This window comes from Balearica regulorum, chromosome 3, assembly GCF_011004875.1.
Source record: "Balearica regulorum gibbericeps isolate bBalReg1 chromosome 3, bBalReg1.pri, whole genome shotgun sequence".
NCBI lineage: Eukaryota > Metazoa > Chordata > Aves > Gruiformes > Gruidae > Balearica > Balearica regulorum.
In genome coordinates, this window is record NC_046186.1 from 74,565,840 (window position 1) to 74,710,018 (window position 144,179).

Below are 144,179 nucleotides of genomic sequence, written 5' to 3' on the forward strand. Positions count from 1 at the left end.
TCGTGATGTCCCGGGGAGAAGGTTTCTGAAGGACCCAGGTGGGACGCACGCAAGGGCAGGGGATGCCGCTGGGACCGACGGCCGGGGCGGGCCGGGGCGAGGGCAGGGCCGGGGCGGGCAGCGGGTGCCGGGCGGGCCGGGGCCGGGGCGGCGGGGCGCCGCGGGGGGCGGAGGGCCGACGCCCGCCTCCGCGGGGCCGCCCCGTTGCAGTCTCCCGGCAGCCCGGGAGGAGGAGACGGCGGGGCGCGCAGGAAGCAGCGGGGCAGCCCCGCGGAGACGGACGCCGGGCGGGCGGCAGCTCCGCGCCCCGCCGCTCCCACCGCCCGCGCCCCGCGACCCCCGGCTCCATGGCGGGGCCCGCCGCCCCCCGCGCCCCGCCGCGGCCCTGGGCCGCCCTGCTGCTCCTCGCCGCCCTGCTGCCCGCCGCCGCACCAGGTAGGCAGCCGCCCCGGGCGCCCGCCCGGAGGTGCCTCCGCTCTGCCGCGCGTGGGTGAGCCTGTGCTGGTCCACGCGTGTCGCTGTCGGCCCCTGTGCCCGGCGTGCCCTGCTCGGGGTGCGTGGCGAGGAGGTGTGCCGCGGGGCTGGGGAGCTGTTTCGGGGCGCTGCGGTGACGGGCCAGCGGGTGCCTCGGTGCGCCGTGTCGCGGCGCGGAGACGCGGAGCGGCATCGCTCCCTGCCGCCGCCCGGCCCGGGGACAGGAGCCGTGGCGGCATCGCGGGGGGACATCCCGCCTTGCCGAGCCGGGCCCTGCTGAGCCGGGCCGCTTCCCGGGCCCCGTCGCCGCGGCGGAGGCACCTGCCGCTGCTCCGTGTTTGTGCCGGTCTCTCCGCCGGGGCGGGCGGGCCGGGCGCTGCAGCGCTGCCCTCCCCTAGGCTGGGGAGGGAGACCCGAGCGGGGACGGGAGTCTGCAAAGCCGGGTCAAGCCCCGGCACCGAGAGTCTGGGAGACCCCCGCGGCTCTCCGGGACACCAGGACCCTCCGCAGGTCAGACCGCTGCGGCTCGGCTGCGCTTGGGGCAGCTCCGGGGAGCGGGGCTGCAGCCCGCAGCGACGCTCCCGGCCAAACGTGAGCGGAGGGCAACGGAGGGCTGCTTCCCTCTTGCCTTTAGCCCGTGTGTGCCTTCTTCCCGCTGGCACCGGGTGCCTGTCCCTCCGTCCCGTTTGGGGTCGGCTGAAGAGCCCCGCTCAGCCGGTTAACGGCGTTGACACCCGGCAGTCCCCGCGCTGACCATCTCTTTTGAAAGTCGGGAGAGATCCCTCTTCATTCCCGCCGCCGGAGCCCCGTGGATCGCACCCCGGATCAGTCTGGGCGAGGCTGGGGCTGCTGTCAGGATTCCCCGGGGTCTCACCCTATCGTTTAAACTGCTCTGGATCGTGGGGCGGCAGATCTTCCCCGTCCGTTCCCGCGTGGAACCGGTGCACGGCAACTGCAGCCCCCGCGGCACTGTCCGCACCGCAGGCAATGCTGAGTCCCGGATCTGTCTCAGCTTGTGCCCGCAAGGTCTTTGCACCAGAGCACGGCTAGAGGCAGGGTATATAAGGGACATACGGTGGCATTTCAGCACCAGATTTTAATTGCTGGGGTTACCGTGGCCAGGGCGGTACGGGAAAGCCTACTCCGTGGCTCTGAACGCAGTGGCTGCCCCATCTCCAGCCCGATGCTGTAGCTGCAGAGGAGCCAGTCAGGGACGGTAGCATCTCATCCCCTCGGCAGCTCAGGGCTGGGCAGGACCTAATGTCACCCCGTGGCTCCTGGTGCGTTTTCGTGTGCAGCCAAACAAACTAGAAAGATCTGCTTAACCTGGAACAAGGGAAAGATCTTCAAGCCTGGTTTGAAGACCCTGTGTAGCCCTCTCTTCCTGGGCTGCCGAAGGTGCGTGGCTTGCAGGGGTGCACAATTGCAGGGTGTGTTTGCAGGAGGCTGAGCGCAGAGCAGCTTTGCTGGCAGGTGCCCATATATCCACTGCTGTCTCTTTCCATGACATGCTGTGCCCATCCAGGTTAAGCCTGGGATCACTCTCCTGGAAGTGGATTTGTAGTAGCACTGCTCCATGGCACTGGGTAATGGAGGGGGAACTGTATCTGCTGTCCCTGGGGCTGCCTGCTGGCAAGAGAGAGAAGGATGGAAGGGAGCAAGGGAGTCTGTGTGCTGATACCATGGGTGACATCCATGGGAAATGTCATAGCCTCTGAGGAAAAGTGTTAGCTGTTGAACACAGGCAGGCTTTTGCTTCTCTGGCTGTGTAATGTCTAAAGTGATTCTAGAGGAGTCCGAAACTTTATGGAAGCTACATCCAAAATTTTCAGTACAGTCTTTCTTCATTTGCAGTCCCACACCAATGTGCTGTAAAACCAAGCCAATTTCTGAACAAACCCAAATGTCTTGGCATAGAGCTGCGCAGAGCACTGCATGCTTCACAGCTACGGACCTCTGGAGCACACCAAAACCTGCTCGAGTGGGAACACTGCACTGTTAACCCCCAGAGGGGCTGTACAGGACTCGAGTGTGGGCTGCACGTGTGCTCCTTGTCCCTAGTGGTGTGCCAGCCATGCTGAGTGGGCACCATTTTCATTCTCCAGTCTAGAGAGTGGTTTATAAGCCACTAAACCCAGACTGTGCCCTGAAGAAGTGCAGTCTCAGGCAGGAGGCATAGTGGGTGCTGGAGTCCTTTCTCAGGGGTTAAAAGCTATCACTGAGTGCCTTTGCTGCACTTGTCCCTGCTTTCTCATCTTCTAGCTGTGTTTGAAATCGTTCGTCCCCATTCTCCTTTCCTCGCCTTTCCAGCATGCGCTCTGTCTGGGTGACCTGTCCCAAGCTCACTCTGCACTTCGGAGCCTTTGCCCGAGTGCTGGGTCTGGCAGACGGGGGGGGGGGCTGCCTTGGCTCAGCGGAAAGGCTCTGACAAATGAAGTGAAAGAGCCTTTGATTTTTTTGTCTGTGGAAAGAAAGAAAGAAAGAAAAGATTTTTCCCCGGTGAAGGTCTGGCATTGGGCTGGTGCTGTCACTGACTTTGCTCCTGTTTATCAAAATGGAAAGTCAGTGTAGGGCCTGTGCCCGGGATTGCCATGTGCAGTCTCTCGGGCCAAGGAAGCGTAAAAGAAAGGTGTTGTGCTGGAGCCAGTTTAAGGGGCAGATCCCATTTGTGTTTTGCCAAGAGGGATTTTTGTTGCTTGCAGCCAGATCCCCCGTGTGGAAGGATGTAGAGCACATACTGACAGTAGAAAGCTGTAGAAACCCTCCTTGGTTGCTTTTATACAAACAAAATTCAAGCACCACGTGTGGCCAGTGGGAGAAATCTGGGAGGAACATTAGGAAGAAGCTGAGCTCACAACAAAAGCCTTGCCGACAGCACAGTAACTCTCATTTTCCCTCCTTGTCTAGACCTTGTGACATAAACAGAGAAAGCAGAAGGATCTCCAAAGGAATTTTCCACTTCATTTAGCTCTAAGGAATGTATCTTCTCAGTTATTTAGGACAATGCTGTAATGGTCTTAACTGTATAGCTCTGTACCAGCCTCTGGGTGTGTCAGAGGTATGAAAGCCCTTGTGCTGTCCAGTTCTGTAATTCCAGCACATGGACCGAGGTTGGCTGGACATGTGGTTAAGAAAATGCTTTCAGAAGCTGAGCTGTATAGAAAGAAAATACAGGGGGGGCTGAGTAGATCATGAAGCAAAATAAAGCCATGGCATGCTTTCTCTGTGCCTGCAGAGGGAATGGGAGCTTGTCTGTATGATCCAGTGCATTGAGTGAGCATTCATATGCCTAAAAAACATAGCTCCCTCCTCAGACACATTCAGTGCTCAAGTGACATTGACATTTCTCATGCAGGACACTGAAATAGTAAATGTGGCTTCTGAGTCTCAAGATAAGTGAGGCTGGACTTCATGTTTGCTGCAAGTTGTTTGTAGCCATCTGCAGGTGCATCTCCAGATCAATGACGCAAAGCAGTATTTTCAATTTCTGGTGCTCTTCTAGGACCCTGTTGTGGTTTAACCCAGCCGGCAGCTGAACCAACTATAAAGCCATTTGCTCACTCCCCCCCACTCCAGTGGGATGCGATAGAGAATCGAAAAGAAAAAAAGGTAAAACTCATGGGTTGAGATAAAAACAGTTTAATAGGACAGAAAAGGAAGATTATATGACATCATATCGTATGGAATATCCCTGTGGCCAGTTTGGGTCAGCTGTCCTGGCTGTGCCCCCTCCCAGGTTCTTGGGCACCCCCCACCTTCTCGTTGGCAGGGCAGTATGAGAAGCTGAAAAGTCCTTGACTGCTTGGCAACAACTAAAACATCAGTGTGTTATCAACATTATTCTCTATCCTAAATCCAAACCACAGCACTATACTAGCTGCTAGGAAGAAAATTAACTCTGTCCCTGCCAAAACCAGGACAGATCCATAGTTTGTCCAGCTGGCAGCTGTGTCACTGTGTCATCCAGCTCTCTCCATCACCAGGGAAGTGCTCAGGTGTGTGGTTAAAGTGGCATCGGGATGTGATGGCATCAGGCATTGGAGCTTTTAAATTTACCCTGCTGCAGTTCAGGTATAACCAGGACTGGAACCTTTTCCTGACCAAAGACCTCCAGAGCGAGCCTGTGTTTGGTGGCCTGAGTGTGATCCGAAATATTCAACAACCTGCAGCCAAACCGGTACCTTTTTTTTTTTTTCAGTTTTGAAATGTCAGGATTTGCTTATCTTGTTTAACTTGAGTTACCAGTCTTCATAAAATTAGTATTCCTTAACTCCTCCCTCACCTGCCCAAGGGAACCGTTCATAACTGGGTGCATGCATGTATCATGGGAACACTTATCACTTGTTGTGCGTGTGATTTCTGCTGAGCGGGAGGAGGGAGTGTGGATGTTTCATTATGCCTCCTGCAGACCGATAATGGACCCAGCAGGTGAAGTGGTCACTTCTCCAGAGGGAATGGCGTAGACATTGATGTGCCTTCCTCTCAGGAAGCTCCGTGCTGCTCTTTTCATCCCGAAGCTTCAGGCGTACCGCGCAGCCCTGAGAGGGCAGTCCCAGCCCTGCAGACTCTGCAGACTCTGCCCTGCTCAGGCAGGTACCAGCGCTCCCTGTTGTGCTTTTCTCCCCCCAAATCGCCACTTTGTTCTGTTTTACAGCCCCCTAAAGCACCAATGGTTTCACCAGTGTGTTGCACTGCAGGATTGCTTTTGTTCCTTTGAGTGCAGCTGAAATTGTATTTGCTGGGAACTAGAGTGTTTTCATTATTCCCCAAGATGAGAAATTGCATCACCTCTGCGGCCCATGCCCCCACCCAGCATGTGAGAGAGCAATGAAGCGCCTCGGGGTGAGGCAGTGAAATCCAGAGGGGAGCAGCAGGTCTTGAAGCTGGGGAGATCCTTTTTATCTGTCTCATGAGGAGCCCAAGTATTTTCCTTCCACGTGGGCTGAGAACCTGTAGTTTTGCTATGTTTGCACTGACACCATAGCTTCTAAGGAGAGGTATGGCTTATGTCTTCAGGACAATAAAGGAGTGATGGGTCTCTTGAAGAAATGGGGGGTTGTCTGGAAGATCCTTTGCTATGCGTGACCCAGTATAAAGGCTTTGAACTCAGATTTACATTTTGTTGTATGTTTGCTATACTGCTGCTTATTCTGCTGCGCTGTTGGCTGCAAACCCGACAGTCTGTGTTGAATGTTCACAAACTGCAGTGCCAAAATAAGCACTGCCAAGATCAAGACAGTGGCTTAAAAAGCACAAGATTTAAAAAACAAGAACTGCTGAGATATTTTGCTTTGCTGTCTGTTCTCTGAGTCTCTGGGACACACGTTTCTAAGCTTTCCTCCACACCCTGGATGTCTAGGGATTGAGAGGGACAGTATGATGTAGTCTGCATCTCCATTGCCTGCCTCTTTCCAAAGGGGCACTTAGACCAGCAAGGGGATTTTGCACTGACCCTGTACCTGGCTGGATGGACTCCTGACACTCTCATCCCATCTCTCGCATTTATTCTTACTTACGTGCACCGGCAGCATTTGCCTGCAGCACCTCCTTAGTTGGATTCATTTCCTTTGGGGACGTACAAGCACCTGGAAAGTGTCAGGTTTCCCTGGTGCCTCTTTAAACTTTAGACCAGCTTGTAATGAAAAGGAGCTTTTTTTATGGTGGACCACACGGTTGAGTGCTTAACTACTCTGCTGGGTAGCAGAGTTAACAACTGCAACATCTGTGCAGGCTGCTGAGCTCCCTCCGCCTCCTTCGTCCTGGAGAGGATCCTGGTACCCACCTCTCTCCAGACCTCTCGTCCCGTGTCCTGCCCTCCTAAGGCACGCGGCTTCTGGGTTTCTGACACACGTAGCTCTGCAGACACCGATTCCTCCCCCACAGTTCCCCAGGACTGGATGTAATGTAAGGTCTTCTCTCCTTGTCTGTCCCTCAGAGTTTCTGCAAATGTATGTTCAAGCTTCAACATATTTTGTACCGTTCACAGCATTTTCAGGACAGTTAAAATCTGCGGAGGTTATATTGTACGTTTCTCGAGCAGCAGTCACCATACGTCACTCTCATTGAACTCGTAACGTCTGGCCTGCCGTTAGCTCTTTATAAATTACGTCTGCACCGTGGGACGTGGGAGCTCTTCCATGTGCCAGCGTACCCTGGCTGCGTCACACCCCCGTGCTGCTGTAAGAGCTGACCGCGCTTTGGTACCTCTGAAATCGGTCCGCATGTGTGGCTCCATTTCAGCGTAGGTGCTTGCATTTGGCAGAGTTGATCTATATTTAAAGCAAATAGCCGCAAGGAGTTGAGAAGCAAGGAAAGGTGGAAGAAAGACCCGAGTCACGTAGAAATTGTGTGCTCTAAACGGAGAGCTTTTCCTAACCAAAGAGAAATTGTTAGTTACATCAGATGAAATACTGAAATCCTGTTGTAAGGAAGTCAGCCCAAGTTTCTTCTCGCCCTGGAAGAAAACCTAAAAGGTACATCCAAGTTTAACTATGTATGTATTAGAAAGTGGTCTGGAGAAGTGTGCATTTTAAATCACCCCTCTTCAGTGAGTAACTTGATCATCAAATCAGCTCTTCATTAAACAGAGCAAATTACCCTTTGAGGACTGTGGAGTGTGTTCACATTTCATTGTTCCAGAGCAGTTATTTCACTATTACTCAGTCATCAAGTCCTCTTGGGCATCTTGTAATGGTCCCGGTTCCAGCAAATCTTTCCAACTGTTGTATTCTTCTGGCGTTAAATTGATTATTTTTCCACTGGAGGAGTCGGTCGTTCTTCATACATACATCTGCTGTAAAATAAGAGGCAACTCTTCAAGTGGTTATTTGTCATCATGTTTACTATACAGTTGGCTGCAATATTTTGGCTGAAACTATTTTTGGGGAAAAAGTACAGAACTGTTGGAGCTGGAGTTTTTCCTTGTCTCTTAAAAAAAAAAAAAAAAAAAGACAAAAATAAGAGAAACTGAATAGTTAACGTAATTTGGTTTTGTATTCTGTAATGAAATGCTTTATCCCTCCTTTCAGAGTGGCATCCTTGGAAGTGTGTGCAGAATCGGAAAGGGTTTAGTTGGTAACGGGAAACAACTACTGTGTTTACCTTAAAACTCTCATCACAGAAAGCAGCAGATGTGACTGGCAAATCCCGCTGCCGTGGCTGGCGGCTCCCAATGCCAGTGCCCAGCCCGAGCCCTGCCACCTGCCTGGCCAGCCCTCGCAGAGCCCCCGGATGCTCCCGCTGCCGAGGGAGGGGAGCGTGGGCGCAGCACCCCCTGCCCACCCCTGCCGCCCCTCTGGCAGCCTGAGAAGTAGCCAGGCCTGGTGCTTGCAGCCTCGTTTAGTTTTACCTGTGCTGCTGAGGTCCTTGGGCCAGCTCTGAGAGCGCTGCAGCACACAGGCTGTGGCCAGATAGATGGAGGGCTGGATGTAGATGCTGCTAGTCCTGCTGGGTAGTGTCTTGCTTCACGTGGCAGCCCCGCTGAAATACCTAACGACATCAGAATCTGGCCCTGCGTGAACAATTGAGCTGCGCTTTCGCATAGTCTGAATGTTTTTCCCTTTCATCACCTTTTGAAGCCACGCCGAGTTTGGTGACATAATTGTGTGGTCGTTAGCGTTGGATGCTTTGCAGATGGCCCCGCGGCTCACACACGGAGAGGCTGTAGCGGCGTCCATGGACTTGGCAGAAGGCTTGCTGCACTTTGCAGGAGTGGGTGCTCTGGGTTATGTGTTCACAGCCTTGCTGTCCATGTCAGCTGAGCTTCGCATCAGCTTTTCTCCTAGCTGTGCCATTGGTTTGACGTTTCTGGTCTCCCAAAGTAAATGTATTGTAAACAATTTAAGAGCTAATGGCGGTGATGGAAAGGCTCCGTCTGGCTCGGCTGGACTGAGACTTCAGCCTGATTTCAGATTGCATGTATTTTTAATATATTTATTTGGTAAGTGTCTGAGGTCTTATTACTGGGGAGGTGGGCTGGGGATCAGAAGACCTGGTGTCATTCATAGGTCTGAGAGAAACTTTCAAAAAGTGGTCTCACCTTTCCTGGGCTCCATTGGCCCTGTTTTAAAAATGAGTTGAACGTTTTTTCCATGCTGTGGTGTCAGAGAACTGCCCAACATAAACCACCGTTCTCTTCTACTTCAAACTTTCCAGACAAGAAGTACTGACTGAAATCTTTTGCGAGATGCTCAGTAGTATCTCTGCAGGGTTTTATCAAACCTCGGTAAGAGGCTGCTGGTTTTGTGCTATCATCGCACATGGCATCCCTGCAAAGCAGGGAGCTGACTGTCCCCTGAGGAGGAGAAAGGTGCAGGGGCTTGGGTTCCCCTCTGCAATTCAGGACACGGGTCCCTGCTGTAGACCCCCTCTTGTCTATTGTGTATTGTGCTGTGATTTGTGATATGCTTCCACACAGGCTTACCTGCCGTGTGTGGTGGCACTCCCTGAAACCGCTGGACATAGCTGAAGGAAGTGCCTGCATATTATTTTGCTGGATCGAGCCTACAAACTGTTGTGGCTTGGTGTCTGCCTCTGCAATCTGGGGATGTTAATCCATCTGTAGCACAGAGAGGTGCTTGAGAATAAATCCAGCTTAGTGATGAGGTCATGTTTCTCTGATGAAAGAGACTGTGAGCACAGGCTTGGGGAGCCTGAAAATGTAGAGCATCCCAGCTTTCATTTATTCCAGTTGGTAAACTTCAGAGTCTACCTGGGATTGTTTAGAAACTGATTTTTAATTCCTACTTTTTATTGACTTCTGTGTTCCTTAACTTGTTTGTTTTGTGAGTGAAATTATTTACTATCAATCTAGACACTTGCTACGTTGTACGATCTTGCAGCATCTTTGGTGATGCTGGAGCCCTACTCCTGAGTCTCAGGTCCCAAGGTGTTTGTATGCAGAGGAGAGCGGAAGAGCTGCACTCGGAGTGTGTGGTTGTAAAGATCTGAATATCTTTTTGCACTGTGATGGTCCACCATGAAGGTACTGAATGGCATCCACATCTTGAAGTGTGTGGTGCTTGCAGACACAAGAAATTGTTCTCTTCCTGAAAAATCAAATGCAACAGAAAATGAAGTAACACAGAAAAATAAGCTCTGCTGTGATGCCACAGCTACAGTATTGAACACCTGGAAAGTCTAAACTTTAAATAGCAATATCAGCAAGCCAAATTTTCTTGTTAGATGTGTATATTAATGTACTTTTTTGTTTGCAATGTGATGATTGCTGTGCCACAGTGCTGAGTTCCTGTTCTTCACTATTTATGGCCACCGTAAGTCAGGCTGGTCCTCTGAGAACGTGAGTGTAGGCTTGATTGGTGTTGGGACCGCTCAGTGGGCACCATGTGCGTCTTCATGAAAGCCCTTCCCAGTCAGGACCAGAGCTGCTGGGTTTCAGCTGCCGAGCTCAAGGCAATACCTGTTTATTGCCACGAGATGTCTCAGACCATACATGCTCCCCAAGCGCCCTCGCAGCAGTTCGGTCCCCAGCTCAGGACGTGCTGTGCCCATGGAAGTGCTGATTGCTGAGGGTCAGACACCTCTGCAAACACGCTCGCTGTCCTCTGCAAAAACAGCTGTTGGAATTACTCTCAGGGAGGGATGATGAGTGGCATGAGACATTGTGGGGTTCTGCTCGTGTTTGGTACCACGTGTTTGGTGCAGATCGGACTGGAAACCTGCAGCTGATGATGTGACATGGCAATGGGAATAAGTGTGAAATCTTGGAGGGGTGGAAATAGATTTCATACCACCACTTTAGTAAAGTTAAAAGAGAAACAGCCTTTGCATTGGCTTGAGTCTTTCCTTGCAGTGGCAACAGGCCGGGTGTCCTGCATTGCACTAGCACAGTGCTACACAGGAAGGCTGGCGTGGGCATGGCTGCGTCTGCACAGCGGTGCACTGGGAGCGTGTCTGGGAGAGGGTGGTTTCCACACTCCCCACTGGGAATGGAGGGAACCATTACCCAATGGTGGGGGTAAGCATCAGAGTAGCTGGTGAGTTAATATGGATGTTGCTTAAAGAAGAAGGTGTGCCTTAAGAGAGGGGGGATTCTTTTAGCATGTTCCCACCATTCTACCTGTTGCTTTCCTTGGGGAGAAGCAAGTTTTTTCTTAAGACTGGAGCCTTGCAGAACAAGCTGCTAACAATTGCAGTAAGGGTGGCAGAAACAGACCCTATGAATCCAGACATAAGAGTCTCCATAAAATTAGCCATAGGGTTTGCAAGGCTTTTGGCAATGAGAAAGGAGCCATTTGGCTTTTGTAGCAAGAGAGGCCTCTTGCAAATATATATTTTAAGCTGCTTGTGCTGTATAAATATATATTAAAAAATACTTTTATTATGGTTACAAGAAGTCCCTGTAAAAACTGAGAAGGCAAATAGTGAAACTTTGAAATGTCTGCAGGAGCTTTTCAGTAATTTGGGGCCCCTTTGTATGGAAGGAAATCACTGTGTTTCAGGAAGCTTTGCTGCTATAACAAAATGTTTGTGCTTCTGAATGGTAGCAGATGGGCAGCCCAGAAGATGGTAGCAAGTTGCTTAAGCTGCTTGTAAAGTGGTGCAAATTTCTGTGCCTTGCTAGTAGCAGCTAGCCTTGGTTTGAGGGATCCAAGCTTGTCTCTGCTGCCACTGTAGGGCTGCTTCCCCAATGTTGGCCATGCAGAACATCCAGATCCAGGCTGCCCATAACTATGTTGAGCAACATCTTGCGTGCTTTGCAGGTCTAGTCGAAGTACTGTGATGGTACAAGATGTTACTATTATAGAAATAAAGGTTATTTTCAAAAGGAGCTCGTTATAGGGACCGGCCAATGTTGGTGACGGGATGTTCAGAGCTCACAAACAAAGCAGACAATGCTGAATGGGTGTTTTGAAAACTTTGTTGCTTCTGAATGGCACTGGTGCCATCTCCGTATCAGAGGGTCACCTAGCAGAGAACTTATTGTATCAGTGCACCCTTTCACTCCACCTCTCCTTCCAAATCTCCCGCTTTGGGTGTTGAAACAAGGATACATGAATAACATAAAGTAGGAGTCCATGCACATTGGTAATGTGTGGCTCTGCCCGGCTGCTAGCTATCCCTGCTTCAGAGTTAAAGACTCTGAAGTCTGCCATGGTCCTTCCTGAGACTTCCTGTCCTGATTTTTGCAGGGGCTTTGTTGACACAAAGGGTTGATTTTCTTCCGCAGATGTCCCTCTTGCTGTATATCCCACTGGTCAGGGATGCTCTATGCTGTGTGGGGAAAAGCTGCAAGTGTTGCACCTCAGCATTGGAGGCTAAACCATCAGTTGCTTTGTAGATACTTGTATTTTCAGTTCTAGTTATCCCTGGGCTAAACCAAGGAAGATGGCATGGATTCTCTTTTACAAACTTGCAGAGCTGTGAGTGCATCTTTCGATATGTTCAGCTGCTTTTCAAGGGTATTAATTGGGTAAAATCTTTGCTGACTATCCCAGCTGGTAGTTGACAGACCATGGTGTGTAAACTGGTGTGGTGATTTCAAGTGGCTGCTGCCGTTTGCCTCAGTCACATCTGCTCAGCTATGAGAGGACTACTTACAGAATAATGTGTAATACAGCCCAGGGCTTTGCATGAAGCCATTGCTTTGAATATGACTGCAGAGGTTTGCTTTTTGAAAATGAAATTAAATGAGAGGATTGTTTATCAGTAATGAAGATTTGTGTCTATTTCTTATCTGAGCCCAGCCTAGTGCAAAGCTCCTAAGAACAGCAATATTAATATTCTGGCCATTTCCTTGGCATGCGTTTTGTCTACTATCTATGAGTTTTGAACTTTGCGAGATGTGGAGTGTGTGCCACCAGCTTCCCTTTCCAGGGTACAAAGCTACATATGTACTTGTTGAAAGATCTTTTACAATAAATAATGTGGAATAAAGTTATTTAGAAGAATCAAGGATGGTGTTATTTCAAGACATGAATTGTGAACAGTTTTATATTACAGGTTGATAAATAATGTCTTCATGGTTTTTATTTGCATTTTTGTGAAGAGGAAGAAGCAAAGACTGTGTTATTTTAGGACGTACTTTTTCCAGTCCCTGTGAAGAAGCTTAATCTCTGAGAGCTACTAATGAAAGAGCAGAGACTAATACTGAGCCAGTGTTTTGGTCTTAACAAACCTGTACCTTGGGAAACTCTCAAATTTTTCTGATTTATGAAAAGTTTGCAATGTGAAATAAAAATTGAGAGTTTTAACTTTTTTTTCCATTCAATGCATGATGAAACTTGAATTCCTACTCTCTGACTGTGCGAGTCTGAGGCATTTTTGGCAGTTTTGAGTGGAAAGTTGAACGTGCACTTCAACTAGAGATGGAATGGAAAGACTTAACATAAACATGTGAATCTTCGGTAGACTAAAAAATTTGTGCTACTTTACAGGGTAAGGGAGCAGGTTTAGATATATTGAGGTGGTTTTAGAGAGAGGTGTAAACCAACCCACCCCCTCCTCCCCACGCAAGTAATCCAGAGCCCTTAGGGAGGATGATTTGGTGAAGTCTCTGATATGCATAAAGGAATGAACCAAAAGCAGAGTCACACCAGCCAAATTGCCAACGCTTTGGATCCAAAGCTAATCATTGCTTCAGAAATGTCTCACTGACACGCCCTCCCCCCCGCCCCATTTTTTTGGGGGGGGTGAAAATCCCAGCTTAGGTACCTAAAGAACATTTGAAGCCATGTGGGTTTGGCTAGTTGTGGCTTGGTTACCGCTTGTGACTGTTCCCACAAATGACTGAAGTAATCCATTTAGTGGGTGTTTGAGTGTTGAAGTGCCCAAGATGAATGAGTGTTTCAGAGGCTCTGGAGTTGGGGTGTAAAGGTGGCTGAGAGTTGTTGGTTCCCCACAATCCAGCACCCCAAGTCAGTACAGAGAAGGTTAGCATTTGTCTCCTGCTTTGAGGATCCCAGCAGCCACGAGTTGTGCAAGGTTTGGAAGGAAATTAGGTCCTTGAATAGGAGTATTTCATTAAAGGAAACTAAGCATATGAATAATATGAACATATATGAAGCATATAAAGCTTTGTGCTTTATGGATATGGGTAACAACTGCCTGATGAGGTTGGAGCGAAAGCCAGTGCAGATAGAGAACTGTGCTGCCTGCTGTGAATTTCCATAAACCTAGTTCGTATTTCCCATCAGGATAATTACGCATAATGTTTTCTTCAGCCTTTGAAAGGTTCAGGGCCTCATTCTTCACTTGACTGCCTCTGTAATGTGCCATTGGTTTTAACAAGATTGCGCTAACATGAAAGCAGAGCAATGGAGTGAAGATTTAGGTTCGTAAGAAGTAATCCAGGTGCACATCATAAAGATGCTGCCACGGTTTAGTTAGCCTGCTAATGAGCAGTGCAATTTTAGTAGGTGTGTTTTCCTCACTGGAGATCTATGGCCATACTTGCAAGGAGCAGGACAGAGGTTGGCTCACAGGAGTGCGTGCTCCAACTCTGACTTGTGTCCCCTGCCAACCCACATCAAAGCTAGCCTTGGCCGCTGGGCCGCAGGGAGGGGGAGCAGTGGTGGAGGGGATGCATGACAGCCTAGGAACAATGCTCTCTCTTTTTCGCTACCTCGCCTGCGGACATCATTTGAGGCCCACCTGGAGGGGAATAGGCTGGCTCACCTTTAAGCCATCCTTATGGGGGTGAGGATAAATGTGGGTAGGCTGCAATGACTCCCAGACCCAGGTCCCACGTCTAGGCTGGGCAGAACGGCATCATGCAAGCTGGTGCCAGTGCTGGAGAGAAGGGCATCCATGGGCTTGTGATCCTGCACAGAGCTGGGTCACCCTTCCTGTGTGTGGGCATCAGCTGTGGGTGGAGAAATGACACTTTCATCTGCAACTTAAAGCAAGCTCTGCGTATGTTGCCTCATGTGGAAATCTCTAAAGAAAGCTTTTCCTCAGTGGCAGTTTAACAGAATACGAGAAAGCTGCTGAGATTAAGTCAGTCTGAGCAAATTCTTTGTTTTATTTCATGTTTTCAGGATGAAACCGTCAGAAATTTGAAATAAATGGAACAGTGCTAGCAGATGATGTAATTTCTTCCTACTGTCATGGTGGATTTCACCATGTGCATTTATACCAGGGGTGAGTTCTTTCCCGCAGAAACACATGGAGAGATTATGGCTCAGAAATAGCAGTGGGGGAGTCAGTCTATTTTACAAGAGGGATAAAATCCATCCTGGTGCAAGCTTTGCATTATCTTCATGCCTTCTTTTCCTGTTGTCGTGGACAAAATTGCCAGGTTGTTAGAGGAGAATCAGAGTGTTGCTGCTTATCATGGGTTGTGCAGCCAAAATCCTGCCTGGGCTCCAAGTGGCATTTCCAGTAGCCCCACGCCCCTGACAGCCTTTGAACTGTTTGAGGGACGAGCAGCAGACCAGGGCAGTGGAGAGCAAAGGGGAGCCCTGCTTTCCAGGAGCCTGCAGTGGAAGGCTGGTTGAAACCCATGGGTTTGCCCAGGGCACCAGTGACAGATGGATCCTGCCCATGCAGGCAGATATTCACACACGTGTGCCCTTGGGTCTGCCCTGAGGAGTCGCTCGGGGGGATCCTGCTGCCTCGGGAGTCTCTCAGGGAGTCATTTCTTCTCCTACCTTCTTCTCCTGCACTCAGAGAAATGCAAAGTGAGCTTAAAGCCAGTTTCTCTCCACTCAGGAAAGCATCACCTCTTGTGATACCAACAAGATGATTTAACATCAAGTAAACCATGCATCCAGGGCCAATGCGATTAAAGACCCCAGGCTTTGTAGGGGAGGCTGTGAGTAGTTCATAGGGATGGTCCACGCATGCAGGTGGAAGTAAGGGACACCCTTGAAGAGACGTGGCTTCCAAGTATTCATCACTGCTTGGCAGATTTCTCTTCTGTGGTGTCCACCTCTTCTCTTCAATGGGCAGTGTATTTTCAATGCCTGATTTCACAGCAAAATATGCATAAGAAAGCAGTATGAGTCAGGTGACCCTGATTTTAAAGAAGAGACTAACCAAAATTGTAGGTCTGTTAGCTTTGTGGCAATGTTATGTTTGCTGTTTGCTTTCCTGACAGGGTTCTGAGGTACAGTATGCTTCGTTTTAGACTGTAAGAAACACAGAAATTACCTCACTTTTGAGTAAATAAAGAATGAAAATATGAAGAACAAATTGGAGGTGAAAATAATGTGGAGACTACAGTAATGAACATAGTGTGGAAAGACATAAGCTTTGAAGGGGTGTGTTTTGTTCCAGAGAATGTCTTGCCGTGGCATGAGTTACTTGATGTGGGTTCACGTTCTCATTTTCTTAGGCAGGTTTCCTTCCCATCACTGAACTTCTGACTAGGGCTAGAGAACAGCCTATACAAGGGTTATCTAGAGGAAAACAAGCTCAGTTATCTTTATCCTGTGCTTTTGTCATGTTTGTGATTGCATTCAGATTAAATTCAGACTTCACTACTTAAAGTGCCCTTAGGCTCTGATTTATTTGAGAAACAGGTCTTAAGATTGTGTAAGTTGATATTTGTGCTATTTCTGCAATTGAACATCCACTGAAGCCAAGGAATGTGAGTTTCTTGCCCATAAGGAAAGGTCTGAGTGACACAGGAGCTGCCAGCTGAGACAGCCAGGAGTCCTGCGGGGTGGTGCAGTGTCAGCACTGCGAAACCTCAGGTGCATCTCAGGGGAGAAGCACTAATATTCCCTCCTTCCTGAGGACAAGGGACTGAAGGGATGAGCGTGGAGGACGTGGTTGGGATCAGTGGTTTTATCGGGCCCATTGACAGCTCATATTATTCCTCTTAGTCCTATGGAGGGTGTAAAATAAATAGGTTAGCTTTGCTATAAACTTCTTTTTCTGTTAAATCAGTGAGTCTCCCTTCTTGCAAACCAAATTTCCAGTGACAGGCACGATAAAGGAGAGGTCTCCATGAAGCCAGGGAGCTTTGGGTTAAACCTGGAGTACCACAGATGTCCAGTCCCTCCTTACCCCCTTCCATTTTTAAGCCTAGAAAAGGTTAGACGTGAAGTCAATAAACAAAGATTAAAAGGATACCTGCATATACATTTGAAACCCACTCAAATATTATAGATTTGACATTCATTTGTTATCAGCCTAATTCTGCTGATGGTGCCACCTAATCCAGCTGTGCTCTCATCCTGCGACTGTTTGCTGGCCTCTCGCGGAATAGCCGGGATCAGAGCTGTGGCTCTGTCCTGCACGGGAAGACAAATCCTTATGTTGTCAGTCCTTTTGGCAGTACCTCTGGCCGATATGGTTCAGCCATGTCAAAGAGAACGATACAGCAGAAATGAAATTGGTTTCGCCAGATGAAGAACTTCAAATACTTCAAATGTAAGCAAGCTAATAATATCAAGACCTTGAAAGATGCCTTGAAGAGGATCCCAAAGGAAAATTAGAAAGAGCAGTTCTAGCAAGAAGGATAGAGTAATACCAACGTGAGTTAGTATTAGCCAGGTGGAGGAGATGTATCTAGACAAAGGGGTACTTCAAGTGGCAGGTTTAAAAGCCACTTTCCAATGCTGCTTTTGAAGTAGCTGGTTTTAAAAGCACTTCTGAAATGGGTCTGCCAAATGTTCAGCTTTTTCCATGTTTTGTTTATTAGGTAGTGGAGAATAATTAAAGTTTTTATGCATTCTTCATTAAATGTTGCTTCATTTTCTCTTAGCAATTGAAGATTTTATTGTAGAAGGGTTACAGCTCTGCATACTGTACCTGATTTTACAGTCTGTGCTATATTCATCCCTCTCCATGTCACTGCCTTATGCTTGGAAGTCTTCAGGAGGCCCGGTGCTGGAATGGGTTTCATGTTTTATTCTCCCAGAAGTGGCTGCTGAGTCAAACAGTGGGCTGTAGTTCTCCAGGAACTGAGACAGGTGCCTGATGTAAACCATGTGTTTTGGAGCCCGGGCCGTGTGCTTTCTGTGGGAGCTCTCATCCGGGAGAGCTCGCAACCCTCCTGCTCAATTCTTCTGGACTGTGTGGGTGGTTTTTTTTGTCATCTCGATGGACCTGAAGGACCAATGACTTGATGCCTCTCCTTCCAGAGTGGGAGTAGGTTTCCAAATAACCTGGAGACAGAGGGTGCTACAAAGGCTTTAGCTGGCGCGCACCAAAGAGCTTTGAATGAAGTCTTGAATCAAAGAACTCAAATGCATGTGGTGAGGGATGTTTTAAAGTGCTCATGAGACAAACATCAGTCTCCAAGGGATGATAGTAAGTGAAAAGTACATGCTGTAGTGACACAATTACATACAATAAAGCAAAGGGGCTTTTCTTAGGGCATAGCTCTCCACAGCGTCTCCTAAGACGAGCGTGGAAAGGGAAAGATGGAAAATACACGCTTTCCTTCTTTTTACAGTTATAACAGTGGTGAATGTGGGAACTGTGTGGCTCAGAATGGATGGCTTTTGCTGTTGGTGCTCTGGGTCCAGTTGAAGGAACTGTTTCCATGAATTTTCTGTAGCTTGGTTTATGCATGCAGCAAAGCACAGCTTACTGAGTCTCAGTTCTCCCCTGCCAACTGTCATGTTTCCACCCCCTTACCACGCTGCTGTTTGTGAGATCTTATCAATGCCTTTTCTAGCTGTCATTCTGCAGGTAACCAGAGGTGGGCTTTAATCCATACCTGTATTTCTGTGCTTGGTACTTTGTTGTTTTTGTCTGTGAGTGTTGGATGACAAGCCCTTACCAAGGCATATGCTGCGGATGGCCACACTGATACAAACGAAGCTTTTCCTTCTCCTGCAGTGACGTTTCAAGCCAACCAGTCAGACCTACAAGGCAGCAGGTTTAGAGGGCAGCTCTGTCCTCATGGAGACTGACAAGAGGAGGATGTCCTGCCAAGGACTGTGCAAATCAGATACCTGTCGTCTCTGCCTTGTGTGTGGTTGCAGTGATGGTGCACTTCATTGTTGTGATGCTGGTGTTCTTTGTAGTGCCCGTACCTGCCTGATGAGTGACATGGTCACTGATTTCTTCTTGCGGTTTAAAGTTTTTGGCTGTATAAATACACTAGCAGAGTTAGATGAACAACATCATGATTAGGAGTAAGATTCCAAGGGCACAGTCTTCAGGCAGAACAGACAGACAATTAAAACCCAATGAGTCAATGCAAAGGGGTGACTTCTCTGTCACTGCGTATGAGTCAGTTCCAGGTCCTTGTAGGGCATAGTATGGAAAAGCATTCTGACACCTTCTGTGCTTGTCCCTTGGGATCCAGCTTGGTTCTGCTAGCTCAGAGAGGCGCTAGTTGTTAATCATGAGATAATCATGTTCAGCTTGAGATACAGACTGTCTTCGGTAAGCCTGGAAAGCTATAATCTTTAAGCAGAGAATTTCCAGAGGAAAAATCTCCCAAAAAATTACCAAGGAAAGAAATGAAGAGGCTTAGAGTCACCAATAGTAGATATGGTAAAGGGCATAACTAAATAATTTGTATTTAACTACCCCTGTACAACACAAAGGAGACGATAACTCTTTAAGTGGAAAACTATTTTTGGAACCCATGAGAAGACTTAGGATTTTATACAACACATAGGGTATCCATGGAACTTATTGTTGGTAGGTAATATGAAATCAAAACACGAGCAGTTGAAAAGGAAAGATATTTTCATAACTTCGTGAATACATTGCATTGCTGAGGAGATCTAAGGAATAGGGTGTGCTGTATAGAGTAGTAGAAGACTGCTGGTAACTCCTCAGAAGATACGTGGATTCAATGGGAAGTGCTCTTTGCCAAGATTTTGCCAGTGCTCCTCATGGGAACTCCAGCATCCATTTGCATTACGTTTTCAGAGACAGCCCATAGTGCCTCAGTCCCTGGGTGCTGTGATGTTTCTCCTTTCTTCTAGCTCCAAGGTCATGTTTTCTAGATCTCTTACTGTGTTTATAATTCTCCTCTTGTCTTTCTTCAGTGGGCCTGTATCTTTCTTAGAACACAGTGACTGGCTATGGGACACAGTTCTTAGAACAGTGAGTTTTCACTGCCCAGTAGAGTAGAATAATCTCCAACTGATCCAGCCAGAATTATATTTATTTTTTTGGATGATGTCGCATTGTTATTTTGGTTAATCTGTGAGCAACTACAACCACTAGATCCTTGTCTTGATTCCTACTGCTTCGCATGATATTCTTCATTTGATGGTTACTTCTTTGTGGTGTCTTTTTTTGATTTTTCCAATGTATGTTGTCCGTTCTAAATTTCATCTGTGAGTCATATATCTGTTTTTTATATCCATGTATATATAACTATAGGGAAATGTTAAGCCTGCAAGCACATGTGTATTACTAGAATGTCTTTATTATTACATGTATATCTTATTTTTCACAAATGTTAGTGTTAATAAGCCTTAAAAAATAGAAATTAAGGAAACTCCAAGTTAAAGTTGCAGTCTTGTCCCCACGGCAGTGCTGAAATCTGTCCCAGAGGAGCTGGGAATATCGAGTCCTCTGCCTGCATGAGAGGAAACAGCCCAGCACCGTTTCTGCAGCAGAGCTCATGGAAGCCTGTTCATGTGGTCAGTTAGTTAAGTAAAAAGTCAGTTGAGGGTAAATGCTAAATTGTTACTATGATTTATGGACCAGCTACCCGGTCTGGAACAGTATTTGGAATGATTTTTGCTCGTAAATACTATCATAATAAAACTATGTACATCTATAATTTTGGATGCATCAGGAAAGGCAGAGATGAAGCTGTTGTCCATACAGATCCTGTACCGCTTGCAGGTCTTCTGCCTTGGCCTCCAAGCTTACTGATGTCAAGCCATTAGGAAAACATCTTGTTTTAGGGCATACGTTTGACAATGAAGACATGAAGCTTTCAGAGGAGGACACAGACTAATTTTGGCTTTGAACATGATTGCTCTGCCATGCATGTGTTGAATGGAGGTAATGACCGGGATTGGGGCATGAGAAGGGGATCTGTGATGGAAAGTATTTTGAAATAAACTGGTCACAGCCCCTTTGCCCTCCTGCTCCTATAGCAGAAGTGCTTCTTAATCCTCCAGCTCAGCCCAGTGGTGAGGTTGGCCATGGTTAGGGCATCCCCACACCTTTGCCAGCTGGTTTCAGCTGCTCTGTCCCCGCAAGGAGCCCCCAAAGGTAATGTGACTCCAGTACCACCTTTCCTCCAACTCAGTGAAGGGGCAGGTGTTGGACAACACCCCAGACGGATGCTTGCAGACCAGGGCCATGGCTGCGGTGTGCTCTCACAGCCCCTTCGGGGGGTTTTTACCACCACAGTGGTTTGGTCACTGGAGAAGCCCAGACGGGAGGCATCTGCAGGCAGCGTGTGTGAGAGAGGAGGGTAGCCCAGGCTAGGCAGGTTCCCTTCAAAGGGTGCTGGTGCAGAAGGAAACCTGTGCGTGGACGTCAGCGGGAGAACGTGAAGCCTTCAATAACTCACTGTTGGTTGTTCTTAAGTCATAATACATGTATTAATCATGAGCTTGGAAAATGCCCTAGTCCTACTGCACTTAGCATTCAGAGGGCTCTTCAAAGGGAGCACTGGAAACTTCTGTTAAAGCTGTCAATTTAAAGAATGTCCTCCGGATGCCAGGTAACTCCTCTACAGATGTATAATGAATCGCTGTGCTTAAATCAGACATTACCGCTGGATACTGGTCCTTTGCCCAAAACTCCTGGCTGGAGCCCGGTGAATTATGGCACACTTTCCATTGTGCTTTGCAGGAACCAAAATGTTCCAGTCCCTGCTTTCTGTGCCAAGCAGAAGTGTGTGGAAATTTGCTGAGCGATTTTTTTTTTTTTTTCTGCAAGAAACAAAGGATTTATGTGTCACTTGCCTCCACTGCTTTAACTGATTGGCTTATTTCCAGGAGGAGATCTGATGCTGACCGTATAAATCAATGACGTTAAAAAAGTTGATTAGCCCGCATAGGCACAAGGTTGACAATGTGTTTCAAAATGCTAGGGGACCTACCAACCCGGTAAGAATTTGCTCTCCCATTTCAGTCCTTCTTTCTCTGATCATAGACTTATGCTTTTACATGTGTTAACTGCTGCAATGCTACGAAGAGCCCTACTAGACTAGTGCCATGCTCTGTGCCACAGCTGGTCAGAAGGAAGTCATTGAGCCCAGAGTCTTCTGGAGTTAGAGCAGTCAGCACATCTCAGTTCAGAGGGCCACATCAGCACTGTTTGAGCTGGCTCACCGACTGCAGGAAATATCTTTGCACTTTGCAGAGTGAACTCTTCTCAGGATGGCCCCAATCCAGCCCTCATTGAAACTGGTGGAATTGCTCCCATTTTTTCAACAGAGCTTGGATCAAACTGCCAACTTAAAAAAAAATAAATCTAGTAATACTTTGCCAAAGTGACACGGTGCATTAATTTTTGGGTGGAAAACAAGTATCTTCCTGTGGTATTTTGTCTGTCCTCTTTCTTCTTGACTTTTCTGCTGATGTGGCTTTGGGATAGCTGTATGGAGATAGGTAACAGTGAGAGTATGTGAAGGTGAGGAGCAAAGCAGCCGCCCCTGTGTGGATTGCTGGATGAGAAAGGTGGGATGTTCTTTTTCCCTTGTGCCTCTCAGTTATGGTAAAATACTGTTTTTCTTTTCCAGTTCATGAATAACTGGATTGAAAGCCTTGAGTTGCACAAAGGACTACAGAGCTTTAGATGCCTGGCTCTGCTAGTAAAGCTCTGCTTTCTCCTTTTTCAAATACACTCTGTTTCGTAATCCATTTCAAATCAGGTGAAAAAAAAAGTGGTGTGTCGGAATTGTCCTAACCCTTAAAGCCAACGCATAAAATGATTTACCTGCTGGAAGATGGTAGAGCACCATGTGGAAAACTATGCCCATTGCGGGCATGAAGAAGGGATGGGTGATCACGTTGCAAATTATTGTTGAAAACAATAAACTCTTTTTCCTGGCGAAGGGCTGGCCATGATGCAGCCCTTGGTGCATGAACACTGCCACCTGAGTGCAGGGCTTTCCCCTGGGCTTCCCTGGTGTCTTCTGTGTGGCCGGTGTCCCTCAGTCTTTCTGCTTCCCTGGGCAGATGCCTGTCTTGGTTTCACAAGTTGCCAAACAAGGGCAATTGTAGACGTGCCCTAGGATGTGTTTGCTACGTGTGCTATGAACTTCAGCATCACCACTCAAGCAGTTGCATTTAGGAGAGGCCAATGCAATAGGTTTTAGGAGTGTGGACATTTTACAAAGGGTCTTACCTCAGAAATGGAATTAATTTTAGAGTTGCCAGCTGAAGAATCAAAATGTAGTGCCTCTTTTTTTCTGTTACTTATTCACTATCATTTTTTGCTACAAGTACAGCTGATATCTTCATGGTGGTAGGGCTCGGACACTTATGAGAGTATATGGTATACAGGAGTGTTATATCCCAAAGAAATAGCCCAGAGATCTAGGAACCACAGCTGGCTCAGGTGCTTTTCTAGCCCTGGTGGTGGGTTTTGGGAGGGATGCTGCAAGGTGTTTGTAAGCTGAGTTGCTCAGCTCTGAAACTGGATTGCTCTTGCAGATTGGCATTGGTGCAAGGTTATTACCTCAGAGGACAGTTGGTTGTGCTTTGAGAGCAGTTAAGGACTTCTTAATACAAGGATCTACTCTTTGAGAAGGGAGAATGAACTGAGAAATTTGGTACATTTTATTTAATCTTCCATAGTGTTTTGTCTGGTAAAGCATGAGTAGTCTCAAATCCCAGGTACAGAGTCAGTCAGACTCATTTGATGCTTAGAACATAATTTTTTAAATAAAAATAAAACCAAAAAAACCCAGCAAAACAAAATAAGCAAAAGATCCCACCAGTTTGCTGGTGCAGTGTAGACTATGATGATTTTTGGTGAAGTTGCGGATGACAGGATTTCATTTGCCAGAAGGCATTTTTGGCTTTTTCTAAGGCAGTTGATTGCTTTCTGATGAGTTCATTATCTCTAAGCAGCTACAATTTTTCTCTTCAAGCTGTTGCTTTGCCTGTGGCTGGGTCACTGTGCTTAGCCTCCCAAACTTATGGCTGAATAAAAAGAGAGGTTGGTAGATGTTTATAGACTATATGAATGCTGTCTACTGACTGTGCCAAATATGTGTCCTCTCTGCAGCAGAAAGCATTTTATAGGTCCAGTTTTCCAGTCCTGAAGTAATGGCACACAGAAGGAAAATATAGAAAAGTTTTTGCTGACTAGGGAAGGCAAAAGCAAACATTTTGTACCTAGGCTTGTGGTGGTGAATTGAAGTGCCTGATTTTTGTGACGTCATATTTCAACTACTTTTTTGCACTTATATCTTAATAGGTTTAACTTGCTTGGGGTATTTTTCTCTACAGTTATAGGTGGATTACTAGGGGTTGTACTTCCCTTTTCTTCTGGAGCTATTTTCTGTTTTCCTTTGCTAGGTAATTTGATGAGGCCCTCTGAAGAATCTGTGTGATTTGGCAAATGCAAGCTGCCTCCTTGTGTGGTTGTTTAGAGGATGTTTCACCCTCAGGTTAGACCTCATGCTCTGGGCTTACATCATTTGTAAAATGTTCTCCCGCAGTCCTGACACACACAGAAACTTTGGCAATACTAGTGGACGTTTCAGCTGTGGAAAGTCAATACTGAAGGTTTAATCAGCCCTGCATTTTTGGAGCCAAGATAGTATACACAAATTCTTGCAGCTGTAGGTAATGTTGAATTTCTACACTGAAGAGAGGACAAGGGAGTGACTCTTTCTCATTTTCCAGAACATAGGAAAGGATTTGCTTTTATTTTAATTGCAGGTAGCTCTTTAGATGAAGTCTGACGATGTTTACCACTTGATTTAGTTTGGCCAGAATGGAGGTCCAGAAAACTGTTAAATCAGTTTTGGAACCAAAAGTGAAAAAACCCCCACAAACCTTGGTGATATTTACAGGGACAAATAGTGGGGAGATGGGGAAAAATCAACCTTCAGTTCAGTCGAGCACTTGGTAGCTGTTCCCAAAACTTAATAAAAAAAAAAGGAGTTGGAAGTGGATGCATCTGAAGACTTAACTTTTTCATTGCATTTCATTGGGACCTCATCCAGAGTTTGCTGAAATCCAGTTGAGTTCCTGGTGTGTCAGAGTAGGTGTTAAATGGGGAACAGACAGCTGCAGTCCTGTATGCTTTCATACAGGTCATATCAACTGTCTCTGATAGGAGAACCCACAGGCACTGTAGTAGCTGTCAGCTGTGCAGCTTTCATGCTGATCTAAAATCTTGTCTTGGGACCTGTAAGAGCCATCTTCTGCTGAGGATTCAGGCAACCTGCCCAAGATTAGACCATTGCAAAAGGTAGGGAGAGATGCCTGGCAGGGTCAGACTGCAGCCCAGGGAAGCGGTGGAAATGTTCCCCAGTGCTCAGGGGCCCTAAAAGTGATCGGTATCCTGAGCCATTTCTGGATGCCCATTTATCTGGGTTGGACTCAGCTGGCCTGGATGGAGCTGTGGTATGATGCTGGGATTGAGCAACATGCAACGTATCCATCCTGTGACGTGGGGATGTATGTCAGGTAGTGAGCAAGATATTGGGGTTTCTGTTTGTGCTTTGTCCTCCTGTTGGTAAATCTACCACTTCCTGCATCACTAGGAGTGCAGACTCCCAGATATAACCTGATGTGTCTTTTCCCCCTCTGGGAGGATGAGGTTTTATTTACAGATCTCCACACCACTGTTGCAGATTGGTGTACTTGTTGTATACCTAGTGGATATTTGTGCTTAAGTGAGGCAATTTTTATTGTCACATTAATCTGTTTGGAGGAGGCTGGAGGATTTGTGCAAGGTTCTGATGAAGGTGGATGAAGCCCAGCATCCAGTGGCTACAGTTCTATCTAGTTCTTCCCTCATGTCCACCCATACTACTTCACTCAGCCTTTTCTCAGGTTCATCACTACGTTTCTTCCCTGTCGACATCAGATTTCCATGTTTGTTCCTATTTCTGCATCACCTTTAATATTATAGTAGTTCTTTCAATAACTTTGATCTCCCCTGTTTCAATTCCTCCTCTCCACGCCCCTTTTCTTGGACCTATTCTTGTCTCCCTTGGTCTAGGATTGAAATCATGCCTTCATTTTTCAAGAGATTTTGCTTTCTTTAGCCCAGCATGGCAAAAAAAAAAAAAAAAAAAAAAAAAAAAAAAAACACTGTATATTCTATTGAGCAGGTTCAGATCTTGCCATCTCCAGGTTCACATCCAGCACCTAGATGTGCAGTGAATGGGATCCTAGTGATGCAGGAATGTGATGGGATGTGTCCTCACAGTGCTTGACCTGTGGTGACAGCATCATCTAATTCTTTTTTTGTTAGCTGTGAGCTGTTCAAGACTGTTGTTCATGGGGAGTTCAGTGTCCCCACAGGCAGGGGCTACTTTGGGAATTGAATGACTTAAATGTTGCATGGAATTTATTTCTTCCTCCTCGCACCCCTTCCTTGACGAGTGTAACTTGTTTAGGACAATGGGGGTCTGGGGATTTGTTGTTTGGTTTTTTTTTAAATATGAATGAGCCTGGCCAGCAGGACCAAACTCTGGTCCTTAGGACACAGTAAGCTTTTCTTGTTGCTCAACCTCCACAGTCCCAGGGTTATCCTCCCCGTGGAAATCCAGGTTATTTCCTGGAGCCAAGACAAGAGAAGGAGACCGGGGCAGGAGAGTGCTCAGGTGTAGGGGCTGTGACAGCAGGATGCAGTCACTTGCTGTCCCGTGGGGGACTTGAGGAGTGGGAAACATCCTGAGTGGGGAGTCCTGGCCCTACAGCATGGCTGAGCCTGGCAGGACAGCAGCCCTGCAGGTGCTCGTATGAGGTGGTGTGAGCCCTGCTTCACCTTCTTCCTCCATGTAGCTGAGGTCAGGGCCTTCAGCCATATCCCAGACCAGGCTGATGGCTCCCAGGCTGTGGGCTACGGTGGGATGGGCTGCTTATTGTTCTTAATGAGAAATCTCTTTCTTGTCAAGTCTGGCACAGACTTCACACAAAAATACTGCATTTGATGGATCAGCAGTTACCGGCAAAGCCATTTAAACCATTCCCTGATAGCTCCATCCTGGATGCTTTCAGATTTCTGCCAGCCAAGCTGTGACAAGGAAGATAAATAGAAACTAGAGCTAACTTGTGAAATGGGAACAATGGGCAGTAAAGTGTGGTGCTACCATGAGGAAAGTAATCGAAGCCTTAGAAAGCTCTGGGTTTAAAATCTCAGCTGATCCCCTGCATTCAGCATTAAGGTCGCTAAACTTCTCTTTGCCTAAAGCCACATTTGTTTTAGATTGAATACTTTCCATATGGCTCTCTGGCTGGGCTGGTTCCTTTTGTATCCTCTGTCCCTTACAACTCTCTATTTCAATTCGAGTTGGAAGCTGCGCCTTTGACTGGGGGAGCAGAGCTGATGGGCTGCAGCGTCCCTCCCGGCCACCACGGGCCCACGGGCTTTCAGTGCTCCATGGCACACAGGGCCACCAAGAGGACACCTGAGCGGCGTGCTTGCACCACAGCCCGGCAAGCCGCAGGCACCGGGGTGAGTGTGACTAGTCGAGGGGAGGTGTTACTCCCCTCTGGCCAGGACTGGGCTGCTCAGGAGAGATATTGAGATCTGGGGAGGTGGTGGCTACCTACAGCTCGTAGGCTACAAGGAGAGGCTGCAGGAGCAGGGCTGGCCCAGTCTTGACAAACAGGAGGACAGGGCGACATCCCAAGGCAGCCAACTGCTACTTGATTGGGAGCTGCAAGGAAGCCACTTCTTCGTGGTGCCCAGCTGCATGTAACACTATAATGCTGGGCAGCAGCCACAAGTTGTGTTTGGGAGGTTTGGGTTGGACATTAGGATAATGTATCAGAAATAGTGTGGCCAGCAGGACTAGGGAAGTGATCGTCCCCTGTACTCAGCACTGGTGAGGCCGCACCTCGAGTACTGTGTTCAGTTTTGGGCCCCTCACTACAAGAAAGACATTGAGGTGCTGGAGCGTGTCCAGAGAAGGGCAATGGAGCTGGTGAAGGGTCTAGAGCACAAGTCTTGTGAGGAGCGGCTGAGGGAACTGGGGTTGTTTAGCCTGGAGAAGAGGAGGCTGAGGGGAGACTTTATCGCTCTCTGCAACTCCCTGAAAGGAGGCTGTAGCCAGGTGGGTGTTGGTCTTTTCTCCCAAGTAACAAGTGATAGGACAAGAGGAAATGGCCTCAAGTTGCACCAGGGGAGGTTTAGATTGTATATTAGGAAAATTTTCCTCACTGAAAAGATTGTGAAGTGTTGGAACATGCTGCCCAGGGAAGTGGTTGAGTCACCATCCCTGGAGGTATTTAAACATGTGCAGATGTGGCACTTAGGGATATGGCTTAGTGGTTGACTTAGGAGTGTTAGGTTTACTGTTGGACTTGATGATCTTAAACATCTTTTCCAACCTAAATGATTCTATGATTCTATGATAAAAGCTTTCATCCTAGGCAGCTGGTGCAGCACTTGAGCAGGTCCACAGGGAGGCTGTGCCATCTCCATCCTGGGAAGATTTGAAGACTGAGCTAGGGGAAGCCAGGGCTGGCCTCACACAGTGTTGGAGAAGGTTTGTCTTTGAGCAGAAGGTTGAGAAGAGACCGCCAGGGGTCCCTTCCAACTTGAATTTTACACTCTTTCTCCATGGTGGTGCTGTGAATCAAGGCTATGCGCCTACATGATCAGTGATTAATGGGCTTTTGAAATCTGTGTTGAGCAACTGCTCAGGAGAGCAAGAAAAATAAACCGTGTGGGAGCAGGTGGTTTTTTAAATAGAGTGCGTGACTTAGAACATTCCTTGAAAAGTGGTCAGGGAGCCTCATGAAAGCAATCATATTTATTTTATAGCAAAAAGCATTTATTGTTTGTTAAACACTTAGGACCAGATCCACTGCTGTGATCCAGCTAGTATACACTACTCTGGCAACACAAAGTGTCTGTAAAACCAGCTTAATTGGCTGATTAATCTGGGTTTATAGCTGCTTCATTTTTCTGGGGTGGTGAGGAGCAGCCAGCACAAAGAAGCTGCTGAAGTCCATGTGTTCAAACTGATGATCTGTCTGTCTGTAGGAAAAATAAAAAGGCAAAGTTTACCACGCTGAGCTGCTGCCTAGTGATTCAGTAGAAAAGCAGAATTCTCTGGGAGTGTGCAGTTCTCTGCATATGTTATACACCTCATCAGCACTGAAATCTTACATTTCTCACAGGGATTTCAAGAGAAGCTCTGCAAACAGCTTTGAGACTCACTATGATCCTTTCCAAAGGGTAATTTAATAGAAGAACGTTTGTTGGGAATGTGTAAGAAAATACAACCTTGTCAGCAGATCAAGACCAGTGAGCAGTTTGGTTATAGAAGGTTTCACTGAGCAGAAATACCAGAAAAGGGGCTGCTTTTGGTGTGTATAGGGACATACAGACATCAGTACATACATTACAGTACATGTTTAAGTGCTGTGATGAACAAATACACTCTCCTGAACTGGTGCTGGAAAGAGGATCTCACTACTGCTCTGACAGAGGGTACTTTGGTGCATTGTGTCTCGTTATCTGTCCAGGTGTCTGGAAGCTGTTGCTGTCCCAGTCTCTTGTTCTTTTGACATTGCTGGGATTGCAATGACTGGCTTAGCCAGTGAGTGGGAGGGTTTGAATACAGCGTGTACCCTCTGTGCTGGTACGTTCACACAGCCTTGTGCTTGGTGGAATGGCATTGCTAGAAGAGACTGAGACCTGCTTTGAGTGCGAAATGTAAAAGATAAGAGGCAAAAATCGCTACAGCTGTGGGAGATCTCAGTCCTGTCTGGTGCTGCCAGTATTTTTCTTCCTGCTGTCTGCTCTGCTTGCAGCCCGCGCAGTAGCATGGTGCAGGTCATATGCAATGGAGAATGCCGCAAAAACTGGAGATGCTGTTCAGAGCAACTAAACTGGTTACTTGAGTAATCTTTGCATCAGTGTCACTTCTTAAAAGAACACTGCCAACTTGCCAGCGAATGTAAAAATACCTGTTACAGTGCTGGATGCTTAAGGGATCGTATAATGGGAGTTTGAGGAGTCAAGAATTGAAGCATGTGCAGAACAGACCTGTTGAATATGAGGCTCTCAGAGACCAGAACCGTTAGTGGTGGGTTTAGGAGAAGAGAACCTGCTTTTAATGTGAATTGCTTTCTAAAAGAAAGTTTAGAAATAGTGAAACAGTTCTGTGCTTCATTTTACATGGACCTTTAGCACTTGCCAAAAAAATAATATACTGGTGTGCCTGAACTAGAGAAAGGGGATTTGGAAAAAAAAAAAAAAAAAAAAATAAAGGAAAAGATTAAACAGGAAAGCTACAAGACATCCCCAGTTTCTGGCAGGAGTCCTTGAATTACGATATGTTTTCACTTTCAGTGTCTTGCACCAGTCTGTCTGAAGAGCCTGGGAAAAGACGCTATTGAGTATTGTACATCCTGCTTGGAAAAGTTGGTGTTACTGCAGTTGGGTTTTATAGCAAAATTAAAAAAGTATAAAATTATGTCCTTTATTCTGATGTTATTTAATAGATGTGCTTGCAACAGACATATGTAGGCTGCTGTACATGTCACATGCTTCATGATAACTGTGATGGGTTTTCTGTGTGTTTGCTTATTTTTTGAAGAGAAGGACATGCCAAACAGACCTCTGAGAGTGCGTGCCCAGTCTCCAGATGGCAAGTTATCTTTTCGGTGGAAGCCACCTTATGGAGCAGGCTTCAGGGGTCCACGCAGCAGATCCCAAGGTTACCTCCGTGGGTATGGAGAGAGCAGCCGAAGAATGAGCTATGCTCCACTGCTGCAAGAGCGACAAAACCAGGAATCAAGAAAACTAGGTGAGTGAGATTTCCTGATAGCATCTAGCTGAGCTAGCACACTTCTGTCATCCCCTGTGGCTCCTAGGTGATCACAGATTACATGTTCTTGTAGCCATCAACATTACTTCTTCCTAGAAATGAAAATGCTCCCTATAATTGCATTCCGTAACATGTTCTTAACAGAAAAATACAATGACCAGGGTAGAAACTGTAGCAGAAATAGATGTGTGTTAAAGAGACTCCATGTGTGAGTTATTCATATTAATAGCATAGGGAAGGGCTGGGGAGAAGAGCCATAGCTCAGATTCTCCTTGAATGCGGTGGGACAGCTATGAAATACATTGTTTCTTGTCCTCTTCTTACACTTTGTTTCCCTATGTTATTTCAGGCCAGTGGAGAAAAAATTAATGGTTTAATTAAATGTATCCACACTTCCCACTAAAGCTTTTTCATGGGCTCTGTGCTGGAGTGTTACACTTGTGTGCCCATGTTCTTTATCTCAAAATCTCTCCTGTAGGCTGGAAGCCCATCCCACAGATAGTCTGGTCTTGGCTTACAAAATGGGCGATGATTGCAAAATCACACGTGGCTTCCAGAATTCCTGGCTTTGCAATGTAAATGTCTATTTCCCCTTCTGCTTTGTGGGTTTTGTATTAAGCACACATCTTTATCTCCGTTTTGCCAAAGGGAGGGAATTCTTCAGTCACCTTTATCAGTTATTCCCCCTTTTCCTAACAGGAATTTCATACTTATTTCTCAACTCTTTTCTGATTTTCATTTTTTCATCTTCCTATGCACTGCTTGTGGAGGAGACAGCCTGGCATCTGTACTAGGGTTGAGACATGTACATGTGGGAGACACTCTCCTGTTTATTTGATGCCCAGCACGTACCACTGCTCCGCAGGTTGAGAGCCTGTCCAGGCAGTACAGAAGTCAATGGAAATCTTGTCAGGAACTTAGTGGGAGTTCAGTAACAAACTTAATCTTGATGAGAAATACTGTGTAACATGGTTTGGAGTACCTACTTCTTGTTTTCATTACTTTTATACTACGGGTTTTTTTAAAGAGGGAGAACAAATGTTCTTTAAATCATCAAATTATCAGGAGAAGTCAATCCTAAAATATAGGACTCTTGTAATGGTCTTTTCATGTTAGTAACTTGCTTTTCTGCTTCTAAAATATCAATTTTACTGTTCTTATTGTACGCATAGTGAACTCTCTGACATAAATGCTGTGGCTCTAAGTAAATTAACTTTCAAGTAAGCTTCTCCTTTTGTATCTCAGAAAAGAATAAAACAGAGTTCTGCCTGAGAAGACTAAAAAATTTTTTAAATGAAAATGTTTACAGGAAAACCTCTGTTTTTTTCCCTGCATGTACAGCCTCTGAGTCCGTTCATGTGGTTTCACTGCCATCAAGGAGCTCCCAAGGACGCAGCCAACCTGTCTATAGGTCATCTTTAACTAAAAGAAAAGTCACAGGTATGTTTCTTTCACATCTGCTGTCCATTCATGGAGACATGTGAACGCAATGAGATAGCTTTGTGATTTTTGGACTGCAAGTCTTTTAGTACTGGAGCTGCTAGGTTTTTCTCTGTGTGTTAAAGAGCTCAATGGATGTCTCCAATTGCTTCTGTAATTCAAGCAGGATTAATAAAATGATACAACTGTGCAACATGATTGATTGGGTTTCTGTTGTTGAAGTTTTTGTTGGTTTTGGTGGGTTTTTTTAATCTCCTCTCTAGCTATTGGCAAATGTTGTGCACTACAATAACTGTGTGAGAAGACTTGATAAAATCAAAGCCAGGACCTTCACAACAGTATGCCTTCTTGTCAGATCTCCACCCCCTTTTCTGAAGGGTTGGTTTCCAGAAGCCTAAACCTGGTCAGCAAAAGTTTTCACTTTCTTTTGAAAAGAAGGCATTACATACTGCTGCCAGATTTGAAAAGGATGAGCAAGATTCTGAGTCATCTCCATGTCAGTGCCACTTTCTCACCCCCTCGCATTGCAATGAGAATACTGTGGGGGCTGCAGAATGTTTCAGATATTTTGATGGTGGTGGAGAACACCTTCGTCAGAACTGAGAACCATAGTGTATTGAAATCCCACCTCACGCCTTTTCTGGGGAGGTGATGCCATCCATTTCTCATGCTCACTTTCTCCAGGTGCTCCCGTTGCAAAACTTTGTGAATAGGTCCCGTAAGCCACATCTGAGTAGTAGATGGGCCTTCTCAGCCCACTACTTTTGTGCAGTAGCTGTTTGGCTTGGAAAACCTGGAGTTGTCTGAGAACCCTCTGCATTAAAAACCTGATTGAAAGAAGTGAAATGTGCTTCCCTGCTGCCTACCTTCTGTGCGGGCAGTGCTGGGTTTCAGGGTAACGTGCCACTCACTGAAGAGAAGGGCAGTCTTTCCTCAGACTTCAGTCATACATGAGTAAGGTCCCTAGAGAATGAAATCATACTCCGGAGTTTACTGGCCCTTTTCCTTTTCTGAGATATCAATAGTTTTCCAGTGTTACTCTTCTGTAAAACTTGGGCTGGAAGGTTGCACCTTGTGCATTCTGTGCCTCTGGGAGACTTGGAAATAGTCGCTGTGACACTGATAGAAAGAGTAGTAAGTCTTTCATGCAACAGTAGGTAGACTAGACTGGAAAAAGTCTGATGGACAGAAAGAAAAAGGAGCTTCATCAAAATTAAAAACCTTAAAAAATAAAATTAGTTTCACTTAAAGTTTTGTAAATTATTTGCAAAAGATATTCTGATATGTCAAAACAGCCCACTTCAATGATTTTTTCTTTCAATTTTTTTTTTTATTTTTGCCTTATATACCAGAAAAAATGAAAAGCTGAATTCAAACAACCTGTTTGAAGCACTCAAAAATGTAAAATATGGAGGAATTCTCCCTTGTGAAAAATTCTTGACGGTCCCTGCTTTTATTGCCCTTCAAAATAGAAATCAAATTTTAAAATCTAAAAATTTTTCATAAGGCAAAATTTCTGCTCTCCAGGGAGCTCTAGCAGTGAGTTTGCCAGACTGTAGAATAGTAATCTGGTCTTGTAAGCAGACAACTAACAGAAGAAATTATGTTTCCATGGGGTACCATCAGTACTTGGTTTTCCACTACCACGGTATTTGTTTTTCATCTGTGCTGTGTACATACTATAAGGTCAGCTGAAGGCAGTTACTGGTTTTTAGGACAACTCTGATGTTGTTATTGATATGCTATTTTGTTTTGCCATTTCAGAGGAGGAAGAGGTGGAGGTGGCACAAGACATAACTGTTCGAGTTATGTCCTCTCAGTCTGTGCTCGTTGCTTGGACAGACCCACTGTATGAAAAACAGAAGGTTGCAGCGAATAGGTAGTTAGCCTTGTGTTTTCTTTTCTGAATGCATACTGAAGGTGAAGTGCTGCCAACGCATTACTGATTGATTTTGCATTTATTTAATTACAGTTGATTATGAGAATAATTTAGCTTAGGGCATAGGAATTTGTATATCCCTACCTATGACAATGGCTGGTAGGGGGTGCTTCAAAGAAGCTGTTAGAAACCTGATGTGGGTGGATGTGGGGTGATGTACCCTCCTTGTCTCCCTGCGCACTGGTCTCTAGCATTTAGAGGTCTGTGTAAGTGCTGGACTACAGGGGTTTAGAGCCCTTCTGAAATGTCATCAGCATCAACTGGGGATATTTAGCTATTCAAATGCTGGTATATCACCATGGTCAGCAAATCCCTATGGGAATTTTCCCATGGGGAAAGAAGGATCATACAGTGTGTGAAGGAAGCATCACTGCAATGGGAAAGATGCCCGTCAGTGCCCCCTGCATTTGCTGACTCTCCAGAAACCCTGTGCAGCTGAGGCTGAGCAGGTTGGGGGCTCTTGTGAGTGGGAGAGCTTGGCTCACAGCAGTATATTGCAGCAGCTGGAGACCAAAGTAAACAGAGAAACAGGCTGGAAACTGCCAAAGGTCTGAAAGCTCTGGATTGTGTTGCTCAGTCTGGGAACAGTGAAGGGCTGTGCAACCCAGCACTGAAACACCCCAAGGGGCACAGTAGAAGAAATGGAAATTTCAGATGTTCTCAGTTTCCTTGTGGAAGCAATTATCTGGGCAGACACGTGGGAACTGAGCCGCCAGTGCTGCTCTGGGACCAAGGGGCTCCCAGATGTCCAGCTGTGCTCATGGCCATGGGGCAGCGAGATGGTGGCGGGGAGCCCCAGGACACCTGGCTTGGTTTGGGAAGCCCTACAGCTTCCCCTGGGGCAGAGGGTGTTTTGAGTAAGAGGCTGGAAAGAGCGGTCCGTCCCTTGGGGTGAAAGCAATCAGACTCCATTAGAGGAAGGCACAAATGTTTGCTTAAAAGATGCTGGCTGGTGATGGTGGTGGTGGTACTTTGCTGTTTGCATTTTGGTAGGTTCCCCAATAAGCTCCAGCAGGCTAGCTGATGAGAAAGCAGCCCCGTCCCTCTCCGGTCCTGCTAACGCTAGGTTTCGACATGTGAATTCTTATTTTTGTGTGTTTCTGATCCCAGGCAATACAGTGTTCGCTATCGGGAAAAGGGGGAATCAGCAAGGTGGGATTACAAGCAGGTGTCCAACCGGCGGGCGCTGGTGGAGAATCTACTGCCGGACACCATGTATGAGTTTGCTGTCCAAATCTTGGAGGGAGAAAAGGAAGGCAAATGGAGCGTGTCTGTTTACCAACGGACGCCGGAGGCGGGTATGTATTCAAAAGGTCCTTGGGGTAACACAAGTCTTACAGTATGAGCTGAGAAATAGGGCTGACTTGAGGGAAAGCCAGAATAAGTGGTTGCCTGGGGCAGCAGAGGGTTGGGAACATGGGAAAAGCCTCGGTGCTGCTGCCTATGTCCCTGCACACCAGGGCTGCTCTTGTGGCACCAGGAGAACAGGGGGAGATGGTTTGGGTGTTTCTGGGGGATGGGTCAGCACCTTGGACCCCTGCAGCTGGATGTGCCCATTCCTTTGGGAGGAGCAGCTTGGCTGCTGTCCCATTCTGTGGGCAGCAAATTTAAATCCTCCCTCCACCATGGAGAAGCTGTGGGGCCCCTTTGGTACAGGGAAGTGGTCCATAACAACCAAAATACCATGTTGTTCCAGCTAAGCCACAGTAGCAGTCTTGTGCAGACAGCCTGTTCCTAAGAGTATGGAATAAAATTTCACAAGAGGAGTCTGATACAAAGGTGTAATACAGGCACATGTGGCCCTGAGCCATGTGCGCTCTTCACATTTACCTTTGAAATGGCCGTATAGGAATTTCTGCTGTGAGGAGGAGCAAAAGGTGTATGCTGTGTATGCCACCTTTTCTTACTTGCCTCTTCTGTGTATGGTTGTTTCACAGCTCCTGCCAGCGCACCTGAAAATTTGGATGTTTGGCCACTAAAGGGGAAACCAACCTCTGTAGCAGCATCCTGGGATGCTCTCCCAGAGAGTGAAGGGAAAGTCAAAGGTAAGTCATCACTGTCAGTTTTTAACCCCTCCAAGGAGCTGGTCTTCTCGAAGCCAGTCTGCTGCTCCGCAGCAAGCTGGAACTGTTGACAGTGCCAGGATTTTTTCAGTTGTTAATAGCTTATACCCCAGAAAGATTTTCTTGTTTCCAGCCCAGCATCTCCACACCGCTGCTGGGAAGCAATCGTCACCGTGTGCCTGGGATGTCCCAGAGCTTCCCGGGGTGTCACGCATGCACGCTTACCTCTTCTTCCATTATTAAGCAGGTTGAAATGAAGCTCAAGAAGTAAGTTTCCCAAAGGATTTGTAACAGTTAGGCGAAGAAGGAAAAGTTGGGTAGTTGCCAAGAAAGTGAGTGGGTTTATGTTGTGTTTTATTTCTAGTTTATCGTGGAAGGAAAGCCTCAGCTTAAAAAGCAAGTGCAAATAGTGATTTCAACAGATATCATGTATAAACCTTGTGTACTATAGCGTTATTGTACATGGTCATAAAGGTAATTTGTCAGTGGCTATTTACTTGCATAGGATTTAAAAGAAAAAAAGCTTTCTGGGATTTTTTTTTTTTTTCCTTTTTTCCTCTGAAAATGAACAGGCTGATTTTTTAGCCACTTCCGTTCTCTGGTGGTTGATGGGATTGTGTTCTTGAGTTACACCAGTTTCTGGAGGTGCCTTATCAGCACTGTAGCATCTCAGAATTTAAAAAACCTTTGGCCTGGAGGGAAGTGTACCGTGTCTGCATACAAGACCTACTTTAAGTGTTCTTCAGGGCAGTGGTGGAATTCCTTCCTCTTTGAAGTCAGTAGGAGTCTTGCCAATTGCTTCAATGGACCTGCAATTGTATCCAAGAATTATTATTTCTTAAGGTAGGGTCATGCAGGGACATTATCTTAAATTTCAAATCTGCTCCTAATTTTGAGCAGTCTGTAGCCTTTTGACCATTTTCGTCTGCTGATCTTTAGATGATTCATCCAAGACAATCATTTTAAAAATATCTGATATTCAAGGGCTGAACACTTATATGTGTCTAATATATCATTGTTTTTCTTGAGTATGAAGTATTACAGGAGAGGTCTTATTTTTAAACTAAATAAATGACAAAAATAATACTTATACTGGCTAAATGAAACCACTGGATTAGCACTTTGTTGTTGTTTTGACAGCACATACTAATCAGGATTTTTTGTCTTTTGGTGCTTTTGTTTTTCAACTCTGTCCTTTTATATATTTATACCATGTGTTAAAGTAATGGGTAATTACTGTAAGTAATGGCTCCAGTAGCCATTTGAGAGTTACCAGAAGTTACACCAGTGCTTCTGCAATTAACGCAACTCCTGTGTATCTTAAAACAAAACAAAACAAAAACAAAAACAAATCAAACAAACCAAAAAAACACATCCAAAGCTTACTATGCCTTCTAATACCTTGATATTTTTTTTCAACTGAGCATTAAATGCATTTGCATATAAAATATTGATGACTTTTTTTCCTTGATTTTGATGACCTATGCATGGCTTATTTCTTAACACAATGAATATGGGTTGTTTTCAGAAAAACATTAAGTTTCCTGTTTTAAAAGGTGTTATTATGTTCTAGAGTTTTCCCATCATGGCACTGTGACTCCTCAAGTCTTCTTTTGTTTCTTTGTGTAGAGAGAGAAAACTTGGCAGCCCTTTGAACTTATTTTCAAAATCCAGTTTTGGTCCGATACCCGTGCCTCTTACAGAGGATTGAAAAGAAAAGGAGGCTTGCACATGGCTGAGATCTTACCTACACTCCTTGGGAGTGTAATGGGAAGACTCCTCTTCATGCCTACAATTATTCCTACAGGGGTGAAATTTCTCTCGATACAGAAAGCTAATACAGAACACAGGTACCACAGTAATCCTAAACGGAAAGGTGAGAGAAGGGTGAGTTGCTTAAGTGGCAACAAGACCTTGCTTTGCTCTCTCTGCAGTGGCGTTTGGCCCTGGCTGTAGTTAAGCACATTGTGTCAGATTTTGATTTTGTTGGACAGGCGTGCTATTGCTACCATTTGGCAATATGCAGTGCTGTTATTTCCTGGTAGAAGTATCTTTTCTGAATAAGAACCTCAATCATCCAGGCATGAATTTTACCTACTGGCCTGTAGATTACAGCTAAAACCCCTCTAAGCAAAGACTCAGCTGGAAACACTTATATGTGACTGCAGTAATATTGTTTCCAAGATTAAAGTAAATCCTTTGGTGTTTTCATGGGTATGCTCCTCAGGCTCCAGCACTGCTGAGGAATGAGTATACGGGCTTTGGAGCTGGTAGAGTTTCACCACAGTGGACTGGCAGACCTGCTTTTGCATGACTAGGGTCTTAAAGTACAGTGCAATTATAGCTGTGTCAAGGCTCTATTGGAAATGTAGGGTAAGTAATTAATAGTAATGAATAATGTCACCTGATTTTAATACTGATGTCTTGAATGATAATTATGTGACTACAGCATTTTGTTTTTCTTTCACATAATTTCTGTGGGAAAGAAATTTTTTTAACATTCTTCTTTGCTGTGGACATAGCTACAGTCAGCAATGCGATTGTGTGTTGTCCACCATTGTGAGCAAGTTATGTTTTGGAGGAATATTCTCTGGATCGTGCATTGTTGATTGAAAATATCTTGGTAGCTAATCAGTAAGCTCAAAATTTCTCTTTTTCTTGGGAAGTATAAAATCTGCTTGTGGTCCATCAGCTGTAATGGCACAGGCATTCCGATTTTAGCAATCTGCACTACCTAAAAGATTTGCACAGTCTTTCAGACTAGATTTCCACAAGTAGTAGGACGGTGTGCATTTTCCTGGCAATGTTCATACATGTTTTCTGCCTCCAGTGTGTTTTCACTTTGTGGATATCCTCTGTTATTTCTGATTTAGGGCAGTTTTTCAGAGGACTCATTTTTTTCCCTTTATTAGTCAGTGTCCAGAAACAAAAAAAGGTCTCCTGGTACAGTAGTTGGTGCTGTAACTTTCTTATGTCCTCCACACCTTCTCTGGAATGCACAGCTGTCATCTGGCTCCTGTTGGTGACTCTTCACTCTGATGGGCATTGTTGCTTATGTATTTTTACAAAGGTATAGCTAACATATTCTGCCTTAATCATTAGGTCATTGATGTGATTTGATTTTGTCTGTTAAGATGAACAAATATTCAACTTACCTACATATATATGTATATATATCTCTCTCATGTCTTTATACTCCAGCTGTTGACTCGGCGTGCATTGCTAGTGTATTAATTTTAGTAATGCACGTTCTAATTCATCCTACCCATACAGTCTGTCCGCTGGAAACAGGACTGTTTTCAGTTTCCTCCTTCCAACCGTCTGCCAAATCATTTCAGAATACATTCTTTCATACGCCCCGGCTCTCAAGCCATTTGGAGCAAAGTCCATCACCTACTCTGGAGCTACAACATCAGCCATAATAGATGGTCTGCAGGCCGGGGAGCGCTATATTTTCAAAATTCGTGCAGCAAACAGGAGGGGACCAGGTCCTCAGTCTAAAGCCTTCAGTGTCGCTATCCCAGCAGGTGAGCACCAAGCCTTGCACTGATTGCGTAACCTGCCCATTCTTGCCTTGGTCCCAGTTATGTTCGTTCTTACCGACTTTTCTTAGCTTCCTCTGTGCTTCATCTAACCCATGGGATTTTACTTCCTTAATACTATTTCTGTTACTGCAGCATGTAAAAGGACATTTTATGGACATTTTAACATTTTAAATAAATGCGTACCATACTCTGTTTCCTGCATGAAAACACTGTGTGCTCGTGTTATCCAAAGGCCAAAGAATACAATCCTTTGTGTCTTTGGTTGCACTATTCCTGACAACTGCTGCTCTTGAAAGTCAGTTAGACTCAGGTACTCAGGTACTACTCCTCGTGTTACTTCTTGCCAAAAAGATGCTGTTGTGGGGACAGAAGATTTGCTGAGTTAACTAAGAATGTGGGCCACAGCCTCAGATGGGATAATGCAGCACCATGTCATCAACATGACTAAGCTCTGCTGAAGATTTGATTACACTGATATGATGTTGCAGTCCCTGCTTTTAGATGTTTGATTTTAATAGCTCTTAGTTTTACCCAAGTTACAATAGTTCCACATAGACTGGTTAATACAGAATTAGTCTCACATTCTCCTAAGTTGTCTTGTTCTTGCTACCTGGCTGGTTTCTTCTCTTAGTCAGTTTTTTGTGCTTCTTCTCTTATTATGAATAAACGATTTTTTTCTTTTCTTCTATAGTTTTGAATAAACACTTTTTTTCCCCTCCAGCTGCTCATGAGGATTCAGTTGCTCAGCAAAAACCAAATATTCAAGATTCAGAGGCTAAAAAACCTGGGAATGCTGGCTCATCTCCTTCTCAAACTTCCTCTGTTTCTTCAAAAGTCCAGCCATCACTTTCCTCTAAGCAGTCGTCTGTTCATTCACCTAATGTTAGTGATAAAAAGAGTCTTCTTTCTGAATATAAGAATAAAATATTGACTCGAGGAGGGGTCCTAAGTAAATCTCAGTTACCTTCTAGAAAGACAGGTGAGCCAGAACCTGATCTCCAATCCACCGAAGTGACAGACGATCGTGATTCCTCCCAAGAAGCTCCAATGATGCCACCAAAAGCCCAGGATCAGAGGAGGATTGTAAGACCTTTGTCCCCTAGTCGACCAGTCCACCCTGTCCTTGCCTCAGGAAGGACCTCTGTTCGAACTCAGACATCAGAGGTGTCACAGCAGACAAGCACAGAGAAACAGGAGCCACCAGCACTGTTACCATCGTCAGCACAACACTCTTCTGCCTCGTCTGTTCCTAAATACACAGATAACGAAACAAAGCAAATGAGACAAAGCAACACTAATGTGCCTTCTCAAACCTCTTCCCACCCTCTGCCTGCCAAAAGTAATGATCTTGCAGGTAATGTGGAAGGAAAGCCAGACCCCATGCTGGTGAAAGTGTCTTCTAAAACTTCAGAGCCTAGTCGCCTCGTTTTGCCATCAAATCGGCAGTCTGCTATCTCTCAGGAGGTTGTCCCAAGTCATCCCAGTAGGTCTGGGTCTCTAGGTCACTCACATCAATCCACTTCCAAATCAGCAGATTCCCATGCTCATGAGTTTGACAGTGAAGAAGCAGAGGACAGAGCAGGACAGCCCAGTTCTAGGTCACAGCAAGCAAGGCTTCCCTCAGGCTCTAGTTCTCACACGTGGAAGGATTCAAAATTAGCTGCAGTGGCAGTCTCCTCGAGGTCTGCTGTTTCTGGTCACTCTTCACCGCAGTCTCGCTCCTCCACCAGTGCCAAATCTGATGGAAAGGATATTGATAAGAATTATAGGGAGGACTCACAAGATGCAAACCCCTTATTTCCTTCTCTACCCTCTTCCAGGCAGCCTTCTTCAGCAATCTATTCCAAGAGAAGAAATCCTCACGTAGATTCTGATTCTCATGTGAGAGAGACACACAGTGAAAAGTCACCCCGCTCTGACTCAGAAGAACAACAAAGTCGAGCGGCTGCTCCAGAAAAGCATTCTCTTTTGCAGTCTTCTCTTTCCAAACATAAGCCTGAAGAGGAGAACAGTCGAGAGGTAAAAGAAACCCTCGCTCGATCAAAACCAAGTGTATCTTTGCCTAAAAAGACGTCCTCCTCTCATCTTCCATTGGAGAAGACCTCCCGCTCAGACCCTCTGCAGAGGGCACAAACCAATCCTTCCTTACTGCATTCAAGGGGCCGGCGTCTCCCATCTCATGTCTCATCCCAGAGTAATGAAGAATTACAGGAAGATGATGATGAGGATGTAACAGAAGGCAGTGACAGAGCAAGCAGCCGCTCTGTGTTTCCTAAAGACGTGTCCTCTTCTAGGAGACTGCATACATCTTTCTCTCAGGGAAGCTCAAGTCCATCTCTATCAAAGCAACAGCAGCCAGGTTCTCAGGTACCTTCCTACAAACCAAAACTTACTCAGCCAGACTCCAGTTCTGCCAGTGATACAGCAAAAGACAACCAGTATAATCCAAGGTTGTCATCTACTTCTTCAAGACAAGCTCGTCCTTCATTACCTAATCGCTCAATGGTTGCTACAAGAACAGTGTCCCAAACAGAGAAAAAATATGGTTTGTTGCCCTCAAAAATGTCCAAAGCTGAACCTCCTCAAAAAGTTTCTTCCTCCTCTTCATCTAAATCTCGTCAGTCAGTTTCTAATGAAGAGGATGATTATTACAGCGAATATGATCAGAAAGAAGTGGAAGATAAACCCTCATCTTTGACAGCAAAATGGTCCCCTTCTGTTTCTAGAGGTAACAAAAACACATATGATGACACTACGAGCAATAAAAGGAAATCTATGGACACTCTTCTACCTCACAAAGTAAGCTCTGAAGAGGAAGAGAAGGAAAAAACTCCAACATTAAAAATATCTTCACTCGAATCACCAGGAAGCTCTGCCATAGCATCACGGATTACTCAGTCCTCTAGCAAGCATACCTCATCTAAACCAAGCTTTGTCTGGCCACGTTCTTCTGCATCTACCACCACACACACTGTTTCTCCAACAGTTTCTTCTTCTACTTTGTCCCCTCGACAGCGACTATTGAACTCCAGGCTACGGAGCCCTTCCCAACGGCAATTTGTTAGACCTCCTTATAGACAAGGTATCTTTCTGGTAGTAACCTCACTGAAATGTGTTTTTCCTAAGATCAGCAGTTGGATGAAAAGTCCTCCGTCATAATGCAGGTTCAGTTATTTAGTATAATGTATTGCTTCTTATTTTGGTGGTTCTCAGGGAGCCCGGTTCTTGAGGACATTGCCTAATTGGTGTAATGTGGTGCCCCAGACCTTTGGTCCCGTTGTCTGATCTGCACGGGATCCTGTGATCCACAGAGGAAATGACAGTTAGGTACTAAATTGGAAAAATATGTTCCTTATTGAGCAGTGAGTTCACTTAATTCTCACTGAAAGTACATTTGTACTCAGAATATGACAACCTCTGAGATATATTGCTCTTCATCATATGGATTACTAAAAGGCTTTTGTACGTTATATAGTGCTACCTTGCCCACACCTTGGCAGTGAGGTGTTTCCTCATGCTGTCTTTACATTCTATGTTTTCTTTAATTAATTTTTAAGCCACTTTCCTTTTTTCTAAGTGACAGCTTAGGGTTGCACATTCCTGTTGAGGACTGCTCGCATCACAGTCAGGTCCTCTACTACCTGGCTGTGATTTACCCTAAATGTTAGAGGCTTGCTTTCTGGTAGAATATCTGCTGACCCTGAACAGCGGGTCCAGTACATGTCAAGGTGTGTCACCTGCTGATTCCCCATGCCGCCTATGGAGAATCCCAGACAGTCTCAGTGATTTTGCGAGATAGAAATGGTTTTTCTTCCCTCCAATGCATGGACATCCAAAATAGTATTGAGTGACTTGAGTGTTTTAGTAAATACCTTCTATGCTATATGTAGATAACAATGTTTTGTTTAACGCGGCCTCACAGTTATACAGTAAGGAGCATGCAGCTGGGCTATTGTATTTGCTGTGCTTTAGTCAGACTCAGTGTTGTGTAGAGGTCCACCAGCTTGCAGAGCTTCAAGATGGGAAGGGACCTTAAATAATACCATGGATGCATGGCATGAAAGAATACCAGATTTCTCTATGGAGGTTGTATACCAGCTTACTGCTAACCATGCAATCAGGAAGTTAATAGCCAAGGAGTGTTCAGTTAATATATATATATTTTTCAGTTAATATATGTATACATTTTCGTATATGTTTTTCTGGAGACAAGTGTCTGAGCTAGGATGTGAAAATTGCTGAAATGCCTGCAGCTCAGTGCCACTGCTTCTCCACTTTTGAGCTCAGTGTGCTTCTGTGTAGGGGTGATTTTTCAGCTAGAGGAGAGTCCTTCCTTTTACACGTTAAAAAAAAAAAAAAAAAGGAGGTACTTCCCATCCCCTCTCATTTCAGTTTGTCGCTACAGCTTTGTATAAAGATAGGATTAAACAAGTGGCGGTGTTTAGTAATGGTTTCTTTGCTCACCCCACTCCTCAAATGTTTACAAAGATCACAAACATTTTAATGGCTGTAGTGCTATCTAGAAATATTGCCCTGCTTTCTTAAAAAAAACAAGAGGGAATAAAGACACCAAATAAACATGGTAGAAACAAACCATGACTGTTTAACCTTTTCAGAAGAAACCATTTCAGATGCTTGTGTCAGCTGCAGGGACCTGACATTGTCACAACAGTTGCTCCAAGCAGAAATGAAATGCCTGATTTGCCGAGTGTGGTGAGGGCTCCTTCTGCTCTTGTTTATATCCAGATCAGTCAGAAAATGCATTTCTTTGCATTTTAAAATATGGTTTGTAGTATGCACAGCTTTCTTCAGAATAGTGTGTTTTCTTCTCTGTTTCAGGTTACAATGGCAGACCTAATCTTACAACAAAAAATGGAAATGGAAATGGAAAAATACTACCTGGTAATAATGGAAAGCCAAGTGGACAGAGAGTAATCAATGGCCCTCAAGGAACAAAGTGGGTAGGGTGACCTTCTCTCCAAATTCAAGATGCTTTGGCCTTTTATTGTATTTACATTTTCATGAAGAAAAGAGAGAACAGTGCCCTCAGTCAATGAAGCTGTAAAGTGCGGTTATACTTAGCGATCTAGTTTCCACTGTTCCATTGAAATCTAATCACAAATTCTGCATTTCATTATTTGAACATTTTAAATGTCTGTTTTAAAGCCTGATGGCTTGAATTTTCAACTACAGTATTACTCCTATAGATTTAGCGAAAAGGTTTTTTTTGTCACAATCAGTGGGGCTTACATTCTCCAGTGACTCAGAGCTTGTCTTCTGTGCAGCGTGAGTGGGGACTGCCCAGGATAGCTGCGATGAAAGATGTGTTCAGCAATGCTTCTCCCAGACTCACACTGCAGGGAGAAGCTCATGCGCAAGAGAATTGAAATGTAAAGTCACTCCATAAGTGTCACGATGCTTTAAATGCACATATGTAGGTATCTTTAAGCATTTTCCCATTCATACAGACATGTTTTCAGGGGTATTTTCAGAAGAGCTCAGATGCCATTGATAGGAAAACCCCAGTAGGTGCCTACAAGCCCAGAATTTGTCTTTTAAAATCCTTTCCAGTAAGTTTATAACCAATGAATGCAGGGAAGAAACTGGTGTTTCCTGTGTGTTTGCATAAACACTGAGCAGGAGGAGACTGCGACCCCCTTCCCTGGCATCGGTAGAGCTGCTCACACGTTGCGTGACACATAAAGACATTTATTTTATGGCCACTTCAATCTTACCTTTTGCGTTAGAGGAATGTAAAAAGGTGCTTCAGGTATGTATGCCCAGAGAAGTTGCCATGGCAAGGGGCTTGGAACTAGATGATCTTTCAGGTCCCTTCCAACCCAAACCATTCTATGATTCTATGTCACATTCAAGGGAGACATTTTGAAAACATGCCCAAAGCCCTTTAAATAGACTCCAGAAAGTGGGCTAGAAAGGTCCTTGGGAGGCTGTGGGCCATCTCTCTCTAGCCCATGAGAGGAGGGATTTGCTGCAAGCAGGAAGAACACCTTGTAAAGCAAGAAGATCTATGTCAACATCTCATTCAGAGACTGATATCATGATCGACTGCCCCTTCTGCTACAGTCTTTTCCCCAGCACCAAATGTAAGTCTGTCTGGCCAACCTGGAACTCTGCTCACGTCCTCTTCCCAGTTTCCTCCCAGCACTTAACACCTTTTGCATTTTTGTGTTCTGTGGCTCAGTGACTGTTACCTCTGGTTAAAACAGCATGCAATTCAGCTATTTTGGATTTAAATAGCAATGAGGACTGGATTTTTAACTGCAGTTACCTCTTGCAATCAATCCGAGCTCTCAGACAGATTTGTTTTATGAGACAGAGGCTTTTCTTCAGTCTCCTACTCCAATTAAACTATTAGCTACTTTGTTTTCACTGCCATTTCAATCTAAATTAACTAGTTTAATTTTCCCTTTTTTGTCATTAGTAGACATACTTTTAAATCCTGTCTTCGAAAGGACTCGGGGTCATACTGAAATCAGTATTACAGGAATCCATCTTAGGAGTTGCACAGCCCAAGAAAATTGAGGGATTTGCTCCTTTGCACACGAAAGCTACAGTATGCAATATGAATATGGTTGCTGTGCAACTTTGGAGCCCAGCTCCTGAGGATTTGCTTTCTTCAGCAGTGAGTTTTCAGTGATTACTATACAATTAGTGACTCACTTTTAAAAGTCTGTGGATGTTGTAGCTATTCCTGAACATCACATTTAGCATCTGAAATTCCCGAGGATTTCTGTTGCTGTGAAATGTCATTTCACCTCCTCTTGTGTTAGCTAAACTTGAGTCCCTCTATTGCTTTTAGATTGTAGATCTTGACCGAGGGCTAGTGTTAAACGTTGAAGGAAAATACCTCCAAGATTCCCAAGGCAACCCTCTCCGAGTGAAATTAGGAGGGGATGGACGTACAATTGTTGGTAAGTAAGTGACAGCTTCCTTCTTAGAGAAAAAAATCTGCAGTTTTTGTGCGCATGGTACAAGTCTTTGAGCTGTTGAATGCTTCAGGCATCCCCAGGTCCCATGCAAGCCATTTGGAGTTGCTTGTACCTCAAGTCTACATCAGGCAGTCAGCACATTGCAGGACCTGGGGAGGCTTTGAGGCACCCTGTGAAGCTCCAGAGTACAAGCCAGCAAGAATCACCCAAGTCCATCTCACTTGTATCAGCATTAGAAAGGACTGCAGAACTGAGCCAGGATAAGGAGCGATGCTTGTTTATATCTTCGTATACATAGAAATAATTATTTCCCACCGCTAGCACTGTATCAGCCATTTGTATGTGATAATTTTATTTTTTCTTCTGAAACTGAGCACAAATAGTAAAAAAAAACCCTGTGTATGTGATCTGTGAAAACACTGCTGTTTGCATATCAGTGCACCTGTATAGATCTCTTGAATGCAAATTCAGTGCCTGCTGTCAAACTGGTTACCATGAATATTTGCAGTATTCGGAATTTGGCACAAAAGTTTATCTGCGGTGACAGCATCTCACCAACTCATCCCAGTTTTTCCTTGCACATGTTTGACATTAGGGAGCAGAATATGGATTCATCATACCTTTCATCAACAGTTACAGGACTGACACATTGTGATTCTAAAGTGAAACCTCCTTTCAGTCTTCCAAAGAAGTGTTTATCAAAAAACTGATAAAAGTAAACACCACTGTGGTTTATCGGAGGTTTTTCTGAACCATTTTGCAGCTTCCTTAGCCATGGCTTTTTCCTAGTTAACAACCTTCTTTGTCTGCTTAGTTACAGGAAGCTGTAATCACACTCTCAGTTCTTTTGTGGTATCTACTGTTCATAAATACCATGCTATCAGCCTGAAATGGATTAATGGTGAGATTTTTTGGTTTTGTTCTCCTCTCCTAGATGAAAAGGGTGCCCCTATGGTGAGTCCTGATGGATTACCTTTGTTTGGACATGGCAGATTTAGTAAACCTGTAGCAAGTGCACAAGATAAACCAATAATAAGCCTTGGAGGAAAACCTCTGATTGGTCTTGAAATGATTAAGAAAACAACCACTCCCTCAACTACTACTACAACAATGCCCCCAACAACTACCACAACTACTACAACCACTACAACAACTGTTGCTACAACTACCAGCACCACTCCTGAACCGACCACCACTGAACCACCCACTGAGAAACCACCCCCAACCTGTCCTCCAGGCACCTATGGACAATATGATGATGAGGGCAACTTGCTGTTGGGGTTCGATGGCCTACCAGAGTGCAATGCAGAAGGTAACTTCCTTTTGTGCTGTTTGAACTTCTTTGGTTGTGCTGTTTGAACTTCTTTGGTTGTGCTGTTTGTACAGAGCAGCTGCACAAATGTAAAACAGGAAAGAATCTGCCTCTGGAGCTTTTTGTCAATGTGACAAGGTAGGAACTGAGATTAGAGCAGCTGAAGAAGGGTTTGGGCATGTGGTGGGTTGACCCTGGCTGAGGGCCAGGTGTCCACCAGAGCCACTCTATCACTCCCCTCCTTCATTAGACAGGGGAGAAAAGGTACAATGAAAAAAAAACTTACAGGTTGAGATAAGGACAGGGAGAGATCATTTACTAGTTATTGTCACGAGCAAAACAGACTGAACTTAGAGAGGGAATTCATCTTATTTATTACTAAGCAAAACAGAGTAGAGGAATGAGAAATAAAACCAAATCTTAAAACACCTCCCCCCACCCCTCCCATCATCCCAGGCTCAACTTCACTCCCGGCTTCAACCTCCGCCCCCCCCTCCCAGCGGCACAGGGGGACGGGGAGTGGGGGTTACGGTCAGTTCATCACGCGGTGTTTCTGCCACTTCTTCATCCTCAAGGGGAGGAGTCCTTCTGCAAAACCAACACAGGGCATTAAATGGTTTTTGATTGGAAAATATCAACTTTCCCCAAAGCTGAAGTTTTTCATGGAAATATGCTGAGTTTGGCAAAAATCTCACTTTGTGTGGGATCCAAGTCTTGTCACATATATTCGTGCACATGAGCATAAGTACAGGCAGTAGTTTTGTGGTCAAAGCACTCACCTATAATGAAGTCCTCCTCCAATTCAGGCCAGGGAAGGGCCTGAAGGCACTATACATTTTGTCTGTTTTGTGATCATTTCTCACAATAAATTCTGAAAAGTCTGGGGGATCGGCTTTTGCAAAAAGAGATTCTTGTTCTCTTGCCAGCCCTCAGAGATAGAGATTGTCTAGCAAGAATGTAGCACAGCATGGTTGAAGCTGGGGAAAGACAACTCTGGCTCTGCACAGATAAAGCTGAGAGCTGTAGACTAATTTCTTTCTCATCTGAAAATATAAAACAGTGTCGGTACATATCATTATTTCCCCATTGCCGTTATACAAGCTTAGGCTGCGGTGCCAAACTGAAATCCAAAGTAAACAAATATAAATGCACTAGAGTGTATGGGTGTTGAGCCTGTTCCTACCATGTCAGTTGTTCCAACCGTGTCAGTCACCGAGGGGAGCTGCTCCGGAGCACAGGAGTTTCCTGAGGCCAGGAAAGAGACCCGCCAGGAGCCAGCAGCTCTCACGAGAGGTGCTGACGCGGCCTGGGCACTGCTAGAGCCATGGTGGCCTCCCCACACCTACGCAAGGCAACCCCAAGGAGCGCCAGACACCAGGAACGCTGCGGCCAGAGCGGGCAAACAGGGCACGGCACGTCAGCCAGGGCATGGCGCAGCAGTTGGTGTGGCATTTGGCATGGTGGTTGGCACAGGAGGGTGTGCAGGGAGGGCGCCTCTTTGAAGGAGGGGCATTCCACTGGCCGAGTGGGAGACTTGAAGTACACATAACCCAGCAACCAGCACCATTCTGTGACAGGCCAAGGGCACCCATCCTACCAGACCTTTGAGGCAGAATGGTGGGCACTCATCTGAGAGCAAAGGCTGCAGCTTCGGCTGGGGCATCTGCACCATCTGCCCCACCCAGACGGAGCTGCTGAAGGGAGAGGCTGCAGTGCAGACCTCAGGCTGCAGGAGTGCCCGGGCATTTCTCCCCAGCTGGAGTGCATGGAGCTCTGCCTGGGGATGGATGAGGAGATAGCTGAGAGCTTAAGGGTCAGGATTAAAGGGAGGCCAGGGACAGGTGACACTATAGTGGGGGTCTGCTACAGGCCACCTGACCAGGAAGACTAAACGGATGAGGTCCTCTATAGACAGATAGAAGCAGCCTCACATTCACAAGCCCTAGTCCTCATGGGGGACCTCAACCACCCTGATATCTGTTGGAGGGACAGCACAGCAGAGCATAAGCAATCCAGGAGGCTCCTGGAATCCATTGATGATAACTTCCTTCTCCAAGTGATAGAGGAGCCGACGAGGAGAGGTGCTATGCTAGACTTTGTTCTCACCAACAAGGAGGGGCTGGTGGGGAACGTGAAGCTCAAGGGCAGCCTTGGATGCAGTGACCATGAAATGGTGGAGTTCAAGATCCTCAGGGCAGTGAGGATGGCGCACAGCAAGCTCCCTACCCTGGACTTCAGGAGAGCAGACTTCGGCCTCTTCAGGGAGGTAGAGTACCATGGGACAAAGCCCTGGAGGGAAGAAGGGCCCAAGACAGTTGGTTAATATTTAAGGGTCACCTCCTCCAAGCTCAGGAGCAATGCATCTCAACAGAGAGGAAGTCAGGCAAAAATGCCCCGGAGGCCTGCATGGATGAACAAGAAGCTCCTGGACGAACTCAAACACAAAAAGGAAGCCTACAGAGGGTGGAAGCAAGCACAGGTAGCTTGGGAAGGAGTACAGAGAAATTGTCCAAGCAACCAGGGATCAGGTTAGGAAAGCTAAAGCCTTGATAGAATTAAATCTGGCTAGCTCCAGAAGCTGAACAACAAAAAGCTTTGCAGTATTATTTTTAGCAGAGTTGTGGGCTGGGGAAATTTCTTGTGATTTTATGAACATTTGAAAACATTCTGCTTGGCTTATTTTTTTGCCTTTTACCAGATGAGCTTGCTGGATCCTTGAGCTTTCTTAGAGGCATGAATGAAAACTAGTTATTTTACACAGGCCGCTTGTTCAATGAGAATGGCTCTTATGTCACTCCTAAACTGTCTGGCATTTTGACAGTATGTCTGCAAATGCATCAAAGTAGAAGACTGAAAGGACAAGATGGTGCTGGATTTCTACTTCTTACTTGCTATATATCTTGACCAATATTAATCCCTGCCTGGCAATTAAGAAAGTTTCTCTGAAGAGTAATTATTAGGATTTTCTTGATCTTTTTTTTTTTTTTTTCATCCTGCTGACCTGCCTCAACATTTGACAAATGCAGAAAAATAGCCTGCCTGTTCCACAGAGGAACTTGCTTAAGAAGAAAACATCTTTATGGTATTTATTTAATGATGGCTGTTTTTGTTTAACAAGTGCAGTGTCTATTTCAAGAGAGATAAACAACTACTACTTGAACTATCAAAATATTTCATGCAGTTTTCCCTTGACCATTTCCAAATCATATTTTTTATGTTGTCTTTCCCTTTAATCCGAGTCTGGAAAATACTCTAGATCATTTAATGAAATACTTATCTGCCAAAACTTGATATTTTGTTGCTAAATGTTTCACTTCCAAACAGCCAGAGACTGTAAGTGCCAAAACCCACCACCAAATGTTCTACTTAAGCTTTGGCAAATTCGCTTACTCTCTGGCAGGATTTTGCTCAACCCAGCAGAATTTATTGTCAACATTTCACTAAATTCAGCAGTCTTTAACCTTCAAGAAGGACTTTGGCCACACAAGCATGATTCGTCAGTGAAATCAGATAAACTTTTTTCATGAACTCACAAGAAAGAGGTGGAGTCTTAACCACTTTTTACATGTGATAAAATCAAGTGATGGTTGTGCAGCCCGCCGTCCTTACAGATGCCAAAAGACTATGGCAAGCAATCATAGCAAGACTTAGCCTCATCTAGTACTGGCAGGGTTCACTGAAGAGCTGCAGTGAAGCGTGATGGAGCAAGCTGGAGAACTTCAGCTGGTATACGTGGGAAAAATTATAAAGCGAGATGTCTTTTGGAAAGTACCCTCATCATCTTCATGCCACAGCTGTTGCTGAAAGAGAAGTAAAAGAGATTGAACAAGTACAAAAAAAGAAAATATAATGTGTTTATGCTGCATTGTGCGTAGACAAAAAGCTGACTAGCTAGTAGCTGTGAAGTCGAAATCTACCTGTGAAAGACTTCAAATTTCTGCATATCTGAGGTTCTTGTTTACTTGGATATAGTCAAAGATAAGTGCGTACATTGTAAACATTGGTTGATACTGGCCAACTGTGGTGAGAAGATCTGCAGAATTCAACAAAGGATCTACTTTGTCATTGACTATCATCAGAGAAGTCAAGTGGCTTCGAAGTGGATGATCTCCTGAAGAGTGCCTGCAGAAGTCTACCATGAGAAAATGTCAGATTTTGCTATATGAAAGTCTGACAAGAATTAATATTTAAAAGATACTTATTGTAGTAGAAAAAAAATCAGTCTTGTACAATAATTATTGGTTCTACATTAAAAAAAACCACCCTGCAATATAAAAACGTATCATTCAGATTATATTTGTGAACTATTTGACACTGGGAATTGAAATTTTGCATTGTTTGTATTACTGTAATATTAAAAATAACTTTGTTGCTTCCATATCAAGTGTTACAGGAACATTATCAGTTTCTGTGTAGTATCCCAAGGTCAAAGCTGTCTTTCTCTTGTCTTTGTTCACACACTGACCTCTCCCCAGCCCCAGCATTTCATCAAAGACTTCTGATTGTGCCTGCAGTGCGTTCCAGCACAATGCTTTTGCTTTTTTTGCGTTGCTTTTCATGGCTAATCTTTTGTGTACTCTTTGGCTTCCCTGTACAACATGTGGAGAAATGCATTTCTCAGAGTGTGCAGGGAAGCCTCCAGGATTCACAAGATGACGTACCTGATGGTTGATGTATCTGGTACTGGATACATGACCTGCAGAGATATTGAGATAATATGTAGGAATGGGCATCTGGGAAGTCTGTGGGTGCATTTGCATTGGGTTTTGGGGTGGATTGGGAAAACGTTTTTGATGTGCACCTCACAATCGTCTCTTCTTGCCATGCTTTCATTTGCTTCGTGGAGCAATCTCGGTGTGCACAAACTGAATTCCTGTTGGATGAAACTAAAGCAGAAGCAGTGCTTCGGGATGACACGTATGTGCCCCAACCTCTAATGGGCATTCAGTCCACAGGATCAGACTAGAGCTAGTCTAAAGTAAAACCCTGGGAAATCCAGCAGAAATTGCTTAATTCTACAAATCCATTCCTTTTGGCCTGCATTACCTGCTAGCATAGACACAGTCTGTAAATGTCGTGGCTCTCTGGGTTCTTTGATTTTTATTTCACAAAAATATTTGAATAGAAGTTTTCAGTTTATTTGAATTGCTTGGTTGGGGTTTTTTTACATATAAATTTCTCACATTTGCTGCTTCTGAGACTATAAAATGTTGACAAATCCTGACCTGAGTGTTACACAGTTGCTGGCAGCCTGCCTTTGCTCCAGAGCTCCCAAGGCCAGGGCAGAGCTCCTGGAAGGTGCATTACTCTTGATTTTGAGTAGCAACCCTGAACCCATTTTCCCTCAGCAAAACTCCTGGCTATTGTGGTTAGCTAGTAAATAACTAAATATGCAGAATGGACTGTCACTGTGTTATCTGGAAACTAGGCAGTTGCCTTATGTCTTTACAAATCAGCTGGTTAAAGATTTTTATTTTAAATTTTATTCCAGAAGTATTTTACGAGGAGGGTGGGGATGAGACCATTACATTCTTACGGCATTTTTTTCTTTCTCTCTCAATAGATACATTCTCAGGACTGGATTCAGATGTGACAGCAACTCCAGAGGCATATGTGATATATGATGATGGTACTGTTTAACTGTAAAAGTCTATTGCAAGTGGCATGTTTCGGGTCGGTTTTTTTTCCCTCTTCTCTCTTTGGAATTGGGTTCAAGGAGGTAGGTTGGTGAATGGGAGCTTAAGCAAGCAGTGGTGAGCTGGAAAAGCTTTCCAGAGTCCCGTATCACATGTGAAGTTCAAGGGTGCAAAGGCAGCTGTTTCTGAGCTTGAAGGTCCCTTTCTATTGGTCCTGCAGTCTAATAGGAACCTATTGTGGAAATAAATTATTTTCAGAGCTGGGTCAGACACTCACTGCTTCAATCTTACACTTATTTTCTCTGGTACAACTTCTAACTCCATACCAGTCAATGAACTCTTCTAAAATAGAAAACCAAAATATTGTCTGAGCCCTGGAAACTTGAAATACCTTAGTGAGTTTTTAGCACTTTACAGAACTGTGAATGTATTTTTTTGTCTTTTTTTTTTTTTGATGTGTAGTCTGCGTTTAGACTATAAAACATGCTCATACTGAATGAGATCACCTAAATTTAAAATAATTAATCTGCTGAATTAATGTGGAATTTAAATTAAAGAAATTTGAAATCAGATAAAAGGAGAAGATGGAAAGATTTTTGCAGTTATATTCATACCATCTTGATACTATAATCCAGGACACACAAAACTGAGCTGAAGAGGAAGCCTCAAGTCACACCATTTAATTATAAATTTGCACAGGGAATGCAAATTCTCAATTACTGGAACTAGCATTCGCTTTCTACCATCACTGACTTCGAATGTTCTGCTGCTTTTAGTCCTCAGATTCCTGTTCCTACCCCCCACATATTAAAGCAGATCAGTACAGACTTCAGCTAAACTCAGTGTTCTAGTATTAGCTTTTTAGTAGAATTTATGGCTCTAGGGTAATAAAAGTTTTTTTCTTTGTGGATGCAGTGCTGGAATCTTAAGACAAACCACCACTAACAACAAAAAAAAGACATTAAAAAAAAGACATTTAAAAAAAGAGTGCAGCAACTGAGAGGAAGATATCATAGACATTTTTGCTTTTTGTTCTGATCGCTTCATACTGAGGCCAACAAAGAATGTGGGGAGGAGAGGATGAACTTCACAAGTCCCATATCCCACGTTCCTTGAAAGTCCTGCAACCCATCCCCATGAAAGTGGAATGTCCTCAGTGCACAGGTCTTTTGCCAGGCCTCCGCTTAGGGGCAGGTCACCTACAAAAAAGAGATGATTCAACATTTTAAGCAGAAAACACTCAAAGTCATGAGCAGAGTCCCACAGCATGGATCCCTTCGTTTTGTGTGTCAACCTGGTAGCACAGTAGCTTTTCAAAGAGCACTGGATTTAATGGGACTTTAATCAAGGAGAACTGAATACCAGGAGATGCATGCATGCCAGTTTGCCTTCCCTCATGGCCCCAATGGGACCACGAATGGCAAGTACAACTCCACACTTCTAAGTTGCAGGAAAGTTTAAGAGCAGTAGGAACCAGCTCTAGCATTTTAGAAGAATAACACAGAGTTTTCTTAAAAAGCCATTTTTTCACTCCTTTATCACTTTCCTTTGGCATCTGAGGACTGTGGCCAGTGTTTCAATTACCATGCTGTCTTTCTTTGGGGATTGTAAGGGCAGGTGGCAGACAGAGCGCATTCAGGATATTGCTGTATGAATACATTTGTTTATTGTCACACTTTTAACCTGTGTGAGTGAGGTCTAAATCAGCAACAACACTAGTATTCTAAGGCAAAGACTTTGTGCTCACTGTAGAAACCCTTGTTTGGTAGAAACCCTTGCAAGGCTGAGGTGTGACTGACCCTGACTTAGAGGCCCATAAGGAGTGTGCGGCAGCTAGGGCAGGGTAGATGGCATTCCTTTGGGACAGTAGCTGGTGACAGAAATGTTTCCTTTCTCATAGTTAAGCCAAAATAACGTGAAGCAAGCTAACATTTTCATCTTATGTTTCCTCTGCAGACTATGAGTTTTTTGAGAGCACTTTGCCACCAACCACCACCACTGTCACCACCACCACCGCTTCAACAACGACAGAATCGGAAGTTGTCTATCCAGAGACAAGCATTGTTGGCACCGGCCCTATGTCAGAATATGATATTGCTGGGAAGAAACGGTTTACTGGTAAGGATGTCCTTTGGTTTATGTAGCTTACTACTTGTGCTGCAAAGAATTCTTGTTCTAGCTAGGCCATCCCTTAAGCTGAGACCATTGCCAAATATGTCCTAGAGACTAGTGTGTGGTCCTTGCAAGGACTGCCACCTGGGGAATCCAAACAGCAGTACTTTGTTAACAGCTTAGACACTTGGATGTCTATGTGTGGACCCACACCAATTTTGTTGAAGAAGCGCAAACATCTTTGTACTCTTTCAGTGTAAGTGCTCTGCTTTGTTCTGCATTTTTTTCTGTTTAGCTAAAGTCAGTAAGACAGCAAGAGTGTCTACTCAGCTCTACTCTACTCAGCTCAACTGCGTAATTTGAAGTTTACACCAGTAGTTCAATCAGTGCAAGTCTCCATGTGGGTCTGAGTCTTCCTTGGGGGACCTAATTCTTTTCCACTGACCCATGCAACCTCAGTGATTTCACCCACCTTGCACAAGCATGTATGTTAAAGGTGTGTGTCAAATTCAAGGAATTACTGGTATGAACTGGTATGGATATGAACTTTCCAAAAAGTAAACCCAATAGAGATAAATTTGACTTTGCTATTTGTATCCTTGCTCCATAGAAGGAACTTGGTGAAGGAACACCCAATACATTGACATGAGCCATGAGGCTGGCTCCTGTGTACGTGAGCCATTCAAGTGTGTAGGTAGGTGTTGCAGGTCTGGCTTCAGACCTGCTCTGCTTCTTTGTCAGAGAAGCAGCTGGGGGCCAGTGGAGGTACTTGGAGGTGGTAAGGCACTGCATTCCAGCCTCCACCCCAGACTGGTGACCCCCCTGCAGCGCTTTACAAACCTCTGGAATTTGAACTGAGGTCAGGTCAGCTGCTGGCTCACCTGGCATTTCAGATGGGAGTTCAGGGGATGGAGAGTCAGCTTTGACTCATGTCTTGCCTTCCCTTCCAATATCCACAAGCTTCATGTGGCTTAGAGTGGAGCTCTGCTGCTGGAGTAAAAGATTTGTTTTTATATATGCCAAGACTTTTTCCAGTGCATCTTCAATTTCTCTGTCCAAACAATTTCATGATGTTTCTATTCATCTCTCTCACTGACAGTGCTTCTTGATTCATTTAGCTGGAGAGGCTAAAATTAACTTCATTGCAAGATCTGGAAAAAATCCCTTTAGGGCATGAAATCCAATAAGATAAACCAAGAAATGTTGGTTTATGAACATTTCAAGGCACTAGGGAAATAATATTACCATTTCAATGAATTGTATTATTGCAACTGAATAAACATTTCCAAAGCAAGTTTTATAGTCCTTACTTTGAATGTTACAGTGACTTTTAAGGAAATAAAAGGGTGGTTTAATCTTTTCCTGAACTGAAATGCAATTCTGGTCAGTATAAAGCTTTTAAAAATGGAAGGTTGGGAGCACATGCCTGGAAGGTAGGGACTCATGTCTCCTGGTCCTTTAGTACCTGGGGAACCACAGGAATCATCCCTTCATTTAACCTGGTTGGACTTCACCTTGGAATGACTCTTCTTGTTCTCTCTGTTGTTTCACCCCAGCTTCAGGATGTTTGTGTGAGAACCAACCACAAAGACCTGGTAAAGTCTTAGACAATCTAAGGCCCTGGCAGGGGTCTGTTCCTGTATGGTAAAGGCAGAGAGTTTGGGTGACATTTCCATCCCACCTCCAGAGCAGCTGGAGATAGTGAGCAGAGGGTCCTGCAGTCCAACCACTCTCTTCAGCCACTCATAGCAAGGATGATGCTTCTCTCTTTGCATAATTGGGTACGGTTGTGAGTGTGGGGTAGACCTGAATATTGGCATCCCATTCCCACTCAAATTGAGTGTGAGCCACGCTTTGTTGACAGCAGTGAACCATCTCTGGTCCGTAAGGGGAGGAATTTTAAAATGCATCACAAAACTTCATTGTCTTCAGGAAATTGCGAGTCGGTGTGCTGCTCTGGGGTACCTAAAAACTGCTAACTGAACACCACCCTGTCTCTTCCAGCTCCATATGTGACCTATCTCAATAAAGATCCAGCAGCTCCCTGCTCCTTGACAGAGGCCCTGGAGCACTTCCAAGTGGAGAGCCTTGATGAAATCATCCCAAATGACCTCAGAGAGAAAGAGCTGCGTCCCTTGAAAGCCCCTCACAACATCACCGTCGTGGCAGTCGAAGGCTGTCACTCCTTTGTCATCGTGGACTGGGCCAAACCTGCTCGAGGAGACATGGTAACAGGTACTCTCCTGAGGGTTGCTCTCCTGATGGAGTAGTGGGGAAGGGGAAGGTTTTCTTAAGTGACCATTTTTACCTTAAACTGAGCCAACAGCTCATGAAGTTCTTACTCCTCTGCAATTTTCTGAGGGAGGTGAGCTACTTTCTGAGGAGCGAGAAAGGTCCCTCTATCATCCCCTCAGTGCCAGACTGACCAGCTCATGCTGGTCCATATATTTCAAAGATCTTGGCGCTGCTTTTGTGCCAGCGGTTCTGAATGCACCACTTCTCACCTGGATGGTAGCTATGATAGCGCTTTGCTTGACTGAGCACTTCTGCCCCCAGCCTGCCTTTGGAGCATCTTTCACACAGCTTCAGGCAGCTCCGAGCTAAGGTGGCTGTGTGGCTGGAGCCAGTCTGGGTCCTGTCCAGCCATGAGTGTGCAACTGACTTCGAGAATGAATCTCAAAAGTTGCTGGAAAGACACTAGAGTAAATAAATAACCAAAATATTTTAGGAATTAATCAACCCCTGTTTGTCAGTGGACCCAGAAAATCTGAAGTAAGCATTGGAAAAGGCCACTGCTTTGGTGCTAGCATCCAGTTTTCAAGGAGCATCACCTAGCTCTGCAGCTGACAGCGATGGCAGAGGGATGGGAGCTGACAGAGCTGAAGCAGTGATAATGGTTGGGAAGGGAGAAGGTGGTACTTGAACAGGCTATGTGATGTCTGTCCCACAGTGTTTCATTCTTCAAGGCTGTTGATCTAGTACCTTACTAAGCGCAGTTTGCATAACATTTTTTTAAACCCCCCCACAGTATTTCTAACTATATTAGCTTCTGTACAGTCAGTGCATCACGTAAAACAGTGAATAAGTTGCCTCTGTCATCTTTTCGCCTTCACTGTGTTTTAAATCAGTATTTGCACCTGAGTACCATCCTCCTATGTGATGCTCCATTATTATTAGTTAATGACAGGAAATTCTTGTAGCCTGGGATTTCCCAGTAGAATTAGACAGCAAATCACTTTCATATTCAAAGATGCTGTTACTCCTTTTAACCCATAAAATCTACCACAACACCTAGGGATGTCATTTATTTAAAATTTATTTAGAATCCTCACAACTATTTGTCTTTCCTGTTTACAGGCTATCTGGTTTACAGTGCATCCTATGATGACTTTTTAAAGAATAAGTGGTCAACCAGGACTGCAGGGACTACTCATTTGCCAATTGAGAACCTGAAGCCCAACACACGGTAAGGATTTGATCCACTCTTCAGTTCTCTTAGGGAAGTAAAACAAATTTTGAGAACTGTGAATCATTTTTCTTGGCCTTAGTATATATGTTTACGTCTGATCTAGATTTTACTCATTCTGTTTGACAGCAAATTGTTTTATAAACCGCATAGCTACTTACATGATATCTTTACCGTATCAACGCTGGAGCAGATGACTGTACATGCATATATGGTTGTGTATATAAAAAACACATATCAGCAACAGAGAAAATATTATTTTAAAAATGCATTTTCAAGTCTTATGCACACCTGAATCAAATTTTGGGAGGGGGAGAGTATACTAAAGTATACCCTTCATGTGATGTGATGTGATGTGATGTGGCCATTCCCACATACTGACACGACCAAGATTTGATACCTAAGGGCTGGTGAGGAGACATGCCGCTCTCTGGTCTGTTTTCACTGGTCTGCTCACACTAGTTGTGCCGCAAGAGGAGGCTTGGTGGTATATAATGAGGCTGTGACAGTTGCTCAGAAGTCAGTTTAGCAGGAGCTTTCGGTCTTGCCAAAAATCTTACTGAAACAGAACAAGAAATCATGCTTTGCATGATATTGGAATCATTCATGATAATTTGGTGGGAAGTAAACGGCCACAGAGGGACTACATTAAAAAGTACTTCTTTTGACAGATGCTTGGTGGCTCTCATACTTTTCTCTCAAAGTCTGAGTGTGAAATACTTTTGGTGCTGCCTTGGGCTAGATGATTGTTCTTCAGGTGCTGATGACTACAGTCTCTTAGACACTGGTGGCAGGTGTTGCTCATGTATTTGGTAACATGGGAGATGCACTGGGATTGTGGTCTGGGACTAGCATGCCTCACTTGCTGATGAGCTATCCTAGGATCAAAGCATCTGCTCCTAGGACAGGCAGTAGGCTCTGTGCCACAGCAACACAGAAGAAAGAAGCAGTGTCACCTAAAGAATCTTTTCTTTCCAAGATGATTTATAGATGAAAGGAAGGTTCTGCAAATTAAAAGCAGTTGATTGAGAACCTCAACCTAGAAAACCGAGAATTGTTTGAGCATGGCCTTTATCTAAAATCTTAATAGGTTAAATAATAATATAAAATAAATAAATTATGAAAAGTCAGTGCAGTGTAGCATTTGGGTCTCAAATATGACCAGGCATGTTTTTTCTGACCACATTACAGTCGTTCTCTGCGCAGACCTGACTTGAGAGTAGCCTCACACACACCTTGCCCCTGCAGTTGCTCCTGCTGGCCCTGAAACGTCCAAGCACCAAGAAGTCACAGTATGCATTAAGAAGGGGCTGCTGCTCCCCTGTCTCCTCCCCAGAGATTTCCCTCCAACCAAAGAGTTCATAGAATCATAGAATCATAGAATGGTTTGGGTTGGAAGGGACTTCAAAGATCATCTAGTTCCAACCCCCCTGCTGCGGGCAGGGACACCCTCCACTAGACCACATTGCCCAAAGCCTCATCCAACCTGGCCTTGAACACTGCCAGGGATGGGGCATCCACAACCTCTCTGGGCAACCTGTTCCAGTGCCTCACCACCCTCACAGTGAAGAATTTCTTTCTAAATCTAATCTAAATCGACCCTCCTTCAGCTTAAACCCATTACCCCTTGTCCTGTCACTACACTCCCTCATAAACAGTCCCTCTGCATCTTTCCTGTAGGCCCCCTTCAGGTACTGGAAGGCTGCAATTAGATCTCCCCACAGCCTTCTCTTCTCCAGGCTGAACAATCCCAACTCCCTCAGCCTGTCCTCAGAGGAGAGGTGCTCCAGCCCTCTGACCATCTTTGTGGCCCTCCTCTGGACTCACTCCAACAGCTCGATGTCTCTCCTGTACTGGGGCCCCCAGAGCTGGACGCAGTACTCCAGGTGGGGTCTCACCAGAGCGGAGTAGAGGGGCAGGATCACCTCCCTCGACCTGCTGGTCACACCTCTTTTGATGCAGCCCAGGACACGGTTTGCTCTCTGGGCTGCAAGCGCACACTGCCAGCTCATGCTGACCTTTTCATCAATCAATACCCCCAAGTCCTTCTCCTCAGGGCTGCTCCCAATCCATTCTCCATCTAGCCTGTAGTTGTAGCCTGTAGAGTTCTGGGGACATGGCATCTCTTTGGGAGAGCTAGCACTGGAGCAACTTCAGCAGCAGTTCCTTAGGCAGGTGCACCAGGGACATGTTCACCAGAGGACACCTGCAGCATCAAAGACTCGGGAAATTATCAAGCAAAAGATGTATGGAGGGGCAGGATAAGCACACACAGGACACCCAAAGAGTTAAAAAAACATAAATAAGATGTTACAGGAAAAACGTTGTGCCATCTTATCCTCTCCTGTTCTGTATACAGCACTGTCAGTTGCACACTTCATGAGGCTTTTTCTTAGATATCCAAGAGACGAAAAAAGGTGACCTATTCTGAAGATTAATAATCTAGACCTCAGTGCAAGTCCTTTAGAGTGGTTCACGGTGCATTAAAGCAATATTACTTGCACATTAGAGATCTGCAATTGTATGCTTTGCATCTGCTAGTGCCTTTGTTATAAAACATCATTGTTACAAAAGTATGGAGGGAGGTGTGGGGCACAGTTTACCTATGGGCTTCACCTGTTATAACAAGATGGAAGTGGTCTGAGATCTCCTAAACTCTGTTCTAGATGATAGTGAGAGAAGTGATTGCAGACCCATCCACGTCCTTGTGACTTTAGGACAGCCTTTCCCTAAACCTCTTTCCTCCTGCCACTAGTCCCAGTTCCTGCCTCCACATCCCAGACTCCTGTACATCCCCAACCCTTTTCCCCTTCACCAGTTTTCTGTAGCTTCTCTTCCACTCCTCCACTCTCACCCTGTCCCCCATGCAGGCCAGGGAGGCATTGCCTGTCTGCCCCAGCTTCCCCTGACCAGGGTCCTCCACCTCTTGCTCCTCTGCCATTTCCACCTCTTCACTGTCTTTCAGTGAAGTCTCCCTCTCCTGCTGCCCCAAGGACAGTGTTGAAGGCCAGCGATAGCTCTCTGCTTCTCATGCCCAACATCTCAAGGGCTCCAGGTCACCAGAAAGAATAATTGCAGTGAAAGCCCCCGGGACCCCTGCAACTGCTGTCCCAGCCACACTCGGTGCAGGGGAATTGGTGGAAATTGAGCTGCCAGCCTGTGATACATCTACTGAGAAGTACATTAACTCCAGGCTTCAGAAGGTCACAATTTGGCCGTATTTGAATGGAGTTTTATAGGAACAGCAAATGCATGTCCATGAACCTAGTAATTCCCATGTCAAATATTAAGATTCTGTTTCAAAGTAGGGAGGTTCAAGCAAGTTACATTTATTTTAAGCATATTATTTCCCCAGCATCTTACTGAAGAATGGTATAATCCTTTGGCCTCTATTGTACACTGTGGGAGGCAATAAAGGCTTCATGTGGGGTTTGTGGTGGGGAAGGAGGGTTGTTTACAACAGAGAAATTATGTGTATTGTCCAATATCTCATTTACATTCTCCAAATCCACAGACTGAATTGATTGCATATTTTTTGTCTTAAAAATAGCTCCCTAACCACTGGGAGAAGACCCCATGCCTAACTAAGAAAATATGGTGTGAAATCTGAAGTTAGTCTGAAAATTTTGTGTTTGCATTCATTAAGTTGAATTTACTGTATGCAGATGCTATTGACTGCGTGGTGTCCCATGAGGGGTGGTGCAATCTTGCAGCATGTGCAGCGTATCAGAGAAGGGTTGGCATCTTGGCAGAAGTCAGCTCTAGAGAAGATTTGAAGCTGTCAGCATCTTCTGGAAAACATCTGCCTGGTGTTTAGGTTTTACAAACAAAACGGAAGTCTGTGTTTAACCCATGTCATAAGTTGTCTTCTGAGGCCTGATCTAACCTCCATTTGAGAAGTGGAAGTTTTTCCATTAGCAAAACTCTGGTCCGTTTCAGCGGGCACAGAAGCTGCTTCCTTGTGACATGTGAATATAAATGCTAAAACGACTTTAAACCTTACGAAATCTTAAAAATGGCAGTCTTGACAGTGTCCCTTCCCTAACCTTAATTCTCAGCCGTCACAGAAGACTAATGCAAAGGGCTGGACAGCATCCGCTGAACTGCTACGTCCAGTCTCCTGCAGTCACAAACATTATAATCCTTGTCATAAACATTTCAGTCTCTTACTTGAGCATGGTTAGGCTTTTTCCTGCCTTTCTGCAGGAAAGCTGTGGCAGTGCCTGATGGGAGTGTCTAGATACTCTCATGATTTAAAACACCATCCTTCACCACTGTATCTCCATGTCTTATCAAATCTTCTTCCCTGTCCACTTGGATTTTTTTCCCTCCAGGGACATTTTGATCCCACAGTGCCAGCTACCAATTCCAGTGCTGTACAGAGCATTTCATAGGAGGCTCTCAAACATTTTCTCAGGGCTCACAACTGCAAACAGAGCCTGGATCTTCTGGCTCTGGGGGCCAGATGCACCAAAAATTTCTGTTGCCTTTCTGTATCTCCTCCATTAAAGCAAAGCCACAGTATCTCAAACAAGCAGTATCAGCCACAGGTGGCTGCTGTGTATCACCAGACAGCACAAAAGAGGTAAGATGTCAAAGAAACCCTTGTCCTGTGCAAGTGGTAGGCCTGTGTGGCACATACATACCTCACACCAGCTGTGTAGAAAGCTCCTCTTCCAATTGTGCTCTAGTGTCATACTATAATATTTGTTGTAAATATTCATGATGAATGTAATGCTAGGCCATTTTTAATGGCAGGAGATGCTTTGCTCTAGCCTTTGCACCTGCAGGCAGCTGATCTACGTGTTTTTTTTCTGGACGTGTGGTGCAGTTGCAGGAGGAGGGTTTCAGCCCCTGCTGCCCTCTCCACATGCTCGTGGGAGGAAACTTGCCTGTCCTTCCAAACCCCCTCTTGGCCTCTTTCCCCCATCATCCACCGGTCCTGCTGGGCGGTGGGTCTGTGGGGTGCTATCACATCGACTTGTCCCCTCCCCTTCCTGGGCAGCGTGTGACTCTCCCTCCTGGACACCTGCATGTACCCTCTGCGCATCCAGCCTGGCTCTCACCCAGTGCTGACAGGGATCCGGCAGCAGCCATCCCACCATCCCCGTGGCTGGCATACGGTCACAGGGACAGGCTCCCGCCCTGCCATCTGTGGCACGTGTGGACGGTGCTGCTTTGTATACCATGGCCGTCTGGCGTCCTGCCATCCCTGCCTGCCGCTGGACGGAGCGCAGGGCTGGGGGTCCATGCAGGCATGCCTTTGGAGAGGCTGGAAAAAGGATTTTACGGCTAACTAATTTTTTCAAAACCAGCTGCTTCCCTAATTAGCCTGCGGAGTGATTATCTCACTTTGTAGCTGTGAGTGCCAGCTATTTAATTCCAACAGAAGGGAAACACCTTGAATTAAATCATAAAATCATTTTGCTCAAAGTGACAGGTATGGTGATACAATTAGTCATATAGGCTAAGTGAATAAAAATATTACACATTCATTGCCCCATTACGGTTTACTATGTTCTTTCTTGACATGTCAGTAGAAGTGGTATATAAAATCTCAAAGGGGGTTTATTCTTAGGAGAAAAAGGTATTTCCTTGTCTGTATTGAAAATTAACAATGAACAGTATTGCATCTGTTGCAGTTGTGATTCTTCTGTGCCTCTTGGTAACAATTCATTGCATTTCTGCCTAACTAAAGTGTGATCAAAGCACAATCAACTTATATATTACAAATTTTGTTCATGTATTTATGTGATGAAGAACAGTTGAGTTATACTGATTTGGGATTTCCTGGCAAATTCATCAGCTGAAGGATTCTGACTAATGAAAATGTCAGATGCTCGGACCTAGAAAGACTTTGGCAATTTCTTTTTTATTTGTCATGTCTGAGAAAGAAATATATCCTGACTGCATTATTTTATTGACATTCTTAATACAGCAATCATAGCATCGTCTATGTTTAAAATCACAGGTCAGCAAGTCATAAGACCTGGCTCTCTTTCTGGCACAACTAGAGGCTTCTTGTATATATAAAGGCTTAGGAACTAATTTTCCAATTTAGCGAAGAAAAACGTACTCATAACTTCATCGCTGTTTTTTCCAGACAGTCAGGCAGGCAACTTGAACAATCATGTGTCCCAGACAGGCTTCTGTGTATGTAACAGGACACCTGAATGCACAGTTGCCTTTATGGCATAGGTAATCAGTCCCTGCATTGCGCATTAAATACCAAACTAACTGGTTTTCCCCACTTATGTAGGTGCACAAGGTTCTTGGGCTGCTCTCTCCTATTTCAGATGTGGATCATTGCACATGGGATGCGCGATGTGAATGTTTTGCAGCTAGCATTAATACACACATATTAAGTGCCTTGAAAGGGTTGCTCAGAAGGTCCCGCTGTGTTGCAAAGGTGGTATCTAATTATACCTCTTTGGAAGCAGTGGGAAGTCAGGCATCTGTACAGATGTTTTCACTATGTTTTGAAGCATTGCAGAAAAGATGTGGGCTGGAAAACATTTTTCTCCTGCTCTTGAAGTAGTTACACCAAGCGTTGGGCTAAGTCAGTACATGTAGGAGCTGTGTTGTGGCCATTTCGGAAGCCAGCATGAGGAATCACTGCCTTGTGTCCCATCCCTGTGGTCAGCCTTGCATTGCCGGCCTCTGTCCCAATCCGGGTGGAGAAGGTGCCAGTGAGTGAAGGAGGTGTGGATGGATGCAGGTGTCCCGTGAGAGCATTGGCAAATTATTGGGGATTAAAGCAGTGCTCAGGCTGCTGTACTCTGCTCAGGTGGCCAGAAGTAGAGGAGCACACAGGAGGCTTTTTGCCTCCCCTCTCCTTTTTCTCCAGCCATGCTAAACACTTAGAAGCTGCGGTCAAGAAATCAAGGTCAATGGTTAAAACCACAGGCAAATATTTCTGCCAGCAAGACAGTTGTGCTAGGAATGAGCAAAAGACACAGCTGTGCTAAATTTCACTATTTGATGTGGTTTCTTTTTGCCACAGTATGTGTGTCTTGTAACACAAAGCTGAGTCCTTTGTGAGCATCGTATAGTCGTTAATTACAGGTGAACTGGCTGCAGAAAGCAGGAGTGAAGCTGTTTCTGGCATCAGCTGTGGGATGTAGGTTGGACAGGAGACATGTCCAGGGGTGGGAACGTGTCCTGTGGAGCACCTGACCACGCATGTGCTCTAGGTCTGGCACAAATACGAGGTAAAGCTTGTGCCACGGATGAAGGCCAGAATATTTCAATTCTTGTAGCTTGCCTAGAAGACCCACCTGTATTTTTTACACAGTGAACAAGAAGACCTGGCACGTACCCTGGACATAACCAGCTTCCTTCACAGCAAAACCCAGTGTTCACAGGACTGTCACCCTTCTGCTGAAGAAGTGGATGTTATTTGCACATCTTTTCAGCCTTTTCATAGAGATCAGTCTGATTTTGAAGCAAAGCAGTTCACTTTTCATGAAAAAAGGCATTCCTTTTAATGAAAAAAGAGATTCACCTTTGCCAAAGTGCTGGCTCATCTGGATGAATAGTTTCCTGTGTGCTTTGCTGGTGCTTTGGCCAGAGAGGTTCCTTTCAGGAGCCACCTCCAGGCACTGCTCTGTGGCTTGAGGAACAGGTGTATCTTGTGGTACAGGAAAGTGCACATGGTAAAAATTGAGTGGCAGACTGAAAATATCAAAGCTCCTACAACAGGATCATGTTGAATTTTCCTGCTACTTGGTAGGCTGTAAAGTATGAGCATCTTATGTGGCACTACACCACACGTTACACTCTTACGTTGCAAGCACTACTGTCATCTCTCGTGGACAGAAGGAAAAAGAAGGGAGTGAAGTTTTTAATATGGATGGTGTACACGCTTGGTGCATAAACTGTGCCAGGTGGCAATAGCTTCCAGGGACATCAGACCACCCTTGCTATGAACCATGCTGTCTCAGCCCAGTGTGGGCCATGCAGGCAGAGCAGTGCAGGCAGGTTTCTGTGCAGGATGGGGAGAGCTTTGCCGCCAAGAGCAGCCTGATGTTTTTAATGGAGCAGGCTCACTTTCACCAGCTGAGGAGCATCAGGCCTGCCACGCAGATGGGACATTGCCATGGGAGGTAATCCAACACTTGGTGGCAACCATCCCTGCAAGTAAGCACTTGCCCTGTTATGTGCATGGCACTTTTGGAGATGTCTGCTTTTGGATGAGAAGCTAAATCAGGATCCAAATGCTATGTGGATATTACAGAGGCACAGTGATTTTATTTTTTTTATTCATTTCTTTACAAGAATGAAATTGAGCAAGCAGGCAAGAAAGGAAAACCTAAACTCAGGCACTTTAAAAATGCGGTGCTGGAACTTCTTGCAATAATCTTCCATTCTAGTTGGTTTCTGCTGAACTGGATACAAAGATAAAAGGGAAAGAAGAAAACATTAATGTCAGGTTAGGCATCAACTGAAAATCATTGTACTTGGAAATGAAATAAAATGTGCTTACACATATACTTCTCTAAAAGTGAGAGTAATTTTGATTCTATCAAGCAAACAACGTAGTACTAGTGGCGAGTCATGTGCCTCAAGTTAAGCATGTGATTTAAATACTTTGGGGAATCAATAAGGCAACATGTGAAGCTTTCTCATATTACTCAAGTATTGTGATCTTAATGCTGCTAAAGTTTTTAAAGAAAGGTCAAAAGCTTAACTTCTGATCTCAAATAAATCTGATCCAGTTTTAGTTTGCGGTTTGCACCACTGTTTTTGTAGGAGGTAATCTGGTTTAAAACTATTCCTGAGATCAGAATTTAATTTCCTTGCAACTTTTAGTCTATTGCTATTGGTTGTTTTGTAAAAAGTGGATGTAGTTGTGTGTGGTTTTTGGAAGGGGGATGATAAAAATAAATGATCCAAAAATATGCATGGGAGCAATTGTAAAAAGGAGAAATTTGTCTGTATCGGCCAGCTTGTATCCTGGCTGAGTATCCAACTCCATTTAATGCAAAGGACATGTGAACTCAGTGGAATTTGGCTGGTTTGATTCTCACTCTATTTTAATATTATTTATAATTTAGCCATTGCAGTGGAATCGATGTTTTAACCTTATTGTCCCTCTCTTTTTGTTTCAGGTATTATTTTAAAGTCCAAGCAAAGAATCCCTTTGGTTATGGGCCTGTTAGCTCTTCAGTCTCATTTATCACAGAATCTGGTATGCTTTGCTTTTTATTTTCATCTCAAAACTGAATTCCTAATAACAGATGTGGCAGGGCAATGACTAAAACCAGCATGGTAACAACAGTGATTATCCTGAACTGGCTGCTTTGAGGGTTTTTTTAGGTTAATTATTTGTTTTCAGTAGAGCTAGGAAAATAATATGCACCTCTAATGCCACTATGAAAATATAAGTGACATTAATGTGAGCTTTAGGGGAACAGGAAGTTGAATTTAAAATACAAAAGACTACTAATGTTCAATAATACAGAAGCAATGGGAAGTTTGATGTCTTTGATAGATTAACCAAACATTTAGTAAATTAGCTTTCTAACTGTGAACAGCTGAACAGTTGGAAGCGATTGTCTCTGGAAGAAATATAGGAAACAATTGTTCCATCAGATGGGCAAAGTTCTCCATTCTTTTTTTGACATGGCACACTGCACTTTCACAGGGCTAATAGTGCATTCAAGAGCAACACCCCCTTCTAAAAATAGTACGTTAAATGAACTATTTTTACCCATTTATTCTTTTTCTTCTTCCGTTGACCCAGAGGCCAATGACTCCACTGAATAATAAAGGACAAATTTTTCAGTCTTCACTTGAGGGAAAGGTCTCTTGTGTCTTGCAAATTTTGCCCTTTTGATGACACGGGGTTTACGCAGTCTCTGCCTTTGCTCGTTTGACTTCACCCTGTAATGCTTGCTTCAGAAGCTCCATTAAGATCCATGGAAGTAAGTCTTCACAGTAGGGGGACAAAAATTCAAGATAAGTAAATGGTCCCGCATAACATATTCATATTTTTTTTAAAGTAGTAAGAAGTTCAAGTGTAAATTCAAGCATGATATTTAACATTGGATAAATATGGCAGTGTGCCCAGGTGGCTAAGGCAGCCAACAGCATCCTGGCTTGTATCAGGAATAGTGTGGCCAACAGGACTAGGGAAGTGATCATCCTCCTGTACCTGGCACTGATGAGGCCATACCTCAAGTACTGTGTTCAGTTTTGGGCCCCTCACTACAAGAAAGACATTGAGGTGCTGGAGCACGTCCAAAGAAGGGCAACGAAGCTGGTGAAGGGTCTAGAGCACAAGTCTTGTGAGGAGCGGTTGAGGGAACTGGGGTTGTTTAGCCTGGAGAAGAGGAGGCTGAGGGGAGACCTGATTGCTCTCTGCAACTCCCTGACAGGAGGTTGTAGCCAGGTGGGTGTTGGTCTCTTCTCCCAAGTAACAAGTGATAGGACAAGAGGAAATGGCCTCAAGTTGCACCAGGGGAGGTTTAGATTGGATATTAGGAAAATTTCCTCACCGAAAGGGTTATCAAGCATTGGATCAGGCTGCCCAGGGAAGTGGTTGAGTCACCATCCCTGGAGGTATTTAAAAAATGTGTAAACGTGGCAACTAGGGACATGGCTTAGGGGTGGACTTAGGAGTGTTAGGTTTACTGTTGGACTTGGTGATCTTAAAGGTCTTTTCCAACCTAAATGATTCTATGATTCTGCACTGTACCTTGCAGGGAGATTTGCTTATTATCTGGCTGCCAGTAAAGGGGCCTGAATGCCTAGTTTTCCCATCCAAAATCAGCTACCTTGTAAGCTTTATTTAACAGGTTAAATCCACCAAATTTAAAGTTTTATTTGCGGCACTGATCTTTCGTTTGTCATGTGGCCAATGGTGGCTTTCCAGCTGGCACAAGTACAAAAGCAGTTGCTAAATCTAAAGCCAGATGGTATAGTTATAGTGATGGATTAGGTCAGAAGAGATAGAATTTGCTAATTCAGAGTGGTCTTCTAGTGCAACTGAAAGGTCTGAACTGATGGGAATATTCAGTAAAGAATGCCATCACAGGATAAAGCAGCTTATTGAAAATGTTCAATCTTACCCCTAGTAACACTCTGAAGAGAACAGAAAACCATTGTTCTCTTTCATCAAATGGTAAAAACTCCCTGGAATTTTTCTTCCCCATTGGTAGACAAGCACCATGCTTTTTTTTTCAGGTATTTTGTGTGCAATAAGGGCTACTTAAGAGATTACAGAAACTACAATGTAATGAATACAGACAAGCTACCATATTAGATCATGCTGTTTTGTTATCCTTACTCCACACCTATTCCATCCTTCTTTTAAAAAAGAGAGTATTTCAAGCAAGCAGAAGCTCCTGAGGAAGTGTACAGTGGTCCCTGCACTGCCCAGGGGCCTCCCGCAAAAATTCTGCCACTATGACAAAAAAGAGTTAAAAAGATAAATTTTACATATTTATGAATAGCACTAAACAACTGAGCTAAACATGATGGATGTCCAAGACTGAGATTTGCCTACAAGAAGTAGGTTACATTTCCCTTTGGAAGGTAGGTCTGCAGGTGTAACTAAAACTATATATTCAGAAACCTACAGTGAAACTATCCCCCTGCTCTGAGGACCTTCTGAGAAGAGGAAATCTGTTTCAAAACTGGCTTTGAACTTTGGTACTAATCTCAGCAGGTTTTTACGATATCAGAATAAATATACCCTCCTGTGGCAAGTTTCATCAACTGGGAAAAACAGTGGAATAACAAACATTCATTAGCTCTGCAAATTGGCAAGACAGGTAAATCCCCCATTCATAAAGTAGCTACAGGCAGTTACTCTGCAACTGAGATTGTCGAGTGATGTTGTATGTTTCATATTATAAAAGAATGTTTAGAACAAAATATTAAATCTTTTATTTGTTTCATTCTTCTAGACAATCCCCTCCTCATTGTCAGACCACCTGGTAAGTCTCATTCTGCTGTTTCTTTCATGAAGTGCATAAAACCTGTGCAAAACAGTTACAATGTAGGTGTTAGAAGAACATTATCACACAGTTTGAGTTACACTTTTAAGCAGGAAAAGGTAGTAATTCATTGTGCTAATTAACAAAACATTTTCTTTCTTAGGACCTCGTATTCTGCTCTTTGAAAAGAAATCTTGTAAATATATGTTAGAATAAGCACTTGATTTTGGCCCATTTTTTGCCTGGTATAACAGCTTTAATTGCTTAGTAATAAGCACTGAACAATATCGCTTCGGTATCTGTGCCCTTCAGTTGCCTGAGCATAGCTTGAACAGCAGGATCAAATTTTCCTATCTCTATTATATCTATTTATCTCTATTATATCTCTATCTCTATGTTATATTCATCTATACTGATCATCATGTCCTTATAAATACTAACAAAGTCAAAGATTTTGTTACTGACCTGAATGATATGCCACGAAGCTGTTGAGCTTGCTTTGCATTTCCAAACTTGCAATAAGGCAGTTCAGCCCCTCATCAGAAGAGCTGATTTCCTGGTGCTGGGACCAACCTTGTTGACATGTACAGGTTGGTAGGGTAACCCCAGACAGCACGTGCTCTCAGAAGACATGCAAGAAAAAGACCTCATAGTTATTACGCTCTGTCAGCTTTCCTAAGCAGTTGAAACGGTTGGTTCTGGGGCTTTTTGACTACATATTGTACATGAAAACAATGTCCAGTGTCTCCCACCTTTCTATGTTTTACTACGCTTGTTAGTCTGTTTCTTCTGCGTCCTCTCCAATGTCTCTGCTGATGCAAAGCTGTTGGAGAGAACAAGCACGCTATGTCTCTGGCAGTCAGTGTGTCACCTGTCACCTTCAGGTTTTTTGCTGTCAGTTATTTTGTGGGTCTGTTCATGGAAAGGAGGTTTTGGAAAGTGATGGTTTTTGCAATGGTAGTTTCTGCTGCAACTGGACAAAGAGAAAATATTTTTGTGTAGCTGCAGTGGTAGAGATAAGATAGACCAAAAAGAGGTGGCAGACCTCTGGGAACCTGAGGAAATGATGAGTTTCTGCACATCCAGTGCAGCTTTTACAGGACATGCTAAGTTTATCCTTCAGGATTTTTGGAGATGGGCAAAAGTGATGGACAAAAGCAGACTATTCACAGCAATTAAGCTACATTCAAGAAATAGATAGTTTGTTGCTTTATTCTAAAGAGAAAGCTGCGGCCACCATCTTGCAATCCTTTCACTGTGTGACTAATTGTATGAAGTCAGTCTAGTTACGTTTGTGTCCATACCAGTGGAGTTTTGAGGACTGCTGATCAGTGATTGCTTCTCACATGCAAGTGTTTGCAGGATTTGGTCCATGTGCCTAGGGAAAGGGAGGAAGACTGACTAATAGAAAAAACTTTCATTCTCGTTTGTAAGCCACCTCAAAATAGCACAGTAAAAACAGGACTTTGTGCTGTAGCTAGAGAGAAAAATACCAGTTATCACATTGGAAGCTTTTTGTGTAATTATATATACATTCCTACAACAGCATTTTCAAAAGAAATTATATTGTCTTGGTTAGTATAAAGCAAACATTTAGGCAAGCCAGTAAGAATATGTAGTCTTTTGTGATAATTAAGCAGTCTCCTGGACAGAGCTCCCCAGGAAAGGTCCGGCTTGACTGTTATTGGAACCTCATCAGTTTTGATGTAATGTGGGAAAACAAAACAGAAAAGTACATTTCTGATCAGATCTTTTTAACCAAATAGGAAGAATAGACTTTAATTCACATCACAGACTGTTACTCACCGCAGAATTTTTAACATCTATTTTTTTTAGCAAAAGGATTAAGTTTTGTACTTAGTGTTAAAATTCAAGTGACTGTATTTAGACAATGTCACTGTCAGACCTAAGTTCTGTTTAGAAAAAAAACTGAGTATCACCAGGTAGAGAAGATGTCTTACTAAAACCAGTGAGACTATTTACTTAAAACTGTGGTTCAGTACATGAAATAATTTTTTTTTATCATTTTAACAGTTACGATTTTCTCTTGCCTAGAAGGGATTTAATCAAATCCCTTGTTTTTTAAATTTTTTTTCATAGTATTTGTTCTTGAAGTAGTATTTCTGGATAGAGAAAAGTCATGCATTAATCTGCTGCAGCATCTCTTTTAGAACATTTTCAGATGTTAACCTCAGCAAAACTCAGACTGAAATGCTAAAGTCTGTCCTTAACGGTGAATTATTTTTTTCTCCAAGGCGGTGAGCCTATCTGGATCCCCTTCACTTTTAAATATGACCCCACCTATTCAGACTGCAGCGGCAAGCAGTATGTGAAACGAACTTGGTACCGCAAGTTTGTAGGAGTGGTTCTTTGCAACTCCTTAAGGTACAAGATTTACCTCAGCGATGACCTGAAAGGTAAGCACCAAGATTAATTTCCTGATATATGATTACTTGTCATCTCCATCTTCTCACTTTCTTTACCTTGTCTGTGAAGAAATTGTGTGGCAGCTATCCAAGAGTCCTTTCTAGAAGGTCTGATGTGATAGCTGAGCTGCCCTGCTTTTGCATTATGCTCATGCCTTGGCATTAGCTTTCAAGCAGAGTTCTTTAGACAGAGGACAGGAGGAAATTTTCCCTTGAAAAGCCCGTGTGTTTTTGTATCCTGAGAAAGCAATGCGCTTTGTACTGTGAAGACAAAGTTCTGCTCCCCACACGTCTTCCTGGGAAGTCCCATGCTTCCTCCACAGGCGGGTGAGCCCCAGCTGCACAGAGTCAGAGCAATACACCCGAGAGCGCCCCAGGGCAGATCAGAGTGGGGAACAGGGAGGGAATGACTGGTATTACAGTGACTGGGTGAGCAGTACTCCTAAGGGTTAACAGTAGCTTTTACATGGGCGTATTTGCTGAGAGAGAATGAAGAAAACTTGCCATAATGTTGATCTGGAGTACTGGGATTATCTCATGAGCTTTTCAGATTATGCTGATGTGTTATTTTTATTGCAATGTGTTTATATAGTTTAAAGGCAGTGTTTGAATATGCAGTAAGAAACAATCAGGGCAGCAGGACCCACCTTATCTGCTAGAGAGAGAGCTCCACAGTTTTTAGTTTTCATTTGAGACTGCACTCAAACTGATGGTGTTGACAAATGGAGTGGTTTTTACTTTCTCATGACATATTGAAATGACTGGTTTGATTGAAATTTCCTCCACCTGCACCTGTGGTGCAGTGTCCATGAACTTGAAAATGGGGAATATTCCTTACTGAGCTATAACCCATTTCTCTTTTCCATAATTTCTCCTTCCATACTGTGAAGGTAGCATTCTCCCTCTTTTGAACCACTGTTTGTTCGTTGATAATACTGTGTTTGTCACTGTAGTACTTCTCCTGCTTTCTCCCACATCTATTTTCCTGGCAGTGAAGAGCATTGCAAACAAAAACAATGCTGAGTCAAATAATCTGTCTGTATCACCCTTCAGACACCTTCTACAGCATTGGGGATAGCTGGGGAAGGGGCGAGGACCACTGCCAGTTTGTGGATTCACACCTGGATGGAAGAACGGGACCTCAGTCATACGTTGAAGCCCTGCCCACCATCCGAGGTATGGCAATGCAGGAGTGGGGTGCTGGCCAGGTGCCTGTCATCCCATCCATAGGTTTAATGGTAGGGAGCGGGGCCAAGAGTGAGGGTCTTTGTCAACGGCTGCCGGCAGCTCTCTGAGGAGTCCTGCTGATGCAGTAGGTGGTAAGATGGTCTTGTACTCAGGCCTAGCTGAACAGGTTACGAAAGTCCTAGAAGCACTTGTGGGTGTTGACAGGGAGAGAGAGAGAGACAGAGAGACAGAAAGAGAGGGGCCTGCCTATAATGCAAATAATTTACAGGAACAAATGCAAAAACAAAAAGAAAAAAATTGTATAGGTCTATGAAACCTTACTCCTAATTATAGGACCTGCCTCACTGAATTTAGGTGCAAAAACTCTTCCACATGCCACAAAGGACTAGCTACATCTTTGCAAATATGGCTTTTGCAAATGTTTTCTGACCAGTTTGTTCAGTGCAAAACACATAGGAGTATGTCTAGTGACTTAAGTTCAGACTGCAGGACTTTTATTCTGACCTGGTAGATATCTCCCTCCAAGTGAAAATTCTCACCTTGAAGGAGTTCCTCTGAGTAAACTGCTCAGCTCACATAGCCAATAATGTGATGGCTTGCTTCACAAACTGAACCCAATAGTGAAAGTCAGCCAATCTTTTCAATAAGTCTATTGATTTAAATTATTCTGTTGCCTTTAATGGTTTCCATGTTAAATTATTTGTTGATATTCTTTTCATGGTGGCGTTACCAGGAAGAAACTGATATAGTCACTGGTATTTATATATCACTGGGAAGTACTGCATTTTTCAGTTCAAAAGAGGGATGATTAATCCAGATGTGTATTACTAGGTCTAGGAGACAGAGATAGAGAGCACACAGAAATTATGTTATTGGCACAAGAAATGAGTGTTTCAGATGTTCCAGTGCACGAGCTATGCGGAGAAGAATGCTGCACCTCTCCTAATGCTTTAAGCAGCCATATTTTTTCTGCAGATGAAGAAAAAGGAGGAGAAAGGGCTTAACTCCGTATTTACTACATGAAATGATACCTTTTTGTTTTGTGAAAAGCTGATGTTTCTTGATAGTCTCTTGAGCCCTATGAGATAATATGATTTGATGGTATTTTTTGCCCCAGAGTCCTTCATATATTTAAATTGACTTGCAAACTTCATAAACACAGCTGAAATATAGCCACCTTTTGGAGTGAAATGCAGAAGTGCTTTGGCAGATCACAGCATTACACAGTAGTTCAAGAGATTTTGGACAGTAAATTCTATGAAAACTACGAGAAATACAAAAGACCAGAGTTAAATCATTCAAGAAAGACCTAAGCAAATACCAGAGCTAGCAAATACCCTCTTGACAAAACTCTAAGCTTCCATTTGGGCTGTGGGACTGACTCTCACTGCATCTGCTACTTCTGTTAAATTACTGTGTCTTTGTTTTGAAATGCAAACGAGCATTTTTCTCCTGACAGGGTATTACCGCCAGTACCGCCAGGAGCCTGTATCATTTGGACGCATTGGACACACAACACCCTACTACTATGTGGGCTGGTATGAGTGCGGTGTGCCCATCCCAGGGAAATGGTAGCAGTCTGCTTTCCTATCTTCGGTAGACCATGTTTTTCCAATGTTTTCTACCGGAGGACTGTAAGCAATTGAAAGAAAAGAAAAGAAAAGAAAAGAAAAGAAAAGAAAAGAAAAGAAAAGAAAAGAAAAGAAAAGAAAAGAAAAGAAAAGAAAAGAAAAGAAAAGAAAAGAAAAGAAAAGAAAAGAAAAGAAAAGAAAAGAAAAGAAAAGAAAAGAAAAGAAAAGAAAAGAAAAGAAAAGAAAAGAAAAGAAAAGAAAAGAAAAGAAAAGAAAAGAAAAAAAATGAGGCAAACTAGTGAAGACCAACTGCTCAAGAAACCCCTGTGAAGCCAAACATGGTCCCCGGTTTACCAGCCTAAATCTGTGGTGCTGCTTGATTTCTGCTTGGAAGCAGGGACAGGATATAAGTTTGGTGTCCTACCTTCCTCCTCTGGGTGTTTAAGGCATGGAGAGGCGGTTGCAATGTGCAACCTGTGAAAGCTAGAACTGTATTCGCCATGAAAATTTGGAAGTTTCTTATATCTTGCAGGAACGACCTAAGCATGCTGTGCTTGCTTAATGGGATGCTAAACTGTCCTTTGCTGCCCGCCGGGGCTCCCCTATGCAATCATGCCACGCAATCGGCCGCCCACCAAAGGCAATATATTCACCTGAAGACTTACCCTGTGGGTTTGCCCACTGCTGGACTAATCACCAGGTCACAGTGTAAATTCACTTTGAGATATATATATCTATATCTTTATAAATACAGTACTGTACATCTGCAGAAGTACTGCTTAGAGATGCTGAGTTTTTCTTGTTCACTAGATAAATATGTTTGGAATTTTTATGTAAAAGGTGCTGTTAATTCTGTGAGATATTGCTATGCACAATATATTAATCAAGGAAAGAGCTATATTCTTCTTTGTGAGTACTGTTGATCTAACATTTGAATTATTGATCAAAGACCTGTGTCCCACTTCCTTGGCAGCCTTTGGACTGGATGTTCAATGGGAATCTACACCTCTATCCATGTTAGAGTGGCACTGTATAGTCCAGCAAAAACACATATTCAGCAGTTTATCCACATGAGTTAAACTTTCTATCCTTTACTATTTAAAACTTTTAATGCGATTTTTCTTCAATCCATTGTCATCTTATTTGGTATGTTATTTATTCCTTGTCAGTATCTTTCACTTCACTGTGTGGAGGCATGGGATGAGTAACTTGCAAATTAGAAACTGCTTTTAACTTATTTGCCCTCCAAAAATAAACCCAAGCCATTAATACAAGTGTCAACTAGCAGGAAACTCATTTGATTTTGATCCGTCCTGGGGACAAATTGGGATACAGTTCATTTAAAATACTACCGAAATCTCTTCCATCCAGACTAGAAAGCAACAACTGACATGGATGAAAGGTATAATGATGATTTTTTTAGCAGGCATTTGGAAGCTTGCAATAACGTAGGATTTTAGTAGTCCTTCTGGGAAATCTAGCATTAATGATTTACTCAGTAACTTTCATGGTCTTACTGTTTCATGGTAACATCTCAACAGCCTTTGCTCATGTTAGTAAGACTTCCCCGTTCTGTCAGCCCGGGAGAGCAGTGGCATACCTGGGGGACGGATCCGGTCTCTGGTCTGTCCCTCGCTTTCATTCCAGCTTACATGTAGTATAGGACTAATACCTTTTCAGTTGCTTCCTGTAGTTATTGTAAATTGTATGGGGACAAAAAAGGAACTAAAGTGATTAAAAGAGCATTTTATTTTTCATGGTGATTTGGGTTTTAACGTTTTAATTGTTCTCACATACTTTTGCTTCAGTACAGTGCTAAATATATGGTCTTGAAGTATAACTTTTTTCCCTAATAAAACTATGATACATGGTTCCATTTCTATTTCATCCTTTCTGGTCATCTGTGTCAAGTAATCTGACAAAGTGAAAAGTTGTTAGCTTTCAAAAAGTCTTCCTTGGGAGAGGAGTAGGTGTCAACTTTTCCTGAGGGACTGGAAGCACGTGAGAGTGTGTTGTTCCCTTTCGAAGGTGGTTAGCAGCTGGCGTGGAGTTACCGAGGGAAAATCATGGCTGACCAGCCTGATCATATTCTTTGTTGAGATGACTGGCTTTGTTGACAAGGGGAGAAAATTGGGTGACAGTTGCTTTGGCTTTTGTAAGGTACTTGGCATGGTCTCCCACTGTGTGCTTGTAGCCAGACTGGTGGGATATGGCTTGGATAATTGGACTTTAAGGTGGATGTAAAGTTAGCTGCATCGTGAGGCTCAAAGCATTGTGATCAAACATAGTGCAAAGTCTAAATGACAGCTACTTGCAACTGCCACTCCCAGTGGCCAGAACTGGGCCAATACTGTCTAATGACCTGGGCGATGGGATGGAGTGCATGGATGGAGTGCACCACCAGCAAGCTTGTGGCTGATACTAACCTGGGGCTGGGGAGTGGTTGATGTGCTGGAGGGCCACGCTGCTGATCAGAGGGACTTTTACGGGCTGGAGAAATGAACTGTCAGGAACCTCCTGCAGTTCAGCAAAGGGAAGTGAGGAGTCCTGCATGTGGGATGGAACAGCCCCTTGCAGCAATGCAGGCTAAGGTGACTGTCTAGAGAGCAGCTTTGCAGAAGAGGACTTGGGGGTTCTTGTGAACAACAGATTGAATATGAAGACTCCAGAGACTCATTCCAACCTAAATTATTCAGTGACTTTTTATGATTCTAGAGGAGACATCCAATAATAAAATGTATTTTTTTCTTTTATTGAATCAAAGTCATGCCTTGGTCCAGAGCCCAGTCTTCAGCACACATGAATGGGACTTGTGCCACTGACTCTAAAGAGCAGGGCCTGGTTTCACCAGTCATGGTTTGGCCTATTGCTTAAAGATAGATGTTCCCTCCCCACAGCCAGTGCATTCTGCATTTTCACCTTCACAGACCACAGGTGGGTTTTGATTTGTCCATCTGCAGAGATGTGGTTCCTTCATTCCCTGCTGGAAAGACCCTTGGGGTGGGACAGTCCCATGTCATCATGGGTAAAGAGCTGAGGCCATCATTTTTTCTGCAGCCTCACCTGAGGAGGAACTGGGGGGTGCTGGGGGCAGGGGTGGAGGGCACTGTGCACTGTTCCCTTCCAGTGTAAATCTTCTCTGATCCTAAGCCAGCCAAGGCAGTCAGCAGTAGGACACACATGAAATGCAATGGTGTGCAGTCTGTTCATTCTGAGATCTGGGTAAAAGTCCTCTGCTGTATGAGGTGATCTGAGAAGCAGTATGCCCACTTGGAGGTAAACCCCGTCTCCATTGAAATAGCTGTACAGCTTTGTGACTCTGCTGCGTGACAGGGAAAATCCAGGAGGATTGTGGTGGATAGTGCTGATGGGAGAGCGACAGGTCTTTCCCTCCATCAGCTCTCCTCCTGTGCCCCCTTGCTGGTAAAGCCACATCTGCATCTGGTGTCCAAGCCCTTGGTGCCAGCTTGGAGAATGCCGTGTCCCTTCAGAGGCTCTGAGGGGTGTTGCACCAACCCTGCCTTCTTGTCGGAGCAACCCTTGAGGGAATGGGATGGAGGAGAGGGAGGATCCCCACAGAGAGAAAATCCACACAGCTTGTGCCTGCATCACCTCTGGTCCAAGTCTCTCTGGGGTGGAGGGATGCCAGGGCCCTGCCTGCTGGGGAATTGTACGGAGCTGGAAAAGAAAGGGAGAAAAACACAACGGGGGAAGGGGTGGGGAGGAAAAGGCAGGCAAAGAAGTTGCTTGAAGCACTGTCTGGCCCTGGTCGGTTCCAGATGCTAATCTCACCACTGTACCATATTTTTGTGGGAATTAGGATTTCTGCCTCAAAGGCAGCAGGAACAATCGCCAGCATGTGAGAAGTGCCAAGGGCTCTCAGGGGCAGCTGAAGCCCAGCATGTGGACCCAGGACACGAACAGAGGAGCTCTTTGGTGATGAAGGAGCACTGGGCGTCACTCGGAAAGATAATTGAAGGGCTTCGCGGGAGGTAACCCAATCCACTGAACAATGTGAAACACTCCATGTGGTTCCTCCCTACAAGAAACTGTATGGTTTTCTGTCCCCAAAACCCATGTCTTTTTTTCTTGCCAGGCAGATAGATGTTATTCATGTGAAGAGCTGCCTTCCTCTGGCAGAAGAGAATGAGGTAAGTGCAGAAGGGAATGAGGTCAATGCTGCAGCAGCCCCGCTCTGCTTCCCGGGGCAAAGCTGGCATCCAAGGATGTCTAAAAAATCCCACCCCTGGAGAGCCGCCAGTCTCCCTGAGGGCCCTTAGCTGGTAACATCTGAAAACAAAGCCATGCCTTGTATTACTGCTGCCTTTCTCATCGTGCTTCTGTGTCCCATAAAGCAGGAAGAACTCCCACAGGACTTGTGCCACATCTCTGTGCCAGTTACTCCACTACAGTCAGTGAAAAGTACGGCCCTGGTGGGAACAAGCACTCAGAGCAGAATAACACCACAATCATAGCTGGGTGTGATACTCATGGTGTCAACATTGGGAAGTCAAGTGCCAAAGGCCACAGGCTGGGGGCGAGGTCCTTGGGTGCTCACAGTTGCCCTAACTCCTCAGTGCCAGTTGTGTCACCAAACACAGCCTGGCCAGCAAAAGAGCTGGGGGAACCTCCACATGGCACACACTGAGGAAGCACCAGCAGCATGCCTTTGCAGTGATGAAGATCAGCCACAGACCAAGCTGCGTTAGCAAGGACATAAGTTAGCAAGTGGGCTCAGTGTTGTACTTACCCTCCTCTGTTCAGCACAAGTGAGCCTGCACGTGGAGTACCAGTAGAAGGCAAACTGGAGTGGATCAGACAGAAGGTGACCGCAAAGGTTTGGGGGCTGCTGCACAGGATGTACAAGGAGAGGCCAAGTGCTGGGTTTATTAAGCCTTGGGGAGGGAAGGCTTGGTTGGTGGGGGTGGATTGAACTGGTACCTTCAACAGCCTAATGGGATTGTAAAGAAGGTGGAACCACACTTTCCTGAGACACACAGTGAAAGGATGAAGGGCAATGGACACAAACTGCAACATGGGAAATTCCAGTGAAGGATTAGGTAAATATTTTTATTATGGAGGTGATCAAGCACAGGGTCAGGATCCCAGACAGGTGGGGGAAACTCCATCCCTGAAGATGCTCATAACTGGCCTGGAGAGGGCCATGAGTAACCTGATCTAGTTATGATGTTGGTCTTACTTTGAGCAGTGTGTTGGATCTGACTTCCAAAGGTTCCTTCCAACCTGAAGTAGTGTACAAGTCTATGAATAATATCAACCACTACATCATGCAGACAGACAAAACCAGAACCCAAATTTCACAGAAGCAAAGTGCAGACTCCAGGAAATTTTCACAGTGGATTTATTTATTGGGAAAAAAATTATCATAGACTCACAGAATGGCTGAGGTGGGAAGGGACGTCTGAGGATCGTCTAGTCTAATCTCCTCTGCTGAAAGCAGGGTTAGCTACAGCAGGTTACTCAGGACCGTGTCCTCTCACGTTTCTCTCCTCCACAGTCTCTCTTGGCAACCTATGCCAGTGTTGCCCTATCCATGTTGCCCAACCTATGCCACTATCCCACAACAAAAAAGATTTTTCTTTAGTTTAAATGTGATTTTTTTGTATTTCAGTTTGTGCCCATTGACTTCTGTTCCATCACTGGACACTGCTGAGAAAAGCCTGGTTCCATCTTCTTTACTCCCTGCGTCAAGTATTTAAGTATTAAGTACATGGATAATATCCCACTGATCCTTTTTTCCTCCAGGCTGAGAAGTCCCAGCTCTCTCAGCCTTTCCGTATATCAAAGATGCTCCAGTCCCTTCACTGTCTTTGTGGCCCCTCATTGGACTCTCTCCTGTATATCCATCTCTCTCTTGCACTGGAGACCCCAAAACTAAACACAAAGTACTCTAGGTGTGGCCTCACCAGTGAGGAATAAAAAGGAAGGATCACCTTTTTGGAAACGAATACCTTAAAAAAAATGCTGCTTTTGTTTGCTTTTTTTCCCCCTAAGTGGAAGTAGCAAGCTAGCTCCCAGATGAAAATGTGACCATTTGTGAGGGAGTGAGGAAGGCTGTGAGGGCAAGAGAGGGAAGGAGACTAGTCTCCTAGACTCCTGTGAAGAATTTCTGACCTTGGCTTCTTGCTGCAAGTAGTTCCTGCACATGGTTCCCAAATGTGACTTGTGCAAGCTCACAGCTACATCTGGGGATCAGATCACACGTGAGCGCTGGCAATACCCTCATGCTTATGCAAAAAGCCTCTAGATGGCAGGAGATGCTATTTGGCCAGGCCTTGCAGCAGGCCCCTACAGCAGGCAATAAGTGGCATGAGCACGTACATTCGGCGTTGCACCCACGTAGTGAGAAATTTGTTTTAATGGGAGTGCAGTTTTGATACAGAAGCAGCAAAATCCACTCCCAGTTCTCAGAGAATCTCTAAGGAAGAGTCCATCCCTCAGAAGGCAAACCTTGCAGTCTGCTATGTCTAAAGCTTTGGAAGGTTATAAGTAGAAACAAAGTGCAAATACACAATGTGGTCCTACTGTGTTTTCTCAGGAGACACTTTTCCTAAAATTGCAGGCAGTGTGATTTTCCCTGGAGTACTGTGGGCAGCAAGAACCAGTTTATCTTGCAGTAGGAGTAAAAGCATTACCATTTCCCAGAGGCTTTCAAAATCTTCGTGAATGTAATTGCAACAGTGATTCTGCCCACCTAATTGCTTTCCACACTTCATCCTTCTGGGAGTCTTTGTCCTGTGAGCTGCAGGTCCTCTTCATCCATTAAAAATACGGGCTGTGTTTCTTTAAACTGCTAATAAAATCCCCATGAGCCTTCACTGATTCTCCATCATTAACCTCCATTTTTTCCCTTCATTGACCTTTTCCCTTCTATAATTGGAGATTCTTTCTTGGAGCTGAATGAAGCACTGACTGTGTCCTGAAAGTATGGTCTATGTTATGTCCAAAAATGCTTCACAATGGAGCACTCAGAGCTTGGTGTTGCCTCCTGGCACCCATAAGCATGATCCATCTTGTCCCACTCGATGACTTCTAGCACATGTTTAGCCTGCCTTGCCCACACATTTCTCCTGCACGAACAGGAGAGATGTTAATGTCATAACTCTGTAAGTCCCCCCAAAACACCCAGTAGCAGCATTTTCCCCTTCCCTATGGTCAGTACCATCATGAGGGAATGAAATGGAGGCAATAAAAAAGAGAGGACTTCAGACTGAATCTTCTCCACTCCTGCAGCTCACCCAGCATCTCTGTCTTCATGCTGGTCCCTGTCCTGCCTGTCCCAGGCTGCAAAATGTCTCCTGTATGAGCCCTTCTTGTGCTGCCCATGGGTGTCCCTACTGAGCAGGAGTGTTGGCATCATGTCTCTTGCATGCAGCAGGCTCATGGGCTGAACTCAGGCACTCCTGAGTCACCTTCTTACCCCAGGCTACACATGCCATCACACTGGGTGGTGAGGATCATTTTGGCCAGCCTTGGAAGGTTGGTATTCATAGACTAGCTGCGGAGAGGAGGGAAGGGGCTGCTCCAGGTGGCTCCTCAAAGGATCCTGGCTGCCTTGGTTTTGATTGGGAGAGCCTTGAGAAAGGCAGAGGCCATCTGCAGAGCTGCACCCCTCCTCCCACCAGACCTCCTTGGGCAGACACTGGCGTCCCAACGCCCAGGAAAGGGCAGGGTGAGAGGCAAAACCTGTGTGACATGGTCACCCGTACAGGTAGAGGTGCCTACAGGCACAGATGAGAGAGATCCACAGGCTGCAAGGAGCAGATATGCTATGTGGTTTTCTGTTCTCTACTCAAACAGCAGAGTATGTAAATACAAGTCAGCTGAGGTCATGTTTAGTTTATGCTGCTAATCAGCAGTGAACAAACAAGAGAAAACAATTCCAAGCTGTGAATATGTTACCATTTCCTCTCCCTGAATGTGCAAAAACCCAAGACCTACAAAATGAATGGTATTGTCAAGGCCAGCTTTAGACAGCATAACCTAAGCAAAACAGAGGAGTTACTAACCAGAATGAGCACTTGTCCATTAATTTCAAGTAGCCCTATGGGTTATCATTATCTCTGCAGTTAATTTTTTGATACTTTCCTCCTCTGAATATTTGCCTTTCCAAACCACACACTGATAAGATTGTCTGCTGTACTGCATCAGCCTGGGGTCCTGCACAGAGTGTCCATGGTCATGCTGCAGCCCACCAGGTCTCCTGCCATGGACTCTGCTAGTCCTTTGTCTGTAAAGGCTCAAAACTGATCTTTCCGACAAACACAGCATGACTTTCAAGGTGATGGGGAATCTTCCTCTGGTGGGAAAGCTGCTAGTTCCCAGCTTTCCCACTTGCTTTTTTGCACAGAAATGGTCTAGGTTAGGTCAGAGCTTCTTATAACTGACCAAACATTTCCCAGTTGTCTTTACTGCTGCTGCTGTAGCTCTCATTTTACATGTTAAGTTATACTATTTTTCTGGATTTTCAGCTCTCCTGCTAGAAATATACTCTAAGATCTCTTGTTACAAACAAAAATCTGCTTCGTTTTCTTCCTTTTGAAATTTTATTTTGAAAATTACTCTGGAATTGTGTGTGCTGAGAAATCTGCTTGGACTGTTTCTCTTTAAAAGTCCAAGCTTTTATAAACAAGAAAAAACTTGTTGCTAAGCATAACTCAAATGCCATTTATTCATGCAGTTATTGAAGTCTTGTGTATATCTGGAGTATATTATGATAATGGATACATCGATCAATATATTATATAATATTACATTTGAGTAACCTGTATTGAAAACAGGATTGCTTCAAAAAGCCATCATATAAGATATAGAGACAAAAAGCTTTGTAAGGATGGCTTGAATTGCATCTGAGGAGAAAAATGTATGGCACTGAAGTATAGAGTGCATTTAGAACCCATTGTACTATATAGAAAATTCTTAGTTAGTCTTAGTGATACGCTAATGTTTTTGACAAGTGGATTACGTACATATTAGAAGAGTTATGATGCTTCTGCATTTTGCCCAAGACTGAGTTTGTGTCCCAGGACAGAGAGAGGGCACGGGGTTGTTGTCATGCTGAAGACCCACCACAGTGTACTTCTGAAGACTTTGCAAGGTTATTGAATGTGCTTTATAATCCCAGCAGTGGGAGGAAAAATATCCTCCCTAAACAAGGGAAAGATTCGCCAGTGCCGACAGCGGGAGAGTGACTGACGTGAAACCCGCATGCAAGTTGCAAGAACTTGGAAAATTCTGAAAACATTTGGCAATCTTTCACTGGTCCACCTGCCACAGCACTCTCAAGAGGTTGCGCAATGTCCCTTGCTACTGCCAATGACCCCAAACAGCTTGGGGTCACTTCAGCTGAGTGATCAAAATGGGATGCACTTCTTGTGATCCTTCAAGCTTCTGACATTCCCAGGCCTTGGCTTCCTTTGCAGAAAGGGAGGGCTGAACCATGGGCTGCCAATGCAAGCATATTTTCTTCAGGGATCTTTGTCATCAGAAAAAGCAAGCTGCTGAAGACAGGTGTGTACTTTCACCACACTGAGGGGTGTTGCTATCACCCTGGTGCCTAATTGCAGTTTTCCATTCCTGTCATCCAACTTTTCATTTGCACAAACACTCTGTGCACCTGACGGCTCGCAGCTCCAAAGAAGAGCTTCAGGCTTATGAAAAACATTTTCTTGAAATAATCATGTAATGTATCAGTTGGGAGGTAAAAATATTGTAAAGTAGGTTAATCTCTGCAGCATATAGAATATTGGGGGTTTTGTAGCTGTTGTGCAAAACAAGTGAGATATTGCCTAATTTGCCACTCCACATTGAGGGCATTATTTGCTGGGTCTGTCATTGTAGAGGGGAGTGTGCTTCTGCATGGTATGCATTCATTTTTCTATATCTATCAACTGCTGTCAGCCACATCAAACACAACACATTTGTTTTCCAAACAGAAAAAAAGGCAAGAATCAGTATGATAGCCAGTTGTCCTCTGGGGTTTTGCTGACTTTGCCATGTCTCCCTCATTTATTCCTTTATGATGATAATATACGTCTTTGGCATGCAACTAAACTTGAGGTCATCTTACTTGGCATTTCATTCAATAGCAACACACCAAACTAAGGCTGCTTCTGTCCTCTTGGATCTCACCCTGCCAAGGAATAACAGGAAAGGAGATTGAATGAGTGTCAATGGAGCCAGCTCTGAGGGTTTTCCTGTATCAGAGAATCCCCTGATAAATATTATCCTTGTCTTAATGTTGCTTTATGCAATTACAGACATATAAAAGGGACCTTCTGGAATCCCCACTGACTCCTGATACTTCACAGGGCTGGACTCAGATACCTTGGGGATCCCTCAGCATGGGACAAAATCTGGCCATGGGTTTCTCCAAGGTTCACTGCTCCTAGGAGACTTGTGCACTGTTGAGGAAGCCCAGTTATAGGGAAAGCTCCTCAGTATGGGACCTTGTTTTCAGTCTCGTATCTTTTCCACCACCTTTTGTTTCTGTTGTTGTCACTGAGCCTGAAAAACTTTGTGAAAAGCCACTTTGGTACAGGATCCACAATTTCACACACCTGGGTCTGTAGTCCTTATTCAGGGCCTCAACAGCCAGAATTGCAGGTTCCTCTGTCATTTGGATATCCAGGGTGTGGGTTAGCCAGCTGCTAACAGCTGCAAGGAACCAAGCTGGAGCTGGAGGCTCCAGACCAGCTGGTTATACTCTACCTCCTTCCCTAGATTTCAGTAGAAAACCTTTTCACTTCTTGAAAATGCAAAATCTGCCTTCTGAAAGCTGAGGTTTCCTACAAAAAAGACATTAATTAGCAGTAGTTTGTTGCCTCAATACTGGGTTGGAGACAAGTTATGGTTTCACATCAGTTGTCAGCCTCAGGAGAAGAAGATTTAGTGATCTTGGATTTGAACTGGTATATAAAATTGGACAACTAATTGTTTACAGATGCAATAAACTAAATGCTTGTGTTTGCGCTCACTTTGCCGTTTCTGACTCTGTGTGCTGCCAGGGGGGCAGAGCAGCAGTGACAATATGCCCACGTGGTGTGTCAGCAGAGATGTCTCTGTTGTGCTTCACCCATGAAGCTCATTACATTTAGGGTTGGAAGTGACTATAGAGAACATAGTATTTTAGAAAGCATGAACAGTGCTGTGTAAGGTCTTGTTTGCCATTTCTCCCATTCCTGACTGATTCTAGGAGTCTGTTCTAGTCACGCAGCAAATACGGCTCTCTTTACATGCGTATTATTGCTGTGTGCCCCTGTTTTATGAAAAATGTTTATTTGGCTACTGTTATGTTGCTTTGTGTTTTATAATGTTGAACTGGGAAGTAGTTCTCCTCCAAGATCTGAGCAGATCTAATGGGAAATAACACACACCAGAACACGCAGATGTAGTTTGACAGAGACAGTCAAACCCCAGATGAATTGAAATTCTTCCACTTAGGTAGGAAATGGGAATCTTAATATCTAGAATAACCTCAGAGAAGCCAGCAGAGCAGTGCCAGGTTTACATTTGGCTGCCTTGCTGTGTGGATGCTCCAGTTGCTGGCTGTGTCAACACGGACACTTTAACTCGCTCCTGAACTCCGGAAAGCATCTCAAGGAATGATGCATCCACATCTGAACATGTCTTGCTTGCTTAGACTTGTCTTCCAGAGCTTTCAGCTTTTTATACAGAGCTTAAATAGGCCACATTCAGGCACATGTATTTGCCTATCCAGTTTGTCCCTGTGAAACTAGCAGGAGCTAGCCAGCTGCAGAGGGGCTGGAAGTCAGCTACAGAAGAGACTTTCCTGTTTCTGAAAACAGTCAATCACATGCTTTTTCAATGATGTCGTACGCTGAATGCTTCACATAAACTAGCTACAGAGAGAACTCCATATAATAAATGTTGGCACCGTTACCAACATTTGATATTTTGCTCTTTCAAATGGTCTTTAAAACAAACTGCTCTGTACTTCCAGAGTTGCTGAGTAAACAGGCTCAGACGGTAATTATAATCTACAGTTGCAGGAGAAGGAAATGGAGGGTAGAAGTGATTTCTATCCTCCAGAAAATAACAGGGGCAAAAAATGAATTAAGAAGGCTGATGTGGGTGTTCAAAGAGACCTTTTGAAGGTCTGCCATCAACAGAGGAGGGATGTGAGCTAGGACAGTACTTGGGTTATGTCACAGGGAGATGTGGGAGTTACCTGCAGCCATGGGGCTTTGTTTTACTGTAACCTCTCTATGCTAGTGGTGCAAGGTAAAAGAGCTGCCAAATGCCAAGACCTTCACTGGAACTTTGCTTTCAGGAGCCAGAGTGATTCTAAGTCAGTAACATAGATGGTAGTAAGAGAGATGAAGGCATATAGGTGTAGATAAGGCACGATCCTATATAAGAAATGGTTGAAAGCAAGAAGATTTCACTGTCCTTTGATGGCCAAGAAAATTGAGATAGGCTCATAGCAGACTGCAGCTGTCCCAGGAGAGACCTGGAGATGAGAAGGACCCAGCAGAGCCCCAGGACAGGATGGTTAAAAATCCCTTTCAGTCCTTGAGGTTGGTGTGAAAGAAGAGTAGCAGAAAACTTGGCATTCAGTGTGTGGGAAGCTGACTTGTATGTAAGTGGGAGGAAGAAGAGTTAATTGCTGAGTGGGAAGGAGGCAGAACTTCACACTGGGAGGTTTTACTTATTTTATGGGGCTTGCTCTGGGCTGTAGAGCTTTTATGGGTCTCTGAGGAAACATCTGAGCCGTCTAAAAGTTCTGCTGAGCTGGAAAGAGGACAAAAGTACAGTGAGCTAGAGATAATAAAAAATACTTAACCCAATTTATATCTACCCTTTTTGTAATCCACACATTATTCAATATGCTAATATTTGCTTTTTCCCCCTCACACCCCCCCCCCCCCCCCCAATAAAGCTTTTGAAGCACTGAAGTGACAGAACATTTTTTTTTCTAAAGAACACTGCAAAAGTCGCTGGAAATCTTAAACCGAAAAAAAATGTTACATTCCTAAGCCCTGCCATTTCCAGAATGTTGGGGACGGGGACAGAGATCCCTCAAGAAATGAAGTCATCAGCTTGGTTTGGGGTTTCAGTGGTTTCACTGTTTGGCCTGTGCTGAGAAGGCATTCCAAAATACACAGCTCCTCCTAACACCACTGCCAGAGCACTGCTCCCCCACCCACGTTTTAAAGATTCTTCTCAAACATGAAGTAGAAGGAAAGTCCAAGAGTGGAAAACCTGAAGACCTAACAGAGCCAGAACATTTCTGAGGCAGGTACCTACACATTGCATCCAGACCGTGGCTGGCCAGGATGAGTTTGTGTCTGCTCTGTACTGCCAGTACAATGCAGCCTGGTATGCAGCAGCTCTAACACCATGCTTTTCAAGCCCAATCATTTCCCTTTGTGATTGAGACATCCTATTCCAGGTCTCCTTCGACTCCTGGAAGCCACAGGTAGATTTTCCAAAGTAAGCAGTTTCTACAACTTCAGCTCATTTTCCACTTTAGAAATACAATGCAGAAACTAGAATGCCATTGTAATGTAGACCCACATTAAATACCCTGTTCGGCACTTCAAAGTACTATAGTAAGCCCTTTAGAGCTTCATGGAGCACAGAGACCACCAGCAGAGCCCCAGCTCCCCCACCTCTGTTAAGTTTCACAGTGAATCCACTGTTTACCAAAGACATGATCTGAATTCAGCATCTTCTGACAGGGAAATGCTGAGCTAACAGAAAACTTTTGAAATGTGATGTTTCCTTTAGAGCAGAGTTGAGGAACATTTTCCTTGCTGAGAGCTGAATAGGTCCTAGAACTTTGGCAGGCCATGTCGTTTAACGATATCCAGTAATGTTATAACATGAGCCTGGAGGGAAGTTAGATGGCTGGGGACCATAAGAATGGTATTACAGGTCGTAATTGTTTCCTGGCCAACCTGGTCACCCCTGCCCTCCTTCACAAATTAGACCACAAGGCTCTGCTGTCATTGTTCCCCTAGTGATAAATATTACCCCTGCTTCCCAGCATCATGTGGACCAGGCTAATTTTAAAAGCTTAGTCTATAAAGTATTTGCTGATATGTAACTATCTTAAATTAATTGGGGGAAAAAAATTTTGTGAACAGAAGGCAATGTTTTATTTACCTGGAAAGACTAGCCGTTTCTGGTAATGTATCATACTCTTTCCATCTGTAACTATTTGCTGGCCCAAAGCTTGTGTTACTCTGCATTCAGGTCTGTGTCAGAAGACTCAGATCCCCCCCCCGCAAATAGTAATAACAAAAGCAGTGCTAATAAAGGTTTTGCTGCTGTACCTAAGATGGACATTGCCTGAGTGCACAGGCACTGCACAGACGTGGAGTGAGGACTCCACCTGTGTCCCATCCTTTAGCAATATGCCTGTCTGCCAGTCCATCGATCTGTTGGTCCATTGATGGAATGCACTCTGCCCTCAAACTGCTTTGGACTGCACAGCATCTCTGGGCAACCTGTTCACCTCCCAGACTGTCTTCAGGGTGAAAAAGCTTCTCCTTATATCCAAACTGAACCTCTTTTATTTCAACTTACACCCATTGTATCTCATCCTCCAACTGTACACCACTGTGAAGAACCTGGCTCCATCCTCGATGGAGGGTGCCCTCCCTGTAAGTACCAGGGGCTGCTGTCAGGTCTCCCTGAAACTCTCTCTTGTCCAGGCTGAGCAGACTCAGCTCCCTCAGCCTCTCCTCACAAGGCAAGGGATTCAGCCCTGGTCATATGGGTGACCCTCCACTCAAATTTCTCCAGTGTATTGTTGTCTTCCTAGTATTGGGGCACTCAAAAATGGACACAGCATTCTGGATGTGGTCTACTGAGTGCTGAGTAGAAGGAGCCGTCGCTTCCCTTGATCTACTGGCTGTGCTCCTGCTCATGCAGCCCAGGGAGCTGCTGGCCTTCTCTGCTGCCTTTGGACAGAAATGGCACAGAGAACAGTCCCGACTTTGCTCATACTTAAATTAGTCACTAACTTTATTCTGGTGGACCTGACAGCAGAATTTGGACCACACTAAATAGCTTTCAGCCTCAGTACTTGAGCTTTGTCTCCCATCATGAGCTGAGGAGGAGAGCAACAGAGGGATGCAGAAATCAATTTTAAAAATAACTAAAATACACTGAACCACAAAACCCAATGAATTTTTAAACTGCTAACTACTAGAACTTCAAGGGATGAAAGTAGAGGAAACTGCTAGTTATCTGATCCACACAGCTAAATCCATCTCCCAGCCATACACTAAGACCTTGCTGTCCAGGCAACTCCTCCCACCTAGCACCAGGCCAAAGTCCACAAAGCTCAGCCTGACTCTTTAACTGCTCATCCATTTTCCTGCACCCATATGACTAATGCACACACCACCAGCCATGAGCTTGCTGAGGCTTAAGGGACCTGTACCACCCCTCTAAGTTCCCTTTAAAGCACTGCCCCGTGGGGCCTCCATGCTCCCTTGCAAGGGGGTCATGTCCCTGTATGCATGACTGTACAGAGTCCCTGGTCACAGGAGATCTGTATCCAATATTGCAAAAGGTGAAACTGACAGGGAAATTCAGAGATGCAGTGAAATGCTGGCTTTACAAAGTTGGTGAGAGCCAAAGGAAAATGTTTGTATTCCTTCGTCAAGCTGAGTTGCCTGTTTAGATCTGTGATTCCTTCTTCACATACTTTGCACTTATGGTCATGGTACTCCCTGTGAAATATCTGCACCAGCTTGAGTTCAGCTGTCCACAGCATCCTGGAGGCCTGGGAGGACAGATGCCACCAGCCAGCAGGACACTGACAGTGGCATTACTGTGATCAGGGGCCTGGAGTGGTGATGTGCTGCATTTCAGAAAACAAGAAGATTCAAGTTACAAATCTGCTGAAGGGTTGACTGGAATGGACCTGGAAAGACTAGCCGTTTCTGGTAATGTATCATACTCTTTCCATCTGCAACAAGCTTTTATTGCCATTTCAGCAAAATTTGGGTAATTCCATTTCCAGTGTTTTTCCTTCTCCATGATGCTTTCTGCTCTTCAGGGGTCTGACTAATAGTAGAAGTGCTATAATTTTTTCTGCTGTCTTACTCCTTGTATTTGCAGCCAAGTCTTGCCGATCCAGAAAGTTTACATAAGTATAATAAGCATCCAAATCTCTGCACTGGACCCCTAACCATTAGGGATTTTGCTCATCATTGCTAAAAAGGGCCTTTTTGGGGACCCAGTTCTGCAAACACTTATGTGCATGAGCAGCTTCCATAGATTTACTGACTCATGGGCATTTGCAGGATCAGATCATTAAATATTTGTTTGACATTCAAGAAATTTCCCACTTAAGCCTAGGAGTTATGTCTTCATGGATCCAGGATAAGGTTTTGGGTCATTCAAGATTAATATTTTGAACTCTTGTCAGGGATGAGAATCTGTTCCTGGACAAGGAGGCAACGAGCACATGGGAGATACTGATGTAATTTAGAAGAGAGGTTGGAAAGGGAGAAGAGTTTAGCTAGCCCTTAGCCTTAGAGTGTGCTGTCTAATTATTGCAACTCACACAAAAACACCAAGTGTGCCACTGTACTTCTCACCTAGCTGTATCAATTAAGCATTTTTTTTAAGCAGCAAATTTAGAATTCTCTTCATTTCCATTCTTGAGTTGGAGCATTTTGCTCTCACAAGGTTTCCTCTGAGATCGCAAAAGCTGGGTTCAAGAAATAGAATACCTCTGGTACACTCCTGCTACCTTGATTTCAGAAGTTACAGGGCAAGCAGAACATCAAGCACAAGAAGATTTGCTCTCTAAGAGGGAAAATTTGCCCTTAAGAGCTGACAGTGCTGCATCTGGGCAGGACCGTGCTCTCACAGAGCAGCTCCATGTTGCTCTGTGCTGACTGCATCTGTCACCCTTGTAGGACTAGAGGTGGGCCAGCAATCACGGAGACAAGGGACTTTCAGTGCTTTCCCTCTTTGCTGCCTGCTCCTCCAAGCAGGAATAATCATATAAATGACAAAATGAGCCTGAGCTAGTGACTCCCTTCAAGCGCAGTCCAGAGATTAAGTGATTTATGTTTCTACAGGCTGGATGAACTGCAAACAGCCCAGCAGGTGTTACTCACATCCTAACAGGTAGCTGTCAGCACCTGAGCACAAGCTGAGCTGGTGGGTTTTAGCCCAGCTTGTTAGCACCGGTTAGGGAGAGGTTACTGGAAAGGAGCTTTCTCCCTCTCCCTTTCTTAATAGTGCCAGCTTAATGTTTAACTCCTCATTAACCACTTTCTAAAGACTAAGTTCTGTACCCCCAGGCACTCTGGATGGATCACCACGGTTTGCTGTGGCTTGTGGGAAAAATAGTTGGAGTTACCTATAGTTAATGCCTTGATCGCAGCCACACTTAGCCTTGTAGGCTCATTTCCCATCTGGTGCCACACCGGCACTTCCCAAACAGTATTGCTGTAGCTGGGAGCACCCTGGTTCAGGCAGGGCGTTGCTCTGACGGGAGCAAAGGCAGGAGCTATTATTCTGCTGTCCCTGCATTCCAACTACCTGAGGCTGTGCTGACACCAGCACTAGGTCAGAGCAGGAATGTGCTTTTAAAGTGAGTATCTGCTTTCCCTTCAACCTGCAAGGATTTGTACGGCAGAGTGGTCTTGGGGAGCTCAAACTGGGCTCCTGCCAGGCAAAACCAGGGTGAAGGTGGTCTCCTGGAGTGCTTGTAGTGTGTGCCACCTACATGGGCACCCGAACCAGGCTGGAGCTGCGCTGAAGAAAACCCCGAGGAAGTGAGGCGGGTCCTCAGTACCGACCACTCCACAGATCTGCTCCAACTTGTCAGTGCAGATGAAACCGTGGTGTCCCTCAAAATTCACCTCAGTTATGAAGTGCTGAGTTTTGAAAATAGCTAAACATTCCTCAAAGTGATTGCACACAGCAACAGGAAAGCTGGGAAATAATAACTAAAAAATAACCCTGCACACACAGAGTGAAGCTAGGAAATCTGGTTTGGATAAAAGCAGCACAGCCCTGAACTTTGACCCAGTTTCAAGCTGCACTTTCATGCAGTTTGAAGAAAAGTCTTCACCTTGCCTTCCTCTGACCTCCTCCCAAGCCACTTCCACTCCTGACAGCCTTCTCCAGCTCTTCATTGCTCTGCTGCTGTCAAATCCCCTTGTAGCATCCCTGTGCAAGCACACAGAATTTGAGGGGATTTCTGCCCCACTTCAAGATCTCGGAGCTACTTGTCTGAATTTTCCCTGTGGTGGCCTGACCTACTCCAGCTGGGGAAGAACTAAAGCCCGTGGAAATACTTTGACCATGAAAATTAGGGGTAAAATCTTGCCCTTCCTGAAGTTCAAAGGAGACTTTCCATCATTTCTGGCTGGACAAGATTTCACCCCAGAGCGCTGCTTGCCTTTAGCATCACTGTGAAGGATCAGTGTACAACCACAAAGTTTTCCATAGGCTTCAAACCTGAAATGGACAAGAAATGCATGCTAGTCAGTGTTGAAATTCACTGCTATGGAAAGACTCAGCTCACCCTGAAGTGGTGGGAGGATCTAGCTCTAGGCAAACACCTGAGTGTTGGTGCCTACATGCTCTCTAGTGGTGGGACTTAGTTGCCTAAATGCAGGCCTCTCCCCAGTATGCAATAGCGTATCTTGTGTGGTCTCCAGACACGACCCTGGAAGGCTGTGGGTCACCCACTAGTCTTACGTTGTACCTGTCAGCCCCATGGGGTGCCTACCCTTAGACACCTATGTTTAGGCAAGGGAATGAAGGTGAACTGCATGGCTCTGTAGGCTCTGCTGGCTGCAAGGGGTAGCTCTTCACTCAAGGCTTTAAATGTTACCACAGGCACTTACATGGGGACACAAACATTTATGTCCCCATATTTAGAGATAAATCCCACCTTAGACGCCTAAGTTTGTCAGCTGGCGCTTATCCTAAGGTTTCCTGCTGCTTTCTGTTGCCCTGTGCAGGGAAGTTATGTTGTGCAAAATTACTTTTAGTCAGCAGTGTAACAGATAGCTCAAGTTAGGTGAGATGAGTGTCTTTTGAGGAGACCTGAGGTCAAACTCTTTCTATATCTGGTCCTGATCCAGGCCTGGAGTGATGCAGACTACATGGAGAAGGTAGGTCTTCTGGGGCACCTTGCCCTCAGCCCATTTCCAGAGCTGGGGAAAGGCCCAGGCTGCAGCCTGGGAATTGCAAGCTAACCTGTGCACGGCCCCTCTTGGCAGCTGCTGCAACATCACTGCACAGCCCGCAGTTGGCTTCTCTTCAGTCTATTTTTAATCTTAGCCATCACCTCAGAATCAAGTAAGGGTGTAGTCCCCCATGCTTGGGCATCAGAGCTTGGTGATTCAAAGTGAATGGCTTGCAGTGTCAGAGGCTGGCCATGCAGAAAGACCTTCGTGTGTATTCTTTTAGAAGAGTTCACAGAATCATAGAATCATGGACTGGTTTGGGTTGGAAAGGACCTTAAAGACTATCTAGTTCCAAACCCCCTGCCATGGGCAGGGACACCCCCCACTAGACCACATTGCCCAAAGCCCCATCCGACTTGGCCTTGAACACTGCCAGGGAGGGGGCATCCACAACCTCTCCGGGCAACCTGTTCCAGTGCCTCACCACCCTCACAGTAAAGAATTTCTTTCTAACATCTAATCTAAATTTACCCTCTTTTAGTTTAAAGCAATTACCCCTTGTTCTATCACTACATTCCCTGATAAACAGTCCCTCTCCATCTTTCCCGTAGGCCCCTTCAGGTACTGGTAAGCCGCGATTAGATCTCCCCACAGCCTTCTCTTCTCCAGGCTGAACGAGCCCAACTCTCTCAGCCTGTCTTCATAGGAGACGTGCTCAAGCCCTCTGATCGTCTTCATAGCCCTCCTCTGGACTTGCTCCAACATGCATTCTGAGCAAAGCCAATAGCCTGTAGGGTCCTTTGAACCATCAGGGTGGGGGACACAGGATACCTGCCTCTGGGGAGGGATGCTGGGCATTTGGTGAAGCACTGAAACCCTACCACATGGCACAGATTCAGAAAGTTTTGTAATATTAGCAGAAGTAAAAGAACAAGGGGTCTGAGAAACTGAAATTCTGCCTGGTGGCACCACTAGTGCACAGGGAGCATTGGTGGGAAACCTGTGCTACAGTGGGAGCAAAGCATTTGTTATGGCTGTGTTGCATTTAGGATATCAGATGCACGGTGAGAATAAAGTCAGGGTAAGTGAGCCTGCACTCACTTGTAGCCCTGTGAGTAAAACCTGGAGATGTCTCAGCCTTCTCAGGCTATTGCTTTCACAGGGTCAGAGAGAGGGCACCACCAATACCTTAGAAATCCCTACTTGTCAGAAGCTAACTTTTGAGATAGAGATGTTTTAAAAATAACGCCAAGGACAACAAACATATTAAAGCTGAAGGACAAATTGCAGGATGACTGCAGATGTATGGTTTCTCTTTTATTTCAGAATCCAAATGCTGTAAGATTATGCTGTAAGGTTTGTTACCAGTTTCAGACTTCAATTATTTGATTTTTTTTTTTTTTTGACTGGGAGAGGAATGATGAAAAACAAGAAATTAGTAATAATGTTCTACATCTGTTTGGCAAACAATTTCTCCTTGCTTTAAGTGAGTTCAGCAGCTCTACATCTCTGCTGATCTGAGAATATTTAGTGAGCAGCAAGGGTGAAATATGTTGACTTCTAAATAACTACATTAAAATTGCAATGAGAAAAACAGAAAGAGAGAAAACTTCAAAGTTATAACTCTTGTATGGCTTGGCGCATTCCTCTTTATTTATTATCTGTACTGGTATAGTGCCTGCATCAGGGAGCGGTAGCCTGCTGTGCTTTGGAAAGCGGCTAACAAATGTATCCCTGCCCCATGGACCTGACAAGAAAAGTCAGAGAAACTGCAGGGACTGTAAAATTTGTAGAATCGAAGTGACACTGGGAGATAGATAAGCTTTAGGTCAAGCCTGTGGAGGAGAGAGAGTGGGATCTTGGTTTTCAAATGACAAAGCTGTAGGAAATGGGATACAGTGGAAGCTGTTTTCAACACTGATTTCCTTTATCACAGTAAACAATAACTTTTGTTCTCGACATCTTTTTCTACTCTGGTGGTGGTTTCCTTTTGGAAGCAAATTGCTCAACTGGTTCACGGTCCAAGGGCCCGTTTCTAGTATGAATGATGCATGCATAGAAGGGCTGAGTGGGAGAGGCTCCTCCAGCCCCACAAGGACTGTCAGGATCTGACATTCTTTTCTGACCAGAAAAGAAGAAATGTTGAAGCCTTGGGAAAAAAAAAAATATGTGCAGCAAATTCAAAGGAAATGAACATTTCAGACTGGGTGAGCAGATTCTCTATTTTCCAAATGCTTATTTTGATTTTGACCTTTTAAAAATGTTTCCAAATGTTTCTTCTTCTCAAATAACTTACCAAACCTTTCAAAAGGAAATGCCATTCCAAGTGTTAGAAAGTGAATCCTGGGGATGCCAGAGTGTCCAAATATTCCAACTATCCCCAAACTTTTTGCACTGGGACCTGCACAGATGTGAGAGCTTTGTGCTGTGGCAGGTCCTTGGTGAGGTGTGGGGATGGCTAGAGGCAGGGAGCAGCAGGGGCTTTGGGCATGGCATGGCTCCAGTGACCAGGCTGGCATTGGCTGCTCCTGCAGAGGCCAGACCCAACAGGACCCGTACCTGCTACCCGAGCAGTCTACCATGCCATGCAGAAGGTATGCGCGAGTGAGGTTTTGACCTAAAGCCATATGTACTCGTCTTCATTCCAGTGGTTGTGCATCGGCAGAGAGAGCTGGAGGTACTTATGGTCCTCAACAGTCCTGTTTCATGCCTGACCTGTTCCAGTTTGCTTCTGACCACATCAACCCTTCTTAAAAGACGTGTGTTGCCTCCTGTCCCTTTCAGGGACAGCCATGACCCTGATATTCACCCAGTATAGAGACAGGGGCTTCTTTGCTCTTATGCTGCCTGCCGCTGTATAATTTGAGAACAAATTGGTAATGGATGGTCCGTCAGCCTGCAGGACCATGTGGAGCTGCCATGGAAAGGTTCTTGGGGAAAAGTACCCACCTGATGGATTTTAATGATATGAAAGACTTTCTGAACTGATCCTAGGACAGGATTCCTTAGCTTTAAGATTGAATCTTGGACTGATATGTAAAATAATTTCATCAGTTTTATCCACCTGCATGTCAGAAACAATGATTCTCCAGCTCTCCTCCTCTGGAACACAATTCATGACAGCCTGAAAGTCCTCTTCTGAGTTGCGTCATATTCTCAGCATTTTCCAAGCATCCCAAATCTGAGTTCCCAGAACCTCTCTCCCCTAAATCCTTCCAAACCAGGATCCCTTACTTGGTGGTTTTGGCTGCCACAGGGAATTTATGGCTTGAATTTTGATGGAGCCTTAGTTCTGCTATCAATCAAAGGAATATTTTCCTGCCACAAAAAAATAAAAAAATTAAAAAAAAAAAATTGAGAATATGGCATGTTAAGTCTGGAAAGTTTTGTGACTTGGAAAGCAAGCCTAAACATTTAAGCTGAGCCCACCCAGTCTTTATCACAATACCCCACCCTTCTGAACTGGAAAGGACAATAATGACAAAATGAATTTCATCAAGAGCTACTGACTCAGAGGTGTTTATTCTCATTTCATCAAACAAGTGAAATCTTGGACTGCAGACATTTCCATGCCAGACGGACTAAGCCTATCTCTGCAAGTTAATGGAAGAAACTCAAGTCAGCCAAAGGAGGATGAGTCCTTATGGTAATCAGCAGGTTTTTAGTTCATTATCTCTTTCTTTCAACTCATAAGACTGTTTTCCCCATAAATATTTCAACATCTGAGAGAATGTGGTGGGAAGCCAGAAGCACAGCATGCATTCAAACCTGCTCTCATAAATTTGTCTCACACTGAAGTTGTCCTGAAGCCTGACCCAGCTCTGAGTGTCATCTTACACAAGCTAGAAGAAGGGGAGAAGAGCTAGCCACCTTGCTCCTTCAGACGCCCAGTGTAACTGGGCTGCCTTAGCCATACTGTCTGATGCACAGAGACGGAGGGTAAAGCTGGCTCCCATCCCTCCATCTGGGTAGCAGAAGTGAACCCAGGCATTTGCCTGTTGCTGCTGGTGGTAAGTGGATATAATATCACACACTTTCACATTCTCTTGACGTGGCCACTGAGAAGCAACTCTCCCAAACAGACTACTTAAGATACTCAGAAACAAGCTCTACAGGGGAAGGCCAGCACATTTTTGTGTGAAAAGAATAGCTGTGCTTGCTCCCTTTTCCTGCAGTGGACACACTGCTCCTAATGATCACTTATGGTTGTTAAACACATAGACCTAGGATGTATCAAGGGGTGTTCTGTATGTCTTATAGCTTTCAAAAATATTCTTTCTCTCTTTTACTTTTTGCTCTGGTATTCTATACTATGCTTATCTTTTTCTGTACAAGTATCTGAGTTTCTTCTCTGATCTTGTGATTTCGCCCTATTTCCTCTGTGTATTCCTCTAAATCTTTATACTCTATCCAGTCGCTTCTGTCTCTTCTTGCTTTTCATCTTATTTAGTCTTTCAGCCCAACTCCAGTCTTTCAAAGCAGAAGGACCTACACATAGAAAAGCTCTGATACTTATGAGCCATCACAATGCTCAGTGGTAGGAGGCTGTCTAGGTCTGTACAGTGAACATTGCAAATACTGCCCTCGGAGGATGCCTTGCTTGACTGACTGGCAGTTTGGGATCCATTCCTGGGACACCCCACCCTCTCTGCACTATACACTGTATGTATGGGGTGTCTGAAATCCAGATCCACCCTGGGGCCTCAGATCAATTGGTTATGGGCACTGATCTTCTTCAGCTGTTGTAAACCAGCCTAACGGTGCTCAAGTTGGTGCAACCATATGAGCTTACATCCCTTCTTTTGTCTGTGAGTTGATTGATAACTGAATTATTTTGCACTGTCACTTATTCTACATGGCAAAAAGCCTTGTTTTCTCCAGGAAACTTTGCCCCTGTTGCTCCTGCCATTTCTTTGCCACAGAACTGTAGAGACTGGTAGGCTACCAGAGATGCGTAACATCAAGCAGAAACATTGAGAGAGGCAGCAAAGTCGCCTGTTAATGGCAAGGCAGGGGAATACAGTGTGGCTGGGGAGGGCACAACATACAGTCAGCAAAAAATGCAAAAGATACACAAGAAGGAGTCAAAGAAGATTCAAAAAATCCCTGACATCCATGTTGATGCAACAGGGCCTTCTGGATGCATTCCTGCATGGGCAGCAGGCAGGTAGGCTGTGCAGAGCAGGTGGCACAGCACCTGGCAGCCGTGCATTGACTGTGATTGCTGCTAACAGGCAACACAATGATGTGCATCACATAACAACAGACAGGTTTTCAGATTTCAAGCTGGATGAGAATGGAGCACTGGCCTTGTGTGGCTGGGGTGGGGGATGCGACACCCTCGCCTTGCAGCTCAGTGGAGGGCCTTCGGGATGAGAGGCAGGGCAGAGGCAAAGCCTGAGGGCCTGCTCCTGGCTGGGGAGGGCAGTGGGCAGGATTGTGTCCCCCCAGGTTTGCATCCACCGGCCAAGCAGGGCACAGCACCTGGCAGGGCTCAGGATGCAGCCTGGCAGGATGCCGAGCAGAGGTGCAGGCTGGGCCAGGCGGGCCGTTTCACAGCATCGTGTCATATGTTTTGATAACAGCACTGCAGAGACTCGGCAATGTCAGGTTGTTTTTACAGCAGTGTGCTCAGTAAGTCGATACTTCACGAACCCTGTGGTATTTGGATTAAAAAGAAAAGAAGGGAACCAAAAACCAAACCCTGAGCATGCCTGAAGCACAGGGCTTTGGGATTTCGGTCAGAAGCTGAGCACAAAGTGGCCTGGCCCCAGTGATGGCAGCACTAATGCACTCCTGCTGGTGCAGGGGCTGTGCATCCCACCCAGCCTGCCCCATGAACCTCGGCAAGACCCCAGCCGTGTCCCACCCAGCCTGCCCCACAGACCATCCTGGAGCTGCCCACCCACAGCACAGGGGAGTCTGGTGCTGCCCAGGCCAGGAGGACGCTTGGGCTGCTCCTGGCTCCGAGCAGCCCCTGGGGAAGGTTGGTGAGCCCACAGGGGTGCAGTGAGACCTTTTTTCAGCCAGGGCACAGGGAACTCGTGTTTTGGCTCATTTTGGCTGCTCTTACCACACACAATAGGAGGTGGTGTAGTGGCAATTGATGTGGATTTCTGCACATTCAGTCCAGTATATGGAGAATAAGCTCTCAAAGTTACTCTGGAAGGCTGTTTAAGCTGTTATTCATTAAGACAGGTGCTTCTTTTTAGTAGGTTGGTCCATGGTCTCTTTTCCGCATTACAAAGTTCTTTCATGCCAGGATTTAGCTCTTATGGGAACTTAATGCCTAGAAAGAGCACGTTGGGATTGTATATAGTGAGGCCATGAATGCTGGGTCAAGACTTAAAGTCACAGCTTAATTTAAAGACAGATTTGAGCCAGGCCTTAGCTGCAGCCAACAGCACCTGGCAGAGGAATTACACAGGAATATTACAGGAGGAGAACCCAGGGTTTCAGGGGCAAGGGAGACATGGAGGGTGTTCATACCATCCAACTTGGGGCATCCGACCCAGAAGTAAGACAGGAGTCTCTTGACAGAGTTTCCAGAAGACAATAAAATCTACCTTGATGCCTCAATAAAACCATCTATCCTCACACAACACATGCTTAAAGCTATGTCACTGGTATGGGAATTATCTGTGCAATAAAGGATCACAGTAAGTGAAGGAAATCCTCAAACCCAATAGTATCATTCACTGTTCGGCACCACTTTTTACCTGGGAGAAGGCAGAGCATGCTGAACTCTGTATGGCTTGTGACTTGGATAAAGTAAAACGTGTTATCTAAGAGTTGGGTTTTTTGCTGTTGAGTATGGAGCAGCTCTACGGTGACCAGCTGTGTGTGAATTTGGCACACAGTGTAAAAACTGGCAGGCTGGACTGGCTAGACCCTGCAGAGGGTATGAGGGTATTTGCACTGCTCAGGGTGCAAGTGCAAATGCCCAGGAGAGCTCAGGGGTGCTGGACGGATGGGTGAAATCCAGAATTGAGGGGCAGAAGGGGCACTGTTACCCAGTGGGGTTGTTTTTGCTGTTCACTCCATTTTATAGCATTCATTCACTAGTCAGAATTCAAAGCTAGTGAGTGTGCTCCAGACCTTGCAAAGAAGATACATGTTGAGCTTTGCACCCGTTACAGGGTCAGTTCTGACATGCTAGTTCACCGCAAGAAACGCACTACTGCCCATGCTGAAGGGATGATCTGCGGAGAGTAGCACTGCTCGGGATGGAACAGGCAGGGAAACCTCCTTGAGTGTCAACTGCCTGGTGCAGGAGGACTGTGTAGGGCACAAACTGTACTGCAGCCTTAGAGCCTCACTCTTCTGTCATTCCTTTCCAAACCTTGGTTTTTCACAAATCTGTAGAAGCAGTGTTAGCCCTCACATGCACCAACAGGGCAATGAGCAAAGGAACCTCGGTTATGAGCAGGCAGCCTGCCAGTGAAGAAGAAAATGAGCCACTGTGGCTCCAAAAGTTGGGAGGTCTGTGTTGAACAGATGGCTGTGGTAAACAGAAATTTCCAAACCTTGGTAAAACACCTTCCTTCTTATAACACAGATGGAATTATGGAGAACTTACTGTGCTTGGTAATCAATCAAGCTGTTTAAAATAGTAAGAGAAAACATAAGTTGCAATGTCAGTGAAAAACATTTGCAAAAGTGCTGATGAATATGATTCTAATTCCATATAAAATTGTGGTGAGAAAAAGGAAATTTCTATTGGATGCTCTCCACAGTAAATCTTACTTTTAGGTTGGTATTAATCCTCCCTGAATAACTTCTGGTCTGATTATATTTTTCAATAATGTGGAAAGGCACACAAGGCCACTCATGCACTGTGCTTTGTCCAGGTAGCTTTCCACATGAAGGGAGAACAGGAAATTAATGCTTGAAAAATAACAAAAAATTCTTGATATTGATTGGACTTTCCTGATCCTTTAAACCTTCCACAGTCCTAGAGGAGAAAGTAGTAACGAATGAGCTCCCACTGGGAGACTGTTACATTTCACAAGCAAGACCTAGCCCTGCCAAGCCTTTGAAGGGGACAGAAATTTCAAAGATTAGTTTAAGGTTCTGGTTTGGTTTCTTTTCCTTGGGGGGGTATGGTGGTGTGTAATTGAAGTTTCAACTGAGTTTTTGCAAAGCTAATGCAGAGCTAAATATAGCCAGGGAGCAAATTTCAAAAAAGTTTTAGTCTGGCTTTCGTTTTTATTCTCCTGTGTCAGGAAATAAGATTTCCAGGGGAAATTCTACATGGACCACATTATGGTGAAGAGATACATAAGCTTGCCTTGAACAAGGTGACCTGAGTACCAGAAATAGTACAACCATTGCAGCGCGAAGTTCCCCATTAACTGCTTTGCAGATGCATGGCTCAGCTGAGGTGAAGCTAGCTGAGATGTCTCCCCCTTGCCTGTAGGCTGTGGGGCAAACACACTCCACTTCAGTCTCATCAGCCTTTTCCCTAAAAGCAGAGACCAGTATGTGGATATCAGTCCTTTCCGGGCAAAGGTCCCCGGGGACCTTACATGAAGTCTGCAGTTCCTGGGAAGTGTTGTAATTACAGGATGCAAAGACACAGCAGACAAGTTCCTTACTGCTAGGACTGCTCTTTTGACGAGCTCATCTGCACTAAACTCCAGCTGCCCTGAACTGTTCATTCCACTTCAAAGCACTGTATTATTTAGGGGCCTTTCATTGGCCAGGCTGGATCTTTCTGAAGGCTCACCTGATGTCAAAGTAGGATCCTGACGTAACTGTAAAATATGTGCCCGTACCAAGGAAGTAATCGGAAAACTGGACAATAATGTCAAGCTGGAATTTTGTTAATATTTGGTGAATCTTGGGGAAGAGTCATCCCTGATGAAATATGGTGCCTTCTCACTAAGCCCATGTCCATACTCTACAGATGTTTGATTTGAAGAGCTGTCAACTGACTACCAAAAAAACTGTTGTAAAACTGTCAAATGATAGCAGTCAAGTTTAGTTAAATCCACATGGTGTTTTGCATGCATCTTTTCTTACATGGCTGCTAGGAATTCTACTGGACTCAATCTGACAACAAGCCAGGTTTAAAACAGTGTTAGAGACTGAGCTTGGAATTACAGTCTTGGTCCCATTCAGTCTAAATGGATCACCTTAGCGTGCAGATCGGGCCTGCGGAGCAGACTGCAACGTTTCAGTTCTTTTCTCCAAACATCTGTGGCTTAACCTCTTTCTAACCTGGTTAGTACTCAAAGCCATTGCCAAATCAAGCAGCTACTCCTAGAACATTAGGCACAACCTGCTGGGTTTGTGCAATGTTTCGCTTATATCTATCCTTTACTTTTAAGCAAGGAAAGGTCTTACTCAAGCTCACACCCATCAAAAATTTTCTGCTATGAGAAACATTTGTCAGCAGTGATTTAAAGCTTTTTCCTGTGAAGCTGACATCATCGAGTCACTTGCTTAAGCACTTTTTAATATTGTTCGTCATCTCTCAATTTTTGTGGCATTCACATTAGAAACAGCATCGTTTAGTTCACTAAGCTATGGGTCCCACTTGTTTTAATGATGCAAGAAGCTCCATTTGCAAAGCAGTTAGGATTTGGGTCTCTAAAGCAAAAACGAGAAAGTTAAGTACACAAAATAAAAGAAACTCGGCTTTCCTAGATTTAAATCCTTCTCACTTTATGCTTTGTGTATGAAAAGAAAACTTGGACGAGATTGAATTGGAAATGACAGTGCTTTTTTGAATTAATTACATTTTGTTACACGGGCACCGGAAAGACATTATCAGCAGGGTGTCTATAATTTGTTGACATGTACAACAATTTAGAGTTACGCACATTTTTATATAGATACTTACTTTGATCACAGTGTGCTATCAAGGATTTTCATGCTGAGTTCTGACCTCTTCTGCATGAGAGCTCTGCATTCCCTAGTACTGAAATGGCTTGTAAACACTTTTAGCTGCTCTCATGGGTGGAGCTGATGATTCTGCACATTGGTGGGTGAAAGATCTATGAAAAGCCATGCAGACCTGTGAAAGGCTCTTTGACTCCTAACACCTGTTTCCATTAGATTTGTTTCTTCACCTATTTGTGCAAAGTTTCATTTTTTCTTTATTCCCCATTTGCAATGGCTTTTCTGTGGGGAAACAACAGATTAGGAAAAAAAAAAATCTCTTTCATAATACCTAATTTAATTGTGTTCTGTTCTGTCTGTCTACAACGCAGACTGTGACCACTTTAAATCCCTAGGACAAGCTGAAGTTTATTAGATAAAACCACAGGTGTTTCTCTTATTATTTAAAAGCTTGTAAGGGAAGTTGAGAGAGAGGGATGTGCAAAGCTGCATCTCAAATTTGGCCTTTTTATTAGTATACATCTGCTGGGAGCTTTTGGTTTCTGCTCTTTGTGGTTGCTTCATATTTCCATACACCACATTCAGCACTAGATCTAGGACTGGAAAGAATACACAGTGACCCATTTCACTGATAATTTAACATGGTTTACCTTCTGCATTTGTGTGACACTTGTTAAAAGGTGCATTTGGCCTAGCACTGTCCAAGCAGTGGGCACTGTGAGAGTCACAACTCCTCTCCAGGAAGAGGCATATATTCAGAAAGTCAGATATAGCTGGTGAGGGGACCAGCTATCAGTGACATGTTCCGAAGTGGCAATTCACACTAAATGAAGGAGGTGAAATACGCTACCAGACCACACATCTGGCATGGCTGTGAATGATCACAAAATCAGCAGGGAAAAGCCAAGCAAAAAAATTGTCTCAAGATCATCTCTCATTGAGAAGATTTTCTCAGAAATAGGTAGGAGAGCCAAGGGGGAAATATACTAGAGGCAGCAAAAATCCCTGCCTCAGCTGTCCGAGTTCGGCTCAATGCAAACCAACCTTCATCATATTCCCCCAGTGGGGGCAGAACAGTCTGAAAACAAAGAGATGAAATCTGGGTGTTCCTAAACTACTTGAAATATGAAATTGCTTTAGAGGACATTTATAAAGAAAGCTCTGGTAGAAAAACAATGCCCTTTATAAAATTGTCTTCTTTTTCCCAAACTGGGATGGCAATAGTCAACTTGATTTGCCTTGCTAAATCTCTGAGGCACCCTGAACCAGGGAAACCCGCATCAGCCCTTAGCTTGGACAATCAGGCAACAGTGGGCCAGAAAAAGACCACCTGGGCTGCTGGGTCCTGTCCCTGGGGCCGGCTGGTTGCCAGGGCTGAGATGCTTGTGCTGGGAGGGCCGGCAGACCCCACATGCCACACATCGGCGGCCACAGCATGTTGCCCAACACCTTACAGCAGACTGCAGGCCTTTAGCAGGTGAAACCAGAAGCCCAAAAAATGATGATGTGCCTCAGGAAAGCAGAAGGCAAGACCAAAGGTACAATCAGCATCCTCAGTCTGGGCAACAGCAGAGAATTTATGAAGTTAAGATAGAGATGGGCATTTCCCCTTGCTCCAGATTCATAAGGAAACTGTCTGTTGTCCTTCTGCCATCTTTAAGTTTGAAACCTGGAGGAAAGAAATCTGTGTTATTGATGCTCACAGAGCTGCCTGCCACACCGGTCTGTTCAGAAGGAGGCTCATTTCTCTTTCTTCACTTCAGAGACTAGAAATAGTTGCCAGGGCTGTCTCACAGAGACCAGGAATAAGACTTTATTACACATTAGACTACCCCAGGGCAGGGTATGGCACACACAGCATGTGTGCATACATGCCAGGCTGTGGCTACCCAGGTATGGTGCAAATTTGCCACACACACCTGAACCTGCCCAGAGTTCCCCCAGCTGGATGAACTGGGAGGTGAAGACATGCACATGCACAGCTCATCCCCAGACTGCTCCCCGCGGCTTTCTGCTTGCCAGAGGCATGCCACGTCTGCGTCCCTTGCTGCATTCGAGTTCTCCAGGTGTCAGAAGTGAAGTGGGAGCTGCCACTGCCTGCACGCTGCCTCATGTCACTGGCTGGCAGCTCCTCAGCCTTCTGCTGTGTGGCCAGTGGGTGAAGTCATGCAATTGTCTGCAGCAGAGAGGAATTCAAGATACCAGCCCAGTTCTAGTCTGTAAACACATTTATCTTAGAGCTGTTGTCACTAGCTTGATTAAAAGGGGAAAAATGGAGAGAAAGAAAATATCTGAGGAAGAATAACTTGATGAAAAGGGAAAAAAAGAAGAACAAAAAAGAACTTGATTAATGGATTCGTAGCCAGGCCAGGGGATAGGTACACTGAAAAGTGCTTTGATTCATTCCTATTCACTTCCCATTTTGATACACGTTCACTTCATTGAGGAAGGGCTTGACCAGTTTATGCCATGTGTACACAGCTGCAGTGCCAGCGGTGACAAGAAGGTGGTTACACTGACACGTGTTGCTCTGCCGTCCCTCCTCCCTTGGCTTTCTTAAAAGGTGTCTGCACAGGGATGGGAAGGGGGCCTTGACAGACCTTAAGGTTATGTATCCATACCCGGCATAGTAGTTTCCATTTCCTTGTGTCCCTGAAGTGACTGTGGCCCAGGATGAACAGGCGACAATGCCACAGCAAACAATGAACTAAAAACTGCTTTGCAGTCACATTTAGGCATTGTATTGTGCCTTTCCCAGAACTGTCATTAGTGTGAAAAACTGGCATGCCCCACTACACCTCAGCAATGATGAAAGTGCAGAACTGTGTGCATTGTTTGAGAAAAACCCCCAACTCCACTGTCCAGAAAAAATACTGAGAGTTCATTTGGAGAAGCTTAGCAGTAGATAGTCTCTCAGTGTGGGCTTTCCTGCCTACCTGGATATTAACAGCAGTGGCTAAGGTGTGCTCTTTCCTGTGTGAGAATCACTAAAGACTGAAAGCAATACCATTGAAAAGCTCCACAGGCAAAACTTGGCTGGATAGCAAAGGACTGACAATCTTTGTCACAAAACTTTGGCTTAGTTCCCAGACATCTGTTGAATACTTTTCTTTCCAGCCATAAAATTTAAGGTTCTAGAGTTACTAGCTGGAAAATGCCATCGGGGTTTAATCCAGAGATTTTGCTTGCAGTTTTGCATTGTTAAAAGTTTAATTTGTTTTCCACGTTGGGAGACTTTGTTCTAGCGCAGGTTCAAAGAGCAGTTAGGCTGTCTGCAGTATTCAAAACTATTTTTCCAACTTGCCATTTACTAGAAGGACTGACTTCTCCACTCCCTTCCCAGTGCCCGGGAGAACTCTGCTGCTCGGGTTAGCACAGGAGAAGGCTGTGGTAGCCTTAGAGAGAATGGACAAGCCCTCAAGCTACCCTTCTTGCAACATCATGTCAGCAATATGTTGAGGGCCCATTTCACTAATTGACTCCAACCCTGGAAGACATCCAGTCATTTTACAAAAACAGTTTTTCACAGCTTTTGCTTTTAAAGAATCTGGAAATGGCTTGAATGCCCAGAAGAACAGATGCTGAGGCTCATCAGTAGCTTGAAAGCAAGGAGCTACAACTGGCAGGCAGAGCTGTGAGAAGTTAGCATAATGGAAAAAACAACACATTTTCCATGTAAAACTTCTCTGTTAAGTAGAACACGGCTGCATGGATTTTTTAAGCATTAAATAGTCTTCAAATCCCATTCCATGTCCCATAGAAGAGGAAGTATGTGCAGGCCAAAAGCTTGGAAGAGGGAGAAGATGGAACTAGTGACTTGCACACTGGTTGCAAGGAGTTCTTTGCACCCCGGGCAATCAGAGATATTGTGTTGAGTACACGCTGTTGAATGTCTTATCTGGCAGGTGCAGGCCATGGGACCCACTTCTGGCTGATGTGAGACTGGCTAAACCAGACTGTGTCTGTGCCAACGTGCAGAGCCATCTATTTGCACATCTCCGTTATTGGCATAGCATATGTGATCAGTTCAACCTTCCCCTCCCCACCCCAAGGTACATAAAGACATTCTTGTATGCTGAAATGCATCTAAAGGGCATTGCCTTGCATTGCCCAGCCAGTGACACTGCCCAGCTGATGTGACTGGAGAAAGTCGCTTGGAGGACAGTTTCCATCAGGGTAAGAACCAGTTATACAAATGGAGGCTATCTGACATGGCCTCTCCATGCATCCCTAGGCAAGTATGGCAGCGCAGTCTCCCAAGGAGGCAAGGGCAGCAGCAGTGCCTGCCAACTCAGCTGTTCCCAAACCTGCCAGCCCAGCAGCTTGTCAAGCTCAAGCTGCAACCCATGATGGGCACAAATCCTCCTGGCTTTGCCTTTCCAATACACACCCCCAGCCCATCGCCAGAGAAGAACCCTGCCTGTTTGCCAAGGCTGCCTGCAGCGTGGCTCACAGCAGCCTGAGCCTCCCGCTCTTTTCCTTAGATGAAAGGGCTTGACAGCTCCTCAGTCTGACAGCTCATTCTCCCATGGCTTTAATGAAGCTTGTAATTGTCTTGGACTACACTAGTTAATTTTGGATTGTAAAAGCAGACAGTAATTGGATAGGAAAAGAAAGGATCTTTATATCGCCTGCCAAATTGACCTCCCTTTCTCAGACACCCTCTCTTCTCCCACAGCTTCTCAATTGTGATTTATTCTACTTCCCTCTTCACTGGCTCCAGGCATCTCCTTGTTTGCCTCCCTGTAATGCTTTCCCCCTCTCCGTTTCCCAGGTGGTGCCAGATGCCGTCTCCCTCCCTGTCCCGGTCCACTCTCGTCCCAGTACAGCCCCAGTCTGGGGCATGCAGTGGTGGCAGGGTGCTGGTTGTAGCACGGCTGACAGCCCTGCCTGCAGAGCCTGCTGGGGCTGTGTTCAACTGGTCAGTCAAATGGGAGGTGTCAGGCTGAGTGCATTTTTAAATTGCCTTCATTTTTAAATCTGACTGAATTACATGAGCACAGCTCCATAGCAGAGAAGACTCATGCTGTTAAGGAAGCAACAGCCCAAGGAAGGCCAGGAGCCTTTCTGAGTGCAGAAGAAAATGGTCTCAGCTCAGTGAAGCCACCTACCAAGGCTCAGTACAGCACTACACAGGTACTTCGAGTTGGGGAAGTGATTAAGTACTCTGCTGTCTCAGAGCCTCAAACTGTGCAACTTCATGACAGCAAAGAATGATGTCTCAGCAAAATGGAGCCAACTTTCTTTTACAAAACTTGTGACAACCTGGATACAGTCTCAGAGAAAAGCTGCGAAGTATCAAGGCATGTGTGACTATTGATATCGATGTGTTTATATGTTGAGCACATTCCCTCATGGGATTTGCTTGCCTTGGGATGAATTTGATAAATGAGAGGTCCTCACAGGAAAGACAAGTTTTGATTCAGTGTGAAGCAGGTTACCAGAGCAGAAAAGGTAATTTCACATGCAGGGCCAATTGTCAAGCTGTACTTGGGTGGCAAAACAAAGCAGGTCAGTGCCAAGTTCATGGCTGCCTTGCATGAAGAGCCGTAAGGAAAGCAGCCAGGACAGCACCAAGGCATGGGGCAGTAGGCAGAGCTGAGCAGGGGGGTCTGCTCTGCTGTCAGAGGCTGCAAGCACCTGCAGCTTTCGGGGGGGCAATGGGCTACTGGTCTTGTTGCTTGTTTTAATCTGGGAAGTGCTGGTGTCTGTTTCTTTCCCATGGGGCTAGTGTTGTATTTTGCTGGATGTGATGACATTTTAAGGGATTCTGCGGATTTCTTTGTTAAATCAAGCCCTGGCAATCTCAGTGCTGAGACCCGTTGTTGGTTGGTTTGCTCAGGCACGCTGAACTCATCAATAATGACTGCAAATGCATTGGAAAGTTACTGCTCGCCACAGGCCTGCAGAGACCTCCAACATGTCTACCGGGCTTGTGCAGCGTGCCTAATTTTGCTTTTTTGTTCTGGGCCTTTTGTATTGTGAGAGTGTAATGGCAACATCCCTGTGGGGTCCAAGCCCCCGGCAAGCTCTTTGCATCACAGTTCCCACACTTTTGGAGCAAGTGGGTCCGTGGGGGCTTTCAGATGAAAGGTGCTGGCTGAGCTGCAGGTGGAGAGTTAATGCTGTTCAAGCCCCTGGGACTTCAAAGAACGGAGACGAACTGTGATTCGGGGAGAAAGATGGAGTGTGGAAAGGGGCTTACAAGCTGTCTCACTTGGCAAGGCATTTTATGGGCAGTGTCGTGCACAAGCTTGGAGGTACAAGACAGCCAGGATTTTGTTGCTGCCCCACCCAGAACTTGTGCAGGTGACAGAGTGGCTGTTTCTGGGATGTTCTGTTGGTCCCTATGAAGCTCACAGGGGTCCCCGGGCTGGCACTACCAGCCGTGCACAGAGGTGCCTCGGTTTGGAAGTGCCAGTCATCCTGCAGACCGGGAACAGACCACACTTCTTCTGGAAATAAGGCCTTTCTACACTTTCCCTTTTCTGCTTCAGTGGCTAAGGCAAACCCTCTGTCCACATGTTAAAACCATGACCATGCTCTTTGCATGCACAGCAGTGGCACCGTGGGCTGGAGCTGCCCCATACTCGGCAGGGTTGGAGCAAACCCCTGGGCCCTGGTTTTGCCAGCCCCTGGCAAGTAGGTTTTTTTGCAGTTCTCTCTCTGAACAGTTACCTTGTTAATATTCCCAGAAAACAGAGATGGGGGATGTACTTTGAGGGGCAGCAGAAGTTTCCTCCAGTTTCAGTTTGCCAGCTGCTGAGGTGCTCCTGGGAAAGAGGTGCGCAGGGGAGCAAAGCCAGCCCCAGTGAGCCAGGAAACAGGGGCTTCCCACACTGAGCCGTGGCTGATACCAAAACCCAGTTCAGTGAGATGCTCTGCACCTCCACCTGCCATGGCCAGTGAACACCTCAGCTCTGCAGGCTTGCACGGCTCCCTGGCCATTACTGAATGGGTATTATGAGATGCTTTTTCCTTCTGTATAGAATTTGCTGACAGACATGTTTGTTACCTGTCATCAGGACTTGTTTCAGAAAGCGTTTGCGTGACTAGCTTTGCCTCCTAGTGACAGTCATTTATCACAAAGCAATGTTGTTTAGGCAGCCTGCCACGGCGCTCATATATGCTGTCTCAGTGCTGCATAACCACATGGCCTTCGGTGGCCATGTTGGGGTTGGATGCCCAGTTTCTGAGATAAATCTTGTGCATAGGTACGTCTGTTTCGCCTGATTTCTTCTCAACATAACTTGTGCATATCGAGCACTTTCCTGCCTCCATCATGTCCTGTCAGCAGCTTCATTGTGTTCAGCTCTGGAGAGCATAATCAGATATGAGCTGTGCATTTTTCATTACTCCAGTGTGGAGTAATATGACTTCTTCCAGTTCTTCTCACAAGTATATTTTGTTGGCCACATTCAATTATGGGCCGATAGTTACCCCAGCAAGACACTCCAGGATGAGAGACACAGGGCTTGGATTTTTCGCTAACAAAGGACGCTTGGTTTTGCAGAGGTGTTTCAGCATAGAGACAGTCAAAATCCAGCTCTTAACATTGAGGAATGGCTGGTTTCTGGATGAGCCTCACTTTTTCCTGTATTCTATATTCTCATAGCTCTCGAGCAGACAGGAAAGTTTGGACTCCAGGAGTGGAATTTTTTGCTCTGAGGAGAGAAGTGGATTTCTAGAGACACATGACATTGGATCGCAACATGTGAAGGGTAAAACATTAATTTCTGTTTTAAAAATGTGCTGTTAGAAATTGCTCTCCTAGCAACAAAGCACCTTTGTTCGCCAAGTGCTGAACCTTAACAACACCATATTTGTGCTAATTCCATCTGTTTCAGTTCAAGACAAGAGTTAGTAAATGAATCAACAGCAAGCAATGTGCCAGTTTCAGTGATTTAATAAAAAGTACAATATCATTGCCATGTAACCTGTCATCTCTTTGAAAAACTGAATTATAGCAATCATCCCAAAGCTTCTGGATCATGTGGAAGAAGCGTGCAAAGGAGGGGAAACACTGGCATGAAGTGTTAATAACTTTATGCTGCTCACTGATACACTGTTGGATTTAATGCAGTTATAAACCTTCATTTTTAGGTATTTCCCCAAAGTCTTGGCTAGTCTAAACAGACAAAGCTGGATAGCTAGATGCACAGAATAAATGTTTTCCTCCTTATTGTATAGTGTTTCTTTAAATAACTTTGGAAGTCTGCTGGCTACACATGCTCTCCTCAAAGAGAAGAGACTGGGCTAGAGTTTCTAAAGCCTGCAGAAGTGAAGGCCACTGCAATTAGCTTCAGCTGTGGGCCAGGGTACATTGCCCACCTCAGTGGGAACCCCCCTGCAGCCAAGGGGGATTGGGTCACATCAGAGGCAATTCACGTTTCTTCTGGAAACTCCATCTTCTCCCAATTTCGGTTGCTAATTTCAGCTAACAGCAAGCAGCTTCCTTTTCTTGGTCTGTGGTGGCTGGTGTCCCTTCTTAGACTATAACACATACTGCTCTGAACAGAAACAGGGATGGCATAGGAAGGCACTTAGTAGTGCAAATTTTAATACTGGCCTGGTACCCTTTAAAGCCTCGGGTACATTTTTTAATGCCTCTCTTCAAATTTCCTGTCTGCTGAGTGGTTTCTGACACACAAACGCCTAATGAGGAATACACTGGAAAAGGTTTTGAAGAGAAGTGCCAAGCCTCCAGATGGATTCCTTGATGAACACTTGTTAAAGAAGTTCTTGGGAATTTAGTCTGGGGTACAACACAAAGCACCTATGGCTGCACCTCTCCCCCTGGTGAGGGAGGACCTCACTGACTTCGGCAGACTCCCTCTTGATCGCTTCTTCTGCGAACCAGCCGTGCAGGACCGAAGGGAGCTCCCCATGCGCCTGGGCAGCCCCCCGTCAGCACCACGCGGCCAGATAAGAGGGGCAGAAAGTTTCTGAGCGCTTGCAGAGCTGGGGAAGGGAGCACATGCCTGTGGCATCTCCAGAGCAGCAGATTTCACTGGTGTTGTCAATTATAAGCTTATGTTTGTTATTGTTGTTTGTTTCCTTTTAAAAGATAGACTACAGGGTGATATTAAGAAGCAGCAGGAAATTATTATAAGCTTAAGAAATCTCCTTTTGCAAGTGTCAGCCTGGCACAAGTAGGTTTGAATATTCCTCCTTCCACCTTCCCTGTCATTCCCCTTCAGGAAGAAGTGATTGTTTTTATGTACAGCTGAGCACATGTCCATTTGGTGAGACCAGCCACAAATAAGCAGTAGAAGAAGGTGCTAGGATCAGCTCTAAACCCTATTCTCTTATCCCCCCCTAAAAATGTTGCTGTTAAAATTTGCTTAAGAACTATTTGTAAAAGTACACAGAGAAAATCATAAATCAGGGAGTGATTTTCAAATGTTCACACATTAAATAAAGTGAAGATCTTTAAAAATCCAAATGTTAAGAAGTGGGTTTTTTCCATGGGAAGGCATGGTCTTGGGCTTGTTTATTTATTTATATTTAGAATTGACATTTAGAAATAGACACAGCTGAAAATGTCAAGAGTTATGGGACTGCGTGATCTAACGTTGGTCATGACAGAAGAATCGGTAAACTCATCTCGCCCATTAGAAATAGAGTGCGACTGGCATAATGAAATAACCACTTGTAATCTTGTTCCAAATGAAGTTCAGTTTAGTCATATTGTTAGCTGAGCCTCCCATCATATGGGCACTAATGACTCCAAAATAATATTTGCAGAGAACTAAAGAAAGCAGCTGGGTACAAGGAAATTGATTCATATCCAGACAAACATATGCACCCTTCACAGACTCAAAGACTGTACAAGCAAAATGCGCAGCCTTCACTCCAGCCTCTGTTAGATACTTCCAGTGAAGTAGTCAGCCGCAGATTAATCAGTCTGAGTGAGGGTCCCAGCGGGGCCCGCTCGCGCAGTGCCTTTCCATGTAATGGGAGCACCAAACTTCTGAGCTTGCTCAGTGAGCCCTGACTGCACAGTATTCGCCTGGTTTTATAGCAGTATGATTACACTGATTTTCACAAGGAGTAAAAGCGCATTTTGGTCCTGCTCTGACATCCGAAAGCTCTTCTGTAGTTACCGGAAGCACAACAGACTGTGACCATTTTCACTCTCTCACATTTCAAGTAGCTTAGAGGAAGTTTTCACAGCAGAGCTGGTCCAAATTACCTTAATTCTTTCTGCCACAGCTTATTACACAAGCAATATGTTAAGTAGAGCATATGATAGGGATAGAGATCAAATGGGCTAAAGGAACCTAACCTAAATTTATTCCCTGTCTAAACTGCTCGGTTTAGGTTCATCTCAAAGTGAGGAAGTAGAGATGGGCCGCAGCTCACTTTCAGTGATGGCAGCTTGTCGTGACATACACTCAGGAGAGCATTGCTCAGCCGTGAGTGTGTAACAGGTGCAGCACACAGCACCACACAGGTGGGATGCAGTGTGCTTCCAATAAAACATTCTGGCTCTGCGAGCTGGAAAACAACTCTTCCGGGTATCAGAAGGAGCTCGAGGCTAGATCCAAAAGGGATTTAGTCAGAGTCGCACATGGGCTAAAAATAACACAGGGTGACACATGCCTATTAAGGAGTATTTAATTTTTGTAAGTAATGGCATCTCTTCTGAGTACCGGCCTGCACTACTGACCTGACAACTGTCTTATTCCTCCAGCACTTCTCAGATTTTAGGCCCCTGAAATAAATTTTCGGGTCTTTCCCAAACCTATTTCCTACTTTTTCTCAGAGTTTTCCTATGCATTTTATGAAGCTGTTTCTAAGGAATAATGCTTTCCTGTATTTTTCCTGCTTTGTGTCAACACATTGTGGTTAATATCAGCCTCCATAAACTCCCCTTTCTAAGTCACTTACAGTCTACATGCAAAAGTCCATACCAGCTGAGTTAATAGAGTGTATGTTTTTTCTCTCGTGAGGCAGTTCCCAGTAGGTTATAGGCAAGTATTTGTACTTCGCAGTATGAAGGCTTCATAAGTGTCTTTTTAATTGCACACTGGTACTCAGCAGAGATCATTCAAGACTGCTCATTTAGGGCTGTGTGGCATTGCAGGCAGAAATTTTTCATTTACTCCCATCTGTTTTCAAAATTGTTTTTTCTGGAAAAGTGATAGGGGCTTTAATAAAGCCTACAAAAGTCAAAAAACAACCTCTCTAATTGAATGCACTCTTGGGAATTCATTTGGAAATAATACTTCTCATTTTTTGTCTCCCTGTCTGGCTGCCAGTCTTGAACCACAGAGCTATAGCAGCCCACTAAAATAAGCTGGCTTGTGTGCCAGGTCCAGCCACAGTCATCTCTAAACCTTTCCATTTGCTGATACCAGAAGAATAACAGAGGGGAAGCATGCAGCTGGGGTGGAGTGTAAAGCTGTGCTGAAGGTGGCTTAGCCGGATGTGAGAAATCCCCTCCTTTTGATAATAAGCCCCTGCAGTCCATATGTGAAGGACCACAGAGTGAAAGGAAAAGGCAAATGACAGCTGTTTCAGAAGAAAGCTGTGCAATTCTCTCCCCTATCTAGGGCTCACGGGGTACAGCTTTCCCTCCAAGTATCCCCGTTGGTCTCAACTTGCAAAAGTCTCAGAGACTGAGGGAGACAAGCATGTGGGGGTCCAAAACCTAAAGCAGTGGATGACAAGCAGGGCACAGCAAACACCGTCTCCATCACTGGTGGCTCTTGGCTAGGTAGGAGCAGAGGCACCAGTGTGGTCTCAAAGGGAAGGGACACATGCAGCGCCGTGACCAGCTGAGACTGGCCTCACCCTGCCTCCATCAGGGGCTGCCAGTTCGCAGCGTTGGTTCAGAGCAGGCTGCCCAGTTTGCCAAGAGGCTGAGTAAACAGTAATTAGTATCTCCCCTGGCAACTTAGCTTATAGTGAGCGGAAGATGGCCAAACCCCACACAATATCCTACAAAACATCTCTTCAACATCTTTGGTGCTATTCCAGCCAGTGACAGCTACTGAATGGTCCTCCCATAACTCCAACCTCAGCAATGAGCTGAGATCTAGATATGATGATTTTTTGTCACCTGCTGACAAGTCCCTTGAGACATCCAGTCACCCACAGGCACGGCCATGGAGACGCCAGCCTCTTTAAATTTCATGACGGCAGACCAGGAAAGAAATGTGATCAAATTAGATCATTTTAGGTGCTGCCAAGCTTTTTATTAAATTGAAAAATTTAGATCTGAATGAATGAACAAGCATTTTCAGATACCAAAATGGATTGCATAGGAGAATTTGAGACTTTCCATGTTCTAAAGAAAACTTATTTTTAACAAGTGAGATTGCCCTGATGTGCTTTCCTTCAGTCAGTTTGCTCTCAGTTTTAAAAAGCCTCTTGAGAATTTTGCTCATGTAGAAAAACAGGGAAGGATTGATACTAAAGGAGTGCCAGATCCATAAAAGTCCAAGACATAAATGAAGCTTTTGTTAATTGTAGGAATACAAGGATTTATACTTCTAAAGGCTGTTTTTTTGTGCTATAAACTTAACTAGATACTTGAACATGGTCTTCACAGCCTTATCTGTGTTGCGGCAATGACTCAGTTCTATGGTATTTTATACCCCGTCACTCCTAGCAGCATGGGAATGGTTTGCCATTAAGAGTAGTAAAATGACAGTGATCAGTATTCGTGTCTTCTGAAATAGCCATCACAGGCACTCAGACAGGCCGAGTAGGAACCAAGTCAGGAAATAAAGGAATTCTTTATTTCTACAGAGAGGTTAAAGCCGTGGTATCTCTCCTGCACAGCAGAGCTCTTGCCGATCCCAGGACACAGATCGCCAAAAATCTGCTGCTCCCAGGATTTCCTATTCGAGGCCACCTCACCCTACCAGTGAGGCACAGGCTGACAGCCCAATGCAGAAACGCCGTTCCTCCAGAGCATGATACAGCATTTGAAAACCACTCAACCAGGCACCACATCATATGCGGGGAATCATGCTATCTGCAGCACTTGGTTTTGGTGAATTAGTTCCCAGCTCCCGCAGCTGGTGTGGGCTGGGTTGTCCCAGCAGGGCTCTCCTGACAGCCAGCCCAAAATGCTCTAACTGCAGTCGGGCTCTGCTCATGCAAGTGTGCCAGGAGGATTTTATCAAGGTGTAATTGAAATAAATTCATAATTCGCTGACAAAGCAAAGTAGGACAAGTAAGATTCCAGGCTTGCTTTAGAGCTAGTTATGGAAGGCAACAGACACCTGGTTACAGCCAAAGGGCCAGAGCTCCACTGTGCATTTGTTCTGTGCTGGGTCTGCCACCTCTGAAGGGACGGGACAGGAGGTACAGGAAGGTGGCAGCTGTGGGGATCATCACTTGCTATTCTTTCTCCCTCCCTTTTTCTCTTCTGTGACAGGCATGATAAGGCCTTATTGCTCCAGACCTGCCCCTCCTTCTTGACGCAGCCACTTTCAATTTTTCTCCACTGCTGGGAAGCCCAGCAGGAGCTTTGGCATGATGAGTGCAGCCAGTGAAAATGCTGGCTGACCTGATTTGCTCCAGTTCTACAGCTGTCCTGTGTGAGAAGATCAATGGGGTGTGCAAAATGTCTACTTTTCTTCATTGCTCTTGAAATGTCAACCAGAGGTATCTAGAGCAAAGGTACACACATGGCTGTGCCTTTGAAGAGTTTCTAAGTGAATACAATCAGTCTTCGGTAGCAGAAGCTTTTCTCTTTGACCAAAGAACAGATGCAGAATGACTTGTTTGCCTCTGAATAGGGAGAGATGGGAAATATTGTCTTTTTCAATAAAACCCAGCTGTAGATTTTATAAAATAGTCAATAGCTCTGGGTCTTCAAGAGACACATGTCCTCGGTGCAGCTGTGGGTTCCACAGCTGCTCTCTTAAAGTTAACCATAGGAATGCAGGACTGGTTCAGCGCTGGGAGATCAGGCCTGACAGATGTTCATCACATCTGCTTTTCAGAGCTTCCAGTAGACAAGAGCCCACTGTGTCTCCAACACAATCTTCCATCATATTGATCCAAAACCTCCTTTGCTGCAAATTAAGTGGATTTCTTCTTGTCCTCTACTTTAAGCTACATAGGGAAGCTGGTGAAAGAGCAACTAAAAGTGCTACAAGGCAGAAGTGAAAGGCACAGATATAAAGAGGAAAACAGTCAGTCAGACAGGAATGTTACAGGGAAAGGTCAAATAGCTATACACAATCAAAAATAAAAATGAGTCAATAATGCAATTTTGGTACTGTCTCTCTGTTTTATTTAAATAATTTTAGATTTGGTGACTGCTCTTTTCTGTCTTGTCAATAAATTCTGCAGGAATTCTCTCTATGCCGAGGTACAAATTGTAAATAGAAAAAGATATGGAGCAGATCTTTGGATTTCCTCATTGGTCATATCTGCTGGGCTGGACAGCATGACACACAGATAACTGCTCCTTGCACGTGGTTATACAACCAGTTGTGCACAGTGGTTCCACAGAGACTCTCTCACTTTGTTTCACAAAAGAAAATCAGGATGGAGAGTGTAAAAAACTCAAATCATGATAATCTTGCTTGCTTCCCCATTATTCTCCAGGTGAATTATCCCTTCAGAGGAAGAAACTAGGTTGGTCTGAGGCAGTCAGTTCTTGACAAGATCATGCTGATGTTTTTTTATCCCCTCATTCTCTTTCAATCCTTATTAATTGTTTTGTTAACAGCCATGGTGCCATGGACACCATGCTGATGTCTGAGTCATTAAAAGAGCATATGACTGTCTGCTTTCTGCTGCTCTCTTTTGATGAAGGGGTCTGGGTCCTCTGGGGCTAAGACAACAGATGCTAGTGAAACACCTGCCAAAAGAGCAGGAGGGAATAGAATGATGCATGTGGTGGTATCCAGCACCAGAAAATAAATAAAACCCAGAACCTGTTTCATCACTTTGACAGAAAGCCACAACTTAAACGGAGATCAGAGAGGATCTTAACGCATTCTTGTGTGGCATCCCAGGCTTACTGCAAGTGTCCTTCCAAACCAGGGACTTCTCTCCAGAAGGATGCTGGTTTGGGCAGTGTCTCTCAGTAAACACAATTTTTGCTGCCACAGATGATGTGTTCTGAGTCACCCGAGTACAGCGTACTTACCCAGCTCACCACAAAAGCCGTTGTGCTGTACATATTGATCTGTAGGAAAGCCTCAGCATGCTTGTGGCTCCCATGCTGAAGAAGGAAGGTGAGGAGCAGCTGCTGCCCTCTGCCCACTCAGGCCAGGCAGGCAGGCTGTCCCTCAGGTGACTTTCCCTTCCCATCCCACTGGGGTTCCTGGAGGAGCTGGCAGGGCAGCAGAGGGATGATTCCTGCAGCAGGAGCTACTGAATACATGTGAACGGGGCTGTGAGACCATGTGTTGCTGCTCAGGTCCTGCCTGTGCCCTTCTCTTGGATCGAGGAAAGCAGAAACAGTAAATACTGGGATTACAGATGCCCCTTGGTAGGATCCCCTGGGGACACCCCACACTGGAGGGAACTGCTCTCCTACTCAAGTCAGCAAAAGACACGAGCAATCTGTAACACTTCTTTTATGCCGTGTGACAAAAAGCTGTCTTGGTCCTCATAATTTCCCTGCTTTTGTGCTCTTCTTAAACTCAGCAGGCTCCCTGCCATGAGTGGTTTGGAATCCCATAAGCTTATAGGTGGAAAATATTTTCTGACACTTGCAGTTTGCTGAGCCTGAACAGCAGTGTGGAGTTAAATTTGCTGGCTTGCAGGCTGCCAGCACCTTGGCAAAGCTCTCAGAGGATAAAGAACAGAAACTTCTATTAACTGAAATCCAGACTTCTCAAAATGACTCAGAGGCAACTACCCTCATGGGTGTGGAGAAAATGGGAAGGGGACCTAGAAAGAATAGAAACAACACAAAACAAAAATTATGTCTCTGGGGAAACTGTCAAGTTCTGCTACTATGGGCTTCTGGAGATTTGTCTCTGCAGAGTTCTCCAAGATTGGCTCCAGATGATCATTCTATGATTCTATGTTTCTATGATCCTCCAATGTAAATGCAACTGACCCAGTGTCTTCATCATAGAATCATAGAATCATAGAATCATAGAATCACAGAATGGTTTGGGCTGGAAGGGACCTTAAAGACCATCTAGTTCCAACCCCCCTGCCACGGCACCAGGCACCCTCCACTAGACCAGGTTGCCCAAAGCCCCATCCAACCTGGCCTTGAACACTGCCAGGGAGGGGGCATCCACAACTTCTCTTGGCAACCTGTTCCAGTGCCTCACCACCCTCACAGTAAAGAATTTCATCCTAGTATCTAATGTAAATCTACCCTCCTTCAGCTTAAGGCCATTACCCCTTGTCCTATCACTCCATGCCCTTGTAAACAGTCCCTCTCCAGCTTTCCTGTAGACTCCCTTCAGGTACTGGAAGGCTGCTGTAAGGTCTCCCTGGAGCCTTCTCAGGCTGAACAACCCCAACTCTCTCAGCCTGTCCTCAGAGGAGAGGTGCTCCAGCCCTCTGAACATCTTCATGGCCCTCCTCTGGACTCGCTCCAACAGCTTCATGTCCTTCTTATGTTGGGGGCCCCAGAGCTGGATGCAGTACTCCAGGTAGGGTCTCACAAGAGTGGAGTAGAGGGGGAGAATCACCTCCCTCGACCTGCTGGTCATGTTTCCTTTGATGCAGCCCAAGATATGGTTTGCTCTCTGGGCTGCAAGTGCACATTGCTGGGTCATGTTGAGCTTCTCATCAATCAATACCCCCAAGTCCTTCTCCTCAGGGCTGCTCGCAATCCATTCACCGTCTAGCCTATAGTTGTGCTTGGGATTGTGCCGACCCACGTGCAGGACCTTGCACTTGGCCTTGTTGAACTTCATGTGGTTTGCACAGGCCCACCTCTCAAGCCTGTCAAGGTCCCTCTGGATGGCATCCCTTCCATCCAGCATGTCGACCACATCACACAGCTTGGTGTTGTTGGCAAACCTGCTGAGGGTGCACTCGATCCCACTGTCCATGTTGCCAACAAAGTTGTTAAACAGTGCTGGTCCCAGTACCGACCCCTGAGGAACACCACTTGGCACTGGTCTTCACTTGGACATTGAGCCATTGACCGCAACTCTTTGAGTGTGACCATCCAGCCAATTCCTTATCCACCAAGTCGTCCATCTGTCAAATCCATGTCTCTCCAATTTAGAGGCAAGGATGTTGTGCGGGACAGTGTCAAATGCTTTGCACAAGTCCAGGTAGATAACTCAGTTGCTTTCTGCTAAAATGAGAAGAATTTCCAAAATAAACTTGCTAACCTTTCGAACAGTAGTTTTGCTAACGGTCACTCCTAATTACTTTGTCATCAAGAAACTGGAAGTCTGATTTATAATAAGAGATTTTTAAAACCATTGCTCTGGAAGTTTTGCAATACCTTTTTCCCTCAAATGTTAAAATCGGCATATACATTTTCCTGCATAACTAATAGAATGTTCCTAGAAGGTGCTGCCTCTATGTAATTTGGGTAACAATATCTTAAACATATAAGCTACCTTCTTCCTGAAATAATTTGCTGAATAAACAGATACTGGGCTGAGTTATTCTCTTATTTATATCATTAACTGTCCTATTAGCTTTAATGGGTTGGAATAGGCACATTTCTGTCCCCTGTAAACCAAATTGAAGTCTCATTTTCAGAACATAGACTCACAAATCCAAGCCTGTGGTGCTGGCAGTTCTACAAAGTTCAAAAAAACTGCCCAAAAATCCTATCTGAATATGTATATACTTTATTAGCACCACAAGCATGTTAAAAAGCATGGTAATATTTAAAGAAGACTGGGAAAATTAGAAAGCAGATTTCAACATGAAGCTTAAAAAAGTCTCCTGTCAAATCTGAGGACAATAGGCTAGAGGATTTAATAGTTATTACAGATACATATGAAAAGGTATATGCCTATACATTGTGATTACAGAAACCTGAGTTCTTTATCAACACAGGTTAAACGTATGGCAAATTAGGCTGAAATCAGAGTTGAGTGAAGAATTCTTCAAATATTTTGGTCAATCCTAAATCTATTATGATTTTATTACGTTTGCAAATATTAAAGTCATGGTGGGGGGAGGAGGGAGCTTTTATTTTTTACTATCATTTGCTGCAAGGCAGTGATGAATTACAATGTAAATACGGTATTTTCAACAAGTGTTGTGCTGAAGCTTATCCTGTAGGCATTTGGATGTGACTGAAAATATGACAGGCAATACCATACGACTTTAGCTAATTAATCATGTAGCTCAAATATTGGATCTTAGATACGTGAACAAATAGTTGTGGTGAACAACTTGTGAGCAAGTCACAGACAGATGTTTACTTGTGGAAAATATTCAGCTAACAGTATTTTTGCAAAAGTCATGGTCTGTTTACAGGCAATTTCTGGCATGAAGGAAATACATTAATCAATTAAAATGTTTAGTCTGAATTGGTTTCCAACTCTAACTGAAATTAAATGAACAACTAGCTAATCTGGGTTGTAGCACTTTTAAAAAGCTCCAACACATATGCCTCTTGATGCATTGGTAACTATGCATGAGTTTGTTCCACTTTGTCTTTTCTCAAGGGTGTGGTAAGCATGCTGCTTTTCTTGACCTTCTGTGCTAGTTGACAGCTTCTTGGTGAAGTCTCTCTTAAAACTTAAGAAAGGAAATTAGTAAGAGCAGGAAATTTTAGCATGTCCAAATAATGCTAATGATATCACATAGGTCTGCCATAGCAACTCACAGCTGGTTGCAAAGTGGGTGCTCAGTTTAAGAAGGTGCATCCTCACCTTGTGCCTTTCCATGGAAGCTTTGCTCTAACAGGAGCCTGGCTGGGGCTCCTCAGTGGGCTGTACCGCTCGCACTGCCAGCAGTAGCTGTCACCCATCCAGGAAGACCCTATTTTCCCTGGCACGTTTCTCCGGTCTCTGTTGCTGCTTCGTGTTGGGAAGGAGAAACCTCATGTCCCACTGCAGCCACGTAACAGAAATAATCTGCTGTAGACATCAGGATGTTGGTTGGCTGCTAAATCACTGCAAGCCAAAAAACATTGCTGACAACAAAAGCCTTGGGCAGAAGGACTCTGCAGTTCATGTATGCTGCCAAAATTCACGGCAATGTGACACGAGAAGCCCCTTGAAAGGTCTGCCCCCAAAAAAGAAAGGCATTTGGCATACAGATTAAACCTCAAATTCAGGTTAGAGGTGAGAACACTGACCACTGCTATCACAGTCTGGGATATGTCCTGAAAACAGCATGTGATGTAAACTCTTCCCCAAGAGTGTGAACCTAGGGTCTCATCAGCACACACTGCATGCCTCCCTGGATCTCAGAGGTCACCCGAAGTCTCAGCCCACCACAGGGCGTTCTGCACCAGGAAGGTCCAAAGCACTTCCCAAGAGGGGCTGTCCATAGGCAAATGCTGGACTGGGGCAAAACAAATGGGGGCCTGTTCCTCCCTGCCCTTGTTTTCATGCAAGAGAAACCCAGGTCAGGTGGGACATAAAGCGTGAACACTCAAGACAGTTTAGTCCACTGGTCCTCAGTTCCCTGCCTGCAAAATGGAGCTACCAAAGGTTCATATAGGCTGTTTCTGGCAGCCAAATGAGTAGTGTTGACGAACTATTGTGACTGCTCACCCTTGTGATTTTCCAGGCATTTCAGAACAGCTGGATCTGTGTATAAAGGAAATGCGACACACTGTCGCTTAGTTTTATTGTTGTTTTTGGCAATGTGGAAATATTTTCAGCATGCTCCATTACCCAATACCAGAAGACACACGGCCTTCTCATAGAGAATATGGTTTCAGCTTGTATCTTACAGTGTAATGAGCAAGACAGATTTGAAAAATATTACATTTAATGGCAGTTTAACTATATATACAGTCTTTGGAAAGCATCAACAGCTAAAGAGAAAACCAATATTGGTACTCAAATGTCTCTAAAACCACAGAGCCTGTGACTGGAGCCAAGAAATAAAGCCAGTATTCCCACTCTGTGAGGATTAAAACAAGAGTCATTTGGGAACCAGGGGTGTTGACCGGGCTGCACAAACTGTTGGAATGATAGGGTGTGTTGGAATAGTCACACACAAACTAATGTCTCATAGAGCGAAAACTAGTTGGTGCTTTTTGGATAAACTCGTTACTGAAATGCTGGAAATGTCTTTGTCTTCTGTTTGAGTAGGAAAGCCAGATGCAATAAATTAGGTAGGTTTGCAGGGCACAGATCTCAAAATAAAGATTTTCCCTTTTCCAATTTTATTCAGGTTTTCTACTATGCTAATGATGACAAATATCAGAGGTCTTGGGTGACTAGAAGAAGGTAGCTAACCTTCCACAAATGTCTCCCTCAACTCCACAGTGGAAAATGAATGGAGGGAGCAGAAAGAGCAGTTGCTACTTCAGTGCAGTATCCAATGTAATTTCTTCAAGACACAGTTCCATGACAGTGAGGAAACGTAAAATACAGTCTTGAAGACTCAAAAACCTGGAGGCAAGAAAAAAACCCACCTAACCACCACATATATTTTTTTTGAAATCCCATGATTTCCTAAACTAACCTGACTTAACAATTTCTGGGCACTGGGTCTTGGTTGCACTGCAGGCTCGGACAAGCCACAGCAGTGGGAGAAAGAGGAGAGGCATGGGTGGCAGGAAGCGGCTCGGTTCCCTCGCTGGAGTTGCAGCAGTGCTGGCTTGGCTGGTAATGCAAACAGAAAGCAAACAATACACTGAGCCTCTGCTGGTAAATGGCGTTGGCTTATGTCAGTGGAAAGAGTGGCCCTGAGCTCAGTGAGCACTCCTGGGTGAAGACAAAAGCCTAAGCTTTCTAGGGACAGCTAGTAAATGAAGGAAAGTCCAAGGGGAAATTCCTATGGGAGTGCTGTCAGCATTACCATGACGGGTGCTGGTTGCGGTCCCAGGCATGGGCCCACACAGCCCGGACACAAACACCCTTCAGCCCTGTGCCCCTAGAGAGCCCCGGTGGCTGGTCATGCAGGGGTTTGGCTTCACTGGTGTCCCACTCAAACATCTCCAGATCTACTGGCTTGTGTAGCCACCACAACACTGCCGTAACCTGGAACTGGCTAGGGTTCGGCTAATTTGGAAGCAGGCTCGAAGAGGCTGGAAGAACATGAGTAAAACATTGGCACTTGGAAACCTGATCAACATTTCTCAGCTTGTCGGCGACTATCTGACATAAACACAAATTTCTGAGGCTCAATATCTTCTAAATGATATAAAATAAATGTGAAATTGGAGAGCCAGGCCAAAACCATAGCTACACAGCTCTTTCCCTGACAGTTGGAAGTGTGTGTGGATGCATGTTAGAGACTTTCATCCCCTTTGCAGCCCCAACATCTGCTTCCTCCTCTGGCTTGGCAGGAGAGAAGTAGGGCTGAACTCAGCTCAGGTACAGCCTGTCCCTTGAAGGTATCTGGAGACTGTGCATGCCAGGGGAGGGCTGCAAACTCTGTGCTCCCAGTGCGCTTTCCCATCTGGCACCAAATTTCCTTATTAATTTGAGTGACAGGGCCTGTACTGCCAAAAGGAGATAGTTTAATTACTGTTTTCCTCCCTCCTCCCTTATGAAGCGGCTGTAAAACTGCTCACTGCTGAACCTGAGCCATCCCAAAAAACTGAGTGAGTGAAATATTTAAGAGGGCTATTTATTTAGGCATCAGACCCATAGACTTCCTTCATAGCTGTCTGTACAGCTCTAAAGCCACCAAGTATTTCCATAGCAAATAATACAATTTATTAGAACTGTCTGAGGTCCATATGCACAAACTTTCTCAAACATCTCCATGGACAGAATGGAAATCAAATACCAGAGGAGCTGGTTCAAATCAAGGGACATCAACATGAGGCCACCCCAGACTGGAAGGCACTCAGAGCAGGGTTCCTGGACTCCCCCATTCTTGAACATAACAGCTTGCATGTTCGCTTCATAACAGCTTCAAGGGTGGGATGAGATGGGATTAGTTTATTGGGAAACAAGGAAGTCAGCTTGCATGTACTTTCTCAGAGCACTAGCTTGATCATAGCATCTCTGGAAAATTTTCCTCTCAGTAAAAACCAGTTTAGCTGTTGCAAGATTGTAATTCCCTTGTGCTGTCTGCCAGCAGACAGTATATGGAACATGCTGGTAGCCGTCAGCCTGGTGAGTCCCACAGCAAGGAAGCGGGTATGATTAATAGACAAACAAACTGGCAGATGGGAATAGACAGCATGAGATGCTCAGACCACCAAGAAAGCTGGTTGTCCAGATAAAAAAATTATGAAGCATGAACACAGTGAAAGCAAGACTTGGGTCTACTTATTGAATTTACTTTGCGGGGGGGGGCTGGTAAAGAAAATGAAAGGCAAGCACTTTTCTATCTCCTATATGGGGTGAGAAAAGCAAGGAAATGAATGAAGCATTGATGCCTGCAGAAATGCTTGAAGCACCTTGAAAGAGCAGATAGGAGCACTGGAGCATTATGACTCAAAACAGAATTCAGAGATGCAATATCACAGTATTCTAAAATACTTTTTAAAAAAAACCAAAACCTGAAAGTAAGAAACAGAGAGGGATCAAGAGTTCAGAAATCATCATTATACTTTGGCTATCATCTCCATGAATATTTTGAGGTATTAAAGCCAGATCATACATGGGAGTGGGATTCCAGCCCCCAGGGTGAAAGAAAATAAATCTAGCCCCATAGACAGGCTTCCAAACAGCAAGAAGAAGAATTCCAGTGATGATGGCCATATTGTACACAAGGCCACAGACTCAACCTGGAGCAACCCAGGAAGCAAGACAGAGACACCCCAAACTAATAGAGCCTGAGGGAGGCAGATGATGTTCCTGGAGACTGAGAAAGAGCAAACACAGTGCCCTTCCTCTAGAGGAAGAGGTAGGAGAGGCAAGGAATTACAAACTAACCAACATAATTTTAGTTAACCAGAGAAATATCAAAGATGTCATAAAACAATTTATTTTTGGGCCCCTAGAAGGTGAAAAAGAGATGAAAAGCAATTAACATATCTCAGTGACAGATAATTTCAAACTACTCCTCATCCCTTCAAGGACAGAGTAACAGGTCTTGAGAATGAGGTGAAGGAGAGATGCAATATATCATGACTTTGTAAGGCTTTCTGCCAGTGTTTTACAAGATATATAAGACAGCTTGGGAAACAGGAACCAAGTGGTTACAAAACTGATTGGAAAGCCATACGCAGAGTAGCTGTCACTGGTGCAGCCCTGCATTGGAAAGTCGGGTACGGAATAGGCCTCTCCTGGGGACAGCAGTATTCACTGTTTTCCTCAATGACTGGAAAGATGAAAGAAAGAGCATGCTTATTAAATTCAGATCTGCTGCCAAGTTTCCAAAATGCTGGAAGACAGGGTGAGAGTTCAAAATGATCTTGACAAGTTGGAGCAGAGGTCTGCACTGATGGAAAAGGGGAACAATTCGGGAAGCAAAATGTAAAATGCCATGTTTGGATAGAAAAAAATCATCCGGTTCAATACAAGATCGGATAAGCTGGCAAGATTGTAGGCCTATAGAAGACCTGGGAATTAAACATGATGTCAGGCTGCCTGAATCAACAGTGTCAGACTGCTTTAGAAAAAAAGAGATATTTTACTGAGATGTGTAGACAGAATTGTCACAAGGCATGCAAAATTAGGCAAGGTTGAAAGAAAGGCAGAAGCCTTGCCAGAAGACTGAAAGGAGATGCTCTAGCAGTATTCAGATATATAAAACTGCATAGAGGAAGATAATTAGCTCTTTTCTGTGCCTCCTCTAGGTAAGATAGGGAGCATTGGAGGAAAATGAAGGACAAGAGGTTTGAGGTTAGTTAGATATTAGGAAATGTTTACTCAAAGCAAGGCCAGCAGCCACTGAAACAGATTCCTCAGGAGGGCTGTGAAATCTCCACCCTGACGAGAGGCCAGAAGTAGATGGAGATGATCCTGCCCTGAGCAAAGGGGACGGATACATGGTTTTACGGAAATGCCTTTTCAGCTTCATTTTATGTTCTTCTGGGGCCAATAAAACAATAACCCAAAACAGTGGCAAAATCAAATATCCAAGATGAGACGAAGCGTGGTAGATATGGTGTGAGATAGCTGCTCTGGCCCAGCGGGTGCTCCCTGCCTACCTCCGTGCTCGGTGCCCAGCCAGGCTCTGGGGGTGCCCCGGCCCTGGTGCCCAGCGCAGGCCCAGGATGTCTGGAGGAAACCTGGGTCTGTCGGCAGGGAGGGGGCTGTGGTGTGCGGGATGGCGGAGGCTTGGGACTGCAGAGGACAGCAGAGAGTGGGGCATGCCTGTCCCTTGCAGTGCTGGTACATCTCTCAACACTTGCTTTGACGGTTTGGGTTGTCTAAGGTTGTCTAAGCTTTTCCTCTCTAGAGAGGTTATCTTCAGTGGCCTATAACTTTCTAAAGTTACCCTCTGGGAGAAAAACTTTACAGTCCTGAGCTCAGATAAGACCAAATTCACAGTGACGCTGAATATTGAGGGAATGAGGACAAAAAGCATTTTCATTACTATGCAAGTTTAATAGTCTGCTTTGAACATGTGTGTCAGTCTGCAAGGCAACCAATAGTTTTGAAACTTGTCAGGAAGACAGAGAATAACAAAGATCCTTGAAAGTCTACTGATAAATGGTACTTAGTTGTCAGGCTATGATGTATGTGGTCACTTAGGATTTGAATAGCGTTAAGCTTGAAAAAAATTTCCAGCATCTTAACAAAACAGCATTTATGCACAAGTGTAACATTGCTCAAATCAGCTTTTGAATGCCTTATTACATTCACCCTCGAGAAACCTGTCATGGTTGACAGAGTGCTTTTGTTCATGATGGGGGGTCAGTGACACCACAGTCAAGTCAGTGTCTGGGACCAACAGAGATTTGAGCTGGCACTGAGGAGCTACACAGGGCTTTTAAAAATAAACTTAGCATGAGACACCAATTAAGTTTACCAACAGTGCCTTTCTCATTTTATTATTTGTGCTTAAACTATTGGGATGGACACGAGTTCCTCATTGCTTCAGGTTTAGCTACAATTAATCAGCACCTTTCTAAATGCCAGGGTTCCTGTAGCTCCTAAAAATGTTGGCAAGGATTAGCACACATCATACAGGGCTTGCTGTCACAGATGGCTGTATGATCGACTTCTTCTCCAACCAACTGCTGCATATAGCAAAAAGTACCTTCTGGTAAAGCAATTGCTGTAGGAAAGAAGTTGAGGTGATTTAGGTCTTTGGTACTTTGTTTTGTAAAAGCAGCACTCCAGGACTCCCGAGGGAGGTCAAAGGGAAACTGCTAATTTGTGAAAGAGTCAGGGGCTGAGGAGGGAAAGCCGTAAGGAATTGCTGTATTCTACGGATCACTGCAAATAGGAGATAATAAGGACAGTTAAGCTCGCCTCCCTTCCCTGCTGGCCAAGCAGCCCAGAGCAGTGCTGACATGATCAGTGAAATCAAGTGAAAGACTTAACAGGAGTCTGAGCGATGCTGGGCCAGACCATGTGCATGTTGTTGTGTGCACCCATGTTACATGGAGTTATTAAAATGTGGAATAAGCACAAGTCATTCATGTGTGTGCAATTCCCTTAGAAGATTGAGGAAACTTTTTTGCTTGTCTTCGTGTTTTAAAATTTTCTTTTCATGAGGGTCAGATGTTCTTATCAATGTCCCTCCACTCATGATGTTTCTTGTGAAAACTGAATGAGAAGTTTCCTATCTCAGACAACCAACAGTGAGCTGGGTGCTCCCCTCCCATACAATGTTGGAGGGTCAGCTGGGACAAGGGCATCCAGGGGCCTCTGCCAGAGCACCTTACCATGTCTGTGTGGTGGCATTGCAGAAATAGTGACATACACCAGGTGATGCATGGTGGTACAACACTTTGGGCTCTGCCTGCATCCGAAGCATCCCTGAGAGAAGGAAGCAAAAATAGTGCAGAGAGCCACGGACGTCAACTGAAGGCTGGACAGTGATCCTTGTGGTAGAAGATCAGCGTATTCAGCCTTTTTGATGGGGCGTAACAAGGTCCAATGGCTGGAAGTTGGAAGCAGATGAATTCATATGTGAAATAAGTCCCTACTTTTCCAGGCAGGGAGAGAACTATAGTGCAGATCCATTACTGCCTGGGCTTTTGAAGGAGAGATTAAATATCTGTGTAAAAGATATGTTTTGATGCAGGATTAATCTCTTGCCATCCGTGTTTGCAGGTGAGTGAGGCCCTATGGCTGCAGTGACCATTTCTAGTGTTAGTATTTTGTACATTCCCCTTCTTCAAGGCCTTGCTCTGTTACTGCACTGGCTGCCTCATTCTTCAGCCCCTTTTTAAGCTGACGATTGGAGTTAAACTGCATGTGGGACGTCAGTTGATCCCACCTGGGATATTTGGGAAGAAAATTTTTACACTACTACTTCCTTCTGCAAAAGCTGAGAAGGAACGTAGCTGGGGGTGGTATTTAGCAGGATGTGGGGCATGGGGACCCCAGCAGCCAGAAGTGTCACCGGGCTGGCATAGCCCCTGCTTGTGAAGGGTGATCTTACTTACTCCTACCTGCTGCATTGGCCACGTCTCACCCCATGGAGCTTTCTCCAGGACTACTTCAGCTGCAGGGTGAGCGTGGAGGGCACGGAGGTGGGCAGCATGGCTGGCAGCTCCCGACCCATGGGCAGGTGGCTGCCCCAGCCTCCCTGCAGCCCATGCCATGCCCCTCCTACCACAGAGGGACATTTCTGCCCATCATCTTCTTGCTTTTGCAGTTTCCCTTGGAATAGGGACCTTGCTGAAATAGTAGCCCTTACCATGAGATAAACAAGTGAAAGGCAACAGCCTGGGAAACACACAGGGACAGAGTATGCCCCATCTTCATTCACTGCGCTCTGGAAAGTGTGCAGCTGGGTAGTGGACAAGTCAAACATATAATGAGTGCCATCTGCTGGCAAATGTGAATAGGGTATTGGGGAGAACCGAGTAAACGTGCGGGGCTGTTGCACCCTGCATGTCTCCTCCTTTGGTGCTGCAAGGCTGTGTTTGCATCCCCTGGCTCCTGTTGCACCATGGCCATAGGTGCTGGTGACTAGATAGATGGACAGCATGAGCCTCGTGTCATTTTCTGCGTTCGTGAGCTGGTGGTCCCTACGGCTGCATGCTGACAGAGGCAGACGGACAGCCATAAGAGCAGGGGCCTTGGTGTGCCAGACTGGCACCAACACAGGGGAAGAGGGAGCTCAGGTGGCCTGGCCGGTGGGAGGGCATGTGGGAAGGTGTGGAGAACGGTGCTGAGCCGCCACGGGAGGAAGCAGCCTTGGCAAGTCGCTCTGCCCGTGCCACCCTTCAGAGCAGAGTCCTCATTTCTGGCTAGAGATGCCACTATTGCTCAACTGGCGAGAAAGAAAGCTTCTCTTATGGTGTGTATAGGTTTGTGACATTTCTGAGCCATTCTGGGAGTTTTTAACCCTGTGACTGCAGTGGCAGGTGGAAGGCGCACAACACCCTGTAGCACAGGGGCCTTACAGCCTGTAATGTATGCGCAACGGGTCAGATCTCGTAACACGGCTTGACAGCTTCTTCACAGTGCTCACTGCTCTCTTTTAGCCAAAACAGTAGGCAATTTTAGAGTGCGTGTGGGGGTGTGTATGTGGGTTTTATTTACTTTATTATGTAAAAAACAAATAATGCACAATCTAAATAAATCCATTGTGTTTATTTCTGTTGGTGAGAACCTCAAAAGATAAGAAAATAAAAACTGGTCACCACATATCAATTTTTTTGTGTAAATACAGAGGTATAATGATACAGCAAACCCCAACCCTTTGCCAGGCAAAAGTATTTCTGTGCAGACACTTCAAACCAAAGGCCTTTTGAGCAAGTGTTCTGGAGGAAGTTTTTGCTAATAGATGTGAGGACACTTCAGAGAGGTAATTTTTGTTCACCAATGGGATGGTGTAAATCCCAGTAGAAAATGAAGTAGCCATGTATTATCCATGAGATAGTAATACTCAGTGAAGGAAGACAAAAGCCTAATTATATCTACCTTATCAGCTAAAAGAGCTGAAGTATGGTGTTGATTTGGAGGGGACTAAACTGCAAAATACTTTTCTGTTATAACACACGCATATTACCCTTTTAACTTGGCAAAAAAGTAGTTTCCTTCCTGCCAATTTTTCAGGGACACTTGGTCTGTCTGAGGATGCTGGAAACTCCCCAGAGAATAAAAACATGTGCAATGCATATGAAAACCCCTGTTAAAATCCCTGTTCATAGTTTTCAAGTGAGTCTAAGTTAGGCGTTGCTTCTTTTCCAGAGAAAGTAATCACTAGTGTTGGTATGTGAATCCACCAGTACCATAGATCTGATCTTGAAATAGATTTTTCTTACTTGAACTATGTAATGAGATGTAATTTTTAAGACCAAAGTTGAAGAAGGTTGTCAACCTCAAAGATAGTTAGTCTTGCAACAGCCTTTGGGTGTGAACATGAAAGTTCTGAAAAATGAAAACCATGAGCAGTATTTCTGCTGGTTTGGCTTGAAGTCTCACTGGAATGGTTGTTCCAAATTTTTCAAACCAGAACTAATGGAGCAAGCACTTCCTGACTTAAGATCTGCAACGGACCTGTGAAGCCGTAACACAAGTAAAAGGGAGAAAAGAGGTTTTTGACCAAGTCTTCCAAATGCCAGTTTGGTCATCTGCCCTGTTAATATGTTATAGGCAGTGCCTATAAAAACATTGTTGCCACAAACACTTTTGGATACGTGGCTTTTGTAGGGCGTTATAAAGACAGTAAAAACTTGGACAAGGGAAAGTCAAGAAAAATTTATTTAAATCAACTTCCTAGGCAGGAAGCTAAGCAAGAAAAGAGAATCACATTCCAAAGAGTTATTTTCACAGTAAAAGCAACTCAATGCAGGCAAGCTGCAGGGTGTTTATTTGCATTCTCAGAGGTACAAGGGGATAATCAAGGCTGAAATATGTAAGACTGACTGCCTACTACTAAACTAGATAGTAGGAAGGAAAAGCAAGAGAGGTCTTCAGAGCTTTGAGGCTTCATTTCAATAAAATAGCAATCAATCAGAAAAACTCCAGGTCTCACCAGGGAAATGACTGACCAAGAAAAGAGATGAATGATAAGGGGCAACATTTTGGAGTGCTGCTGAATTGACTTGTTAATGGACAAGAAGATCCTAAGGACACTGCAAGTCCCTAGGAAAAAGTTATGAAAGGCACCTCAGATTAAGTCTACTTCTGTCCAGACTTCTGTAACTGGTTTTGTGATTTGCAATGAAGAATTCAGCCAGCTGCTTTCTATACTGAATTTCCAAAAAATCTCTGCTTTTGGCCAGGCTAGTGGGATGGCTGCATCTGTTGTCTGTGTCTGCATGGCTGCTTGTGTGCCTTCATGCTTTGGCGGGTGTGCAGTGTGATCTCAGGTGAATCTGGCAAGAGCAAGGCGTGCGGTTGCCCCAGAAGCAACAGATCTAAATAAACCAGTGAGAGCAAAAAAGGCCCTGGAGGTGCCTGCCTTGGGGAAGGGTTTGGATATTTCAAATTCTGGTCTGCATGTGCCATTAATCTGTAAAGATAAGATTAAAGACTGGAATTACCAGGTGCCAGCTGCTGTGAAGAGACATCCTCTGGCAGATATAAGGACCACCTAGCAGTGAGATGATGGTGAGACACCTCATGGCTCTGAGCTGTCTCATGATGGCAGGATCCAGGCTGACATCCAGACAGTCGAGGTGGCTTTAGACCTGGGGGATTAGACTCAGCCCTCTGTGCTCTCATAGCACAGAGAGAGAAGTTGAGGTTTCAAGCCCTTTCCAATCTGTCCTTATCTTTGTGGCAAATGCAAATACACTAAAAACCTTGATTTTGTCCTCTCTTAGCACGTATATGTGTACTATAACTATTCAACTATTCTCTTGCTATACCAGCCTCACATACTGATTTCCTTACCAGCAGCCTGTGTGGGACTGAAGGTGGACTTTGTTGCAGTGTGGTGAAAAAGGTATTCAAATACATGGCTTTCCTGCTGCACTTAATCATTCTTGTTTTGGGAACTGAGCTTAAAATGGTCGAAGGACCAAATTCAGTAATGCTGGGAGGACATCAGAGTGCTGGACAGCTGATAGGGCCACTGTAGTCAGCACAGATGTCTACTGAGTGGGAAAAGACAAGTTACGTACCACCAGGCCAAGCAGAACGTATAGCTCTGACTGGAGCAGAGGTCAGCAGACATTTTTCACTGACTTCGATGGGATCTGGCTTTTGCTCAAGTATCCCATGCAAGTTCATGGAGAAAAGGAATGTGATGCAGAACATGCATATTATGCCCCGGTACAGACCTTGGCTTTGCTCAGAGTGCCAGGCGAGAGCTGTTAATAAAATGTTCTTTACACAAGGGTTGTATCTGCATGTGTACGTTTGCACATGAGATCCCAACTGTTTGAGAGAGGAAAGGCTGTCAGTGGCTCTCATCCATCCTTGCTCTGTGAGCTCTGTGGTTATGGAAGCATGATGGATTAAGTGACCAACTTGCCAGTTGCTAATGTAATAGCCTCTTTTGAACCAATTTATTTATACTTGGAAAAAATAAGAATGTAAACTTCTTCCACAAATACTTACTGTTTATTTTTACAATGTGTGTTTTTAAAAAATTAATTAATCTCCAAGTGCATTTCATGATTACTCCAGTAGGTAACTATTTATGTTCATACAGTACATACACATGCAGCAAATACAGATGCATTGTGAAGGGGACTCAATTCTTTGAGATTCATTTGTAAGCAGCTCAAAGAGAGGAACTCATAGCTGCTTCAAATGGAGAAGGACATAGAGATCCTAGCTATGTCGAGTCAATTAAATCTCTGCTAAATGGCTTTATAATCTCTTTTTTAGAGATCGCACATAAACAGAGATGCCTTGTTTATAAACAAACCTCTTCATTTCAGAGAAACATGCATCTAGTTGTAGACAATAGTAAGATTTCAAGAGGTTTCTGCTGTTGCTCTTGTGATCTTCTGTGCTCAAAGTGACTCCTAGTTTCCTGTTCCTCCATGCATAGAATTTTAAATAATAGCATATAAAATCCAAAGTGGTTGAGAATAAGAAAGAGCAAAGTATGTTGGACTGGGATTTTGTAACACATTTCCTCCAGTTGGAGGAAAGACAGACTGAATCCAGTGTAATATGGATCAATGTGTGCAAATTCCAGCTACAGTTTTAGGAAACAGATGTGAAAATCTGGACTCCTACAGCAGGGTTTGTCTCGCCTAGCCTTAGATGTCCACACTGCATTTACACAGAGAGTATCATCTCTTTTAGGAGGAGCTAAATTGTGCCCATTTCTGACTGTGTATATGCAGTCTGACCTACTCATTCAGCTGTCAGGTGAGATGGATGCCACCTTTACTTTGTAATGCATGGAAGACCTCACCTTCAAAAGTTCCAAGTCCCATGCTTGCTTGGGACTATTGATTTTGATCACTGGGAACTAGCTTCATCTTCCCTTCTCCATGCTCTCATGGGGCCTCTCCCCAGTGTTCAAATGCACTGCAGGGCTCTGTTGACCCCATAACTATAGATTTCTATTGCACACCTACCAGTCTGGGGGAACTCCAAGGTCTCTCATGTGAAGGTGTGTTTTTCTGAAGACAGTAGCGTGCTGCTGCCCTTCGTGGGGCTTGCAGTTCCCTCCAAGCATATTTGCAATTCGGATAGCCTCACCATTGACACTGAGAGTTGCCTGTAGGTGCCAGAAGTGAAGCTCTGTTGCAGCTGGGAAATACAGTTGTCTAAGTGTACAGATTTCCCAGACAGGTAGCTTTATGCCAGCTAACTGAAGAGCGGGTGAATGAGCTGGGGGACAGAGTCTGAGGGGTCCCTCCAAGAGAGACCAGGCGGGCTGTGCTAAATGCCACGCTGCTCTTACGGCCACCATCTCCTGCCCCGACAGAGAGCCTGGGAGCCCCGGTGGTACGTCCTGCCAAGGGAGGTGGGGTGTGGGAAGGCAGTCAGGCCCACACACGGAGAACCCTGCTCTGCACTAGCATCACACTGGAGAAGATCCTTCACAGATGGGAACACCCTGCTGCTCTTGGGGTTGGAAAGGCCTCTTTAACGCATCTCTCACTGGAAGAGTGAAAAACTGTTTCGAGACATATTGCCTAAATTTCTTTACCTACTCTTCCATTCGCATGTAGGTACCCCCTACCCTCCCTGTACCCCTCACCCAGATCTTCTTATTTGTGCAGGACCAAAACTGGAAAACTAAGATGGTTTATTTAATTTTGTATGACAATTTTACAAACATTGTTGGTTGGCTAGCTGGATTTTCTGGAGGGGGGTATGGAATATGGGAAAGAAAAGACTGGTTTTGTTTTGGGATAAATTTTTTGGACTCTGTTACAGTTTCTGTCTTTTCCCTATAACTCTTGGCAAAAAGACTTAAACAAGATGAGGAGAAGAACTCCAGATGAATAAGCCTGTGTGAAATTAAAGGATTGTTGGTTTTTGTTCAACAGAGGCTAATGAATTAGTATGTTGGAATGATCTGTTCATGGTGGACCAACTTCTGTTTTCCAGACACTCAAGTCTGGACACTGGAGAAGACCTTTGTACAGAGGTCCTTGTTTTGATGACCACAGTTTGCTTGGATAATATGAAAATACATTGTGATCATTTTTAATGTAGTTGTGTTTTTCCCAGCAGATGTCTGAATGTTTATGATGCATACATGTTTATGATGCACGTAAACATCCTCAGCTTACAATAGCAGAGAAAATGCTCCTACCAACTGAAAGTGTTAACACAAAGTTTAAATGAAGGAGTTAACATGCCCTTACACCAGAAATTGCGAAGGTTCAAGCAGCAGTGTGGGGTCACACAGCATGAAGATGGCAGTGCACAGCTGGTAAATGTTCATGGTGTATAAGTAGTGGAATATGGAGCTGTTTACTGAACTGGAAAGGAAAGGCAGGGATCATGCAGGATAAAATTCAGGTCTCCTTTAAATTGGAGTTATTGAGTAGGGATGCATCTCTGCACATGATGGCTGGAACTGACCATTTTAAGCAGCCTGGTAAATTTAACATTACTGGTTGGAGCCCTTTATAATATATATTTTTTCCAGTTTGTTCTCATTTTAACTGTGCAACTTTTGTCTTAATTTCCTAATTAATCTTAAAAGTCAAATTAATTAAAAAGAGATATGTAGTTTAACGGTATCGTTACAGCATCGTGTTCAACAAACAGAGGAGTTAGCAACGGGCACCTGGAATAAGATCTAGTTTCGATGAAGGTCTGTCCATGTCCACCAGGTTTGTTCCATTATAGCCCATGGAGCTGAATGAGTCAGGAGCACCTTGCTAGCATGTCACCTAACCAGCCACCACCAGCAGGTTTCAGTTGCCAAACCACAAGTATCTAATGTCTCCTGAGACACCATAAGGCACGTGAGAAATCTGAGCAGGACTGATTGATATGGTGCAGAACCTATAGGAGATCCACACCTTGCTGGAATGGCACATGGGGGCCAAAAGGGATATATGAGGGCACATAAAATGGCACAAGTTTAGACAATCCTAGATCTCCATTGACTAACACACATATATCCATGCTTAGGCAATAAAAACTCTCTGCACAGTGTGTTTCCGTGAAATTAGGCAGTCTTCAGGCATCCATGAATCCATGTATTTCCAGCAGTTGCATTCAGGGTGTATGCAAAGCTACTCACAGACCTCTGAATTAATATTACATGCAGGTACTGGAAAGCAGAATTGGGATCAAGCAGTTTCTGTCATGGGCCTGGTGCTTACTGATTTTTAACTTCTCAAAGAAAGATTAAATTTAGCATCTCGGTGGGATGAAGTCCCTGAGCAAGGAATTATTGTGGGATGAAAGTATTCTGTACTCTCACCTTGCTTTTTTGTCCTTCCCAGTCACTTGCCATTGGACATGGGTACATAATAGTCCATCTGTGTAGGTGGACTTTGGGCTGGAGCCAGCATGTCTACTCATATTTTTCTATCACAATTTAGTAAGGGAATTCTCTTACTAACTTCAGAGACTTAAAAAGTACAGTGGTCTGAAACACTGAACACCCAAGCCTCTAAACACCCAAGCCACCTTCTACACCCAGTGAAGAGAAATAGGTATCCAGGTGTCTTAAGGCAAGAATTGCACCTGACCTGAAGGAGGCTTCTTCTCCCCAGGAGACTCATGGTGACTGACCTGGTCTTAGATGACTAATTTTCGGTACTTAAGTGAGGTGATAGGACTTCCATGCATCCTATTCCCAGGTATAGAGAGAGAGGTCTGGGGGACTCAGAGGAGAGTATTTCAAGTGCAAACAGCCTTCACTCAGATCACGAGAGCTTTTGGCAGCCAATAAAAAGAATAAAGAGTATGTTTGATTCAAAGCCTTTCCCTTCCACCCCCATTCACTTGCCTTTTGATTTTGAATTTTCCTGCCAGGATCTGAATAATCTACAACATACTGACTGGCATGGTTCCCTCCAGCTGAAAGACAAATGGGAGGGAGAGGGGAGATTACTACTTCATCTTGCCAGCAGGCTTACTTTAAACAAAATCACTGCATCGGTCTGTTGTTGCAGCAACACTCCTGTAAAAAGGGAGGCACAACTGGTGCACAATATTGGTGCCAGCCAAGCCATATCAGAGCTGTTGCTCTTGGTTAGACTTCTGCTATCCCACAGACACATGCAGCAATTCAGCATGTCTATCAAAGGTCCTAACAAGTCTGGAGCAACTGCCGTTAACAGTATCCTCAATGGATGACAAGCCAGAAATGACAAAACAGACGTATGCAATCTTAGGTCAACCCCTACCATTTCCAGGGTGCTCTCCTCTGAAAGGAGACTGTATGGGTCAAACTGGTCTTTGTCCCAGCGGAGCGGACAGGCAGCCTTCCTGGAGGAGCAGAGGAACCTCTCTGCTCAGACCCAGCAGTATAACTTGACATTCAGTGGGGAAAAACGCACCCATTCAGGTAATGTAAGAGAACTTCAGGTTCTCAAGGTTTAATCCATTGTGAGACAGATGTTCAAATACAGGCACAAAGGAGCTTGGGGTTTTTTATATAGTATGAACTGCACTACCTCCTTTGCTGGTGTAAAATGCTATAGCTCCAATGTAAACTATAGAGGTATTTGGTTTTACATCATTTGAAGATCCAATGGTCTAAGCCAGCCTTTGTGAGAGAGATAGCAGCTCATTCACTACATATCATGGCATTATTCTATCGACTTTTAAAAATAAAGTTCAGTAGCTAAGATGATAGGGCTGGATTCAGTATGAAAAGCCAAAAGCTGGCTTCTTACCCCCAAGATAGAGGCTTCTTTTTTTTCTGTGTATAAATAATAATGAAAAGGAATGTCTTTCTCATTGATCAGCATTTATTAAAGGTAATACAAGACAAAATGCTTAGGTTCAGAAAGCAGCTTAAAGAGCACACAGAACAAGATAAAATCCGAGGTGTGGGGCCACATGAAATCTTCATAAAAAGATTTCTTTAGGCAGCTGCCTTCTCAGACTTGTGCACAATTTTGATTGGAGAGATGAAGAAAGAAAAGGAAAAATGAGCTACTCATAAATAATTTTAAGTGCCATTTTTTAATATTTTAGGTAGTTAAATATAATAGGGAATCACAAAATTTTCTTTTTTTAGATATATTCAAATTTTCTTTTTTAGATATATTCAAACATTATATTTCCCCACAAATGTCACCTATCATGCATATTTTTTGTTTCAGAAAAAAAGATTCAAATATAGCTGTCCTACATACATTTACCTTCTTTTCTGCATGTGACAGGGCATGCCAGTTGATTTTTTTTTTTTTTTTTTTTTGACTGAGCAGTGTGAGCAGATGAAGAGCATCCAGGGAGATAATCTGACTAGCATGCTCAATCCATCTGGATCACATCAGCTTTTTTTCCTCACATAAGGATACAGGAGAGAGACACACAAAAAAATCAAACCTGATGAATTGCTCCCTCAGATTAGCTGGCCACTTACGTAAACTTCATAAAATATGGCCCCAATACTTTTCTAACCTCACTGTACCTCATGATTTTCAACTCAACCCACTCAAAATACTATTTAGCATCTAGGATGCTTAATCAAGCATGTGAGCAAAATATCCCTGAGGATCCCATCACACAAAGTGCATTCTAGCAACTTTTAATGAATACTTACTGACTTAGCTCAGCTACTTTAAAGTTATATTTTACAGTCATTTAAATAATCCTCTTGCTTATTCAGGACCTTTACAGCAATGAGATCATTGATGAGAACAACACATGAAATCTCTGTCCTATTTGTTTCTGGCTGAACATGTGTTTCTCTTGCAGAAAGAGAACAGAATGACTGTCCACTCCATTCCCCTACCCTTGGGTAGGGACAACTAAGTAATTGCTGACTGTCTAATCCCTTCCTACAGACCTGCAGTGATGGAAACTGTGTGGGCTCCACGGGAAATCTATTCAAAAGCTTCACCATCCATAAAGCTTTAAATTTCTCATGTCTTTTCCTAGTTAAATACTGAACAGCTCAGTCAAGAAATAGACCCAATTTCTTTTGAATTATTTCAAGAATCCCCAAAGTAGCCTTTTGGGCAGATGAGTTAGATTTCTTCTAACAGTGAGGAAATTGTGGATACATTTTTACAGAGATACAAAAGAGCAAGTAGATATTCGATTAAACAGGTGAAAGTGCAAAGCTTTGAAGCTGTATTCCATGCACAAGCTGAATCCGTAACAATTTCAGCAGCTCTGTCTGCAATTAATATTGTGTAATATCGCCTATTTGACCCTTTCTGAATAAAACACTTTCTCAACCATGGGTAATGCTTCCTTGATGTGCAACAGTAGTGAAAACTCTTCATTCACCAAAATCCCTATTTATCCAGTTACAGCTGTACCTGTCCTTCTTTGTTTAAATGTATTGGGCTGTATCATATCAGACTCCTGAGACACAAGCTCCCTTTTTTCAAATGTTTCCCAAGAAGGGTTTAGAAATCTCTTGCCTTTAACAAACTGGTAGAACTAATTTCTACTCTTAAAATGTTGCCAAATCATAGGAGCATGTCAGATGCCTCAGGTTTGAACATAGACACTTAGATATATCTTAGTCCATGAAGACAGTACTGCAACCCCAGGGGAGATGCAGTCATCCCATCCCTATGGTTGTTGCAGTAATCCTGTGCTTTGTCACACCAAGAGGATTGTACATGTGGGGAATACTGTGTGGATCACAATTTAAAACCCAGCTTTGGGATATGTCACAAAACATCTTCTCCACTCTCCTTCCTGCTCTTGCACAAAAAAGAAAATCACTCCATTTTTCTCATTATAGTGGGTAAAGCCACAATTCCCAGTGGCTCTAGCACCAGGATTTTCTTATGCAGGAACTCTTCCCTGGCAAAATGATTGCTGGTCCCTTCCTTCTCCTTCCTATCATACACAACAGCTGGGACTGATATGTCTGAACCCATCTGTATCTGCTCTTTCTGTACAGAGCTGAAAGGAAAAAACGAGCTATAGGACTTGGCTTTCTTTAAGCAGCGCAACACAGCTAACCCCTAGTCTCATGAGACCGAGAGAGCTGATACTCCCTGTCACAGGATGCTTTAGGAATGGAGATGCTGTCTAAATTAAAGAGCTCAAGTCCAACATGTTTCCAAGAAGGAAGAATGAAAACTGGCCTGTGTAAATGTTTTCACAAGAGTTAATAAAGCTGTATGTTTCTGGCCGGTTTTTCACTTGCTAACCAATACTAAACCCTCAACAGCACGGGATCAAAGCTCACCCTTAGGGAGATGGGGAGCTTGAACATGCCTGCTGACCTGCCAGCTCCAGCCCTTTTGGGGGAAGACAGCTGCCTCCAAAAGCCACTTTCCACTCTACTACTTCCTCTACTATTTTACTGTCTCCCTCCCCATGCTCTGAGGTGTAACAGTTGGGGACCTATGCTCCCCAAGTTGCTTAAATCACTCCCTTCCCATGGTCACCTCTACCCAAGCTTGTGTCCTTCCAGCGAGGACAGAGGCTGGTTCACTATCGTACCTCTTCCCTGCCTGTGTCTCCTCAGGACCTTGCAGCCCTGCTTGTGGCTTCCCACTTATGGACCAGTCCATGCCTCCAAAACTGCAGCACCTAGGACCTCTTGTGCCTCTCCTTTCTCCATCATGTACTGCCACGTGGGATATACTGTTCTGAATATACTGACTGAAATCTGTTGCTTTCTGAATGACAAATGTTGGCAAGTGTGTGTTCGTACACAGCACCCTAAATTTCAGTTTTCTATGTCAACAGAAAGCAATATGCAAAAAGACATATATTTTCCCATAGCACTTTTTCCCCAAGTCCTATATGATCTGGAGATAAATTACCATGCAAAAATCTTTTTTTTCAGCCCATATATGGGTTAATACAGAGCTTTGACACTCACTGAAGCTAAGATGAGCTGCATATGACATATGAAGCCATTACTGATTTAAGACACTGTGGGAATGAGTTAGGATTTTATCAACTATCAGAGAAATATCTTTTGAAAACAGTTTTTAAGATTTACTCCTGTCCTTTCCGAATACAGAGTGTGGGGGTCCTCCCTCTCGTATGGTCCACCAGTTCCCATTGTGTTTTAACTTGACCAGTGGCTGTCTCTCCAGCAATCAGATTGCCCTCTGTAGAGAGAAGCAGGCTGGGTAAAATCTTTGTGAGATCCTGGCACAACAGTAGACCAAGGGCTCTATCCTGGATTGAAACCAGAAAAGTTGGCTGTACATTGCTTCACCACTGGCAAATCAAGGCTGGGATAACCAGGTGTGCTCCAGCAGCTGCAGCTCCAAGCATGCCTACAGATAGGGAATAAGGCAGATGTGTGAGCAGAGGTCTACCAGCGCCCCTGATTAGTGCTGGCAGCCTCTATAGTCTCCGGCTGGCTCCGTGCCAGAGACAAAAAGGTGTCATAGCACTATTTCCTATCATCTCTGGATAATTCTGTCCTTTGCAGCAGTCATCTTAAGCCTAGCCTGATAAGGGTTGAGCCTCAAGCGTTTCTCACAAGGAAAGCTGGTTTGCTTTAATTTATGTATTGAACAGCTCTTGCTGTGCCAAAGGCCACTTGTAGCAGTTGATTGTTTCCACATGGCTGTCTACAAGTCGGAGCAGCCTGTGGTGCAGCTAACTTCACACCAGGACAAGAGCGTGATGGAGGTCCCAGCCAGGCCGGGAGAAGATAGCCAGGTCCAGGAGAGAGCAG

The 144,179-nt window shown here is 44.7% G+C and overlaps 1 protein-coding gene across 1 annotated transcript; it reads left to right on the top strand.

The window, feature by feature from the left end:
* Positions 1 to 205: 205 nt before the first annotated feature.
* On the top strand, positions 206 to 77,758 carry FNDC1 (fibronectin type III domain containing 1). Its single transcript, XM_075748485.1, has 20 exons — positions 206 to 435; positions 30,062 to 30,271; positions 31,634 to 31,732; positions 33,497 to 33,611; positions 34,782 to 34,969; positions 35,609 to 35,716; positions 39,073 to 39,261; positions 40,001 to 42,361; positions 44,119 to 44,240; positions 46,100 to 46,211; positions 47,164 to 47,541; positions 53,105 to 53,170; positions 55,134 to 55,295; positions 57,294 to 57,524; positions 58,647 to 58,755; positions 67,866 to 67,945; positions 70,668 to 70,697; positions 72,953 to 73,114; positions 74,177 to 74,299; positions 75,771 to 77,758. The coding sequence occupies exons 1-20, from the start codon at positions 348 to 350 to the stop codon at positions 75,884 to 75,886; spliced, it is 5,049 nt and encodes a 1,682-aa protein (XP_075604600.1). The 5' UTR covers positions 206 to 347; the 3' UTR covers positions 75,887 to 77,758.
* The last annotated feature ends 66,421 nt before the right edge of the window (positions 77,759 to 144,179 follow it).

Excerpts from the sequence above, each read along its gene's own strand:
- FNDC1 (XM_075748485.1), top strand. The coding sequence starts at position 348 with ATGGCGGGGCCCGCCGCCCCCCGCGCCCCGCCGCGGCCCTGGGCCGCC. Across the intron at positions 46,212-47,163 it reads GGATGGACGTACAATTGTTG|ATGAAAAGGGTGCCCCTATG; the intron begins GTAAGTAAGTGA and ends CTCCTCTCCTAG. Across the intron at positions 74,300-75,770 it reads AGCCCTGCCCACCATCCGAG|GGTATTACCGCCAGTACCGC; the intron begins GTATGGCAATGC and ends TTCTCCTGACAG.